General features: G+C 36.3%; 1 protein-coding gene across 1 annotated transcript; it reads right to left on the bottom strand.

The window, feature by feature from the left end:
- Positions 1-366: 366 nt before the first annotated feature.
- OTOG (otogelin) lies at positions 367-107,113 on the bottom strand. The gene is made up of 55 exons (XM_032188562.1): positions 106,526-107,113; positions 102,578-102,668; positions 94,189-94,281; positions 93,823-93,977; positions 93,319-93,437; positions 92,713-92,918; positions 90,956-91,086; positions 90,027-90,133; positions 89,031-89,140; positions 88,074-88,199; positions 86,979-87,087; positions 86,067-86,113; positions 85,343-85,488; positions 80,452-80,584; positions 79,313-79,490; positions 77,735-77,859; positions 76,079-76,291; positions 74,426-74,591; positions 73,902-73,976; positions 71,856-71,899; positions 71,121-71,274; positions 58,989-59,096; positions 53,652-53,790; positions 53,237-53,371; positions 52,039-52,185; positions 51,251-51,370; positions 50,310-50,426; positions 48,673-48,829; positions 47,595-47,621; positions 44,066-44,224; positions 41,663-41,941; positions 32,106-32,223; positions 31,133-31,212; positions 28,863-30,711; positions 26,867-28,595; positions 26,101-26,269; positions 24,954-25,090; positions 23,371-23,460; positions 22,787-22,970; positions 19,679-19,899; positions 18,608-18,746; positions 16,860-17,054; positions 15,780-15,992; positions 14,892-14,996; positions 14,425-14,535; positions 13,096-13,197; positions 12,554-12,652; positions 11,852-11,892; positions 10,726-10,801; positions 9,618-9,796; positions 8,445-8,549; positions 7,907-8,026; positions 6,300-6,345; positions 1,853-1,932; positions 367-567 (listed from the first exon to the last, which is right to left on the bottom strand). Exons 1-55 carry the CDS (start codon positions 107,111-107,113, stop codon positions 367-369), a joined length of 10,893 nt encoding a protein of 3,630 aa, XP_032044453.1.
- Positions 107,114-107,379: the final 266 nt, after the last annotated feature.

Here is a 107,379-nt window from a genome sequence, read left to right on the forward strand (position 1 = left end):
CAAAATAATAGATTGCTGCCAAATAGCAGGAATGGGTGCATGACAAAGACAGAGAACAATGGGATGGTGTGCTTTCTCTTGTGGTGTGTTAAACATAAATTACATTTTAAGCTGGCACACATCACAAAAAGTCTTAAAACAATCCCTGCGAAAGAAACAGGAAGACAAACCACAATAAAAACAATGCAAAGCCATTCTTTAGGAATTTAGAAGAGTCCAAAAATATTTTTGTTCCTTTATCTTTTAACATTAAGCTATTAAAATTCAGTGGGTTGGATGTTTTATTTTTTATAGATAAAGTATTCAAATTATCTTATGCTGGGAACAGCTGGGCTTGCTGTTTTCTTTCCTTGTGTTTATTTATTCTTAAGACCACTGGCAAGAACAGTCTGTAGGCTCTTGGATTGTATAGCTGACCCAGGTTGAATTACTGGTGCAATACAATTGCACAGTTCGTCTCTGTAGTCCAAGCTCCCTGCAGCATTTGCAGAATCTTGCGTATGTGTTGATGTTGTAGTTATAAATGCTTGCAGATGGGCACTTTCCATCACAAGAAACAATGTTCACCTGGTAACAAATATGAAGAATAACTGGCAAATTTAAGCAATTATGAAAGAAAGTTAGGAGAGTCTAAAGAAATTAAGCATCCAAATCCAACTGCAAAGCAATTAAAAATGTGGGGATATTTATTCTAGCCCCCTACAAAACTCCACTACATTTGAATAATAAACACTAAAATATGTTGCCTGGATAGGCTTCAATTGTTATGTTATTGAGCTTAATGATGACTTTCCATTTACTCTTCAATAACGCAGCAGATTTTCACTATTAATAGACACACAGAAACAATTTGGGGTTTGAATTTTCAAGTATTCATATTGACCTTGACTTGAACGTAAAACTGAATGTTCCAACAATAATTCTCTGGAATTAATTTCAGTGGTATACCAATGCAGTGCTACTATACTGGCAACGATAATATATTATTGGAAGAAAATAAAGAAACAATCCTTTGGAAAGCCAAGGATTGCTATTATTAATTATACACAAAAACTAATACAGACTGTAACAGAATCATGCACAGAAACTGATATTTTTTTCAAGTTCAATAGTCAGGTTTTGCAATGTTTGATGCATTTCTTATTGCTGAAACTAAATTTTCTGGCTGCACAACAGTTCACCCGAGAAAATGTACTCAGTGTCATTTTGCAGGTTACAGCTGTTTCCCTATACTCTTCCATTACAGCTTTTTCAGGTGCTCTTAGACATCTCACACCAGACATCTGCACTATTCTTGCTGCTCACACTGTCTTACTGCCCAGCAGGACGTTGTTGGTGTCTTCCTACCATAAATCATTCAGCAGACATACAGATAGTGTCTCATTCTTCTTACACATTTCAACATTATTCTGCTGCTGTCTAAAGACAAATTTCTGGAGCCACAATTATTTTCTTGTTGGCATTTAAATACTTTCCCTACACAGACAGAAAATTAAACACATCTACTGTAGTTTTAGCTCTATACCGTTGGCAAGTGTCTGTCATATCAAAGTTAATTTGGATATAATAATTGCACTGTAGGGTGAACTAAGAGCTTGGATTTGCACTAAATTAACATGAGCCTAATGCATTCAAAAGCAGGACTTACATCCTCATCTATCTTATTATTTGAAAATATGATTGCTGAGAATATAGGGAAACATTTAAACAGTTCTATGAAGCACAGAGACTTCCATCTCTGGAAGAAAAAGAGATGCAGACAATACCACTGTGGAATTTTTGTCCTCCTTCTTCCTTTTTCTTATTTTTTTTTTCTGTCTATTAAAAGAAATTGTGATAATTGTTTACTTACTGGCGTGTTACTCCTGCAGTCATTCTTGCGAATAGTCATCCGAACAGTCACCTTTTTACAGAATTTTCCATCTTCCTTGCCTGCAAAACAGGCATTGATTGAAAAATATCAGTTCAAAACTCTAAACATTTCAGAGGCAAGAACATTCCTGAATGTTTTATGGGGTCAAGAGGCAAAGAAGAATACACCCAATACCATCAATAAATACACAAATCTTCTTTGACAAAGTGACATTTGCTATACGATCCATTTAAGTGAAAGCATTCTTTTAAGATACTCTATTTCATGCACTAAGGTATCTGTCTTGTTGTATCTCCAATAACAGTTCTAAAAGGTTCATTCCTCATTCAGAAGCTTTTTAAGAGTAAGCCCCCCCCATACCTTTCATAAAATTTTGTAAAACTGATCAACCACTTTGGTGAGATAGCTTGTTAAAAATGAATAAAATGTATTTTCTATTAAATAACTGTAACAAACATTAATAGTAATTACTGAATTCCAGTTGTATAAATACTTTTTCAAATGGACACAACACTAGGATCCATAGAAAACTAGACCCCGGGGGGAACGACGACTTTGTATTTCTGTACACCTTTATTCAACAAGAAAAAGAACACAAGTAAACAATATAAAATGTTTTATTTACATTTTCATTACCATTATGCCCACATCTTTTTCTCACAAAAGTATGTACAAAGTATGTGGATGAAATAAAAACAATAAAAAATAATTCATGAAATAAAGTAAAACAGTTAAACTTGATTTAAGGAGAAAATCCAGGGCATTTTGATGAAAACCAACAAAGGTCAGTCCAAAGTTCAGTTGTTAGAGGTCAGAAAGCACAGTATCTTCTTTAGATGATCCTCTGAATGCTGAAGAAAACACATCACATTGAAGATCTGTAAGAAAACCAAACCATTCATTCCATTATAACTGCTTCCACAGTTTCATGGATTTTACACACTATGATGTAGTCTCACATGACTCTCCACTTACTGAACTGCATTTTCTTTCAGCCAAGAAATCCAAAGATGTCTACAAGAGGTGAATAATGTTAGCTCCCAAAAAGGACAATGAAAGACTTACTGGTTTGACCAATATCTAACACTGAACTGTGACAGAGGTTTATTACATCTTAATGCTCAATATCCAGTTCCCTATTTTAATTGCTTTTGAACTTCCCTAAAATAAACTTTTTTTTTTTTTTTTTTTTTTTTTTAAACAACATAAGAGTCTGCTACTGACTCTGGCGTAGCAGAAGTTTCTAGAATATGAAAGAAAGGACAGCAATGAATCTGCTTGGAAGCAAATAAAAATCTACAGTCAGAAATAGCTGGCGATTGCTTAACTATTACTGAATGATGTTTGCTTAAGGAAAAATAAATTGAGAAAAGAAGAAAAAATTGCTTTTGAAAATAAGAATACTCACCATTGTTTCGTGTTTCTCACAGTCTTATACATGTTCTTTCTTCTTTTATACAATGTGTAGGATGGGGAATTAAGTGCAACTGTGGCTATGATGTCATCTGGGCTACAGTGAAAGTACATCACATCTCATAAAGAAATAAATATATGAAGTATTTCCATGTATGTACTTTAATGTCCAGTGGCTTTTAATGAGCTCTACAACATGGTGTGCTTTGCCCTGAACAGTCTTACAAAGCATGCGAGCATCATATATTGGCCACGTTATAATGAGATTCTTTTTCACGTTCTGCGTGGTCAAAAATCCTTGTGTTTTTTTTGTGTCAACTCACAACACCCCTGTCACTTGAACTGATGTCAGTATGAAGGAGCAGTCTAGACTTCAGAGTAGTATTCCTAGAGTCAGGAGTGAAATTTAATGAAGGATGCATCACTCACTGTACAAAAAAATGTACAACATCACAGTCAACGTTATTTCTCTTCTAGAAACATGGAGAGGTGTTTTCACAAAATAAATGCCAAAACAACTGCATTCATACCATGTTACAACTGCAAAAGTTATTATGCTTGATTAAAAAGAACAAAGAAAATCTCAGATTTTCATGGAGTAAACACAGGCTTGCTATTTTCAGTATACTGTCCTAACTATGACAGGGAAGGGAAAGAGCTACTTCTACTGAATATGCCACTGGAAGCAAAACTATATGCTACAGCATTTGCAAAAACACTATGTATTAAATAAGCTGCAACAAGCAGAGCTATTAGTCTCTATGTTCTACAGCATTGTAAACATCATGGAATTAGCTTACATTTTTTAAATACAGCAATTTTACACATGCAGCAAGCTAAAGACTACTCAGGTGCTTACTACCAACAGTATATTGTTGGCTAACAACAATGCACTGCCCACGCAGTGCAAAATGAAAAACAAAACCAAACCACAAAGTGAGTCATTCCAAACCATGAGCAAGTTGTACTACACTGCAGCTTTTGGCAGAACTGGACAACATAAAGCCTGATGCTCCTATCAGGGAGTACATTGTTGAAAATCAACAATGATGCTGTTTGGGTTGATCCTACTTATTTACAGAAAATGTACCTGTGTTACAGCTAGCATAGGCTGTAGGAGTGACTGGGCTAACAAGGAATGGGAGGAACATTGACACTGAAGAACCTGGTAAGAATATTACATATTGAACAGTGTGTTACAGAGTATTCCCTATCGCTGTGAAACATTTTGGATTTCAACATACTTGAGAAATGAATTCATCCTATAAAAGTCTATATTACTTGCATTGCATAGTGTCAAAACCAGGAACAAACATACTGCTTAGGATTAGATTGAGGGCCAATTATTTTTAGTTCTTTAACTGGTGCAATCACAGATGTCTTCCAAAAAGTTATTTCTAACATTAGTATAACTAAGACAAGCTGGTACCCTAAATTCAAGTTGTTCTTTTGATTTGAAAGAAAGAAATAGTGTTTTATTTTATTTTATTTTATTTTATTTTATTTTATTTTATTTTTTAACAGTGAGCAGTGCAGGTAAAAACTCTCTGGATTTTCAAGGAACTCCTGGGGCTTACCCAGAGAACTTCATTTTAAAAATTGAAGCAAAAAATCACAACTGTTTCTAATGATAAAATGAAAAAGAAAAGTTCAAAAGAAAATGACATGCTGATGTGTTCTCATAAAATGTCTCACACAAATTACAATTGACTGATAGCTCTCATGCCAGATTTGTTCTGAGTCAGACTCAACTACATGATTCATTGACCATGCTATCTATAAAGAGCTGTGAAATCAATGACGTAAATGTACTTGTAAATGCAAATTGCAGAAGTCACTGGGTATTTTTAAGTGTTTAATTGTATTCTGTGGTGCATGTCCTCCATTAATAATTTTATTTTGTCTTAAATAATTAAGTGTGATTATGATCTTTCTCTAAATACAGAAGCAGTATCTTCTGCCTTGCTGAAGAGGAGCTTAATAGATTTTAAACCATCTTAATAAAAATTTATCCAGAAACTGGTTTATATGGCCGCTAAGGCATTGAACAATAATGTCAGATAATCTCAAAAACTAATCTCAAAGAGCCAATGCAGAATTGGCTACAGAACTAGCAACAAGTGCTTATAACACAGGTCCATTAGAGTGAAAAAATCATGAAGATATTACCATTCGCTCATAGTGACAGGGAACAGGAAAAAAAAAAAAAAAGAAGAAGAAGAAAAAAAAAGAGCAGATCTTCCACAGTTTCAAGAACCTTTGTACTAAAATGTGTAATAAATTCTTCACTGAATCAGCCAAAATGTTTCAGCTAAGTACCAGGATCTTTAGAAAAAAATGTACTTAGCTCACGGTGTATATTAAGAATTAGCATATTTATAACATATTCTGTAGAGAATTATCTTATTTTTTTCCAGAGCACCTTTACTAGCTCTCATAGATGTCAAAACACATCTTTGTAATCAAGTAAAAGTGGATTTTTTTCTTTATAAGTTATTTTAAAAGTTTCCTGAAAGCTTTTAAATTATGTTTATAAACAGAAACCAAGATAATACTACAATTAGTTAAGTATTTATGGCATTAACTTACAAACTGCATAGATCAATCTCCATTTTTCTCAAATACAAATAAATTCATGTAGCTGAAGCATGTTTTAAGGCACCTTCCAAAACACAGTAGCTTTTACTATATTAAATGCAGTAATTAGTATTTTGAGGAGACTTACATGAGAACTACACTATTCTTAAGGTAGTAATGTTAGTGACTTTGACAGCCACAATCTGTATCAGTGTAGTAAAACCAACAATGTTAAATCATTTTTTTTCCGGTTTAACTCCATTAGCTTCACTAGTATTCACATAAGTGAGACTGAAAAGAACACGTCCTTTGAGATTAGCGAGATCAGAATCAAGCTTCCATTCAGTAAAGCATCAAACTTATTTCTAAGGTAAAAACCAATCAGACAGACCTGTTTTGATGAGTGGAAAATTGTGAATTTCATTTTATCACTTACATGTTTTGCAGCATCCTTCCAGGAATGGTACAACATAGCCTCCAACCTGACCAAGATACAAATAAAAAAGAGAGGAAAAAACACTTCTTTTTTTTTTTTTTTTTTTTTTTTTTTTTTTCAAATATTCATTCCTACATATCTACACTATTAGAAAAATCTTCCAGATAAACTCCACAATTTATGGTTACATCTTTATAACTTTATTCAGGCAAATGCAGGACACCAGTGCACTGATGAAGGCTTACCTGTAAATGAACTAACTTGCCAGTTTTAAATACAAATCAGTTATTAAGTAGCTGTCAGTGAATACCACTACACATCATTATCTAACAAAATGCCAGATTTGGAAAGGGAATTACTTAGTTAAGTTTGACACCATGGTACTTAGAACAAAACCTTGATTTCTTGCAGAGGCTATATCAGCAATCACAAAAAACTGATTCTGAATTCTAAACAGGTCTCATCTAAATGAGAGGCCATTTTCTTCTCATTATGGAGTGTCATGGCTGTCTTCTGTGCTGTAGCATTAAGCACTTGACAGGGTACTGCAAGAAGAATATCCGTAGCCTTAAAACTCTCATGGGATTACATTGAAGAGTCTATTTTTTGATGTCCATCTCAGTATCTCAAGCCATGATGATCACTTTGCTTTAACTCTTCACCATGTCTTTCCTATCCAGATTAAAGAATAATGGTCTATTGTGCCTCAAATGACAGCTATTCAACTTTTTTTTTTTTTTTTTTTTTTTTTTTTTTTTGATATGTATCTACCACATTGCAACAAAGAAGCAACAAACTTTGTACTTAGCTACTAGGTCCCAGCAGCACATGTTACTGGATTCTGGGACAGGAACAAATGTGAGAAACTTTTATTTTATTTTTTATTTGCCTAGAACAGAAAAAAAAAAAAAAAAAAAAACATGTAAGCCAGCTGTGTGACTGACACTCTGAAGAACCAACGCATTTTTATCAGTGAGGAAGAACTACAGCTACCTAGTTATTTTAGAATTGTTCCCTGCTTGTGTACCATCATTCATGAAGGAAACTATCCTCCCACCTGCATGAAAACGTAGAACTAGACAGAAGAATATGAGATATTCTTCCTGCATACATTTGCTGCCACTTAGTCTAACCTCATTTCACAAATTCAAAGCAAAAGAACCTTTGCTTTTCCTGCAAAACTAGTTCACTAGTCTCACTGTTGAAAAGATTTTTCTGATATTTGGACAATCTATCATTTTCTTCAATGTCTTTGACCATCATGATAAATCAAATTGCCATACACCAAAGTCAGCTATAAAGATGTTATTCAACCCAGAAAATCTTCCAAGTTCAGACAGCTGCTTAAGGAACTATCTTGATATTACACGCCTCCAGGAAAATAGAAAATATTTTCTGAGAATAAAAATTGGCCTCTTCATCTGTGTAACTGGGCAGTCTGGTGGTACATTATACAAGTATAGGTAGAGCTTTTCATCTTCAAAGATCAGGCACTGCACAAATGTGTGATTTCTCCTTCTTGAGGTAAGAAAGTATTTGGTCAATGTTAATCTTTTCATGCAATCATAAATCATAGGTGGAATGTAAACGATGTATTAAGCACTGACCTTCACACATTCTGTTTCGTTAAAGGGTGGGCAGCCAATTGAAGATGCAACTAGAACTGGTTCTATTGCTGTGTTAATGCATTCATATCTGATGCAGTTTGAAATCCAGATAGTACCAGGCTGTTAAAATTGAAAAACAGAATCTTTACACAGCAACTCAGGAAAAACAATACTACAAATATTCATTATACAATTCCACTGAATGCAATTTTGTCTGTAAGACTTGCAAAACATGATTTAGATGCACCTTGAAATTCTGTTTAAGTACAAAGCTTAAAGTCCACAAATCATGTAAACAGCTTATAAAATAGTCAGGTTTACTATTATTCTCTGGTATATCAAAATCCTTTAGTCCTCATAGACAGCTATATGATTGACTCTCCAAAAAACAATGTTGTATAAATTCAGAGCTATTCCTGGTATTTGGCCAAATACAGCTCTTACTTGAACAATTTATACAGCAATGTATGTAGATTGTTACATGATTTTTTTCTCTACTTCTGAATATTTTGACAGAATAAGATATTTACAAATTTACCTTAAAATTGGCAACTGTTCCATTGTTGAAAGTGTAAAGACATGACATGTTCTTACAGCTACCACAGCAAGTTGTTAAATCTTTTGGAGGTTGATAGACTTGGTTCTGCCAAAATCAAATATATTAATCCTTGTATGACACCATTGTGCAATTTGACATTTTATTAGTGTAATGGGAAGATTTATTATTATTATTATTATTTTTTGGGGGGAGGGGGTATCTGATTTTAGGGACAGTTCTTAAGTAACTTTCAAAAACATGTAACTTGCATTTATGTGCTCTGTACATTCAGGAACCTTTTAAAAAGTACCTTTGATCTTGCTTGAAGTAAATGGGAAGGAATCTCCAACTTGGAGAATGAACTGGTCTTTCTATCATTTTCAAATGTTAGCCTGACAGGTTACATCAACAACCACTGAAATTATGACTTTTTACACATTAGACAGCACATACATAATTTAGAAAGTAAACCATATGATTTCTATGATTATGGATCATATTTTCTATAAAGACACCATTTTCTTATTTAATTAATCTGTTTTCTCTTCCCAGTTCTTACTGACTTCTTATTAAGTCTACTATGTCTGGCACTTGTGCCAGTTTACAGCACAGTGCAGCTAAAGCTACAGATGCAAAGTGGCGGTATGCTATTAGTCCTTTAAGGATTAGCATTGTACTCTGTATGGGATCCTACCGAGCACTGGGCCCCTTCAGTAGATGGTTCAAATGCATGAGATGGTACTGCAACTTGCAATCTTATGCACTGTAGGGGAGAACAAATCTGTCCAGCCCTTCAAACCACCTCTCCATCAAGCTAGTGCAAAACCCTCCCTAAACATGATCTCAGCTTCAAAAAATGTAGGTAAAATAAGGTCCACTTGTCTTTCTAAAGGGAAGCAATAGTAGGGTTATTACTGACTCTACTGTGTCTGTTCTGTGTTCCAGTCACCCAAATTAACCTTGTATTTTCACAGCAAAATGAGTAATTTTGAGGGAGAATAGATCACACAGTGAATTTAGGACTTTAAAAAGAGAGGTAACACATCATTAGAGGGGGGTCTCATAGTTCCTTTTTCTATCTTGTTCCCATGACTATAATCTACTAAAGAAAAAAAAAAATGTAATGAAGACCAACAATCACAACATAAATGTCTAAAATCCTGAATTTCTTACAGCTTTGCACTTGACAGCACAGGCTACTGATGATGTGTTTATTTGGTAGTATTTAGTAGAAGGATCAATCACATTTGTACAAGAAGAAATATGGCAAATGCCATCTGGACTGTGCTCCACAATTTTCTGTCCAGGTAGCAGCACACCTCTCTCATTACTCAGGCAAACTTTGTCTCTCACTACAAGAAAAATAAATAAATAAATAAATAAACAAACAAACAAACAGCTCACTCAGGACAATTAGCTTGGTATCGGAATATTTAAAAAATGTTTCAAACAGTAAAATGGGAATGGAAAAAGCTGCTCTAACTCTTCAAGAAATATAGGTCAGATTTTCAAATGTAAACTGTTAATAATGAACTAATGCTTCATTACAACTGTCAAATTACTTCAAAGATCATGGATGATGAAATCTAAGTGAATAAAATTCTATCAGCAGTACCACAAAAATGACGTGCAGACTTCAGCTGATTTGAATTGTGCTTTAGGATAGGAAGTGTGCCTGAGGATGGCTATTGCTCCTCATCGATTTCTGAGGGAGCAGAGGATAAATAGCTCAGAAGTACACCTTTGTTGTAGAAATCTATGCAAAGACAATCCCAACTTCACTGGCCGACTGAGTGTCACCCAGGAATTATTTTTTCCTGAATTTTCTCAGATACTACTGTGCCAAGATGAATTCTGCATGGTGCTCAATGCTACCTCCTTGATCATATAAAACATGTAAGCATATCCACCAACTCCTGAGTTGTCTCATAATGTGTTAGTGGGACTATTCGTGGACATCACCTGCTGGATTCTTCCTTCCAACTCATTAACGCTTAGGCTGGTTAGTCAACACTTACCAACTTCTCCTAAACTCTGTCTTCTATTTCCCTGCACAGACCTCCTGTTGTAGGAAATATAAGAATCCAAGGACAAGCTATAATCGACTAAATATTTAGAAAGCAGTCCTATTCTCCTGTCTTTTCATATGCTGTCAATTATGTCAGTCAAGTATTTCCTCTGATGTACCACGTTCAAAGCTCAGATGTACAATTTATAGTTAATTATAATTACCTTGCACTTAAAAGGGTGTTTCTTTCAATCAAATTGTTTTCAGACTTACCACATTTGTATTTAACACAGTTACAGATATTTTCTGTACTGTTCTGAAACTGTTCGTCTATCTGAAGTTTCTGCCCCTACGGGTATAAAACCAGAAAAAAGAAAAAAAAAAAAAGAAAAAAAAAAGAAAAAAAAAAGAAAGGAAAAAAAAAAAAAAAGATAAGTAAAATGACAGTGCTTGCTCATTTACATTGATCTTTTTCTTGTAAACACCTTTTCTCCAGGATTCGAATAACAGTATCTCTTGCCCCTAGAAATCTACTTTGGTTTCTACTTTGATCACGCACAGTGACATTAAATTTAGTAATGGGATTATTTTTTTTACACCTGAAAAATAGCAGCAGTCATTGGTGTCAGTACAGGAGATACGTAGGACAAAGAAGACTATGGCAGGCCAACAACATGATGCATTGGCTTGCCTTTATACACAACTCTCCATACAGGGTGGAGCGTATTTTTTCAGGGAGTAACTTAATGGATGTAAATAGTATCGCAACAGCATACATGTACTTTTTAATTCTTCCTTTTATAGTTGACATGCATGCGATTGAAGACTTTCCTCCCATTCCTGATTCATTGTGCCTAAGTTTCTTCATCTATAAAATGAACTAACAACTGCGTACTATTTTCAGTTCCTGCCTATAGTTTCAAATTAGAATTTTTATTGATTATTCCCACTGCAGTATTATTTTTTGAATAAAATATCCAGTCCTGACCGAGAGCCTAAGCCAGCAATGCTAATAAGGATTTTTGCAATGCAGAACAAATTACAGTAGAATACAATTTTAAAAGTTTTGCTGAGTCAATGGTCTGGGTGCATGATACAGATTAACATATGCACTATGACAAATAATATTAACTAAACAGTAAGCTTTAAAGCATTTAGTTCCGACAATTGAACAAAATTCTGTCCTTGGATTCATGAAAGCAGTTCTGCTCTATGAATACTCAGAGCAGCATATGGTCATAAAAACTTAAAAACTGAAATAATTTCTTGTAAAACAATTAAAAAAAAAAAATGACATGCCATTCCATATTTTACTGATAAAACTATTAGTAAGATACTAACAAATATTTGTATTAACAAAACAATAAAAGCATAATGGTAAATACAATGGATTCCATACCAGTTTACACTGAGGCTTAGGGATCGTTTCACATGCACATTCTAAAACAAAATACAATTACAGAAACAATGAATTAGAAAGTTATATGCAATTTCTTTAAAACAGAGCATCACAGAGAACAGAAGTTCCACATTTTCAAGTCACCACTGAAGAAGCCTTGCAGGTACATATTTGAAATACACCAACCTGGGGAGTCCAGAATTATATCTGTTTTTTAATACATACTGAAAACTAATACCAGCTTCTGTGACCACCTTTACATATGAGAACAATTTACAGCATTTTATCATCTGCAGTCCATCTGAACATGTTGAAAAAAAATACTATTATTCTAGCCTCTAGCTATTTTGAATCAATGATAATCATTATAATCAACATAAAGAAATGGAGAATTGTGTTTAAGGCATCACAGAGAGATGTATGATATACTACCACCTTTGTAAACTGTCAAATTCCTGCCTTGTGAACACCTCACAATTTATTTTTCTTTAAAGCTGTAAATAATTTACTAACTGTGACTTTACACTGGTTGTTCATAAGATGGTCACCCTGGTACAACTGGTTTGTAAACATGGCAGATAACCATTTGCACAACTTAAAGTCTATGTCTTTATTAATTTTTAAGACTTAACCCCAGGAAGCCATAGCTCTTGTCAGTGTCTTATTTTCTAAATCAACTAAAATCAAAAAAAGTCATTTTACCACATGTCCGAAATGGGCAGCACTTCTCTGGGCTCCATACCTCCACCAAAGACATGCCTAGCATACACTTGAATTCAGGACAACGATGTATTTCACAAACTAAAATTAAGGGAAATAAAATCCAATAAACAGAAGGTCATCATATTTTGTTGAGCAGTAATATGAATCAAGAGATACTAAATGGCTTATTTGTAATGAATACTTTTAGAAAACATCCTACTTGAAAAGACAGATGATCAAAATTTAACTGTTAGCCATGAGGTAATAGTAGTGTTGAGTACAACTGTCCTAGGCAAATATTTAAAACAGTTTTAAATCTCCAGAATTTGGGGTCTGAAATTTGTCTCCATTATATATATATATATTCAGATAATGCTTTAGGCATGTCAAGATTTAAAAGGAAAGAGTAAACAGATTATAGCTTGCTTATATACACAATGGAGCTTTCTCTCTAACCCACCATTTTTTGGCACTGAACATCCACACTACAAAATTTGCCATGTTCTCTGTTACTTAAAATATCAAAATCAAGTCAAACTTACTACACTGGTATGTAGGGCAACATCTCTCTGTGGTGTTGTCATCCACAATAAGAACTTCTCCTTCTTGACATTTGGGTATTTGATCAGAGCAAGCCCCGCATGCTGGAGAAAACAATTATTTAAATCTAAAACACAGGAAGAAATTTTACTACTGCCTAGGAAACACATACCGGTAAGTTTCTCGCAGACACATATGAAAGAGAGCAGAGGTACTTTGAAGTCATTCCTTCCTTACACAAGTGGCTAATATTCAGTGCAGCTTGCCTTTTATTTGTCCCTTCTATTAAATGGAATGAATGCAATAACTCTTTGTGAGTCAGATCATACCAAACAGGATTTTCTCGCAATTTCTTTTGTTATGATTTTTTTTTCCTAGTTTTTCTCTCCTGCCAACTCACCCTGTTGTTTTCACGAGTGCTTCTTCTGCTAGGACTATAGAATACCTTTGATCCACAATTAAAGGCATTTCCTGTGAGCCCAGCATTGTCCTCCCACTTAAACACATAGCAAAACCACAGTAGGTATATTCTGATATTTACTCAAAGACATCATATCAAAAAAGAGACAGAAGGACGTTGTGTGGACAGAGAAAAACCAAGTGCAGCATGCTGCTATCACATGCTCAAAGCGACTCCCTGAATACTGTAAATAACAGAAGTGTATTTAAAGTTTCCTTTGAAGGTTCAAATTTTTGCACTTGGAAATGCTACTCAAGACGACAGCCTATGATTCATAGAAATCTACATGCAAAAATGGAGTCCATTCAAAAGAAGCCTACAGGACATATCATTATCACATTATTTTCCTACAGAAAACAACTCTATGGTAACAAACAGAGCTCCTAAACTGATACCAAAAGTGCAATTTCATTACTGAATTAAGTTGTTAAGGGTCAACCCCAAGGAAACTGAATAAATTTGCATAATTCTCTCATGTTATATTTCCCATCAAATAAGATTGGCCACACCTGATACAACACCAGGATATAGGGAGCAAAAGCACATACAATTTCAGTCTTCTTTCAGATAAAACAATCTTACAGCCAGTCCACACACTGTGCACGGACAGGCACTCAAAAGCCCTCAGTTGCTTCACCCATGGACTCCACCATCACATTACCCAAGAACACTACTCAGTTGCACAAAGCCACTCTATGATTTTTGGTGGTTGTTGCCATTTCTTATGTTCTGTAAACCTAAATGCCACTTTCAAGCCTTACTGTGTTTGGAGAGCTGTGGAGAGTACAAAGAACCTTAGCTGAGAAGTTATTAGCAGGCATCACTGCATACACAAAAACACTTAAAGACTCAGAAAGCCAGGATTCCGTACCACATATATAGGATATGCAGCAGGTACTCTCTACCCGAGCAGCAATTAGTGTTTGATCCTCTTGACAGCTTGGCATCTGCTCCATTGGTTCACATTTTGCTGGATCACATTCTGAAAAAAGCACAACAGATTATTTCTTTACGTAAAATACACCATTCCTCTTTAGTTATGCTATATGTGTAAGAAATGACAATGTAGAGCAGAGAAATACTACAAAATCCTTTTATTTTGTATCACAAAGTGATACACACATCCTTGCCTGAACATTAAACAAAAGACTCATTTATGTCTGCACCAACCAAGGCATAGTCCAACCCTGAGCTTTTAGATGAAAGACATTTTTTTTTAAATTGGCATATTAACAATGATGTCTAAGTTAACTTTCTTTTGCTAAAAAGTTGATCTATTGGTTTACTGCCACACCTGATAACACAGTAAACTGTGTTATCTTTTCAAAAGAAACCTACCGCAAACATAGTTGGGACAACAGGATTCTTCACTGTAGTAAGTGACCAGCTTTTCCAAGCCATTACATTCTGGGATTAGGGATTCACAAAGGCTCTGATTACAAACTATTTCATAAAGAGAAAGAAAAAAAAAAGACAACTTCTAAACTACTTTATGCATTAATAAGTTGAGTAGTGTAAAGCAGTATTTGCAGTTTGATACCCCAAATCTCCAAAGAAACACTACAAACTAGCAAAAACAAAACAAAACAAAAAACAAACAAACAAACAAACAAAAAAAGACCAAGATTGGAAGTGTCCAGTATTTGCCACACTCTCTGTGGAGGCAAAATTAAAGGAGAGCTGAATTCTTGTGAAATCTCCACTTTAAAAAAAATATATATATATATTGCGGAAAATTCATTGCAACAATATCAACCCAGCTGGCCAAAACAGGAAAATTTGCAACTCGTTTTGAATATGGACTTTCTAAGCTAAATATGAAATAAGAAAATATAAAATAAAAGCTTTTAACCTTTTTTTTTTTTTTAGTGTCGACTTTGTAAAGTCATCTGGTATCTTTTTCTAATAATTAGTTATATCATTGATTTGTATTTGGATGTTAAAATAGATCATTAGACTGTACAGCTGAGAGGAACACAATACATACCAAATAATCACAGCTTTTTCAGTTCTCAGAACACTTCTTACCTCCTTTTCCCTTTCCCCCAAATCCCTCTAGACATTTAGCCAATGGTACAAAGATTTTACAGTTTTCTGCACAATCTATAAATTCAAATAATTACCATACACTTCAAAAATAGGATGTGTAATAGAAAAATAAAACACAGCGAAAGGTTATTTGCAAATTTCAGTGAGTAATATTCATAATCATTAAAGAATACTTACTACAGATCTTCTGAGGACAACATGTATGATCACCAGGAACAAGCAAGGCCACTTCTGCAAATCGCTGACAGTCTAAATTGTGGATATCTGAACAGTTGTACTCCATTGGAATAATAGTCTCACTGTCAACACATTTTTCCATACAGCAGCCACTCAAAGAAGTTTTCCAGATCTCACCCACAGCATGAGGTGCTCCTGAGCTATCTGTACACGCTAGATCAGAGCAAGAGAAGATAGAAGCCATGCCTTTTTATTTCCAGTTTTCACCACCATTTTCTTCCACAGAGTGCACAGAACTATAAAAGTTCCAGAGTTTTTAAGGCATCACCTATCCATATTACCCCAACAAAAAAAGTCAAAGAGGAAACAGTCTGAGACTGAGTTTGTATGGGAATGCAAGACACTCAATACCCTCCTGAGGATCAGGGTCTCCACTTTGTTTTGAGTCTCCACTGCAAAGCTAGGCACTTAAGATCCCAATATGATTCTTTGTTTTTAAACCTGTGATCTGAAAAGAACTTGCTTTTGTATTTCACACACATCAAAACTATTATTAATTTACAGTGCTTTATGCAATCTGTTTTTAAAATTGCATCTTTCAGATTTGTGTTGTTAGTTTTAAGTATTAGTCCACAATTTGGTGTCCTCAGGCAGAAATGTAATGAAAAGAATTATCAATGCTGGCAGATAGAAGATAGGATGTATATAATCCAAAATGTGTAATTAACTGTTGCTGCATGACTTCTGAATTCCATTTAGTATCATTAGATGTGACTCCTTGGCAAAGGGCAAGGTGAAAAGGAGGCCAAGACTAACATACTTCAAATAATGGAACACATAAGCATAAGTAAAACCTACCATTTTTAAGAGCATCCTCCAGCTGAGAGAAGTTGAGCAAAGTCATATGCCACAAGGACATTTCCTGCTTGCCCACCTGTAAAGTTAATGTTTACTGAATCCCCAGAGGCCTCAACTGAACAACATATGCAAAGCCTATGCAACATCAGACCAGGCCTGGATAATGAAGCACCTGACCACCAGCTTGCAGACAATAAAGAAGAAAATCACATCAAAACATACCACATTTTTCTTCAGGAATACAGAGAGCAGTGTGAGCTCGGTGCAGGATGGTCCCTCCAGCACAGACACAGCCTTCTGTCAACACCGAACAGGTGTCTGAGTCCAGAGAAGCAACCTCATTATTTTGACAACTATCTGGAACCTCACAGGCAGCTATACAAGCCCGGTAGGAGAAGTTTTCAGAGCAGGGGAAGGCTAGAAATGAAATAAATCAGTTATCCAAAGACCTAATTACATGAGGCTGTACTACCTAAGAGATCTACCAATCTAAAACACTGATACACATCTTCTACATGACAAATTCAAACAAAAATAAATTTCACAGACACTTCGCTTCTTTGTGGTAACATTTGTATCAGGCCTTGTTTTGCATTTTGGTAGTAGAGATAAAAAAAAAAAAAAAAAAAAAAACAAGCAAAAGTGTTGACACAAAATAATTCATACTTGAAAAACATTTACAAATACCAGATTTATAATGGTACACAGATTAATAATGCAGTGTTTTGAAACACATCAAGTACTTTGCAGTGGATAAAGAAAACACTGATTACTAAAGAGCAAAATATAGTCTTTTACAAAAAAGATACATGTAAAGGCAAATTCAGCCTTGTTTTATTTGGAACAAAAAAGAATGGCATGAATTCATTACTATATTTAATAGATATTCACATGAATCACTCTCTTGGATGAGGTGTGATATTTTAAAGTCCATGGACACAGTTAAACAACATTCTTTATACTATTAATGCAAATTCATTGGTATGTAATGAGTGCATGCTGGAATGAATCGATTTAACCTTTGCTGTTGAAAACAACATGATGAATCAAAACTGCTTAAATGCGGGTCACATACAAGCTGCATATATATGGCAAAGAGAGAATGACTACGAATGCCAACACTGTGGTTCTGTGAACAGCCAGCAGGATCCTTATCATGTCTAAGTCACACAGCAATACAATCTGGAATGATGGTAAAGAGATGACACCCAGTTCACAAAGGGACTGTCTGCTCAATAATAAAGAAGGTTCCAGTTTAGACAATTAACTTAAAAGCTAATTGGGAAAGAAGGTTGATTCTGCTCAGCTCCATGCTACTAAAAATGGCTATAATGCCCCACAGGAAATACCTAGTGGAGCCCTGTAAATAGAGGAACTCAGGCTTTTAAAAAACAGTCCACAGCATGTTAACGCGTAGTGACCACAAAATCCAGCTATGACTTCATTGTTCTTCCCTCCTAGGTGTGTACCACCAGATACACTGTGATATAAAACCAAGAGAGCATGCATCCCATCATGATGGATGGAGTAGTTAACTATATTTACAGATATATTTTGTAAGGTCTCATTTTAAACATCTATTTGCAATTGAAATTCACACAAACTTGAATATATTTTTTTATATCTGACTATTTTTAAGCTTTAGACTCCATGATTATTGGTTTTACTTGCAGCACATTATGGCATGCCCATGCCCTGCTGATGACAAGTATACATGTAGGTCACATTTGGCCATACATTTTAATATGCTTAACTTTTCCATCTGCGAACTGGCTACAATGAGCCTGATTCCTTTTGCACAGTGCTTTCTATTTTATGATAAAAGCTGATGAATTTATTATCCTAATAATAATTTCCAAGGTACCTGAAGACTCCAGGAGCAGTGATATTTTCAACTTACAATAAGTTATTACTAAGCAGATTTTGTCTCAGCAAGCACTAGAGATGGAGAATACATGGAGAATACTTACGGCAGTAATCAGAGCTCCTCCATTCTATACAAATATTAAATTTGTTGCACATTGCCACATAAGCAGCTAGTGAGACGCATGGATTTTGAATATACTTGGTGTCTTGAACCCATATATCACAGAATAGCTCAGGTGGAACCTAGGAAGGAAAAGATGAAAAATATTGTACCTTCATAGAGACCCTGCTATGTAGCAAAAAGATTGACCTTTTTAAATATCAGCTACAAACAACTAAGGCAAAAGTTCTTGGTTCATAGGAAAAAGGGACCATCTGACTTTATTGGTCTACAGAGTGTCTACTGGTATTTAAGGGAAGGTTTCCTGAACATGTTTAAAAAAAAAAAAAAAGAGAGAGAGAGAGAGAAAGAGAGATGTCCTTATACTCTTCAGTTTCATTTATTTTAAATGCCAAGGCAAAAGCTAACATAATTTTTCTAACAGAAGACATAATTACTAACTGTACTTCATTCTTTCTTCCTATGTGCTTTTGTTTGATTTTGACTCCTCTTCATCAAACCCAATAACATGCAAAAGTTGAAATGGTAAATGAACTAACAGGAGCACAAATAAATGTTTTGTTTCCGCAGTTTTCTACTTATGCTTACTTTAAAGGGTCTGCTCAACCCTCTCCTCACGGTAAGCTGGAATTCCTCCTCTCTACAGCCCTTGAGAATGCAGGCCTTTACATTCTGCACTGTGGTCTGAAATTTGTTAAATTACTGAACACTTAAATATGAAATAAGTCCTAAAATTACTTTATTTTACTTTGCTGTACATCCTATTGATCCAATTGAATTATCTGGGACTGATTTACAAATTAAATGCTATTACCAAAACTAACAGAGATATATTAGGAATTCTGAAATTGTCAGTTGCTTATTGCAACTCTCCTATCAATTTGCTGCACTCTTCAATTATTTTTATCTTGCAACTGAAGACACAAAAAAGTATATATCTCATTCCATAAATGTGGTTACATGTAGTCCCACATTAATGAAACTATCAAGTATACAAAATTCTATCACAACAGCATCTCTCCCAAAATGTAAGCTTCCAAAATATTTAACATACATAAGGGTGACAGCTGCTGAAGGTCTGGTTCAAAATCAGTCTTAAGCACTCTGAGCAGTCCATGACTGAGCAATTAGTTTCCTGGTGCCTGTCTTCTCCAACATACTTTAATGTGTCTGGCACTTGCCAGCTGTCTATAAAAGTCGATGGAGCATCACTTTTGCTTAACACTGTCCTGTTGGGTAGCATCAGGTCATTTTCCAAGCTTCTATCACAAAGACCTATGTATTACCAAAAGAAAAAAGCAGGTTAACACTGGACAGTTCATTGTCAAGTATGTTTGAAGTGGCATATTCAAACAAGTAAATTGCTTTTAAAAAACTTACAGTAAGCAAATAAAAAAATGTACACATTTTTCTAAAAAATGTACACAACATGGCAGTATCACAACCCACAACAGATATGCAAAGTTTTGTAGGATAAAGATATAGGAACTTCACACAAAGTGAATTAAAGACTTTTCTGTGAATTGCACATGCATGAAACAAGAACTATCACATATCAATGTGTTGTTCAGAGCCCAGCAATGATGTGCAAGCTTCACTGCTGAGTTGCACAAGCACTAAAGAAAAAAAAAAAAAAAAAAAAAAAAACACTTTAAAAAAAAAAAAAAAGAAAAAGAAAAAGAGGTTACAAAGCACCTCCATGTATAGCAACAAATGAAAACTGCAAATATTATCTGAAAAGGCAACTCCCATTAAATGTCCAGATGCCTTGATACTGTACTTCAAAAGTGTAACACCTTCTTTTACTTATGCTTCTGGGCAGTGTTGAACACCTTTTGGCTTAAGAGCTAACATAAAAATGCAGCTTTTGGCATTTCCAGGTACATTTATATTACCACTCAGCAGGAAGGAAGCAATCTTTTATTTATTTTCTTCACAGAAGGCAGCATCGCATCTTGTTTCTGTTTAAAGTAAGGTAGCTGGCATTTTCAAAACACTGGGGAACAAAGGAAGCAACATAGAGCACATGGAGAGCAATTTGGTTAACACAGAACATCTGAGTATTACAACAGTCTCTGCTGGAAAGTCCTTTAAGAGCCAGCCAGTACAAAAGCAGAATGACAAAATCAGTCTCCCATTCTTTCTTCCTAATCACAATTTCTGATGTTTTTGTATCAGATTTCTAGAAAGCATTCTTCTGATGTTTCAAGAAACTTTAATAACAATTCTAAAGATATCTGTTCATCAATTACTGGTGAATTTAACCCTTTTCTAGAAAATTGGTGTTTTAGCATTTTTCACTATGAGCTAGCTGCTGACAATCAGTGATATAGCAATAAGCATTCAAGAGTAAAACAGCTTTTGAAGCTGTAAATATTAATTGACTAAAAATGTTTCTGGTTGAATATTCAGAGGTTGTGAGTCTATGCAACACAAACAGGAAGTACTGACTTGAGTTTTGAGAGGTCTGAAGGGACAGCTACCATGTCTGACTTAACTTTTTCCAGTTTTCTTGTACATTGATAAGAAAACACAGCAAAATTAAGGTTTCACGTTCAACTTGGCTGGACCTGGCTGCACCTACAACGACGCGCTTACACTGTTTCACCAGTGTTGTTACAGAGATATCCATAACCCCTTGTGACCTCCCTCATCTCCCATACCAGCTCTTCACCACTTGCCATGTTTGCCTGATCCAGTCACTGTTAAAGGCACTGCTATCTGATGCAGATACTTCCAAGGGATACTCGCTGCTACAAAACTGTAATGGTTCCTTCAGTTCCATGTTTTACCTGAAGCTGAGAAACTAGGATCTACTGGTACTGCAGATCAGCCTAAAGACATTCTGAGAAAGCTCGAAGACAAACAAATGTTTGCATTTGCAAAAAAGTGCAGAAAGCATGAGAGCTCATTGTAGACTAATTTACCCTGAAAAGGTGCATGGTAACCTTAAAGCAGGTTCTGGTGAGTCACAACAGACAGCACCATGCAGGCAGGTTTATACAGAGAATCCCAATCGGAGATGAATGCCAGAAACACATGACACATTCTCCAGAGAAGCTGTACATAGAACACCAGCTATGGGGACATGTCATCTTGCTAATGGACCATGTAAGCCAGGAATGTAACATTCCTAATTCTCCCCATCACAATAACCAAACGGGTAAAGGCAAAAGAGAATTTCAAGTATGACTTGAATCAGGCCTACTAAAAAATATAATCTTTACATTCTTATTTCTGTTTGATCTAATTACAATTAGCTATACAGAGAAAGAATGATATTAAAAAACAAAGGTCAGAGCAAATTACAGATAAAAACCCAATTTCAAAATGACAGTAAATTCAAACTCTCTTCCTTTGCAAGAAGCATTACTGTCCACAGGACTTGGAACTTGACTGTGCTATCACTGGTATTTGATACTGAGCTACAGGCATTTGCACTTTCTGAAACTGGCAAGATTTCCACTGTAATTATGAACTCTGTAACCCTGGTTTCCAGCTCCAAATTACAGCAGATAAATTTACAGATTCAGGTGTCACAGTAAGGATATAGAACAAAACAAAAACATGCTTGCAAAAACTATAGCACTAGCAGCTTATTCAAGGTCATGGTTTTTACAGAAAAGTAACTACATGAAAAGATTGAGCAGACGTAACAGAGTGCAGTATTGTGGTTATTTAACCCATTAGTATTAAAAAATTTCCCCTGAACTATTTCCTCTAACAGATAAACTAAGATAGATTCTCTCGAGTTAACAGTTCCTGTGAATTCTGACCTTTAGAAACTGAAAATAGCACAGATCACGTCCTATCAGATGGACAGCAAATACTAAATCTGTAAATGACCTTATTTGACATTACAAATTTATGTCTGACTTACTTATTTAGGTTTGGTTACAGCAATTGTGCTTGTGATTCCAACAGGCTACATTCAGAAGCAAAACTGTCAGTAAAAAGTGAATACATTGATAGGTATCAAATTGTATTTCAACAACCAACCAAATTATTAATCATTTCATGTTAATAGGTGTGTGTTTGTTTAATTTGCAGTGGTCTGCAATAACTCTTTTAAGCAAGATTCTACAAAAGATGTAATTAGGAAAATGTGGTTCCTTATCAAAGCATCTGAATATCTTTATTTCTAGCAGTACTCTATACTTACCACATAGTCCCAAAGCTTTTGGTTCTCTGGTAGTATTGAACTCTATGATCATCACACCTGTGTTGTGAAACCACTGAATTCTGATTTTTGTTGGGGTCTCAACTGCATACTTGAAGCCTGAATCCTCTACCTTGTATCCGTATTTTCTAACAGTAGGCCAAGCAAATCTTGAATTTACTGTTATCTAAAATGAACACAGAGAAGAGTTGAAATGTCAGGTACCAAATGCTGTAGGTGGAAGAACTAAAGTCATATTTTCAACAGTTTATGAATCTATCTCCTAATTTAAAAAGAAGCTAGGCTCATCTTCACAAAGATATCTAGGCACTAAAGATAACAACAATCACTTTAACTGCCTTACTCTGTGACTTATCTCACTAACTGTCCTTTCACCACAGTTTGACTCTTTGAATTTACAAGTTTACTAAATTCCCAAGTCCTAACAATAAAATACACTACCTGCTGTGTCTTATGCTAAACTTCCATATCCACATGATAAGATAGCTGATGAATAGATAGCAGATGTTAGCAGAAATAAGATGCTATTTGGAAGGCAGAGAAAATTAAAACCTCAAAGTACTTACTTTTCTACTTAAACGATTGATAATAATTTGGTTTGATACATAGGTTAAGTTCAACATTGCAAGGCACAGGGAAGTTGAATTTGAATTGTTCTGTGGAGAAAGCAAAAATATATAAACCAGAGTGATAATGTAGAAAAGCTTTATACATTAGCTGTTTATTATTTTTAGATACCAGGACATTAAGGATTGTTTGTGTATATTTTTAAGACAGGAAAGCTGCAACTGTTTGTACTTTCAAGTTTGTACTACAAGGTTCATCTGGATAAGTTCATTTTGTAAAATACACACACAAAATATTATTGTACTAAGTAACTGTGTTGTATCACCCATTCTCTAAATTATAACAGATATAAAGGTTTTCAGAAAAAAAAAAGAAAAAAAAAAAAGAAAAAAAAAAGTACAGCGGAATAGCTCTTTGGACATTGAAAAATAGGAGCTACATATCTGAAGGTAAGCAAAAAGAGGACTGGGAATGATGAATTTATATGATCAATGAATGGTACAGAAGAAATGGATCAGAAATACATGCACACAAAAAAGAAATAGCATTTAATATAACAAAGCAAAAATATGAAAAGTCAGAAACAGATCTGCTTTGTTATACCAATCATATTGAACTTCTAGAACTAACTTCGATAAGGTACTACACTATTCATGACCAAACCTTGTGTGAATATTTATATGGATGTCAACATTACCTAGCTTTCACAGAAGAGGCTGGAGTTAAAAGAATTTTGTAAAGGCAATTATTCCACACTCATGAGCACTTAACTCTTCATGACATAAAGCCAATCTCTACACCACCCACTAGACACGATATTCTGTAATTGCTCCTTGTTGGGTTTTTCTCTTCTCTCTCTGAAATGGCAAATACTTACCCCCGTCCAAGACCTAGAAATGTACTAGGTGGTCTATTTTTTTCTGACAATACTACATTCTTTAAGGGATCTCAAGATCGGTGTTTCTGGTGCAAATTTCTCCACATGAAAATATTTGAAAAATGATACAATGAAATACATTGCTAGGTTGTGCTAGCCAGCATTCCTTGAAAAAAAATTAGGGTTGAATGAAACTTAATAAGGAATTCAAGTGTGTTAATCCTCACTCCGCAAGGCAGTGCCTGATGAACTGCCAAGTGAGCTAATGCAGCTTCAGAAAGTTCTTTCAAATTCTACATATCTTCTCTTTCGCACAGTAAAGTCAAGTGAAGCTAGATACACAAAAAATAGCCCTCTACAATGGTACTTTTTACATGCTGGCAGGAGCGACTAATAAATGCATATCCATTTAATCTCACAACATTGCCTGTTTTACACATAAAATAAGATAATACGGATCTACCTCTCACCTTCCAGCTGTTTCAGAATAAAATATGCCCATACAATTCTTGCAAAGTATTGTAAAGTGCAAGTACAATTCATAGATATTGCATAGGATTGAATAATTAAACACTATTACATACAAATATTATAACCTTTTATTCAGAGAGATGTGCATTAGAGGAATTTATGTGTAACTCATTCCCAAGATACATCTTATTACCAGTACTGAACATCCTTCGTTAGCTGATAAACATTAGTTACCATTCTACAGTCAAGGACATGGATGCTTATAGTTTCATCTTGAGTTTGACTAACAATGTAGGATGCTTCTTTGAATAAAGCCAGATGATTTCCATCATAGGTTACAATGCTCAGATCAGAGAAAATTGTGCAACGACCTAAGAAAAATAAAAATAAAATGAATGTATTTTCTAACTTAATAATATATTTTCTAACGTATGCTACTTTCTGTAAATACTACAAAATAGAAAGATAAAATATTGAGTTATATAAGATTAAATTCTTTGCTGTACAGTTTAACATATACAGCACATTTTCAGGTATATGTCATCACCTTTGCTTGCATCTCTGTAAAGGGACAACAGAGTCAAATCCTTCATATTCTAGTGGGACAATTTGCAGTCCTCTGCAATCAGTTACTTTCTTACAGTTCTTGCCAGCACAGTTTTATAATTTTTACAAGCCCTAAACTAGAAAAAACATGGATGGCAGTGGATCATGCCAGATCCTTAATTCCCCTTTAGTCTTGTTTCTAAGGAGGGAGTTCTTGTTGCATGTTCCTTTCTTTCCAGGCTTACTGCTAAAGCTTTTATGTTTCAAATGGTTTGGAGTTCTTCTCTTAGATATTTCGTATTCTAGATTGTAAGTGGAAATTTGCATTGCTTATCTCTGCATCCTTTCTTTGCCACTATGGATTAAATTTAATTTTCTTTAAGGTTTGGATGCATCCTGCCTAATTCTATGTAATTGAAGGGAGTGACTACAGTACAGCTATGCTTCTAGAGTCCCCGGGCTGTTAACAGTGATTGGTAATGTACTCTAGGAGTGTTCTCATCCTGAAGTATATATACTATCAACCATAAAATCCACTGGCTATACTGACTATGTCTCCTCTGATTAGACAGAACACAGGTCTAAGTCAGGCAAGTCCATTGCAGATATCTAAAGCTGGATAAGATATTCATCTTACATTAAAGGATTATTTTGATTTCATTTAATCAGGTGTAGAACTACATTTACAAATCACATTAGACAACAAATAAACTGCACAATATGGAACATCTTTTTCTACACCATGGTTATAGAAGTGTTAGTTCTTAGCCTTCTTGCAAATGCATTAAATTGTTAACTAAGATCACTTTAAAAGTACTGCAAAATTAAAACTTACATGCACATTCCCACTTTGGACAGCATTTGTCCCCATTCATTTGAGTAGCAAATCCTAAAACTCCACAGCTGGGTTGAGTTGCATTGTATGGGCAGTTCTGCGACTTATTGACTTGGATCAGTTGTCCATCCAAGCAAATGTATTTTATGCACTCATTCTCTGTGATTGGCTAAGGCACATTTAAAAGACATTGGTTACCATTCTTATCAAGCTAACATTACAATGTTGCAGAGTATTTGCTCAAAAGGGGGCTCACATTCTTCATGTACAGAATACTTATGGTGGAAGATTTAAGTGAAACGCATCTTTGAAAATCTGACCATTCTGAGGACAGTTTAAAATTCAGTCCTGTTGTAAATTGCAGAACAGATATATATATATTTTTAACTTTAAAATAAAATGAGTTGAGAATAAAAAGTATGGAAGAACAGAAGTAGGAAGATCTGTGGGAAGGAAGGCTAAATGACAGAAAAATATTATTGAAGAACATAAAGAACCATATTTTGCCAAAAATATTCTTGTAATAATCATACTCAGAAAACTGTTGCCCAAAAAGCAGTGCATTATAGCACTTACGAAAATCATGCACAATTGAAGTCACCCAGACTTAAAGATATAACTGTAAAAATAATAGCTTGCCCTGTTTAATGCTGATATTTCATATCCTAAAGATCAATACATCTCACAAATAATGATTTTATCAGTGTGTAAAAGTAAGCCAGATATATTCAAAACCAAACAGATAAACATGTATAATATTACTCACTGTACAAGTCCGGAGAGTTGTTGTTTCTCTAGGCAGAATAGAAGTTGATGTTGTGACTCCTAACATGGCTTCAGCTGTTGACAATCCATCAGAAAATGTTGTAGTCAAACCATAAAGTGGTTTGGTAGATAAATAGGCAAATGAGGAAACTGATGGAGCTGTTGTGACATTTGAATGGTCAGGTATCATTAATAGTGAACTCACAGAAGGTGTTTGTATCTCAGATGTTATTCCAAGTTTTGAAGTTTGTGTAGTACTGGCCAATGATGCAGGTACAGAAGAAGGTTTTGGTTCAGAGGACGAATGTATGGTGAACAGTCTTGACACACTTACATTAGAAGGAGCTGCAGTTATGTTTGTGAAATATGGAGAATAAAATGTGTGAGGTACTTCTGAGGTAATGGTAACACCTTGAGTATGGACAGGTTGCATTTCTGTCATTAATTCCAGCTCTTCAGATTTTTCTGTAGCAGGGGACATAGGCTCTTTTGCTTTTGAAGTAACAGAAAAATAGGATGGCTTCACAGAGGTTGTGATGGATTCTGTTACAGCTTTTGCTTTGTCTGAGGTTGCTGATATAATAGTGATGTTTTGCTCTGTACTGCTCATCACTGAAGAGGCTGAAGCTGCAGCTGATGTATGGACTGCAGCTGAAAACTCTGTACTTGCTAGAGAAGTGGAACTGTAGGCAGTGGTTGAACGTGTGACTTGCTTTGGCAACACTGCAGTTTTCTCTGTAGCACTTTTACCCATTGATGTGGATGCTGTTGAAATCACAGGGGTGAAAAAGGCACCTACGGATGACTCACTGCCCATCACGATGGGAATTTCTGTTGTTTCTGGTAACAAAAGTGAAGAGGTCAGCTTAAATTCTGGTGAAATTGTTGTTTCAGGAGTTTGACTTGAAAGAAGTGATTCAGTAACTGAGGACTGCCACGTGAATTTTACACCAGTATCTGCCTTCTGTGTAGAAAATGAAGGAAATACATCTTTTTTAATGGTTGAAGAGGAAGTTGCAAGCACTTCTGGTGAAGAAGGGAGAATTCTGGTACCAAAAGTCAAGTCAGCTGTTTTTCTATCAGGGCCTGTAGACTGTAAAACAGAAGTTTTTGGCATATACAGCTGTGTAACTGAATCAGTTAAATGTAACTCTTTTTCAGTTTGTAAAATAACTTGTGTAGGACCTAATGAGGTAGATAACACACTTGAATGAATGCCTTTAGGTAGGAAGGTAGTTAAGGGGGGTGAGGAAATCGATTCTACCATAGCTTCAGTTGTGCTTAATAGAATTTGTGGCTGATCAGTGGATTTTGCTAGAGTTTCTGCAGGATGATGGTAAATTGGAGTACTGCTTAGGCCTGTCAAGGAAGGCTTAGAAGTCTGATGAGCAAGTTTTGTATCTGTTTCAGTCAAAAAATGCAGTATAGTCACAGCCTTAGTAGTCTGTGCTGGAAGTTTATCTCCTGAAGAGGTTTGTTGAGGGAAGGAGCCCACTGAAGATGGAGTAAAGGATTTCTGAGCTGTAGAAGCGGTAGATTTTACTGTATCTGTTATACTTTTGACTGTAGACTTCAATGCTGTAGAAACTACTTTAGTTTCTACAGGGTATTTTGGTGGGGTTGTTACTTCCAGCATTACTTGTGTTAAAGAAGGTGAAGAAACTGATTTATCTGCTAGATACTGAGAGGTGGAGAAAGTGTGAGACTTTGTTGATGGAAGTACGGCAGAAGTGGATAGAGTTGATTTTTCTTTGTCTGTCATTGCTTTGGTTGTTATATGCTGAATGCTGAATTCAGAGGACGGAGAGAATATAGCATAAGTAGTATTTAAAATGGCTCTGCCTGGCAATTTGTCATATGGTACTGTTGTTATTGGACTTGAATGCTCTGCTATAGTGGATAAAGTAGAGAAAGTCAGGAGTGAGGAGATCTTTTCTGTTCCTAACTTAGATTTTGTTATAGTCGTTCTTGGATATGAAGAGATGGGTTCATGGGATGTTGTACGTATTGGACTGAGAGCTGTCAGTGATGCTTCTTTTCCGTATGTGGGTAGTGAAGGAAGAGAAAGATTTAAAGAGATTAGAGAGCTTGGTGGTGAAGAAGGGAAAGTGGATGGTTTTCTAGGGGAGATGCTAGAAATTCTTTCCACTTCTGATTCTTCAGGCTGTGTGGTTAACAATGTGGTTTCAGTTGCTCTAAGGGGAGTACGTGGAGATCCAGTGAAGGACGTTGTTTCATCTGACTCTCTTTTTGTAGCTATGAAAGGAACTGTAGTGGTTTCTTTTGATGAGATAAAGGTTTTCTTTGCTGATGTGGTAACATTACCTGAATATGCTGAAGTGCTTGTCTTCACTGTACTTAAAGCCAAAGGTGATGTGTATTCAGTAAATGTTTTTCCAGAAAACAAAGTTGATTTTGCTACTAATTCAAAAGGCGATGTTATTTTGGATGTTACCTCAATAGACAATGGTGTCACTCTGGTAGTCTCAGGTAAAGCAGGATATTTAGTGTACAGTGTAGTCAAGAGCTCTGTTATGTTTAGAACTACGTGTGAGGGATACCCTGTTGTTGACACAGTTTTAAATGTTTTTTTTAATTCACCTAAAGCTGGAGAAGCAGGAGTAGGAACAGACACTGAAGGTCTTTTTGGAGAAAGAGTGGTGGATTTTTCAGTTTTAGAACTAGGACGCAGTGAATATGGAGGCAAATAGGAACTAGATATATGCTCCACACGAGATGCTGTTTTGAGAGTTTCCTTTCCATGAGTTGTAAATGGTAAAACAGTTGTTTCTAATGATTTCTCTGGAGTTCGCAGAGTTGTTTTCTTTGGACCTAAGGTTGTAGTGAAAGGTACCCCCGCAGTATCTGTCAGGTGATGAACCATTTCAATAGGAGGTTTTGTAATTGTCTCTCCTAATGAAACAGGCAGTGTGGATGTTGGCAAAAATACAGTCTTTCCACTTTGTTCTGTTGAAGCATTTGCTGTTTTGGTTGTTTCTGAAGATGCTGGTTTTAGCAAAGACAGAGTAGTGATCACAGGAGAAAATGATGTTACTGTAACTTTACCTACTGTGGTAGAAGACTGTCCTATGCTTACTTCTGTCCTTTCTGAAGTTCCTGTTAGGTTCACTGATGATATATAGGAAGGCAAAACCAGAAGAGGTAATGTGGAATATCGGGGCTGATGTGCAGTAGTTTTTTCTGTTCTTGATTCAAATGAAGGGGATGTAAATGTTGTCAGCCCTTCTGTTTTTACTTGTGCTTCTTTTGTGGGAAGTGTCTTCATGGCTATTTCTGATATTTCCATTATTTTAGTTTTGACTGGCAATTCTGTTGTTCTAAGTGTGGTTGGTGTCCCAGTAAAAGTAGAAATTGGTTTGCCTTCTGATCCTGTGCTTTTAGTCACTGCACGTGTAGCAGTTACTGTGTAAGGTTCTGTAGCCCTCAGTAGCTTAGTGGAACCACTGCTGATCAGTTGTGTCTTTGTGGAGGTTTCTGAAGTGGCAACAAGAGAAGACAAGCTTACATTAGATTTTGCTGTCACAGACATTCCTGTAGTTCTCCCAAATGATGTCATTTCTGCTGACTGTGAAGAAATATATGATGATAAAGTTATGTCTGGAAGCGTTGTATTAGTTGTTACAGCTGAAAATTTAGTTTTCCCTGTAGTTGCAGTGAATTTCAATTTTGAAGCAAGTGTTGTTTCTGTGTCCTTTGCTTCAGGTACAGGAAATGAAGTTACTATTTCACTGATCACTGCCGAAGTTGTACTTGATGTTACGTGTGAAACTGCTGGTGTTTGAAAGATGGTTGGTAAAGGTGGACTATCATCTGCAGGTTCAATGCCTGAAATAAGACACAAATAAATGACAGTCTGGTATTTATAAATAAATTACAGACAAAGCTAGCGGAGCTAGAAGGAGTTTACATTAATTCATTTAGCTCTGATTTTTTCACATGCTTTTATACTTCTAAACTTCATAAAATTCAAAAATAAGTTAATTCAATCATTTTCTCCACATCTAATATTACTGAAATATTTTATGAAGAAAGAACATTTTTCTTATTTTAGAAGTACTCCAGTTTTTGAGGAGTGAAACTCTTTCTAAACTAAACTAGATGTTCAGTGAAAACTCAAATATTGTATAACTAAGATCATAATTACACAAATTTAAACACCCTTATTTGAAAAATTGACAAAAACATAACCTCGGACATTAATAAGCTAAATATCATACATAATATATATATTTTTTTTCAAACATACAGTCTTCAAAATACACGCATCTTTGAGTGATTTCATCCAGCAACATATTGAGAGGACACACAGGGATGCATCCTTCCACTCTAGAAAAAAAACAATCATTATTAACTAGTTGAAGAGTATCGTCAACTATCAAGCATTTAATTTTATGCAAACACTATTAATTTATAAAGTAGTTTTGAGTAGAGAGCCTTGTTCTATCTAAATCTCATCATCTCAGCGTACTCCTTCAAAACATCATTGCTTACATTCCATGGCTTACATTCTCACATAGACCTAAGCTAAAGCATGAACTCAGTGATATTCAGCCTGAATGTTCACAGGTTCAATGGTAACTGTTGTCACCTAAGAAATGCCACAGCTTTTTTGCACACCAAAATCTACATGACACTTTTGCAAAACTTAGTACAAATTAGTAAAACAGAAAAGAAAAATGCCAGGACAGACACAGTTGTTGAAATGCCATAATTGAGTGTGCTGAGGCACTGGAACAGGTTGCCCAGAGAAGCTGTGAAACACAACCGGCCCAGGAGGTTTTCAAGGCTAGGTTGGGTGGGGCTTTGGGCAACCTGATCTAGTGCAAGGCATCCCTGCCCATAGCAAGGGGGTTGGAACTAGATGATCTTTAAGGCTCCTTCCAACCAAACCATTCTATGACTCTATGATAATGAAAACACAACTATCTGAAACAACATTAACAGCATTTCTTTTTACTAATACACTGTAATACCTTCCAGCATGAAAGCTACAAATGTACTTGTAATTCCAAACTCTGGCAGTACTCATCTAACTGCTGTCTAGAGACATCATTTTCATGCAGCTGCCACAGCAATTTTTATTTCACTTCTTTTCTTCTTCATTCATCTCCTTCCACATGAATACAGATCTGCTGTACTAAGCCTACATCTGGTCACTCATATGCTTATTATGCTGTGTATTACACAAATTACATAATTTTCCATTTGCAAAAACTTACTTTGGTACTGCCTGACAGTTTTGTCCCAAAGGATCCCTGCATGTTTTGAAACAAGGACTTGCACAGGCATCATAATGCCATTCACATGCAGAACGTGATATAAGTTTGTATTTGGCATCTGAAAAACAACTAAGATCTGTTAATTTCATATATATTTCTACAAACACACACATATATATATCACTAAGAAGCACAGCTAGTTCACTGCAGCTCTAAAACTTCTACTGTTTCTACCTGTATTCCCTACAAATAAAATTGTTAATATTTTTTGACTGTTTAGGTCTTTGTGAAACATAGAGAAACAGTATATTGCAGAGTACTGGCTCTGCAACCTGTATTGCTCTTTGCAGTATAAAACATGCCATGTTTACTGCATTTACAATCACTTGAAAATAAAGCCACGTAAGTCAGAACTGTTGTTTTAAAAAGCTTTTGAAATGCATAACAACAATGAATCTTGTGGTTATTCAACTAAAATGCAAAAACAGGATAAAGATTCAGTACAATTCTTGCTGTTACGATCAGAAGAAAAAACACCAGTTGGAAACACTGATATAATTTATTACACAGTGTATCATAACTGTGGTTTGCCTGGTGTTAAAATTAGCCGAGATAGGTGTACTAACTTTTATGATACAATTGCATTTTAAAAGCTAAAATGAACACAAATAACCAAAGCAAATAATCTGGTATTAGGCTAATTTAGTCTCTATACAACAATGCATCTTAACAGTTGATCTTCTCAGAAACACTTTAAGATAGGCATTCCAAGAGAATAACTGAAACCTAAACCATTTTGAACCTGAAATTCTAACTGGTGGTCAAAGCAACTGAGAAATGATCATATTTTGTCTTGGAAATTTTAACTGAAAATATATATTTCAGCAAACAAAATGCTATCAAAAAATAAAACACACAATGGCAAACTGAAACCCAGCAAAACCAACCAACAAACCCACCCACCCACCCGCCCAGCCAACTTGCCTTCAGAAAATCTATGTAGATAATGTTTATTGAAATGCTTCAAATCTGGATAATTGAAACCCAAAGTACAAATACAGGTAAAGGAAGAGTTAAAATTCAGAGTGAAAATAAACATAAGTAAGGATCAGTTATACAGTACTTATTAAATTATGCAATGACTTTACAGAATGAATGTAAAGATGACAAATCAATGGACTCAGTCATAGACTGAATATAAAGCCTCAGAGAAACAAAGTTTCGGCAATCATACGGGTGGTATACATGGGGGCATACACTTGCATGTTCAAATGCATTACATGCTTTCCTTTTCACTATATCTCTGTCCCATCTGCATGCAGAATGGTTTCCCATATCAATGCTGGATGTACTCCAGTGGCTCTTCCAAGTCCGTGTGACTTATGCAATCCATCTGGATTTTGGTACCTGAACTACAACAGCCCACCTCAGCTCCTTCCTGTAGCAGCCAGGGTAGGGCATTGGCACTTTCCTTACATCTATACCTAAAGAAAAACACCACCATGACATATTTGTCCCCTCTAGACTGCTAAAAGTGGTCTGAAACCTATGTGGTTCAGAGCCTGTGAACAATAGCTGCACTTGAACAATACTTATATTAATGACCAGAAAGAGAATGCTTACTGCTTAGAAGGACTTTCCATTTTGGGTCTTTGTAAATCTTTTTGCTTTTAAGTTTTGCTGATCTTTACTGATACACAGAGACTAGTTCTTTTACACCTTCCTCGCGACACTCATCTTTCCTGGAAAATCCTAAGAAAACATTTTTCCTGCAATTTAGCAGCATCTGCACTTATGGTTAGTTACTCCTCTGCAATTATCAACCATAAATGTCTTCCTTTTTAGTACAAATAATTATCTTAAATCAAAGGTATAAATCAAACTCAGACACCCACACCCTTATTAGAGTAAGAGTGTGTATGTTGCCATCTAGTGTTTTAACACTTTTAACATTTTGTCCTACACAGGGACATGGGTGCTGCTTTCAAAAACATGACTCTTAATGACAATAACAAATGTATTTACAAAGTTACTATCCTATACAGAAATAAGAACACTTCCTGAATTAATCTGTGAACCTTCTTGTGAAACTGACTCAAATTATGTAAATCTAATGGAGGAAAGGAATTATTTCCATACATTTTGGAATGTCTGAATGACTGATGCATCAGGTTTTGCATTCACTGACAGGTCAGAGTAAAAAGATTTAAGGACAAATGTATATATGACAAAAAGAACACATCTGAGACCTACTGGAACAAGCATTCACTACCCATAGTAACAACCAGCTACCACACTATATTCTAGCACAGTCTAGGAAATCTCATTCATCAGACTACCTTAGACTAGGTATGGAGACAGATCCATAACTTTTAACTCAACAGTAATCATAACAGAAGTTTCAAACACAATAAAGGTACAAGCTTGGTAGAACACATCTGACAACCTGATGATGAATGCCAGTTTCTCAATTTAGCAGAACAATGATCTTGAATTAACACTTGCAACTGCTGAGCTTAACATCTTTTCTCTCATTCTTTATATGAACTTCATCTTTTATGAAGCGATTGCCCCATTTCCCTCAAGCATTCCTAGAGATTACATTCAAAGAGTTTGCAGGCATTGCATGCCTTGATAGGAAATAGTGTGGAGCTTGTACATAAAGGCATACAGCATTTGCTGAGTGCAACATGAACATCGATTTCCATAAGGAACTAACAAAATCATGCTTTTCTGCAAAATTTCTCCCTGATTCTGCAGAACAAAGAACAGACAATAGATGAATCCATGAACCTTGTCATAAAAATGATTTTCAAAGGAGAGCTGTAGAACCAATGGGTGCTTAATTTTCTAGTCAATGGATGTGAAGGTACTCAACATGCCATACAAAGCTCTATTCATTTTTTGTAGTGTGTAAATTGTATAAAAGAACAGACCGTATCACCACAGCAAGAGCTGAATATATTCCATGAATTGGTTTCCAGAATCTCCAAAGTTTTCAGTATATCTCAAGTAAACCCATCAGATAAAGTGAAATACATGCTTTATGAATTATGGGAAAATGCCTCTACATCATTGGACAATTTTCAGCTTATATTGATTTATTTTTATTCTTCGTATTTTAACTTTTCATTATTGACAACATCACTTCTGGAATGCCTATGCAGCTCAAGGACCTACCTGACTGTGATAGCCACCATGAAAAACACACAGCAAGATGCAGTTCCTGCTTACAAAGTTTATGCTAAATAGAGATAAGGCAGAAAATGAATGTGAGATGAAACAGGCAGTCTTGTTCTAAACTACAATGAATTCAAGACTAAGCCAAGAGAATAATAAAGTATCCTTAAATCAAGGTAACGTAATAGATATTTTTGCCTCTTTTCACTACCTTTATATATAAACTATGAACCTAATACTCAGAGTCACTGGGGTAAAAGGAAAAGTAGCAACAATGGGCTCTAAAGCCATTTAAAGTACCTCTTCCAAAACTGAGGGTAATACTCCTTTCACTCTCTGTATTGATTTTAGATATTAAATTTTATGCCGGAACTCGAGCACTGCTCTTCCCATCACAGAAAATACCATTGCTCAGAAACTGGATTTCACCAGCACAGGGCATGAATGCTTTATACTATTCAGGAGGCTAATCAGCCACCTCCACTACATGCTTCCCATTTTTTTAATAGTTAAATTCCCCCAACCAGCAAGCAGTAACATGAGCTTACTGTACTCTGTGCAACAGTACTGTTCACTCACAACAAAAGAATGATACACAGTTTACAGACAATGAGTCAAGATTCTTGTATCAGACGTGTCTTCCTCAAAAGGATTTGCTATGGCATTTGAAGATAACCATGTATCTCCTGGTGAAGTCTCTCAGCATTTGTCTTCTATTTGGTGACAGAGCAAATCCTTAACAAAATGATGAAGTACGCCCTGGATGGCAGTCGTTCCTGTCAACATGCCAGCTGAGCCCACATTTATAGAATCACAGAAACACAGCATGATTTGGGTTGGAAGGGACATTAAAGCTCACACGGTTCCAACCCCCCTTACATGGGCAGGGTCACTTCCCACAAGACCAGGTTGCTCAAAGCCCCATCCAACCTGGCCTTGAACACCTCCAGGATGGGGCATCCGCAGCTTCTCTGAGCAACCTGTTCACCTCAACACCCTCAGAATAAAAAATTCCTTCCAAATACCTAAGCTAAACCTACCCTCTTTTAGTTTAAAACCATTCTTCTTGTCCTCTTATTCCCTGACAAAGAGTGCCTCCCCAGCTTCCCTGTAGGCCCCATATAATGTCTCACCAGAGCCTTTTCTTCTCCAGGCTGAACAATACCAACTCCCTCAGCCTGTCTTTATAGAAGAGATGCTCCAGCGATCTGATCATCATTGTGGCCTTCCTCTTGATGTGTTCTGTTATTTCCACATCCTTCTTGTGCTGGGGGCCCCAGAACTGAAGGCAGGGCTCCGAGTGGGGTCTCACAACAGCAGAGCCGAGGGGGAGAATCCCCTCTCTTGTTCTGCTGGCCATACTTTTGGCTCATGTCATCATCATTTTTTTTCATCATTAATTTATTCTCATCGTTTGTTACTCTCTCATTTATTATTCTAATAATTTATTTAATGGCTTTAAACTAAAAAAGGGTGGATTTAGACTGGATATTCAGAAGAAATTCTTTACTCTGAGGGTGCTGAGGCAGTGGAACAGGTTGCCAGAGAAACTGTGGATGCCCCATCCCTGGTAGTGTTCAAGGCCAGATTGGATGGGGCTTTGAGAGACCATTTTTGGTCTGGTGGGATATGTCCCTGCCTGCAGTAGGCTGGTTGGAATGAGATGATCTTTAAAGTCCCTTCGGAACCAAAACATTCTATGATCCTATTTTACCTAACAGGAGCTGAGCATATAAATGGTTATGGTACTGTAGAAAGCTTTTGTATGAATGTGCCTATACACTTTGCCAACCCCATATGTATTTCTCTCACATGCTTGGACTTCAGAGAAGCATTTATGATCTTCATTTTCTGTGGCTTTCAAATTTAATTCTGTCGTAATAAGAACAGCCAGTACTGTAGTAGAACTACTAGTGTAATCCGATGAAGAGTTTTAATTTTATTTTTTACCACTGACAGATTGTGGTGTTCTGTTGAGTCACAATTATCTTTCTTAGTACCTTGGCCACTCTGTGTGTGTGTGTGTATTGACAATACCTACTGGTCACAAGTCCATCCTGCCATTTTTTATATTGACTTCTACCCCACAAGAATAACATTTGCCATTGTCAGAATGATTTCTTGCTATGTTCAAAAAAATCTATTTACTTGAAAAAAAAAAAAAAAATGTTTAATTATACTGACTTCAACAGAAGGTTGTATTTAAAATACAGGTTAAGACTATGAAAAAAGGTATTTAAACTCTCCTTCTCATCTTGTACCTTTTTATTTTGTTACTTTCCCCAAAGATTTAAAATAATTTAGAAGGCAGAAAAAATTTTTTTAGAATTCATTCTATTTATAACAGCAGCAAAACTCTGCTTAGTAACTCAGATTGCCTATCTCCTCAGTTACAAGTTTAGTAACATGAAATACTATCTACCCACTTAACACGTACAAACTACCAACAAACTCTGCCCATGACTTTCAAGTTTCTGCAATGAGAAACGTAAGCAAGTATCACTGAAAAGAATGAACTTTGTGCCTAGCCAAAACATAACTGAAAGCAAAATATAATTATCTACCTTTCAAATACTTTAGCTTTATTTTATTATTATGCTGGTGGATGAATATAATCCTGTTAACGTAACTATCTAATCTCCTCCTATTTATTCACTCAAAAGCAGGAGGTCAAACATTTGTCTTTGTGGTATAAATGGGAAAGATGTTATAATTCTCCAGGAACCTCAGTTTAATTCCAAGAGCTACTCAGCAGATGTGTTTAGGGACATACTCGGAATTTGCAGGTAGAACAGCAGGTGCTCAGCATTATCCAGTCCCAAGCCCTAGGTCATGATCTCTGGGACTGGCAAAGCATACAAGCTCAATTTAAACTTAAGAGCAATTCAGCGTAAGTAAAACAGGGCATTAAAAAAATAAATAAATCTATTGATGGAAATAGGTATGAGTAAACAGAAGGTAACTAGTCAACTATATCATGTATAAATCTGACTAAAGACATAAGAGAATTTTGTAAAAAATAAATAAATATATAAATTTAATTTTCAGTTTTGTACCGTGTTTCTGTACCATATTATATCTGTATAAGATACAAACGCTGAGAACAAGCAAAACGCCCTGTATCAAACATTGATAAATACCTCTGTGTGCAGTGTGCATATATCTACTGCATCTTGAGATTTTATCTGAAAATTCTCTCTGAGACAGCCGTTACATTTAAAGCAAGTTAGTTTTTTAAGCACATAGCTAACCTTATTAAGAACTTCACCACAGGATTTACATAGTGCAAGTTACTTACATTTTTATAGTATATATAATATTAATCCACAGTGATATTAAAAGAGTAACGCATCTTATGATAATTCTGTGAATGGTAAAGTCAACCAACTTGAGAACATGATTTAAAAAAAAAAAAAAAAAAAAAAAAGATCAATTCCTGACTTCCTCTAATCTCTCAATAATTTCAAATTTGAAACTTGACATCTCTGTCTCTGCTGTTCTGGTCAGACTAAGTGTATTCTTTCAGCTGAATGCATAACAAAATAACTTACTGGCAAGTAAAATTTCCTGCAAAGAATGTAAAATCTATTTTCTTGTGACTACAAATATTTCCTTGTTACTATACATACTCTAGATACTCAAGTTCAGTTATCAACTCAAACGCCCAAATGTTTGTGGGAACAGGAGGGCAAACAAATCTAACTATAATGAAACAACTCCATTTAAAACCTGAGGTGACTATTCATGGAAATACTTCACAGTATTAGCCCATCCTATCTGTGTAATTTATAGTCAACGTATTTGAATGTGACAATATTTATTGCTACGAAACTGGAAAAAGTGACTCGTCAGCTGACTTTAAACAACCACGTATCTATTGCTGTGGTGATCAGGTCATTTAAAATTCTTCCTTTTGAACGTGCGTCACAGAGTATGAAGAAGTCTCATGAGGAACTTTCTGGCCAAGGGGATTTACTGGGCCTATTATTCTGCTCCCGATATTTATCCTCTGATTCCGCAGGAATAGCTGTTCCCGGTTCAAGAGTTTCTGATCTAATATGCAAAGCATTTACAACAGTCAGCAGGAAATCCAATATGCTTTTGCCTGTGCTCTCTGGAGCTGGTGTAACTTTTCCATTAACTTAAACAAATGCTGCTGTATTTTTAGACCGTGTAATTACCCTACATCAGCAGGCTGGGCCTTGTGAAAGTACACTGGAGAAAGATTCAAGCCCTGTGTTTCTCTGCTTATAAAACTCTGAAACCCAAGCCCTCGGATGTGGTGATTAATGAAATGCCTCTAGATCATTTGATCTGATCCCACTTGCTGAGGTAAATTGTTTTAGTTTTCCATTGGCATAGATAGGATTTTTTGGTATAATGACTGGAAGGTAAAGACTTCGCACTTGAAAAGACATACCACCCTGTGTTAATGGATGACCACTGAGAATTGGAACATGTTTTAGCCTTCTTCATTCCTTCCTCAAAGATGAAAGACTAAGGAGATATTTTTGTTATGTCCAAAAAAAGTTCTTTGCCTGAAATGCTGTATGAATGTCCTGGTAACAGCATTAGCTCTGTAATTCTGCTGTTCAAAAACCTCAACAGCTCTGCAATTTCAAGCATTTGTCAAGAGGCAACAGGCATTTGGCAATGACAAAATCTGTCATTTTTTCTGAAGTTGGAGTGTGCCAGTCAACAGCTGCATTAGGCTGTCATCATAATGCACCACAAAACATCAGCAGATTCACAATGCTACCATTAACGCTTTAATTCAATGTTTTGATAATAAGAAGCTCCACGAGGCATACAGTTGGCCTCTTCTGTCACAGAAGTCAACGCCTACTTCAGATTTGACTATGCCAAGAGATTCAAAATGGTCACAATAAAACATGGCCAGGCCATGCTTTGTTTGTTACAACAGCACATTTTCTTTTTTTTTTTTTTGCTTGTAAAACAAAGTCTTGGTTTCAGAGAATGAAGAACTGGTTTATGAAAATTGTGTTACCAAGAATACCTATTAAAATATTTTTGCTACACCAGTAAATGAGTTACCGATATATTTAAATTTACAGCACAGTACAAAGCATTAGAACATAAAAATAATAAACACTTATTGTGATTTGGGAATTTTATATAGTGCACAAAGGCCAGTAGGTTTCAGCAATTAGTAGTTGTCATTGAGGTTCATAAAAAAGTCACACAGATGCATTAGAAGCATCTGATATATAAGACAACCTGATGATGCAATAAAGCAATAAATAAATCATTAACTAATAAAGCAAATGATAGTTTCATGAAAAATCTGCTTTCTTTTATTTTACAGTCCCATATAACTTCTTGTATCTCATTCCTGATCTGTAAGGCCATCTTCATTTCAGCACATGGCTCTCGAGTACGTGAAAAGACTTATTTCCTGTTGTGAAAAGACTTATTTCCTGTTTTGCTTGTTTGTTTGTTTGTTTTTTTACCAATCTAAATGAGACAGAGTTTGATTAATTGTGGAGTTTTTAATGCATGGAGTTTGTCACCAGTTCTTATGGCAGCAGATTCTACATCCCACAAAGTGTTCTAAGAATGTTGCCAACATTTGTGTTCCTTACATCTCCATGGAACGTGACTACTGTTAGGGAACAGGAATCTCTGAAGAAGGTAGAAACAGCCTCACAGCAGTCTACTTTGCATATTCAGAAGCTGCAACTGTCCAAGAAACATTAGAGAAAAAGACATCTGGATCCCCAAAAACAGGCATATATCACCACTTACGTGGCACCTGAAACACTAGGGCACAGCCTCTGTGAGTTGGTACATGGATAAGGTCAAGGTGTTTCAGGTGAAATAAGGTTTGAGAGGTGTAATCTACAGGCATGTCCTTAGCACCGGATAGCACGACTTATGAGGCCACAAAGTTTACGATGAGAATGTACAGAAAACACAATCAGAAGGAAGGGAAGAGAAAACATCATCCACAGACCTTAACATAGAAACACACATTCTTTTTTTTTTTTTTTTTCTATTCCCTTTGTGAATCCATTATTCATCAGCATGAATTTTCTATTCCTTGAGAATTTCCTCACAACCCACAAAGCAAATATTGCACAGAAACTTTGCTATAGTCTATGCATTTCCAAAACCAGTTGGCAAATACAGTGAAGTTGTGTGGGTATTTAATGACTTGTGACAAGAAAACAGAATCTCTTCCTTACTACAAAGCTCAAAGAAGATTTTGAGCCTGTCACAAACAAATTATCTGCACCTTCCAGTGATGCTGGGGAGAAGTAAGAAATATAGTCACCTCTGAAAATATCATTAAGAGTCAGCTTATATTTCCATGGGGAACAAAATGATGTTCATAAAATACAACTTTAATTACCTACCTACTAGTTTAAAAAGGATTGACAGTCTGAATTTCTCTGAATGATGGTACTTCAGAAGCTCAACTGAAGATGCAGAAATGTGGATGAAGTATCCTGGTTTTGCAAATGATTCAAAGGAACTGTAACCAGAAAGCCATGTATTCTTGTGTATAACAAATGTCGATTTGTTGTGAAACTCTTCGCTTTTTTCCCATTTAGAAAGAACAAGGGTATTGTTGGAGGACAACTGAAGAAAATAATTAGGTCTCTCAGCTGTTTCAAATGAAACCAAGTTGGAATCTGAAAGAAAAAAAAAAAAAAACAAAAAAAAACACACATAAGTCATTTATGTGCCATAATAAACTAAAGTCACTCTGATGTAACACACTGCTATCAGTAGCATGGCCAATGAAAACTGGCAATGGCCTTATCAATGAAAATGCCCTGAATCTTTTAAAGAAAATATAATTATATATGGATTTTAGAGTCCTAGATTCTGACTAACACTTGTTTTTTTTTTATTAGGACATTTGCCTACACCAGGACAAAGGAATATAGCCCAGCAGTCAATTAGAACTTCAGTTTACAGCCTTTGCTAACCATTTATTTAATAAAAATGTAAACTTCACCTAATTAGCTTTGCAAGTTATGCTTGCTGTCAGGAATTGATAGCTCAAGAGCTCAGCTTTTCATTAAAAATAAATTACAAAAATGTATTTTGCATTCAGCTTGCAGATTTATGTATTCATTTCTAAGCAGTCAGCTCTCCAGCCCTTCCCCCAAGAAGGTTTACAGCAAAGCCTGTTTTCTGGCAAATGTATCCACATGATACCTTACCCTTAAAACAGTACTGCTGATTTCAAGCGAGCCCCTGTACGATCAATTGCAGAGTGGCAGATTTTGAGCCTGTTACAGGCATCTGTTTCTTACAAAATTACTTCATTCTGTTCTGCTGTAAACTCTTCTATTCTGTTGAAAAAAGCCATTAAACTACTGTAAAATCAACTAACCCTCCAGACCTGGATAGCATTTCTTGGGGAGAAAAAAAAAAAAAAAAAAAAAAAGCACAGAAAACAAATGATCTCTATTAAACAGATCCAGTGGTTTTTTTTGTTTGGTTGGCTTTTGTTTTTTATAACACGTATGGAAGATCAGCTTGGTTTTTGAGCATAAAAAATTTGACTTATTTGAAAAACTTATTTGCACTTGTATCTTTTTAATAATTGCCTGTAGCAAGTAGCTATTTGTTCAATAATGACAGACACTCGGTATGATTTAGAATACCTGCCATACAGTCAATCAATTTCAAGATCCAAAATTTTCAGTGTCTATGATTTATCTGAAACTGATGAAACATATCCATTTTTCTGAGGTAGTGAAGAACCAACAAAGACACATAAATGAAGACATGGATATGAAAAATACAGCACTGATTTTACAAACTCCTCCATGGCCAAATGATGAAATACTATTCTCTTAAATTGAACTATAAGGCACCAATTCCACTTGCCAGGTTCAATTTTATACAGGAACAGTAGGACTGACCCTCCCTTTCCAAACCCAAAATGAATGCAATGTACAAGTCTCAAAGCTATGATTAATAAAAGCAATCTGGCCCTGGATATTCTGTTACATGAGCTCTTGTGTCAGTTCTATAGACAACAGTTAAATGCTTCTCAGTTTTTCAACTGACCCTTACCCCTTGTTTTTGATTACACAAAGACAGCCACCTTCAGGCTGTCCAAAGACATGATCAGTAGACTATAAGCACTAAAATTATATTGAGGCTTCAGTGCTCTGTGAGCAGTAAAATTGGGTATGCAGACAACTATAGCATTTAATCAATGTCACAAAGTGCTGAATATATTCTTGTAAGTCTTCTCAACCTGTCTAAAGGTGTGCAAGACTTATTTCATCTGCTGAATTAACAACAGATTCCTTCACTGGGAAACTTAATTCAGGACAGGAAGACACATTCACAGCACACAACTTCATCTCAAGTTGGAGCCAATGGTCATCTCTGTACAAGACAATAAGTGATGGTGGCAGACTGAGTGAATTAGAGAATACTTTTCTTATATCATCTCTTTCCCATTCTTTTCCATGTCCCAGTTCTGCCTGAGGAAAGGTGGAAGGAGCAACACATATCTGAAGCACTGGGCTACAATACTGGTTTGGGGGCTTCTGAAGGTTGGGGTTAGAGAAGAATTGTTAGTTTTTCAACTAAAAGTATCTGTTTCTAAAGCTAACATCACGTAATTAAACCAGCTAAATCAAAACTTTGGCAGACAACATTAAGGTGCAGAATCAGCTGACATGAAGAGAAAAGATTTTTTTACCCAGGTCTGTAGTTAGACATAGGCTAGTATTCAAGGAGAGAATGTGCTCTGCCTTACTTAAGCCTCTACATTACAGGGACTTTACCATGTGATTTGGGTTTATAAAGTCCTGAAGTAAGCATAAAGCTCACTGCGTGTCCATCTTCTTGTCTCACAGGGAAAACAAAACCATCCACCAGTTTCACTGCCAGTACAAATTTCCCATCCAAGTAGCTGACCAGTTTGTATGGGCCCTTTCCCAGAGCTGCGGAGAAAAAAAAAAAAAAAGCCAGAATTACCTTTCATGCCCAATGTCACACATGCTTGAGTTCTACATAACAATACAGCACACGAAGAGAAATACATCTCTCTGCTCTGAAAACTCTAGGTGCTATATACTAAACTGTAATGACAACCAAAACAAAGTTACACTCTTTTAGAAAATACCTGTTCTCAAAACTATCCAAATTACCTAGACACAGTACTGAAGAGCTGAAGACTCAAGACCTGAAGACTCAAGACTTCGAGACTCAAAACTTGAGACCTGAAGATTCAAGACTTCTCAAGACTCACCATTAGCTTCTCCTTTTTCTCCTTCTCATCCACTTTTCTAAGTTAACTGAGTCATCAGTTAATTGATTTAGAAGTAAATAGTGTTCTACAGACCATCCTGTGATGTAAATTTTTTACTTGTACGTCTCTATCAATTCTTACTATTATTTAAAACCAATTTTATTAGTGTCCACAGTGTGAGGCATTTTGCAGGAAATAGTTTATTGCTGTCAAATATCAAAGAACTTCTTGAACAAAAAGCTTGACATGAGTCAGCAGTGCGCGCTTGCAGCCCAGAAGGCCAACTGCAGCCTGGGCTGCATCAAAAGAGGAGTGGCCAGCAGCTCAAGGGAAGCGTTTGTCCCCTCCACTCTGCTCTTGTGAGACTCCACTTGGAGTGGTGTGTCCAGGTCTGGAGGCCCCAGCACAGGAAGAATGTGGAGCTCTTGAAACGGGCCCAGAGGAGAGCCACTAAAATGGTGGCTGGAGCACCTCTCCTATGAAGAAAGGCTGAGAGAATTGGGGCTGTTCAGCCTAAAGACGAGAAGGCTCCGGGGTGACTTTATTGCAGTTTTTTAGTACTTAAAGGTGGCTTATAAAAAAGATGGTGAGCAACTTTTTACTCAATCAGATAATGACAGGACAAGGGAGAACGGTTTTAAACTAAAAGAGGGAAGATTTAGATTAGAGGTTAGGAGGAAACTCTTCACTCAAAGGGTGATAATACACTGGAAAATGGCTGCCCAGAGAAGCTGCAGATGCCCATTCCCTGAAGATGTTCAAGGTCAGATTGGATGAGGTTCTGGGCAACCTGCAGGGTGGCATCCCTGCCTTTGGTGGGGAGATGGAACTGGATGATCTTTAAGGTCCCTTCCAAGCCGAGCCATTCTGTGATTCTATGATAACACTGGGAAGCATGACAGGAAGAAATCAGCATTGCAAGTAAAGGAAAGGGCAAATTTTACCTATAGGTAAAAAAGATAGAAGCATGTGAGGTTGTCATTTCACAAATCTCACAATGCCACACTCCTTCAGTTAGTTCCAAGTTCACAGTATTTTGAAATTATTTTTTTAAACTCCTCTGTTAAAAACAGGCATTTTAGACCACACTTGAGCAATTTATTGCACTACTGTTTTACCCACAAACCAGGAGATGGCAAGCATCCATCTAAGTTAGAAGTCTCCCAGAACTTCTCAGCTGATAGTTGCAGTTAATACCATTGATCCTCAAAATCTGTTCAAACAGGTTAAAACTACGAACTGAATTTTGAAGCTTGTTCTTGTATTCTGTCTCTCACTAATCTTAAAGGATATTAAGAGTTTTAAAATGCTAGGGAAGCTGCATGTGGTATGAACATGTGGCCCATGCACAGATAAACGTGTACAGTGATATCTGGTTACCTTTAGTGCAGGGAGCTGAAAAAATATTTTTAAAAATATTTAAAACATATATTATTCTGAATATGTTAATATACATTTAAGTTTTAGATCTCTAATCCATTCAAACTTGAGAAAAATCTATCAAATGAGAATTTCCCCTTACCAAAGACAAAAGCTCCTGCTTCTAGATTCATGAAAAAATGTTACAAAAAGTTACATACAAAAAACCTCTGTCTAAAAGAGTTTTTTAACCTTCCTGTCTCCAAAACTAAGTAATTTTTGGCAATGCTACTGTATTTGAGGTAGAAAAGGAAATTTTTTAGCACAAGGATTTATTTTTTTTTTCCACTGGCAGCTCTGGAACATCCTATGTTGAGTACTTATGAGCTGGATTAGCAAGCAGTGGGAAGATGAGATTAAATAAATATATATTAAGCATGTTTATTGCAAACTTTTCCAATGTACAACCCTCCCGTATTCCAAGTAATTTGTCAGTGAGAAATCAGCAAAAAATAAAACTGATACCACACTTCAGAAGTTTATGTTACCATCCAACTTCACTACTAACACACGCTACTGCCACAGATGTTAGAGGCACTGCCATTTCCATCTGTTACAACTGCAAGATTACCTCATCTCAGGCTGTATTTCATTTATAAAACAAAACATAACAGAAATTTAAAACTGAAACCATCTCCTATTCAACTGAACTTTATTTAAATTAATTTAACAGCTTAAATAGTGATTTAGCTAAAATTCCACTGAATTATCAACTTGAACCTACTCAAAATCTTTTCAACCAGTATATGTATCAGAAATGGTAGCTTCTTGGCCAGATAGCTTGGGGCTGATATGTCGCACAAGTCCCTCCTAACTTAGACTCAGTTCTTCTCCAAGATCTTATTTGGGGTAAGCTGCTGCAATATGGAGTCTAATAGAAGACCAGAATATCCTGATAGACATGCTTCTATGTGAGCATGATAAAAAGAGTTATAGAATAAATAGCCTCAGTCCTGATCGTTCCTTATATCAGGCTGGCTTTCAGTGCTTACATCTATGCCATGTCTAACAATGCAGACACCCTCAATATAACTTTAAAATAGTCTTCAAAGAGATTCCAGTGCTACCACAGTAATACAGAAGCACAAACTGTATCCAGTACCAATTAACCACTCAAGAACTTTGTATCAGTTTTACACCTTTCTCTGAGATCCATCATAATACACCAGCAATACTTGTTGCTCAGGAATTTAAAGCTAAGTCAGGCATAGCAAAACAGATAGTTCAACATTTAGTCACAGAAAGTTGAATTATATTAATTACTAGCTCTCTCTGGTGGCTGCACATGGGATGACCATTGGTTTAACAGAAACAACAGGTATCAAGTTTTTGACTGCATTACTCCTTAAGCAAGGAGTGCCACTAGTACTATGGGGCTGAATATTCTATTAATTACTTCATTGTTACCCATAAACATATAGCAACTGAGATACACAGACATGGGCCTACATTAAGAGGATCATTAAAAGCCTTTGGAAAAGCAAAATAAATTAAAAAAACGGGTAAAACAGATTATTCGTTACTTTAATAATATATCATTTGCAACTGTTTTCATCAACACAGTATTTTTAAACAAAATACTACGAGTAATATAAACAAACCACAGATTCTATATTCTTATTATCAGCTCCTTTAGGACTTACCTTTGTTGAAATATTCACAATCATAAGCTAAAAAATAGAAAGAAAAGAAAGAACAATTGCACACATTCTGCAGATAAACAGGTTTTCCATTATCCTTTATTGATTGAGTTGTAAATCAACTATTTGGCTGAGCTATATCACACATAAGCATTTGTTCAAATATTTATTATTGCTTAATATTTATTTCACTACACTGATTTAAATAAAACATTACTTTCTAGCAGAAATCCTAAGCTTATGTATCTATAGTTGGCTTTTTGCGACCTCTAGTGGCTAAGGCTAAACTTTGCTGTCTTTCCATGCTCATTTTGAAACACGCATGCATCGTTTCTATCAAAAATTATGAACAATCCTCTTGCTCTACAACAAATTTCCTGTGACTCTGAGAAAGCTGCATGTTCTCCCTGTGCCACTGAAAAGCTGTAAAGATGTGGTTGTTTGTTTCCTTCAATCCTTTCTTTTTTTTGCCCTCTTCCACTACATCTTTGCGGAAATGACTGTCTTGTGTTAGACATTTGCACCAGGTGCCATAGAAAAATGTCTCAGATTTTTATTTTATTTTATTTTATTTTATTTTATTTACAACCTCTCAGCACTGCTGAATGGGAATAGCAAGATAATTACAAAATTCTGCTTAAAATCCTTTATTTTTCTTTCAGAAGACTTATCTTCTACATTTGTACTGGAGGGAGCACTAAGGCACAGCTATGTTTCCTGGACTCTGTTAATTTTTCTTTTTAACAGAAGTTCAGTTTGAGGGATGTCCTTCATGCCATATCCTAATATCCATTTACCATGACCTCTCCTTTCACATCATGGGACAAGGAAGAAAAACTAGAAGGGCATCACTCACCAATATGGAAAGGAATATGTGATCCAGCTACACAAAAATGAGCATGGAGATTAGTGAGAGGCACACACTCATCTTTCCACCCCACAGCCACTCATGCTGTAGCTCCGCTAATTTGTCTTAAGAGTTTCCTTCCTGGTTTCAGGGAACTCAGTGTGTTTGATTTTTCCATAAGGAGTCTCATGAATACAGTGGCAGCCACTGGCCATGCTTGTTAAGTAAACTTACGACACACTCTAGGGGATCTCCAGTCTACAGAAACTCCATGCTGGCAGCACTGATGGGCATATGCTGACACACTTGTACAGAAACACTCACAGTCACCTCCTTGGTTACAACCACATGTATCTGTCAAGCAGTTTGAGTAAAACCAGGTGACATCAATCTGGAAATACAAATATTACTAATTAAAACTATTCATACAGACACTGGCAACAATCAGCACAAAGCCACAATTCCTTCAAAATTTAACATATAAGACTTCTATTAAAGATTTGAACTTACACATCTTCTTGAAATACAAGAAAAACAGTGTATTAGAACATATCATAAAATCTTGTACAGTACTCAGTAATAATTAAATCAATGACCCACTACAAACATGCAGGCTGAGATGTTAATATGAGCTCATTTTGCATGCCTTTAAACCATAATAAACTATATAGAAGCTTATTAAATAAGAGAAACTCTTTCTAAACTGACCACAAATAAATATATCCCAGGAGTGTTAATAACGCTAGATACATGTAAAATGTAAGAACTAATAAAATAGATGGAAAACTTTTCCCATGAGAGTGGTTCATTCTCTTCGTGTAATTAAGCAATTTTATGGGACAGCTTGTGATTTTCCCCTCAGATTACTCTGAAGTCTTGTCTTAAGGGACAAAATTTCAAAGAAATCTGTCAATGTTAATTTGCTTATTGAACTGCTATACATTCTACATGGATTTACACTTAAATATTTACAGTCATAAGGAACACAACTGATACCTTTTACAGTGAACTAAAACCAATGTTTCATTAATACAACTTTAACATTGCCTTCCCTTTTCCTCCAAAATAATATTATACAAAACAACCCTGCAAAATTCCTTGTTGTCTTTCATGAAGAATCTCCTTTCTCCCTAGGAACCCTTCCAACACTTACAGTTTCTACACTATGCACACAGTTTCAACACCAGAACATCTTGGGATACGTCACTCTCCATATAACACCTAGCCCTGGAAATCAGCTCTCCCCATTCTTGAACTGAGCCTGAGCCTGATGACTGTCTGAACAAGTTGCACGGTTCATTTTACTTAGGTGGTTGCCTGAGTGAGGAGATGTATGCAGTTTTTTTCTAGGAATGAGTTTTTCACCTGTAAGACTGCCTAGAATAAGCTATGAATTTATTTAAACATGCCTGAAAAACGTGCATGTTATGTAATGCATCTGAGCAAACGAAAGCGAGTTGTTACAATTCTGTAGATTTTTGTGCTTAGAATGAAAAACAAAAGGTAATACAAATTGAGTATAATCTTGTCTCCACTCATTGTAAAGGTGACTAATAGTACTAACCACATTGTAAAAAAGGCTAAACAGTGCCAGTGGTATTATATGGCATATATAATGTCAACAAATGGCTCATATAATGTACAACAAATGGCTTACTGTCTAAGTTAGCTAAGTGCAGATAGTCTTTGTGACAGGCCCAGTTAAACACTCCCATTTTAGAATCAGAATAAGTATGGGTTAGGCTTTCTTCATATCCTCTTTTGCTACAGTAGTAAAAATTACTCTGTTATGGAAGACATGAGCTGAAGAGTAAAGTTATCTCTAGTGAGATGTTCACTTGCACATCTTTCTACATGTGACCCCAACTCACCACTGGATGGCAAGCTTCAAATGCTTCACTTAACAGTATTCCACATTCCTTCTTGGCAAAAGGCTCTCTAAGTGGATTCAAACTGCATGGATTTCGAATGTCAGAGCTGTCAACACACTTAACAAGAAAGCAAAATGAAGGGGAGAAACTTGTTTCATTAGAACGTTTGAACTTACAAAATATAGTTTTGTTTTGTGCGGTTTTTTTTTTGTTGTTTGTTTTTATTTATTTATTTTAAGAATAGTAAAGCACAAAAAATGCATCGTTTAAGAAACTTAAGAGAGAATAAGATATGGAATTTAAAGGGTATGCTAATCAGCAGAAATGAAAAACACATAGTTTCATTTGTCTGACAGCAGCAGGAAAACAGATACACGCATATAGCTCTAAAAAGGGTTGCCACAAAGTCTGAATCTGTAGTCTTTACTTACCTGAGCAGTCAGTTTAAATAAATAGCAAAGATCATTTAAATAGCTTTCATTAGAATGGTCAGAAATCAGGTCTTTTTATGCTAGCTACTATGAATTTATTTTGCAAGACATTTTAAGGAACAACTTCAGAATTTATGTGCATTTCACAACATACTGCTTCACTATTCAAACATCAATATTCATTATTTATATAAAACATACATTTATATAGATAATGGATTTCAAACTATATTTGCAGATCTGTTACTTAACTAATAGCTACACTGGATAACTGTGGAACTGTTTATTTTATGTTTTCTCTAAAACACTCTACTGTGTAGAAACAAAGGCAATTACTTTGTTATGCTTAATGGATTATGATATCTCTAAGAACCGTATATATACTGTCTTTTGCATTGCTGCCTAATTGAGACTTCAGTGAATGCACGTCTTAATTTATTCTAGATATATTGGATGATGTAAAAACAACATATATAAATCTACTATCAAATACATTATTTTTCCAAGTACCTCTACAGCTGTCCAACTGTTTCCAAATTCTTGTGAGTTTGTTAGTTCAAAATTATCTGGAGTCCTCAATTCATTTATTGTTTTCAAATCAAAATTTCCACATAATCCAGTCAATTCACCCTGAAACAACAAATAACAAACATAACATATTTCTTTCTACAAGATATAAAACACTACCAATCACAACTGCTTTCAAAAGTTGCTTCATACATGTCCGTCTTCTGTTGTTTCATTATAAATTTGTCAGGATTCAATCCTTTTCAGCTAATTTCCCCCCAAAAAAGTCCAGCTGTTTGTGATAATAAAGTTGTGAAAGATACTTTATTTTGCTTTATTTTGACAACATCAGTATTATTCCCTTTAAACTGTGTATCTCTAAGCCTTTGAGAAGAGAGCTGATCTTTTGTTCAGAGAAGTGACCTGCTTGCTAGCAATTATTTTTTTTATATATTTTATTTATTTATTTATTACATTTCAGCAAAATAGCACCTGCTCCAGTCAGGCAGGGAATGAGTAATGTAGGAGAGTGTTGCCCCGGGAGGTTTATTTCTGCTGTTAAAGAAGTTAGACAGTAAACAGTGAATGGGGGGGGAAAGAGATTGTAAATGAGAATGATTAATTTAATTGACAAGGTAGTTAAATACCTCTCTTCTTGACACTGCTATTGAGTTCCTACAGGCTTCATGACATATTGTCTGTTTTCTGAACAATGACGACATACATTTACTTAATAAGATTTACACGAAGATTTCAAAGAAATGGCATTAAGAGTATTGACTTTCACTTACCTGCCACTGATGACCCATCTGTACATGAACTGTTGTTCTCTGATCCCAAAGAACAGTGATGTGCTCATCAGGAAAATGAACAACAGTGAAAAACCCAGCTTTCCATAACTGTATTTTTTGTAATTTGTCCATGTAACTAGATGAGCTCTATTCAAAATAAAACAAGATAGCTTATAATGTAAATAATGTATCCACAAAATGTTCACTTGATAGGAACATGTAAGTAAAGCGAATGACACAAATGGTTCTTAGACAGAAGTCCCAAAACTGAAAAAAGACCACAGAGGAATCAATGTTTAACCGAAAGCAGTCTGGATTCTTCCTGTGAACAGTGTTGGATTTTTATGAATTTATTATTTTAAAAGTTGATTTTATATCAAATTTATAGTATGAGTAATGACAATTAAGATAAAACTGTTAATGGTTCATCATGGAGGTATAAAATTCACTTAGGTATACAGCATTGCATTCAGAAGGTCTTAGCCAGCTGCTTTTTTGATTATGTATAAGTGTGCACGGAGCATCCTCTTGAAATAAGTGATTGTCTAAATATGTACAAAGACTGCCATCTTCCTTACATAAAGCATTTTTACCTGCATACAATATCATTCAGATGCCAAATTATTTGTAGCACAGACTAAGATGTCTGTTTTAATTACAAAATACCTCACACAATGACAACACTTTCTCTGTGTAGCTGGTTTGTAAACTAACAATAGTATTACTTATACTGAAATTACTATAACTACTAAATATTACAGTGACAGAGTTTGCCGTTTGGCCATAACAAAAATGATATTTTTGTTTTGGAGCATATACCAGAAACTGCAATTTAATTTTTTGCAGAAGTATAAGAATATTCCTTCTATACAACTATACTCCAGAATTAATTAAAATCTTAGTTCTAATGGAATTAATAGCAAGACACCCACTGACATCAAAATATCTGTATTTTTCCATAGACACATCGAGGCTAAATTATAATTGTCTAACATTTTCATGAAATATAGCCAAGATTTTGTTTAAGATTTTCATTCAACAATACAGGTTTGATCAGCATTCACTGTGAAAACATTTACACCTCAGCTACATAACTGACACAGTTTTGTTTGTTTTTTTTTTTGCCAACAAGAAAGAAAAAAAATACTCAGAGAGAGACATACTCTGCCTTTTAGCAGTATTAAAGGCCGACACTTACTGGATTCCCAGTTTCATCATCAAATATTAGAGAAGATTTTCCAACATTAATGAAAATATGTTTTCTGCAAATGATTCCAGTATTAAAGCAGTTAATATTCTCTATGATAACTGAGAAACTGGTTGAAGAAGTACCCTGCAAAGAAAAAAGAAAAAAAAAAAAAAAAAAAAAAAAAAAAGGTACTTTTAAATATACTAATATAATGATATATATTGTTACATAGTTGAAATTAGTAGAAACCTCTGTACATTATTATGTGATGTATGACTTAAAGTCTAAGTAACACCAAAGCTTAAATACATGTAGTACTCAATATAATGTACAAACAGGACACAAGTACAAGGGTAGTTTTTAACAGGTAGTTTTTTAATCCAGTTTTACATAGGCTTAAAAAAAAAAAAAAAAAAAGTCTCACCTTTACTAGATAAGCCTTACAAGCTCCAACAAAGTCAAATGTAAGTCCATCAAATGTTCTGTAATGTCGATCACCATATGCAGTACACATGGAAGGGCAAGGATGGAAGGTGCATTGGAATGATCCATGCTGGCAAATGCTGCAAAATGTATGACCAACAGTGGTAATATCAGCCATAACCACTGACAAATGATTATACCTACTGCATTAAGCAGCAGAACTACTAAGGACATGTAAGTATGAGGACTATGGACTGAACCATTATGAAACTTTAACTAGAAGCAGCATAAATAAATCAGTTCCCTAATTTTTATTTATCACGTATTGAACACACATAGCCTGTGTTCCTTCCTGTTGGACTTCATAGGTTCCAGAACATACACACATTGAAAGGGCATTTCTTCTGTTGTAACAAGAAAAGAAAATGCCACCCAAGGTAACACAACTTATTCCTCAGTTACTCATATCAGCAACGGGCTACAAGGATAAAGCTATCTCTGTCAGGTTCTCACAGTACATTTGTTTCTATACTAGCTGATTCTTAAATCCAACAAGCAATGTATCCTACTACTACCATGCTTATTCACTCTATGATTGAATGGGAATTTTGCATAAGTAAAGAAGGAAGAAAAAAAAAAAAAACAACAATACTGCTATTCTGTTAGGTTCCTTGAAAGAACTGTTTTTTGTTGCTGTTGTTTTGTTTGTTTTGTTTTGTTTTCCTGATACATTGGTATTGTCACAACCAAACCTTAGCCTAAGAATAGTTCAGTCAGGTTCTGCTTATGGCTACTTTAAGCATTAATATGCTTTCACCACACATACAGAAAGTGACTTTTAGGACCTTTCTGAATTACGTTTGCTTTGTAACTACCTAACAGCAAGGCTTTGCAGCACTGAATACTGTGTATTCCTGTGCATCAACCCATTGGCATCCGAGTTAACATTTCCAGAAATGTCATATTTACAAATAATGGATAAAATTTCATTTCCAGTTTCCACAAGTAATTTTTTTAAATGTTATTTTTTAAAAATCACTTGTACACAAAAAAAAAGTCCCCTGATAAAGGCAGCAAAGTTGGGGCCCAGGTAACTTTATCACAGCTATAACAAGATGTATGTTATAAATATAGGTTTAACTAAATGGAGAATATGATATAATTTCAGCACATACCTAAGTTTATTTTCAAAGTATTAAACGATGAATTACCTGATTAAATGAATGTTTCATATTTTACAACTAACATATGAACCTGACTTATGGAAATATTTGATAAATCACTGATGTTTGACATCTCATACTAAAGCACCAATAAAATTTTAAGTTTCGTATCAGTATAACTTTTTATTTTCTACTCATATTGCTATGAGATCTGACAGGTTTAGAACACCATTGTTTGTATAAGGACTCCAGCAATCAAGCAAATAAATGCATCCAGTTCCCTGCAGCACCATGCTTCCTTCTGCTCCTTTACCACATAACTTGTACCAGCTTAAGTAATTTTCCATGTTTTCCAACACTCCACTTAGAAGCAAGCTTATGTTTCATGTATCTATATACCTACATGAAGTATTTGGTTAAAATCAGTTAAAAGTACTACATGTTAAAAGTGTTTGCCATAACAAAGCACAAGTAGAGTGCAGTGGGACTCACCCAGCCAACTCCAATCATCTTAAAGCACTGCCTAAGGCAGGCACCCAAGCTGATGGAGAGAGAAAGGCAAACGAAGGAAAGTACACATGGATGGAAAGAGTAACTGCGGCTTCTCATGCTCTCTGTGAAACATTCGGTTTCAGTCATACTCTGGAGAAGAAACGTTTCTTAACATGCGAAGAGTAGGAAACTCCTTTGCAAGTATTCTCTTTCAGGAAACCTAATATATTTACAGTCCTAAGGAAGGGCTTAAGAATATACTAGGTCTTCCATGTCCTCTGCTCCAGTCTTTTTGCATATTAAGTAAACTAACATTTCATTATCAGAACCTAGAGAGTCCCATTTGGAAAAGTAGAACTACTAGCTGCTTTCAGACTTTGACTATCCTTTTTTAATATGTATTTTTAAGAAGTATTTGTTTAAGAACATGGAATTGAGCAACCTATAGAGACTAAACAAGCACAGCTACCTGCAACATCTATCTCACCTGGCACAACACAGCACCAAAATGCTACTCTGGTATGTTCAGTTGGTACCACAACCATTTCTGTTTAATCTCAGAATCACAGAATGACAGGTTGGAAGTGACCTTCAAGGTCATTTATAATTCTAACCCCATCTTCCACTGAGCCAGGTTTCTGAAAGCCCCATCCAACCTGGTCTTAAACACCTCCAGGGATGGGGCATCCACAGCTCCTCTGCGCTGCCTGCAACAGTGCCTCACCACTCTCTGAATGAAAAAAATTCTTCCTTATATCTAATCTAAGCATACCCTCTTTTATAAGGTCTCCCCAGAGCCTTCTATTCTCCAGGCTGAACGCTGTCAGCCCATTTTCACAGGAGAGGTGCTCCAGCCCTCTGATCACCCTGTTGGCTTTCCTCTAGACTCACTCCAACAGCTCCATGTCTTTATCAATTTGAGAGCCCCAGAGCTGAACGCAGTACTCAACATGAGGTCTCACAAGAGACAAGCAGAGGGTGATGATCACCTTCCTTGGCCTGCTCGCCACAATTCTTTCAATGCAGCCCAGGGTATGTACGGTTGGCATCCTGGGCTGCAAGAACACATTGCCAGAACACATCAAGTCATTGCAACTCTTGGAGTGCAACCATCCAGCCTATTCTTTATCCACCGAGTGGTCCACCCATCCAATCCCAATGTCTCTCCAATTTAGAGACAAGGATGTCATATGGGAAAACAGCAAAAGCTTTGCACAAGTCCACATAGATGACATCAGTTGTTTTTCCCTTACACACCAGTGCTGTAGCCCCATATCATAGAAAGCCAACAAAAATGTCCAGCACAATTTGCCCTTAGTAAAGTCATGTTGTCTGTCACCAATCACTTCTTTGTTTTCCATGTCCCTTAGCATAGTTTCCAGGAGGATCTGTTCCATGATCTTGCCAGGCACAGAGGTCAAACTGACTGGCCTGTAGTTTCCTGGGTTTTCCTTTTTTGACTTCCTAAAAATGGGATTTTTATGTCCCCTTTTGTAGTCAGTGGGAACTTCACTGGACTGACAGAACTTCTCAAGTATGATGTTTAGTAGCTTAGCAAATTCATCCTCCAATTCCCTCAGGACCCTTGAATATACCTCATCAGGTCCCATGGACTTATGCACGTTCAGGTTCCTTAGATGTTCTCAAACTTGATAAACTGTTTAATCTAGCCAGTATATGTTCTGGCTGTTGCACTGAAAACCAAATTAATCCACCTCAAAAACTGGGAAACACAGAACTGCAGTTCAGCCATACTCCTGTGATAGATTCAAAAGTCCCTGGGATTCCATTAGTACTTTTTCAATATAAGAAATCACTTAATTTGTCATTTTACTGTTGGACAGGTCAGATTAATAGTTATGTTGCCCATACTAAATGAGATATGAATGATAATTAACACTATTTCCATGCATTAAATAGCATTATTGTCATTGTAATTGTTATGACTGTTTAAACGGTCTTGCTGAGTGTTCTCATGCTTTGCACAAGCAAAAATGCACTTTTCCTTTGACATATCAAATATACTCAAGCATGCATACACAGCAGTCTCAAAGACCTTTGCACTTTGCATCAAATGTGTCACTTCTGTAGAAAGCAGAGCTGGTTGCAGACTCCGTGTCAGTGGACAAATGACTGCCAAAAAGTCATTATCACTTCACTTGTCTTTGCTTCTTGGATGTGGAAGACTTGAAAAGCCATAAGGATTATACAGAATTAATGGGCCTGGCCTCAGAAAAAAATACAGAAGGCTTAATATCCAGTCTTTTCACCTGCACTGCTGCTGCCTTTGGTGAAGTCTCACACAGATTGAATGGAATATAATAGTTCTTTTTGATGCAAGCAATCACACACCAGGTCCAATTGGAGAGGCCTTTGGAAATAAGGGGGTGAATAACCCGGGTCGCTTTACCTGCCTGCCCAGTGGAGATGGCTTGTAAGTCGCTTCACCAGTCGACCAAAGGACTACAAATATCTTCTAGAGCAGATACTGAGGACCTGACGAGAGGCAGAGGTAGGCAGTCAGCACAAGGCTGGAGGGGGCAACGATATCCAGACAAGGCAGTGTCTAGCACTGACTGGACAAGCCTTCACTGTGCGAGGCTATAGTGAGCTGCACAGGCCAGGCACAATAGTTTACCAGGTGAGACCAGTTAAATGTTCCTGGTAAGCTAGAAGAAGGGAACAAAAGGAAGAAACTGCTCTGCTGATAAGCTGAAGGCTACAGCACTACTACATGATCTTGATACTTGACAGTATAGCTGATTTTTCTGAGGATCTAAACAAACACTTAGTGCCAAGTTGAAGCATTCAACAGTAGACAAAGAAAACAGGTGGCTCCATCAGGAAACAAGTTTGTATCAGGATTATGCAGATGTGGAATGTTTTCACATCTTAGCTTTAGTGAAGCTTATTGAAATGTTGTACCATGTTCTACTGAGAGCACTCAAGGATACTGCGGAGTAACATAGCTACAGAGAATGAGCTCTATTTATGACACTGGACAGTGAAAGGATCAGGTCTCTGCATATCACTGAGTGGTCCTATCAACCAAAGTCTAGTGGAACACTTCCTTTTAATGCCAATTCATTCATCAGTTATCTTACCCACACACAAAGCCAAACAATATATGTTACTATGCTCAGAAAATGGAATTGCTCAATACTGTCCTGAACTCATCATTGTAGCAGTCCACACGCTTATGTTTTGGGCTCTCAGACTGCTTAGATTGTATGATAAATATTAAAATGCAGAAGAAGGAAGTTTTGATTTAACAAATGTCACTTGGGTGTAATATTTGAAGGATTTTTCCTGTACTCTAGGAACATTGGCCAAGGAATATTCATTTTGACTATCTTGACAGAATGACAATCAAAACAGTGATTTTTCTAAATCACGCTTTTTCCAAATTGAAAATTGCCGTTTTTTTTTTTCCAACTTTCCATCCTCAAATAACATATTGTTTTGTTTTGTTTTTTTTTAATGTAAAAGTTTCCTCAAACAACAAACCCTAAAAAAAGTCATTTTAATAGTTCTTTGAATGAGCAGAAATACAAAATTAGGGTGGATCATTTATGAGAATCTAGTATGAAATGATTACAAAACATGAAGGTAAAAAATAGAGCAATAATCAAGTCAGAGCTAAAAAACTAAAATGAAATAAACACAACTAGATCTGCACTTACCATGTATGACACGAAGAAATCACTTTGTCACCTGGAAAATATTCCTTTCCTTTCCATGAACATGGACATTCATCTGCTTCCAAGCACACATCCCCATGCTTAACAAGACTAATAATAATAACAAAAAAAAGATATACATTCAATAGAAGTAAACCTGGTATCTACATGCAGAAGTATTTTCCTAAACTTTACAATAATAATTGAGAAATAAGCCATTTAAAATCTGATATTGAAAAGGCACAATTTTATTAATATTTGTATACGTGTAATTTGGTAATTTTCTTTCACAGGTATCTGCATATTGTATCTTTAGTAACTACTAGCACTTGGGACATCCAACCCTTCAACCAGCAATCTAACTAAGTTTTTCCAGATCTCCTCCAAGCTTTTCCAGATTTCTTTTAACTTAGTCTATTAAGGGTTCAAGGACAGGTTGGATAGGTGTCCCTGCCCATGGCAGGGGCCTTGGAACTAGATGAACTTTAAAGGTTCCTTCCAACTCAAATTATTCCATGCTGCTATGGTTCTAACTGAAGCAGAGTTTCCAAGAGATGGAAGAGTCATCACAGGCTTTGCTCTAGTGGTACAAGCCCAACAAAAATCACGAAGTTATTTATTCTAAGAATCTGTGTTAATTAAATGCATATTAATTAATTAAATGCATGTTTCTTATTCCTTACTAGAATTAGAGAGCTTCCATTTGCTGCATAGTTTTCCTATATCCATTGGCAACCTCTTGCTTCGTGAATAATCTAATAACTATCAAAAGAGTTATCCCAGATGCATGAAATGAATTAAGTACATATTACTGTATGAACAGCAGCTTACCTTCAAGCAAGAAATCATGAATATACTTAGTTTTATTAACACAAACATTCCCACAGACTTCAAAGGAAATTTTCATGATAACACAGAGAACCATATGCATAGCTATTTGCAATTCAAGACAAAAAAAGAAAATGCAGTTCAAGCTATACACCTGTGTTCGTAATTACATCTCCTCAGGTACCAGATAAAAGCTGAAATTAAAAGAAAAAAAAATGTGGAAAACCATTCCATTAGCAGAGAAAGAATAGAGGAATTTTTGTCCAGCAAGACAACATAAAGCGACTAGTCTAAATTTTAAAGTAAAATATTTTTTGCTTTTAATGATACCCAGTGAAATTGAAATATCAGAATTTGATAATTCACAGATCTCATACAGATTCTACAAATAAATCTTAGGAAATATGCAAGAAATACTGAATGTTTTTATTTAAAAAGCTTTTTTTTTTTTCTTTTTTTTTCCCACTGAGCCTAAAAACACAGTTGTATTTCTTCCAAAGCTTGATTCATTTCTCTAAAATATTTTAATGCTATTTGTTAGGCAAGCAGGTATCAGGATCAGGTGCAATAACTGACAGAACACCTTTGATGACAAATTTATCTGCCAAACGTAAACTGTGACTTTTGCGAATGTGAACTCTTAAAAGTTTACAGCAGTGACTTCAACTTCTGTAGCTCCAACTTATTTTGTGTTCTGTATCTGTTCCTGCAAAGAATCCTGTTTGATACAACATTAAAAGCTGCAGAAAGTTGCTATGTACCATGTTAATTACATAGTAAAAGGATTTCTTAAAGGTGACATACAATCTAAAATTATCCTTGTATTTAAATGGCATGTTTTGAAATGTATTTCTATTAGGAAAAAAAAAAAAAAAAAAAAATCTCATAAGCGTTGCTATTAGATTGATAATCTTTTTTTCTTTTTCAAGCCAAATTCATTTGGAATTACAGTACCTCTCAGGAATAATATAAACTCTATGCAAAGTCCCCTGCGTTCCTACAGTTTTCTGAAGAAAACAAATTAGACCTCTCTGACACTTAGCACTGCAGTTTGGGCAAGACACTCCACCACGGACAACAGATCAGAGGTGCAAGGCAGATCTTTGACAACCAGAGCGATGACACTGTTTCATTTCCATGGTATGCAAAAGGAAAGATCTAAATTTGCATTCAACACAGAACTTTTTATTTACTCATATTAATGAATTCCTGCTTTGTGAACTATGATTTAGATGCTTCTTCAGTGTTTTATTTATATCTGATGGAAACTTAAAACTCCATAGCTCTTCTTAATAGGAACAAACATCATCAAGAAAATAAAACTACATTAAACTTAAAAACTTATCCTCCTAGAAATGTAAGTGTTTCTTGTAATCCATGTTTATTTCAACTACTGTGCCACTTGAAGACAATCAACTGGGAGACTGAAATTCCCACTGGTTTGAAGGTCAGAACTGAAGAGAGCACATTCAGATACAAAGAGCATCACACTGACAAGGAAACATTAAATACAGTATCTTCTTCTGGGTGGTTAAAACAGGTGATAACAGCCTTCTCTCTTGTGAAGCCAAGCAAGTGGATAGATTTCAATGATCTAAGAATTCACCACAATTAAATGGCAGGCCTCACATTGTTCTACTTTGAAGTATCAGACATTTTTCTTAACACACTTTACTGTCCAACTTGCAGTGAACTGCAAAGATACAAGGACAACTATCCTATTGCACCGTCCTTAACCAATATTCAGTTTCATTACTATTTCAGTATTGTCTGTAGTTTTGCTCATCCACATACACACAAATATTTAAATACTCTCAGTAAAAGCATCATTAGAAGCAACATGTCTCATGGCGATGAACAAAAATCTCTTTGCTTCTGCAAAGCCCACAGATTTGGGCCAGAATTTTAAATAAATAAATAATAATAATAATAATAACAATAACAAAGTAACTCTTCAACAGCCCCTGCCAGAACAGTTTTTAACAGGTTGTGCATCACACAGTTCTTTACACCCTTGGGCAATAGCATACTGCCAACTGATTTATGCAGCCATGAGCACTTTTGCCCCATCAACAAATCTGCTCTCAGAGGGTTCCACAAATCATCCTACAAAGGTCAGTAATACTATAGAGGGTAAAAAGAATGAAATAAGCAGCAGGACATTTCTAATACCAGAAAGCCACCCCCACACGACTTCCCTAACAAGAAAACTGGATAAACAAACAACAACAAAAGCAGATGTTGAGTGTTTTCTTAATTGTTTGGGGGGGGGGGGGGGGGTACTTAAAGTGTACCAATTCTCATATTTTATTTTTAAATAAAGAAATATTGAGTAAATTCACCAAGCACCAGACATTTCACAGAATGCTTAAGCATTTTTATCATACCCTTGCTGTACCTTTCTGAGTTACCCAACTCATTTTGGTGCTTCAGCTAAGATGGTCAGATACCTGCACTTCTGCAGTTTCATCCTGTGCTGGTAGGACCCTTGCATGCAGCTTCACCAGCAGCAATACTGGTGCTAAGCAGAGGGGGGCATAAAAAGAAATTAAAAGAAACAGGAGTGACAGCTTAAAGACAGAAGGTAGGTGAGAACAAGAACATGAGAGAGAATGACCAAGATTCATCTAGACTTCTGTATTTTGCAACCTCTTTTGCAGAACCTCCCCCCCCTCCCCTTCAGCTCTTTCTAGAGGCTTCTGAATATTTGGCTCACCCAGTTGTCTGTGTCTACTCTGAAAAATCCCTCAAGCAAAACATAGGTCATGCAATAATTTCTACTAATACAAGTTTTCTTACTACCTAGTTCAGTTTGTATTTGAACCTTAATTGCATTCTTCCCTCATTGTTACATTGTTTTTTCTACAGATGTTTATAAGATGATGTAAAATTCACTGTTTTCTTTCTGCAAATAAGAAAATGAATTTTCTTTTAGAAGAAAACCTTTCAAGAATGTGTTTAAGCTCTTTACATGTTATTTGATACAGTATACGAGCTCAGAAATACAGTGACAATTCTGACATTTTTGGAGGAAAAACAATATGTCACAATATCCCTTCCTCAATTACAAATTTCATTACAGTTACAGGACATTAAAGCTTTCAGTTTACTATCTTCTCATAGCTTAGTTTCATGGGAGCAACAACTGACGGAAAAAGAAACAGACCTATTAATTCTCATTACATTAAAATAGCCCAAGTTTAAAACTTGGGTCTGTGATGTGTGAATGACTATAACTCAGTGTGCCAACACTGGTGTGATTGGAATTTGGTGTGGGGGGGTTGTAGGGGGAGAGAATACATATATATAAATATATATAATTATTATATATTATAACTATATTTATATATATATATATATATATAATTTGGCACCAAAACAATGTCTGTAGAAATCCATGATTGTAAACTTGGTGAAAGGAGAACTCAGGGTTTTGTTTCTTTTTTTTTTTCTTTTTTTTTAAGTATGGAAAAAAACACCTCTCCACACATATCCTGCTTAAAACACAGCTCACACATTTGTAGAATGCTTAAACCATATAAAGGAGGAGTAAAAATACTGATGTCTTATTTTGAGATTCAAAATAAATACATAGTTCATTAAAATAAATATACATACACCTAAACATAGAGCACATTATTTCAAAAATAGGATATAAGTGTGCCTTTCACGCATAAAATTATGAGCGCCAAATCAGGCTCCAGGTTCTTTTACAATGATGTTGCTTTCTTTTTATGCACGGTCTGATGAGACTCTTGATGAACATAGACTCCAGCACTAGAGGTTGCCAAGGTATGAGAAGTTAAGAAGTGACCATAGCTGTACCTACTAATAACCCTATTGCTACTGGCAGCCACTTAAGAATTAATTTCTAATTCTCTAACATTAATGACATTGGAAAAAAAATAAATGATTTTTAAAAAGGAAGAAATGGAATGAGATTATCACTAAAACAAGAAAGTAACAGCTAATTAACCATGAGCAGGAAGAGAATCATACAGAGGTTTGGGTTGGAAGCGACATTAAAGACCATCTAGTTCCAAAGCCCTGCCATGGGAAGGGATACCACCCACCAGACCAGGCTGTCCAAAGCCCCATCCAGCCTGGCCTTAAACACTGCCAGGCACGGGGCATCCACAGCTTCTATGTGCAACCTATGCCAGTGCCTCATCACCCTCTGAGTGAAGAATTTCTTCCTTATATCTAATGTAAACCTACCCTCTTTTTGTTTAAAGCCATTATCCCTTGTCCCATCACTGCACTCCCTGATAAACAGACAAGAATGTTTGGGATGTTATCAAATGCTTTTCACAAGTCCAGGTAGATGGTATCAGTTGCTCTTCCCTTATCCATTACTTCTGTAACCCCAGCATAGAAAGCCACCAAATACGTCCAGCACAATTTGCCCTTAGTAAAGCCATGTTGGCTGTCACCAGTCACTTCTTTGTTTTCCATGTCCCTTTGCATAGTTTCCAGGGGGACCTGCTCCATCTTGCCAGGCACAGAGGAGAGGCTGACTGGCCTATAGTTCCTTGGGTCTTCCCCTTTTCCCTTTCTAAAAACGGGGCTTGTGCCCCCTTTTGTAGTCAGTGGAAACTTCACTGGATTGACAAAACTTATCAAAGATGATGGACAGTGGCTTAGCAACTTCATCCTCCAGTTGCCTGAGGACCCTCAGGGGTCTCATCAGGTCCCATGGACCTTCCGATTGCACAGATGTTCTTAAACCTGATCTGCCCCCTGTGGGAGAAGTTCTCCATTCTCCCAGTACTTGCCTTCACCTTCTGTGACTTGATGGGTGAAGTACGGTTATAGATTAAAGTTAAAAGAAAGTGAAATTAATCCAGACCAAGATTTCATAGAAGTTTCAAAACACTGAAAAGTTAGCAGAGACTCCTCTGTTCAGATTAATTGTATTGTAAAACCATGGAGTAGTAACAGAAGTAGTAAAAATAATTACTCTGCATTTGGTGCTGTGTGCATTGCTAGCCATTGACAAAACCCTCAGAATATCACAGAATCACAGAATTTCTAGGTTGGAAGAGACCTCAAGATCATCGAGTCCAACCTCTGACCTAACACTAACAGTCCCCACTAAACCATATCCCTAAGCTCTACATCTAAACGTCTTTTGAAGACTTCCAGGGATGGTGACTCCACCACTTCCCTGGGCAGCCTGTTCCAATGCCTCACAACCCTTTCAGTAAAGAAGTTCTTCCTAACATCCAACCTAAAACTCCCCTGGCGCAACTTAAACCCATTCCCCCTCGTCCTGTCACCAGGCACGTGGGAGAACAGACCAACCCCCACCTCACTACAGCCTCCTTTAAGGTATCTGTAAAGAGTGATAAGGTCACCCCTGAGCCTCCTTTTCTCCAGGCTGAACAAGCCCAGCTCCCTCAGCCGCTCCTCGTAGGACTTGTTCTCCAGGCCCCTCACCAGCTTCGTCGCCCTTCTCTGCACCCGCTCAAGCACCTCGATGTCCTTCTTGTAGCGAGGGGCCCAAAACTGAACACAGTACTCGAGGTGTGGCCTCACCAGAGCCGAGTACAGGGGGACGATCACCTCCCTAGTCCTGCTGGTCACACAGCTTCTTATGCAAGCCAGGATGCTGTTGGCCTTCTTGGCCACCTGAGCACACTGCTGGCTCATATTTAGCTGACTATCCACCATCACTCCCAGGTCCTTCTCTGCCTGGCAGCTCTCCAACCAAAATGTGTAGCGGAGGGTCTCCCCATCTCCACAGCAAAAGTGATTCAGTGAATAATATTAATGGAAAAAAAATGTTAAGTATTTCAGTTCATGGAAATATAGATAGATAACCCTCAGAAATAAACAGTAATGTATATTATTAAACAACTTAGTTGAATCAGTCCAAATAAAAATATCTGTCTTCAAAAAGATGACTTTTGCTTCTCGTGGCTTTTATATAATGAGATGCCTGACAATGAATGGATAACAAAAACATTCAGCAGGTGTAGCTCTAATGTCCAGTTTTCTCCTTCTGGTAGGGAGATTTAAAAGGATGCATTTAAGATGCCCATTTATATGCTAAAAAAAAAAAAAAAAAAAAAAAAAAAAAAAAACTCTCACAGGGAAGGAAGAAAATTCCCTTTACAAAAAAAAAAAAAAAAAAAAAAAATTAAAAATCTGTGAATACCAGCTCTTGCTATTTTTTTCTTCGTTTTTTAAAGACGTGTAATCAGTTTTAACCCTATAGTGCTATTAGAACATGGTGTACTTAAAATAAATCCCTCGGGAAAAAATAAAAATAAAAATAAAAATAGAATACCATAGCTATCAGACATCACTGGTTAAATTCAAGGTGTGCAGCCTAACTAGACTGAACCAATATTGTTTAATGTTTAAAATATCTTGACAAATCCACTGCTCTGTGATGAGGCAAAGCCATTCATATTACTCCATGTTACAAGTTCTGTAATTTCTAATATTTTTATATACAAATAATAATAATAATAAAACAGACTCCTATAGTTAATCAGAAGTGCCCTCTAAGATGTGGGTAAAATGGCTTTCTAAAAGATATAGAATCTCTTCTTCCATGACTTGTCTTTCTTTCATTATATCTAGTATAGCCTGCAGGTTTGTTATCATGAACCATGAGACAGATAAACCTGTAATATTGTCATATTCAATCTCTGACCAATTTAAAAAAAATCAGAAGTGTTACAAGGCAATCCTTAACATGCAACAAAACCTGTCTTAGGTTTTCAGTCCTTTTTTTATTTCTTTGTGGCTCCTGGGCCAATTCACAGGGAACATCAGCAAATCTATACCAGGGATTCTCAGCATTACAGTATTGAGATTGGTTGATTCCTGCAGACCCAAGAATTACATGTATCCTTTACCACTACTGCTGGGCCACACAAGTAGCTTAGAAACTGATGTAGGGTTTCATCACCTTTCTTAAATTTCTATTCCCATCCATCTTCTAGGAACAGCTGCTTGGTAGGGAGAATGAAGACAGGCTAGAAGAAAAATTATTTTTTGTTGTACTCAGGTCTTGCTTTCTACACCCCAGCTTTTTGCCAGAGTTTCACAGACCACTATTGAAACAAGCAGTGAAACAGACACAGATAATCATGTATTAAAATGGAAGAACACCAAATTTATAATCTACTCAGAGCAAACATACAGAAAGACTGCATGTACACAAACATTATCACAGAATCACAGAATCATCTAGGTTGGAAGAGGCCTCAAGATCACCTAGTCCAACCTCTGACCTAACACTAACCAGTCCTCCAATAAACCATATCAATAAGCACTACATCTAAACTTCTTTTAAAGACTTCCAGGGATGGTGACTCCACCACTTCCCTGGGCAGCCTGTTCCAATGCCTAACAACCCTTTTGGTAAATAAGTTCTTCCAAATATCCAACCTAAACCTCCCCTGGCACAACTTTAGCCCATTCCCCCTCGTCCTGTTGCCAGGCACGTGGGAGAATAGACCAATCCCCACCTCACTACAGCCTCCTTTAATGTACCTATAGAGAGCAAATGTATCTATAGAGAGTAGATATATCCACCAGATAGGGTGGATTCCTCCCTTCTACATGCAACTGATCAGTCATCTGTTACTGATTTTTAATAGTAAGTTTTATTTACATTAACAAAAGGTGGAAAAAGGTCTACAAAACATAAGCAGTGAAGATGGCAAGAGAGAACTGTACACTTCAGAATCCTGATAGATATTTACAATTTGCTTTATTTTAAGCACAAGATGAGACCATGAAACAAAAGTACATGTCCAAAAAGAATTCAAAATAGTATTGTAAAAAATAAATATAGCTTCCCCAAAGTTGTGTTCACCACATGCTATGTGGGAGGTGTACCTGAAAGATAATACCCCTGCTTTGTATGGAAAACTGAGTAGGGAGAGAGGAAAAAGAAAAAAAAGCAGATCAAATTTCCTTGTAGAGTTTTAGATGTGAGGCAAGTGTGTTTCAGAAGGAAAATAATTACATATGCAACATGACATTACATATGTATTTTTACAATTACGAAATAGGCAATTACATATGCAGCCTCTTTGATGCTATGATATTGTTAATAAATCCCAAGACATGTAACCACATAAAACATTTACCTCTTTATGGTCTTTAGAACAGTACCACCAAAAATTCCAGTTAGCCTTTAACTATCAGTTTGAAAAGCTATATACAGTGCATATACAGTACAGTATTTGAAACTGTAGACTTTATAAGGTATAAAACAGCCAAATCTAGCTCTTGCTGCTGTCTGAGGTAAAATAATGTCAAGGAGGGAAAGGAGAAAATACAGTTAAGTTTCTTTTTTCATTCACATTGAAAATGACTGTTTTCAGCAACACTAAGAACAGCTTATAAACAGATTATAAGAAATAATGAATGAAAAGCTGGTGGTTTCAGAGTTCATTGTTGGCCTGACTCAAGTACATGGAAAACTAATAGAAAAGGACAGGCACAAAACAGCATACATTTAAGCTATGCTTTTTGATACACATGCCAGTATGCAATGATAATACTGTTTTTTCCTCTTTGCAGACCAATTAAAGACTCTTGTCTTCATATCAGAAGAATCACAGAATCACAGAATTTCTAGGTTGGGAGAGACCTCAAGATCATCGAGTCCAACCTCTGACCTAACACTAACAGTCCCCACTAAACCATATCCCTAAGCTCTACATCTAAACGTCTCTTAAAGACCTCCAGGGATGGTGACTCCACCACTTCCCTGGGCAGCCTGTTCCAATGCCTCACAACCCTTTCAGTAAAGAAGTTCTTCCTAATATCCAGCCTAAAACACCCCTGGTGCAATTTAAGCCCAATCCCCCTCGTCCTGTCACCAGGCACGCAGGAGAACAGACCAACCCCCACCTCGCTACAGCCTCCTTTGAGGTACCTATAGAGAGCGATAAGGTCACCCCTGAGCCTCCTTTTTTCCAGGCTGAACAAGCCCATCTCCCTCAGCCTCTCCTCGTAGGACTTGTTCTCCAGGCCCCTCACCAGCTTTGTTGCCCTTCTCTGGACATAGGATAAGTCATTTGAATCATAGCAACCCAAAAACAGAAAACCAGAGAATGCAACTCCAAGGCTGAATTTACACAAGCTGTGTTGTGAACAGATTACATAGATTTCTGGAATGCAGGAAAAAAAAAAATAAAATATATATATATATATACACACACACACACATACATACATACATATATATTATTTAAACAGAGAAATGAGAAATAATGAGAAAAACACAAATGAAATGCTTATTTAAAAAAGAAGTGTAGGTCTACAAATGTTAGCAAAGCAGAGTAGAGTAATTCAGGAGATTTCAGGAGATTTAGAGTAATTTTAGGAGATTTAATGTTCTATCTCAATTGCTTCTAAAGCAGAAGAAAACTACATGATCATAATTTTTACACCATGAGCACAGTAACTCAGAGTAGGAATTACCTCCCATAAATTGAAGTACTTACAGTATAATTACTTGTGTCTGATCTATCCGCTATAGATTAAAATGGGGTCATGTGAATGACACCCACAAAGGTAACAGCTACTTTACACTATGATATGCTTATTTTGTATTTAATTTCCATTTCATTCAAGTTCCACTAGAATGTACCCTAAGCACAACAAATGAGTACTGCTGGAAGTATTTTGAAATATTTGAAAGAATATTTCAGACTCCAGACACTAGATAGGCTAAAAATAAAAACACTAGCTTCTTGAAATCTTAACACCAAATTCAGTAAAAACAGGACTTTTCTCCTTCTGTGGATGTATGTGTTAAGTATTTTTCAGGGTACCATGATACAATAATCACCTCACTACACTTCTGAAAAAAAAAAAAAAAAGTGTAGTTTCCTTTAAATGTTTCTTAACTGTGATATATACACTTCTCTGCACAATGTTTTTCATTAGTTTACCTAAATTAAATAAAGAACAAAACATGCTAACCTGACCCAACTACTACTGTAGTCAGGTTAGCTTACAGATAAATGAATTGGTTTAAACTGGTACAAGATCTCAGAAAAGGAACAAAAGCATGAACAAAGAAATGAAACAAATGATTTCAGCTCACGAACTAATGTTAAGATCAAATAAATTCCATGGCTATTTTTCTCTTGTAAAGTTGACAGTGTCAACTCAGTTTTATATTTCACCAGGAAGAACTGGTTGCCTAGAAAAATGAGTAGAAACAAATACTTGGTCATTTCTACTTCATCAGTACCAATTGGTATTTCTGGTCCAGATCCTAAGCTTGTGGTACCATTTCCTAGTTCTGTCCTAAGTGCAGAGGATAAGGTCCTACACCTACACAGATTTATATTGGCAGAAGTCACAGTAAGCTGTAAATACTGTAAATGTCTGCCTCAACTTAATTTCAAAATCTTAGCACTGCACATTTTCACTATGGTACCGTACTTTCAGTTGGACTGAATTACAGGTTCCACTTCATGTGAACAGTTTGAAATTTCATGGTTTTGAATGTTAAAATGAAATACAACAGTCTGGATAGCAATCTTTTAGCATAGCATAGAAAAACTTACATGTAAATGAGTGTAGGCCCACAGATGTCACCCGAGCTATTTCATTTCATTTTGACTGAGAATCTGGCTTCCATTCTTGGTTTTCGGGATGCTCTCAAGTTACCAATGTTAACTTTAGAGTAACAATAGTCAAAAACTTGAAACTATGTTCTTATAGGACTAAATACCATCCAAAACAGAACAAATATGTAATTATTACTTTTATCTCTAAAAATCTCTCAACAGTAGTGTTTGATTCAAAAAAAAAACAAAAAAAACCATTGCACATTTTCAGCATAAATTCCTGAGACTGATTAAATACCCCTCCAAGGGAAACTACACTGCAAACAATGTCTAGGAATGAAGAAAAATGTCTCCCTTAGTGAAATATTCAAAATCCAAGTTAGAGAAACTTCTACAAAATATTATGTAAATTCATATGAATCCACTGTAGGCTTGAATCATACAAGAAACAAGGCTTGAATCAAGTAGTTTCAAAACCCTTTCTATATTCCTGCTATGTTGTTTCCTGGTACGTTGTTTTTATTATTGTGAGGTATTAGATCTTTGACTCCCCCTGTCTTTTAGATTACCATTTCTTACACATTCAGTAGCCTGTACCTTTTGTGGTAAGCCTTCACGAGCATAATGCTCACTCCTTTACACCTCAAATTCTCCGAGTAGTAAAGTGGCATGTTTTCAGCAGCATTAACTACTCAACCAGTACTGAAGTTAGTCATCTATGTTTGTACACTAACATACAACACAAAATACTCACCCTGGTGGGCATACACAACCTGAAACACATGGAAGGTGTGCTGAGAAAGTGAGGTTTAGCAGCTGATTCTCACAAGTTCTCTCTCTGCTGAGTTCAGCATCAACTTGTGGATTACTACAGTTAATATAAATCTGTCCAACTGGGCAGCTGTGTGCTGCAGAAAAAAAAAAAAAAAAAAAAAAAAAAAAAAAAAAAAAAAGACAAATACATTAGTCTTCATACCTGAAATTCTGAAATTTCATATCCAATACAGGTATAAGATAAATTATTTACACAGATAACTTTATTGCATGATTGCTTTTGCGTTGTGCTTAGTATTATATGCAACAGGAATATACAAAGCGGTTGTTACATTCTTTTTATGTATGACTTTCTTTTTTTTTTTTTGGTATTTTTTCAGGTTTTGTAGAGGTAAAGAAAATTTTCTGTGAACAGTTACTGACAGTAGTCAGTTCCTAAAACCATATTTAAGTTCATATACATTACAAGAAAAAAAAAAAAAAAAAAAAAAAAAAAAGCTCAGATTTAACAGGATTTCAGACACTTATGCTGCTGCTTGATACCAGACTTGCTTTCAAGGTAAACATATAACTTCTAAATCAGGGGTCTCATGCTGCCAATTACTCATTTGTATATATTGCACAATCTTCTACTGCACATAAAGAGTTTCACAGATGTTAACAGATACATGTTAAGCAGACCTGAAGTAATTTCTCCCTGTACCTCTTCACTCACCAATTATGTTGTTATCACAATTCATTACTCCATCCCTGCAATGGCTGCAATAAAAATACATGAAGATGCAATGAGAGACAGAAAGATGTGAAGTATTATTGTCTTCTGTATAATAATGAAGCACCCAGTACAAATCAATAAAAAAGGACTATGTGTTTTCACTGAAACTTAGAACCAAGAAGAAAGTATATATTGCATAAGGATAATTGATTATGTTTCAATCTTTTGCTTTCTGTGCAACATAAGATGCAGGACAAGGCCTAAAAATAGCAACAGTCGCATAGTATAACTGTTATTATGAGCAGTTAAAATACTAGGATTGACACAAAAATACCTACAGAAATAAATCACTATACTGCTCCCAAACAGATTGGTGCAATAATAGCAAACCAAGCCCTTTTCATAATGGGATCATCATAATCTAAAAAGAAAATGCAGCAACTAATGGAGAAAAAAAAAATACATATATATATATATATAGGTTAAAGCAAGGTACCCTGTTCTGGGCATATACTCTTAAATGAACATTCATTATACTGTTGTAACCATTCAATATTTTTTCTTTACCAGCAGCTTAGAACTCTGCTGGAAAGCAAGCTATTAGCTTATGTGAAAATGTTGACAATAACAACAGTTGTACATACCCACAGGTAAAACCCCAGTGCTGACTATAATACAATCACAAGCTATTGAGACTACAACGATTTTTTGTACTGAACTGGGCTGACTTTTCTCAAAGAGGAAACTCAATTGCACTTGTTAATTTTTATACACACGTTGTCCCAAACTAATCTTGATTCTGTAATGTGATAGGAATCTAGAGTAGCAAGCTACTGTGATTTTCTTACCAGAACTAACTAGAACCATCTGTTCATAATCAGAAACTAAAACAACCCCAACAATCCTATGGTAATGAAAATTACAAATAGAAAAAGGAAGTGCATTATGAAGCTTATAATAACATAACATCTTTTACATTGCAATGTATTGCACAGATGAGAACAGACAAGTTTTCCCTACGTGACATGCTACAGCAAAGAGAACAAGTGAACTACAGAAAACTCAAGCCTTCTGACAAGATATTGTATGCAAGGAAGTACTAAATAACATAATATGGCCTACTCCTGTCTGATTACAGCCAAACTAGTTTTCAGTTATACAAAATGGTAGCAAGACTGATAGCAACTACCAAGGAAAAACACAGTAGTAGTGCCCTCAGTTCAGGACTTATGCTTCACTAGAAGAGGACCTGAGCCAACCAACTTCAACACCATTCTTCCTTTCTTTTTTTCCACCCCCAATAGTGAAGATGCCTCCAGTACACCTGCTGCTAGTCAGCTAACAAATCCTAAATTAGATTCTGCATGTGCTACAGACACTCTGTTGTTACATCCAGGACTGTGTGCACACTACAAAGAATTGCAGGTAAAGTGTTCTAGCTCAAGGACTTGGATGTAACTCAGCCAAAAGATAAAGCAGTACCAAAGGGACCAACAGGGAGGCAACACAACTGTTGGCATGTCAGCATCTCAGTCAAAATGTTTTTAAAACAACTGGTTGAAAACAGATGAACAGAAAGGCTACACCATAGACAAACAGAAGAGGAAATCACATTTTTAAAGTGGAAGTTCCAGAGCAGAGGCACTTAGAAGAAAAATAAAGATCATAATTGTTTCTAACAAAATCACTGTGTTTGAAAACTTTCTTCTCAATGAGCCTATAAACACAAGCTGCCAAATACCAATGTAACTCCACTGAAATCAATGTAAAGATATTTTTTTTTTGGCAGTCATGTCTTAAAAAAATCCATTTATGGACAATCATATGATCAGTGTGCACTCAGACAAATATTCACCACAGCATAATTAATTAGCATAATTAAATCTCAGAAAGTGCTGGAGTTTTCTATGTCTCTTCATGTTAGCATGGATGTACATAATAGCAGTAGGTTTTCTTTCTACTCTGCACTTCAGTGTATTGGACTGTAAGCACAGCAACCTGAAAACAAAAGTCCTCAAGAAGTTCTGTCCAAAACAGTTATCTTACCATTTGCCCAAAGATGTGATAACATTATCTCCAGGGGGATAGTCAATTCCTTGAAAATAACAAGAACATTCATTTCTGGAGTAGAAGAAAAAAAATAAAAAAAAACAACTGTAGTGTTGTTTCAATTCATAAATTGAAAGTAGAAATTTCCCCTTGACTTAAAAATTGCTATTCAAATTGATTTATATTTTTTTTAGCTGCAATAAATTGACCTAGATAACTACCAATGTATACTGCCATATATCTCATAGCATATCAATTAATAACAAAGCAGAACCTCCCCTTATCAATGGGCATCTTTGTATTTCTAACATACAGAAAGAGGTAGTATGTAACAATTAGGTTTGGTGGCATTGGATGAGTTTCAGTACTACAACAGAACTATTTTTGATCAATGTAAAGGTTCTATGTAATTCTAAGATCCTGCCAATTTTGCAAATGCACAGCATCTACAGGTTACACATTTATTAAACACAGCGGTGTGAAATAGCGACTGTGACTATCAGAATTGCAACTTCACCTACCTCTCTACACATCTTTCAGTCTTGGAATTCAAGTACATTCCAGAGGGACAAGCACAGCCTTCAACACAATCACTGCTGCATGTCTCTGGCACAGACAGTGCTTGGCAGGTTCTGCCACAGGTAGATACACAAGTACTGTACTCCTTTGTATCTTCACATGAAAGAGCTGTCCAAATGAAACAACGCTCTCAAATTACTGTGCAAGAGACTCAAGTACCTCCCAACAGTTTTCTGATAAACATCTCTGCTCTTTCATTCCCAATTACATTAAATTCCACTAAAATTGCTATCTTGGCACCATGCTGTGTAAACTAAACAGATGTAAATCCACAGTAATAACAAGTCCAATGAAGTCTATGCAGTTAATCCACATTTATACTGGGGAAACTGGACAATTCGAGGTTTTTGTCTCTGACTCTGCAAATGCATAGTTCTCATGCATGGGCTTTGGAAAACTCACATCTTAAAGGGAACATTACAAGCAATGAATAAAGCATGTGCACTTTGCAGCTGTTGCACAGTACCATCATAAGTTTTCTTATCTATCCTATAAAGCCCTGCTTAAAATAAATTCAAGAGCTTGAAATATTAGTAAGAAAACATTTTAAACCCTATAAGCTTGACTTTTTACATATGTTCTTATAAATATTTACTTTTTTAAAAAAAGCAAAAGAAAACTAAAAGTTTTGAAACAGATTCATTTAGTAACAATGGACACAGCCATTCATGCCACAATGAACTCAAGCAAGCCTTTTTTTTTTTTTTTGTAGTTGTCGTTTTGTTTTGTTTTACTTCCCCAGATATATAAACAGATAAACCAGCTTGGATGAACTTCTCAACATCCTCTTTATCAAGCATTATAACATGGATAATTACACAATGTGATGATAATTACCAGATGTCAAATTGCTAAATGTTCTTTAGAAGATTTTCAGCCTTGCTTTTGGATCCAAGCCTACCAACACATCAGGGGGTTCAGTTAAGGGCTGCTTTATAGGGTCCTTAATTTTATAATTTTTAAAAATGCGTAACAGCAGTACATCTCCTATCAACATCTTTTGCATCACTAAAAAAGTTCATATAAACTGAAAAATAATATTATCTACTCCTCTACTGGTTATTCATTACAAAGCAGATAACAGAAGTCGGCTTTGACTATCTCCATGCAAGCTGTAGTCCTCCATTCGTCTTCATTTAAAAATCAGCAATTCTCTACGTGTATTTTCAGCACTTTATACTCATTTTAGTTTCACAGACAATGAGAAAATAACCTCTTGGAGAATGTCAGAAAGAGTGGAAATTGAAAACAATACAGAGAGAATTGCTATATACGCCAATATAGTTTTTCATCTCTGTCAAGGGTTCATTTGAAGAATTAGATAAAACCTAGCATCTACAAAAAATAGAACAAATGTATTTACACAGCTAGTGAATAATAGCAATGTGGGTAGGAAAAGACATTCAAAGACATATTTCTTCACAAGAAAAAGAGCCTTATCCTACTGTGATAGAAGTATCTTATCTTATCTTACTGTGATAGAATGACAAACAGAAGATAACATTGAATTAAAATCAGCTTTGAAATGAGAGAAGTGGATTAATTCTGAAGTCTCCAAAAATAATTATTAAGAGTGCAAATGAAAAGCAACTCACCACAGTCTGGGACACCTCTTCTGAAATCTATTATAACTCCAAATCTTTGGCAATGATGAGCATAATGGGCCAGAGCAGAGCAAAAACAATTCTGTCCACATTTGCACGTGTCTCTTCTGCACTGCTCAAAATAGGGAATGGGACTCAAATAGGGGTAGCATGGAGCAAAAAGTTCTTTCGTAAGGATGCTACAAGCCTCCGCTGCATAAGAAGCTACACAAATAACAAATTAAACACTTTCAGTGGGGGAGTTTAAAAAGACTTGGAAGAGAAAGTGTTTTCTATGCAATGCAATTGTTAGTAATTATGTTAATAGTTATCTAACTAGTCATGTTAATAGATATCTACTATTGCCATATATATATTGCTACCTTTCATATCAATACAACTATACAACAGGACAGAAAAAGTTAGCTGCTCATAGATTTGAGTTTGTTCTTGGAATGATTTTAAGCTATCTGGACAACTTACAATATGCAGACAGTGCCTAGGTACAGACTATCTTTAAACTGACTAAATGATGAGGGTTAGGCACAAGATGCCAGATACTAACTACTGTATTTCATAAACACACAAGAAAAGATATTTCTCGTTTCAGTAATTCCCAGTAACTACTCCAAGTATGTCAACATTTTAAAGAATAATCTATTGTTACCCATTGTTTCACATTGGCTAAGGCTGCAACCACTTTCACTTGTTACAACAACTCCAAACAACACTCATCTTAGTATTTTAATTCTGAATGCATTTCATGCTTGTGCAATAGTGGTCAGGATAATCAAAATGATACATTAACGTACCCAGAAAAATAAAAATAGACACCTTCAAAAACAAAAGGGAAATGAATAAACTGGGACCTCAACATTTCCTTTCCAGAACTTCTGACTTCCTATACTGACCACTGTTTTTTCTATGCTAGTGTCCATACCATTAAGAATGCAGTTTCTTAGCACTGCACATTGCATAAATACTCAGAAGACTGGGTGATTTCCTATCAGGAATTATGATGAGTTCCTACCACAGCTGAAGTTACAGTCAAAACTGTAATGATCATTTTACCCCTGTATCTTGTCTAGAAGCCTGTACAGTCCAAGATGACAAGTGCTAGTAATTCTGAGAGGAATATAACTGATGATCTACCAAGTTTGTCATTATTAGTGAATGTCTTTAATGGCTAGATATGGTTTTTATTGCATCAGCCACTATATCATGTTTCCCCAGTCAAACCCTTTCAGCCAAATGTAAAGGCTGGCAGAGCATAAATATTGTTCTATTACTTTTTCTCCTCCATAGCATACAATTGGAGTGTTCCGTTTTCTCAGTATTTTGAAAAATGAGTACTGTAATACTTTTGAGTCTCCATCCTAACTAGCAGCATCACCAGTACTAGATGTACTACCAACCTTTAATGCCTAGCTTTGCACACTGCAACTGCAAACTAGAAATAAACAGGGTATTTGAAGTGCTTATGCAAGTAGCAGAACATACTTAAACAATGCACTACATAATTTGTTAGGGGATTCAGATAAATAAATATTACTCCATTTTTCAGCAGGGAGGACTGGTGGTTACTTTTCCCGATCCAAAAAGGAAGCCCAGCACAGATGTAATAAGTAGAAATGCATTTGTCAACAATATTTGACCATCACTGCCCACCTGCCTGTAGATGAATATCACATGGATCCATTTGTGAGCTATCGTGCACAAGCGTGCATGCTGATGAAGTTTTCCATGCATTTCCAAACAGCTGCGGAGTGCTTTCAGTTACTCCAACTGGAGATCTTTTACAAAACAGAAGTCAGTCACAAAAGACACAGTGAATTTACAGAATAGTTTCATTTCTACTACCTTCCTCACCAGACCTGATTGAAGCTCCCCTTCCATTGCACTTTTCCCCAAAGCACCGTCAGCTAATGTTTCAGGGCTCCTCTCTCTCTTTGCAGGCAAAGGCCCAGAAAAGAAAGAGAAGATGCGCTTCAGAACCATTAGATATTCTGTATGAAAGGATGGATCAAAACAGACCTAGTTCCATTTTCACATGAGTGAAATGGAACACTGTTGTCCTCAAAGTCTGCACTTTCTTATTCATAATTCTGCCTCCTAAGTGATACCTGATCTATTCTGCTGTCTCCTCTACCTACAATTTCCTGTCTGTTCCTGGTAGCTGACTTCCCAGGTTCTCTACTCCCTGCAAGAAAGAGGAGGAGGTAGAAATCCAAAGGTCCAGAGATATAACTACAAAAGCAATTAGATACTATTAGGCCTGGGTAAGCAGAGGTGCAGCAGAAACTGAACACAGAGACTTTGATCAAAATAACTTAAGGACAGTAATATTGTGTACAGAGAATGATCAGAACTATGCACTTAAATATGGTGTATCACACACTAGATAAAAGATGCTATAAGACATAAAACCGGTAATACTATTGGTGGATGTGTTGCACAAGACAACACTGTCTATGGAAAGTTGTTTTAACTTTAATAAACTGTTTATATATATATATATTATTTTTTTATTTTTGGATCTATTATGGAAATTTTTGCCATTATCAGTTCTGACAACTTCCAACTTTGAGACACTCTCTCTCCTGCTTCTTCTGCTTTTATTTTTTCCCCTGTTGTTAACAAAGTATTCTGTCATGCTCTAAATTCACATTCTTCTTCTCCCCCTTCCATTAGTCTGCTTCATCCTCTGGAGGCCAATTTATTTAGTGTCTGCAGGACATGTGCTGCTAGGAAGCTGGGCATAAACTCTAAGATTGATTGCAATGCTCAGGCAGCTCTGACCACCTTTCACTGCATTACAAGTGAGGCTCAGGCAACAGCCAATTCCTGTTGCTGGCCTGCAGGCACAAACAATGGAGGCTCTGTTGGATAGAGCAGATTAGAGCTTGTAGCAGAGAATTGGAGCTGGACAGAGACAGAGGCTTTCAGGGAGGGGGGATAAATTTCCTAATATAAGCCAGTCCATCTTTTGGACAAAAACAATCAGATAAACTAGTCCTCAGTAACGGTATATATTTCGCTGTATTTTTATATTCAAATACTCTAAACAAAACATGTTTACACACTTTCTTTTAACGAACCATAACCTACTATCTAACCCACTAACACCAAACTTCAAAATAAGGTATTTTTGTTATCCCCCTATGCAGCTTCAGTATAGATTTGATCTACAACTCTAACCGCAAATATTCATGTATTGGCAAATAAAAATCTTGGAATTATTCATACAAAAAGTCATCCTCCGTATTTCCATTGAAGGTTCCGCAAAGGCCAACAGTATCATCCTTCCACCGTCCATCAGCTTGAAGATAAAGCCTTAGTCCTTCTCTGTCATACAGTATCTGTAATCCAATGTTTGTCTTTACTTGAAGAAATATAGAGGAGAGTTTCCGTATTTCAAATAAATCTAGTGAATAAGAACAGAGATTGTTGAAGGGCAAAGGAAACCTGTCTGTAGTTTCCATTTTCTTTCTTGTCACATCACTTTTTTTTTAAATGTCATTCTTATATACGGCACATTTTGTCCTACTCCGGCCCCATTCTCCCCAAATTGTTCATTTATCCCAAAAGGTTATATGGGATTCAGACTTTAAAATAGAAAACAAGAAACTAATGATAATAAAACTCTTTGACAAAGCCAAGATGCTCCAAAGAGTATGCAGACATTGAAGATAATATTCTCATTCACTTTTTAAACAACCTACTCCTAGCAGCAATTTTCTTCCTGGATTAAATCCCTTTTTGGGAATTCTCAAAAAGCCAAGTCTCAAAGGACATAAAATAAACTAGTGATTTGCGTATATCACACTCAGTAAAGCTAACATTGATCTTCACAGAACAGTCCCATACTCATATGTAGAATACTTGATATAATCTTCCAGAGGGAGAAATTTAAAAACTCAGTGAAGACAAAAAAAAATTTAAAAAGTTCTTGTCTGAACATCTGCAGATTACATGCAAAGGGTAAGAGAGGGCTCCTTCCACTTACATTTACTTGAGTTTTTTTTACAAAAAAGGGAAGAGAAATCAGTCAGGAATCAGAGAAAATTTCCCCTCAGAAAAGAACTAACCAATCTTATAAATGAGAAGGATGGCATTTGGCCCTGTTAGAAACACAAAATATTCAATCTTAACATAAGAGACACTAGCTCAGTATAGCTATGCACAACAATTAATATCAAAGCACCAAGTACATCAGCAGGTAATCTGTGAAACATTTGGTCAAAGATGAACAATGTTAATATTAACAATATATCACTTAGCTTTAGTATATTAGCAACACTGATGACATCACAACATATACATATGGCATTAAAATACCACTTCAGTGCTTGATAGGCATTATATGCTCATATATTATTCCTTACCATCTGCATAAGGCAGGTTAATTTTGTACTGGTCATAGACCAAAACATCTCCTGAATGAGTCAGAGTAACTTGCCTCTTGGGGTCCTGTTTAAGAATAATGCTGATTGATTGGATACATGATCCATCCTGGTTCTACAAAATAAGGTAATTAAAAACATATTTGATTTGATTAAGTAGGATGCATGTTAATAAGAGTGCATGTAAAGTTATTAGGGAGAAATTAGAAATTATACGCTTTATGTTGTTTCTTAGCAGAGTGCACTGGTAAAACATAGAGCTTTGCAGCTAAGATACAGAATTTTTGTTTGTTTGTTTAATTATTTCAAAAGTATATTTAAGTACAACTCTACTATGTTATGCTAACATTGCTCAAGTGGGATTAGGAGAGAGAAATTTAAACTCTTCCAAAGCTTAGTACAAATACACCTGCAATTCATGAGACCCACTGAAACAAGACCCACTGAGGGTGAGTTCCTACTCACAAACAAGGCTGCATTATCCACATGACAGTGCACAGAAGTGTGAATTTCTACTTCTCCTTAATTTAAAATATGTTCTGATATGCACAGATTCTTTAAGGTGTACTTTTTTGTTGTTGTTTTTTAAAGGCAAACAGTAATGGAAGACAGAAGCATCTTATAAATCATTATTTAAAAAGAGCATTTAAGTTAATTATTTCTAGGGAAGAATTGTGGAGTATGTTCATTAGTTCCCTGGATGAATACTGAACTAAAGAAAGGCAGCATCATATCACAGTATCCAACTGGCCTGACTTGCTTATTTTTATTACCATTGCTTATTCCTACCACCATATTAATTCTCTAAGTCAGTCAAAAACATCATTTAGGAAAACCATGAGAAGGAATATTGTACTTCAGTCAGCATGAATCATATTCAAAAAAAGAATCCTAGATCAACCTCATATACCTTACCTACGCTCATCTTCTTCATTCACACTCAAATGTCAGCATTACCAAAACTAGCTAGTCAACTGAAATACTAAAAGCAAAGTATTGGGACTTATGTCCTAAGGTCTCAAAACAGAAGGAAGCTAAATGTCCTACATAAGAAAGTTTCACAAGAGCTTAAAGATCAAGAATCAAATTCAAGTTAAGCGTTTTCATCAAAACTGAAGTCAACTACGATACTTGTTCTGTGTGAAAATAGATTTCTTTCCATTCACAATTTTAGTGCATTATTTTCAAATTTCTAAGGAATTTTAGTACCTATGATGGCATACAAACAGATTATTTATTTATAAACAAACCTTCAGCTATTTATTTTAACTTCAAGAATAAGTGTACTTTGACCTAAAACTACTGAAATTATTTTTGGAGGTGGATAATTGCCAGGACAAAAGCAAGACATGAAAGCCTAATACAGCCAACAATTTCTAAACTTTAGCAGAGAGAAACATCCACACAAACAGACAGAATTGCCTATGAGACAGCCTACGAACAATCCTAAAGCAAGTCCTGAAACTGGCTGGTACCTAAATGAAATCTCAAGCTACTTAGTATTCCTGCACGTTTCATGTTACAGGAGTGATCTTCAAGTAGACACCACACAGGTGGGAAGCAGCACAAGTCTGAGACCTATTGAGTACTGGATGTTTCCGATGTATCACAACAAGTACACCTGTACTAAATAACATGGCAACTAGCCAGAGAGATGATAGGCACCAGTCCATTCCTATCAGAGTTTCTAGGTCAGGACTTCCACCTTTCAGAATAATTATCTGTACTTGGGCTTTTAGTACCCCTGGGAAAAGAATGTTTATTAATCACAGAAGTCCATTGGAAGTTTTTTTTATTATTATTATCATTAGAATGAATTTAATCACTCGTCAATTTTATGAGAAAAATGTTCTGTCACAGAGAAGTCTGTCAGACTTCTCTGTCAGACAGAGAAGTAGACTGAGAGATGTCTTGATGTCACCTCAGCATGCTGTAATTTACCTTGCTACATCCTGAAAGACATCAGAATCATTGTCCACCCTTACTTTCTCTTTGCTCCAGGCACAAACTAAATTTCTGCTAGTCCTGTTATATTCTTACCTCTTTGTTCTGGATTCAAAGGCATCAGCTTATTTACATTGACTTAGTGGTTTGGGGGTAGACAAAATCTGCCTGATCCCGCAAAGCACAGGGGACAGCACTCAGCTGCTGTTTTGTCTGTTCCAGCTGGCATCACAAGGTCTTGTACCCATTCAAAAGGTATTCAAGAATAGCGACAAAACAAGGCCCCATCACTTTTGGCATGCTATTAGCTCATTTACTCTAATCTTTATAATCTATCCTTAACATCTGATAATGTCTTATTTATCAAAACACATACAGACACATGTGAAATCACTCAAAGAGTGACCTATGTCTTTCTGCTGGAAATTGTTCATTGGTTAGTTTCCAGTCCTGAACTGCATTCCAGAAACATCCAGCAGAGCTGCAGGAGGCTGTGCTTCTCAGTCTCACTGCCTGCCATGAAGATGCAACTGTTGATGAAATAGTAAGATACCAAGCATCTTCAGTACTAAAAAAGGAACCGAGCAAGTCTTCCTTAAGAACTCCTTGCCTTTGGACAGTCAAGATAGCAACAAAACTATATTGTGATTAGCACCATTGACAGCACAAACTGAGATGATAAAGGTTTTCATTTCAAAGATTTACACTCCCACTGACTTGCACTGAGACTTGCATGACATGGGGCAAATCTTGTCCCACTTGAAAACAATCACTACAGCTGCCAGCATCTCTGAACAATACTAGGTGGCTCAAAAATGCTGAATGAGAACAGAGTTCATCTGTCAGTCCTTCAAGTACCAGGGGCACACAATTACACACAATGGATAACAAAGAATAAAAATCATTCAAAAATTCCATGGCTCTAAATACTAATGCAATAATGGTCTTTCACCAACAGTTGTAATTATAGAATGAAACTTAAAAATATTGAATTCTAAGAATACAAAGCTATTTCATCAGCTCAGCCAGCTCTCCTAGACTAATGGCAAAGACAACATCTGCACTGTGAAGCCATGCTCTGGCAGCTTATCTTGTTGCAGCTCATTTAATTTCTGTGCGTATCATTCAGCTGCAGTGACTGTAAATTCATAATTTTGCCTACCTTTTAAGAAGCCAAAAATAAAACATACCAGCTCCTACCCACAAACCTGAGCCAAGAGAACAACTCTCCATAGGATATACCTTGCTGCACGCTATCGACAAAAGCTTTATTATTCCTTCACACTGAAACTGAAGGAGGAATTCCACCTGACAATTATTCTGTGTTCCAATGAACTTCTCCTTTCACAGCAGTGCCCCTGCCAACTTTCAGCAGGTGTTTCCACAGGAACGGACATTTCTCTCACTAGACACTTTAAAAAAAAAAAAAAAAAAAAAAAGGCACAACAACAAGAAAAAAAAAAAACACCTTCAAAACACTTTCTCATCATGCAGACTACAAAGCCAGTGAGGTTGTCACCTGAAACTCAGATAAAGTTAAGCTGTGCTGATCACTTGACCAATTCTCCTTCCAAAAAGTGCTTAAACAAAATTTCACATCGTTTTCAAATCACTTGTTGCCTGATGACTGTTTATGTCATCAGCTCTAAGGCACTAGATGACTGGGTTCTTTGTGATTCAAAGAGCTAAAAATCTCCTCAGCTATTTTCTTTCTGGGCTTTTAATCTTCTTGAATGAGATGGGACCGATAACTTAAAAGAATTTTAAAAGCATACAGATCTCAAACCATCAAGAAATACCAGGTTCTGCATTACAAGTCTTTTAGCTTCCCATTTCAATTCATTCATTTTTATAAATGGGAAAAACACATGGGATGGTGCCTAGGGAACTGTGAAGCAGCTCCTCTGCCAAGTGGTACCAGCTATCTGATAGTTAGACACTCAAACTGCTGCACTGAAGCCCCACACTCCTGCATTACAGTACACACAAAACTGCTCTTACTACCCTCTCAACACTTTCACATTTGATAACTGAGTTAGCAGTATTTAACCCTGGAACAAACCACATAAGCCTCTGATCACCCACCTGGCTGTAACATTCAGAATGCTTCACTCAAAGCTCTGTAAAACTCTTCCTACAGACTGACCAGGATAACTTTGTTAAAGGATAGGGGAAATACGAAGCCCAATATGTAGCAAAAGGCAAAAGAAGCTTATTTTTTTTTTCCTCCTGCAAGCCACCTCAACACTTTGACAAAGTCCCTCAGTCAGGACAAAGACCATGCAAGAGTTATTGCGAGATACTTTGTGTCAGGAGTACTGCATAAAGCCAACTAATTTGATTGTCACTTTCCTCAACAGAAGGATCACCACAACTAAACCAAAAGAAAAATTTGTCTATTTTGGATAGGTGGTAAGTAGTTTCTAACAGAAAAATGAGTGAGGTCTACAACAATTCTTGCACATTTTTATAGCAGATATTTGCTTCAGACCTCTGCTGTCCATTGACAGACTTAAACGTCAGGCTAAAGGTAGGGCTGTGGGCAGGGCATCTGCAAGAAGTCAGTTGCTTCATCTTTCATTTGAAAAAGAAATTGCTTAAAGTGTTGTTGCTTTGTTTTTATTTAAGGATCCTGTTTTGCTGATTTTCAACTGTGTAAGCAGAGGACACAACCTCAATATAAAACAAACATTCATAAGCTTCAAGGACATTGCAAAGTTTGGAGAATTTTAAGCTGACAGAACTTAAGCTGCCAATGTTTATTCTTTGTTTCACAGCTCTTCTATTTGTGTTTCCTCCAGGCTATGATATACAATGTGGTTGCCTCTGAGCCTTCTTTTCTCCAGGCTAGACAACTCAAGTATCTTCACTCTCTGCTTATCAGACATGTCTTCAGGATACAAACATAACAAGAGGTTCTAAGCCTTACCTGTCCACAAGGAGTATTTTGCAAGGATATGGTAAACTCTCCAGATGTACGGCTTTTTGCTAGAATATATTGGCAGGTAGCTTGGAAAGTGTATTTGCGCCCATCAAAGGTCATGAAATGAATGTCTCCTGAAACTGAACATTCAGCTGGAAAATAGAGCAAATAATGGATTTAAATATGTAGAAAAGATATTATGCATTCTCAAGAAAATATTGCTGTAGAGTTCATACACTCTGATACATACTATAATTTTTTTAAAATGTGCTTGCATTATAACTATGTACTAGGAAAGTGGTTAGGAACTGTACCCCATCTTTGCTTTTGTCAAGTTCTTATGTGACACCAAGCCAAGATATCAAAGCAATTGGTAAGTTGTCAAGTGAAGACTGCAGAGGACACTTCAGATGAATGCCAGGAACAATCAGATAGTGTCATCTATCAGAGACATTACAGCAACCCAGGGGGAGACAAATTACTGAGCTAAATCAAAAGGCAGATATGCTTGCTATTCAGTTCACTTTAATTCTTCTTTTACTTTAAATTCTTTTACTTTTAATTCACTTTTACTCTACTTTGTGGGTAAATGTGTTTATATAGAGATGCAAACAAAAATGTAAATTATATAGTGAAAATATAGTTTTAAAATGTTAATATTAACTGTAATATCTTACCCCAATAAAGATTCATAGATATTTAAAAAGTATCTGAGACTTTTTCTACATACCTGGACATGTAAGATTTGTACAAATCCATTTTCCTCCAATGCAAGTGCTGAAATAAAAACAAAAAGGTTTCTTATTTAGATTTTAATTTGAAACATATATGGCTGTTCCTGAGCTGTTTTTCCTGGACTCCTATTCCACGAAGCAAGCACTAGATGTCTAGAGTCTGACAAAATGGCACAGCAGAGCTATCACATTCACTAGAACATCTAGCAGCTGTGGCAAGAGCTTGTCATGAAGATATATCGAGTGAACTCTCACCCACACATCTGACACTTCTCTTTCTAGCTCCTTGATAACAATTGTAAAATCTTAAGGATTCTTAATACTCAGAAGAATAAAGGCATGCCATTTGAATCATTACTTAAAAAAAAAAAAAAAAAAAAAGAGACACAAAACTGTTGAAGAAGGGGTGGCAGGTCTGCAAATGCATCTGTTTTCTCTGTTTTCTCCAATTACATTGATTCAATAAGAGACATTATCTCTTCCTACAAACCTTTCTTTCTGAAGTATAAAATTAACTTAAAAATTCCCAGAACAGCAACTTCATGTCAAAGATATTAGGCTCTTGCGTCCAAGTGAAACAACAAAAGAGGACAAAAACAGAAGGCAAATAAATTCTCCTGTTAAGGTTTAGAATTCCATATTCCTTTTACTCTGGGGAAGAGTTCAAAATGAAGAGTACTAAACATTTCAGTATTCTCTGTAATATCCATGATTTTATCTTTTTCCCCATTAACAGCTATATAGCTTCCTTAAATTTGTCTTAGTAACAAGATGTCTATAGAACAATAGCTTTTGTATGTAGAAACTGTAATAGCTTGTCAACTTCATTCAGTTTTAAGTGCCTTAAATGACCTCTCTTGTGAATATGAAAGGATGAAGTCCACAGCATTAAAAGAAAAATTACTAACCAGTTATTACATTCCTCATAAACCACAGAGCCTATGGCAAAAAAACTTCCATGGTAGTCACAAGGACAGTCCATAGGCTTGACACACAATTCATTTTCATAAATTAAGCCTACAAGAAATAAAATATCAAGAAAAAAATAAAAATATTTACAAATGGCTGACAGAGAACTAACAAGCATACGAAAGAACACAACAAATGGTCACATACAATAATAAAAGTGTAGGGTATTTGGAAGTAATTTTAGTAGAAAAAATACATGTCGATTTTATTACATAAATATTACATGGACCAAGTTCCTAAATTGCTTGAGTGAATAATAGCATGAATTATTAGTGTTTAACACTGTTGAATAAAACCTGCTGTTTTATTTGGGTACCCTTTGTTTCTTTTTTGACACCTTTACAATTCTTCATATGTTTTAAGGCATTGTTTGTCTTTATTATACTGTAGTAGTGCTTTTTTTCTATTATTATATTTCGATGATTCCAGCTAAAAGAGATTACTATCCCATACACGATGGGATGTATGACAATGACGATCATACTTTTAAGTTGTGAGGGTACATATAAGAGACAGGACTTGAAGATCCATGATATCTCATTTTCTCTAGAATGAACGGATAGGATTACTTACCGAAGGGAAGCCAGTAACAAAAGGAAAAAGACAAAAAAGTTCATAAGCACCTGACCTTGCAGACATTCTTCAGGGAAAACAAAGGAGAAAAAAAAAAAAAAAAAAAAAAAAAAAAAAAAAAGAAAAGCAAAGCAAGCAGCAACTGTGGGAATCAAGAGGCTGGCTCCCTCTTCTGTAAAACTAACAACAGAGCATAACAAGTTTTTCACTACACTGCAGAGCTCTACAGCTAGAATACAGATCTCTGCTGAAACCTATTCCTACTTGTTAGATTGAGGAAAAGGCTCTTGTTACTGAGGAAAACACGGTCATTCATCCACACCCTGCTTGCACTGTATTTATAAAGAGTTCCTGTTAATGCCTTCATCTAGCCAGGCCATGTAGATATGTAAACCTGAGTGAAAGTGATCAGAAAGTTAAATGGAATCAAATAATACATATTTGAGAAGCAAAACTGTTACCATCCGGACAATAGCATCCATCAATGCAGGGAAGCTCACTGCCAACACATTGTGATTGTTGATGACATGAAACAGGGCAACAGCTGATGCATTCATTATAAGTCAAGGGTTCAAGACAGGTAATCACTACAAAACAGAAAAAGACAGAGAAAAAGATAGAGCTCTTGGGCTGCTGCCTATGGTCATAAATAGATTGCATATGTTGATTTTAGATATTTACTCTTTGGTAACTCAATTGAGTATCCTTTGTCTCTAATGATGAAACAATGGGTTTCATAACACGCACAGAATAGAAGTATATTCATAGTCTGTCCAGTGTAAGTGCATCAAGAAGTAATAATCTTAAACTACATAATGGGAGATGTGGGGAAACTTTCTCACAGCAAAACCATTTAAATTCTGAGACCAGCATAAGAAATCATAGAATTTCCATTAACCAACATTTTTGGAAACATACAGAAAATATTCCTGTCACAAATGACAAATCAATTTTGTTTCTGTCTCCAGACTGGTGGACAAAATAGGTTCTCTCCTTCAAAATTACCTTCTCTGACTTATAAAATTAAGACTTTTTCAACTGTAATTCAAATAGATATTTGAACACTCACAATACATTTTATATGTCAGAAATCTATGAAGTCTTGGCTAATATTTGAGAGAGTAGCTCCTTGAAAAAATGTGATGGTTAATCATAATCATTCTTAAAGTATTTCTGATGTTTCAGTAAGAAGGTTCTTCAAATCTCCAAGCTTATTCAAATGTGTTCGATATACTCAGCACAGATCACACTTAAAAAAAAATCCTAACCCTTACGTAGCATTGGAGTCCACAGTTATGCTTTTACTAATAATTGTATTAGTTCTTAATAGGAGGAGGGACAAAGTAAAATTATGAAGAGCAGTCTTTTCAAAATACAACCACTAAGCAGTATTTCCAAATACGAAAGTGTCTGCATACCACACTGCTGAAAGTGCTTTCGCCATCCCTGCAGTGGCTTTCCTGCTTGGGCACATGCTCTGGCATATTCAGTTAATGCTCGACACCAAGTTGCATTATCAACTGCTGACCTTACACAAATAAAAAATTACATATTATTTTCTCCCTACATTCAAAAATGCAGTCATAACCTCACGAATGCTTCTGCACTACATACATCACATTGTTTGTATTTATGTTAATAATATTTTAATGTACTGTGTTGCTTGAATAGCTTAAAAGCTTGAAATGGATATGACATTCTGCGACAGTTGAAGACAGCTGATCTATATGTGAAATCTGATGCTAATTTCCTGAATAAAAACATGAAAACCAGTGATGCATCAATGTAAAGAGATTTTCATAGAGATCTTGATTTTTACAAGAGGAGTAGCATCCAACAGAAGACTTGCAAGAAGAAAGCATAAGATTTCCACATCATGGTACAGGAAATAGAATTATTTTTTTTCAGACCTGCCTGTTAGACAGTCAAAACTACTTTGACAAGCATTACTCCAGATTGTGAAATGATAGCATATATTCAAATAGTTTCTGTGCATGCAGATAATCCATTTCTTATTTTTGTTATGTTACTGTATACTGCTTATGGATGCCCAATTCATCTATTCACTACTACTTTCCATTAAGATTAGAAACACTAATGATGTCACACATTCAGCATGAAAACTGGTGTCATATTCAAAGGAATGTAAACTGACAACGTTATTATGAAAACAGCTGAGCCTGGTTTTGGCCATCCTTACACCAAGGAAAACAAGCAACTCCACAGAAGTCTCTGCCAGTAAAACTAAAACAAGTGAAAATCAAAGCATTCTACATTATTACAGGAATTTTAGATATCAGTTAGCATGCAGAAAAAGAATCACCTCACTTTCCTTTATCATGAGAATGAATTATACATGTTAAGGAGAATGTTTATTCTAACAGCTTTGGAATTACTCAAAAACATTCACTTACATGCAAAGATCACTGGTGCAGCTTGCCATAAAAGGAAGAGGACTCACATATTCATGACATTGTTCAAATGGAGGATGTAACAGAATATTACACAGAGTGTATGCCCTCTGTAATTAAAGAGATTGTTGATTTGCTTTCAAAAAGCAGAACAATATATCATGCAAAAACAGAACAGACACCTCTCAGGATATGGCTAGGAATTCATCAACTAGAAGCAGTGGCTAGCAACATATTACTATCCATGACAGAGTAATCTTAACACCGAATCCTTTATTCAAGGTTGTGCCAATGCTACTAAAACATCCCTTCCTAAAAAAGGGCAGACAGTGTTGCAGCTAAGCCTAGATGACCTGAAATAGTCTTTATTTTAGTTAAATCATGTAGTAAAAGGCAACAGAGATCTTGCATCAGCTTTAGCTTCAAAGCATTTCATTTCAGGGTTGTAACTTCAAAATATTACTTACAAGTAAAACTACTTTGATATGGCAGACTAATGTAACAAAAATATTTTTTTGAACACTAGTAAATAAAACATGCTCTCATTCTGGTTTTGGATGCCTACTTCTTCCTATCCTTCCTAAGAGGAAGCAGTGGGAACCAGCTCTATAATGAATTCCTAACTTGATAACTTTTCACTCATTTAACCCCAGATTCAAACACTTCTTTTGGCTGCTATCCAGAAAGCATCTCCAAAAACATCAAAAAAAAATCTCCAAAACATCAAAAAATTAAATTATGAACTCATACAGAAAACTACTTGGGGAGGAAAGACATAAATACTGTTACAGCAGCCACCTCAATTCAACTCTCCAAAGGAGAAATGAGAATATTTCCAGTCTCCTTCTTCAAAGTACTAAGTCAAATTCTGGTTCTAATAAGAATCTAATCTAACAAGAATGCTGTAATAATCCTTTTGTGCAGATCCAAACCTGTAAAGATTCATGGCTTTGTGTCAGGCAGGGTGGTTCACTGAGAAAAGAGTTATCCCAATTGGGTGTTCCTTGTGGAGGATTTTCCTGCCAACTCTCTACAAACTCTGTTACATCATCTGTCAGTTTTCCTAAACAAGACACACATACAGTCAACACAGTGATTTGGCAAAACAATATTTCTATAGGCTTTACCAGGAAAATATATCAATAATCATAACACATCTCTTAAGCAGAGAAAGCCAAACCCGATCTAAAACTAAACGAATCAGGTGCAATTCTGAAGAAGATCTGGTCTTTTAAGACAGAAAATCCTTTTGAAGTAAATATAGGAGAAGGTTTTAGAACAGCAGAAAGAAGCAAACTCAAGTCACATGATCTGGCAAAAAAAAAAAAAAAAAGGCTTTAGGAAGTTGGACTATGTGTGTTGTAGTCCTTGAACGAAAGAAAGGAAAGAAAATAATAGCCTGTATATGCACAGTTCTATGCTGCTCCTTTATATGGAACTTTTGATAGATAGCCTATAAAGACCCAAGAATAATGAGGTATCCCTAGGTCACTGCAAGGGTACAATATAATGAACTATATTAACCAAACAAAAGGTGTGACCTTTTTATATGAGTAGAAATGACTATGCTAGCTTTAAACAAGTTAAAAAAAAGTATTATCCATCATAGAGATGTGGTGACATTGATTAGTATTCAGATTACCCATGAATGCTATCATGCCTTTTCTGTGTTACTACTGCTCCCCAAGACAGTTGGATAAAGGCAGTATGCAGTGCATCTACTTGTGCTCTGGTTACAGGTTTATGCAACTGAGATACCCTCAGAAGGGTGAGAGGGTTGGGAAAAGTCTGATGGCAATGAGCATAACAAGCTATTGATCTTGGTATTAATTTCAGCATTTGTTACAGTGAGTAAGCTATTCAGTAGAGCTAAGGCTGATCCTAGTGCAGGGCTGATGCTTTATAAAATTGAGCGGCACGCTTAAAGGAAACCTACCATATATTACTTTATATGTACTTTAAGCTTTAAAATAGTACTCTATAGAAACACTCTAATTTTAAAGAGCAAGAACAAAGAGTTAAGCATTCCAAAGCAATCATTTCCAGAAGTTTTTATTGCCTCATTTGAGACACATTTTAATGGGCCTGATTTCATCCTCTGGTTCTTTTTAATTTTATAGAGGTCATCACTCAGAATTTTTTGAAAGCCAAGACTCTTGTAAGTATCTGAGGTTGGCATCCAAGGCACTGGGACTCCAAGAATCACTGGTCACTTCTGAAAGCATTAACATAAATGAAATGCCAGATCAAAAAGGGATTTGGCAGTCTTCACTGATTTACTAATTAAAATTATTCATTTTTTTTCCACTAGTAACATCATAGGCTTCCATAGGCTACTACATAAAATTGCTTAGAGGGCAATGAACATTTAAAAGTAGAATTTTATCTTTTAGGTCCCAGCAATTTGAAGTACAAATACCACTGTAAGTAACAGAGTACCCAGCTATTAGCATGCTTTAAAGATGACCCCCTCAAGAGCCCCATCCATATTGATACCAGCCCTCTTCATCAACATTATCATCTAACAGAAGTATTTCCATATCATATTTTTCACTTCAAAAATTCCAAGTATTAAATTCAATTAGCATTGCAAGTAAAACCCAAGTAAAATAACATATAGTACACCTGAGGAAAAACAAACAAACAAAACACATGGTATTACACAACAGAGATTAGTTTAAATACTCACCATAACTAGTTTCAAGATCATCATGCAGGACAGCATTATTGTTTCCACACAGTCCATGCGTTTTGCCCAGGTACTCTGGTGCCATTTTGATATACACTGCAGATGTACCATCCCAAGCCAGAGTAAAGGCATATTGATGCCTGACTAGAAAATACCCAGCTAGTTTCTGGATGTGTAAATTTCCAATAATGTAAGGTAACCGTAGTCTGTGAAACAGGACAGAATCAAAAAGCAAACAGACAAACAGACAACTTATAATGAAGCAATAACACTGTTAAAAATGTTACTTGGCAATTTAATGATTTCTTCATACATCTTAAAACCACTAATGTAAATACTGAGTAACTGAACTAAAAGCGATGAAGTTGCAAGTAAGAGCCAAAAAAAATCAAAAGGTGAATGTCAATAGTTGTATTTCTTGATAATGCATGCTGCTTACTTAGATATTGACTTCCATCTACTCTGTAGATGAGGAGTGCTTATTACAGCTGTAGTCTGGAAAGTTTTTAAGCTACCAACAAATAAGTCACCTTGTTTACATCTCTGTTATCAAAACTGTATATATTAATTCTATCATTACAGCCTCAGAAACGCAAGTATGATTACCCAAATCCTTTATAGGTCACTTCACTGCTCATCTTTATTTGTTCATCTCCAGAAAAGAATAAACTAATGGACCGCTTGCAAGAATAAGGAGAAGAATGACATTCAGGATCATTATTCACCTGTCAAATAAAATTATTAGTGTCAAAGTTAATATTTAATTAAATTATTCATAAGCCACCTGCTACACAACTAATACTCGCAATCCCACCCTCAGCATGTGGACAAATAACTCTACTCTTCCCAAAAACGTGAGTAAAATTTTCCATCCTTTTGGAGCGGTCTTTTCACAGCAGCAGCAGGTTTAGAAAGTACACGACAGTTTTCTACCAGCTATTTATATTTTGTGAAAAATTAATTAGTAGCATATATTACTTTAGAATTGGATACAGGTTACATTCCAGACTGCCAGACTATCATCTCAAATTATTCTTAATCTCCTAAAATTATTGCATTATTTGCATGTTCAATAACAGTAAAAGGGGATGTAGAAGTGTACTCCCTTACCTGTATAGAAAAACTCTGTTCATCTAATTCAGTATGTCTCACAAGTGCATATGTAGATTTCCCAGAAAAATAGTAATACAGTCCATCAAAAGTTTCAAAATGATATTGACCCCACGTTCTGCATATATGATCTCTTTCAGCACCTGTGTTATAAACTAACAAAAGGAGAGTCACTTGACAAGTACTGCTGGTTTTTAGATTTAATCTGTAGTTGCGATGTAGCTATACCATGATGTATCATCACAGAGAAGAGAAGGTAGGAAAAGTAGTGGAGGAAGAAGTAACATTTAGGAAAAGGGTAGTCATTCTTGCAACTGTTGGAACCTGCATGCAATCCCAGAGGCCCGCTCTTTTCTTTCTACACACCTGTCTGACATCTTGGTCCACTTGCATTAAATCGACTGCAGTTGCAGAGTTCTTTGTAGACACACTCACCTCCATTAAAACATGTAAATGAACCTGAGTGGAAAGCCAAGGCACATTAAAAATAAATGATAATCTTCATTCTTAAGATACAGTTCAGCTACTGATTTTAACTCCCAGAATGCCAGCTGTTAGCTTAGAATTTAAATGCTGTGCTAGCCTTGCTATGATACCTTTTAGTTAGTTTGACTTACTTTTAGTCCATTTATTTAGTTAATAAATAAAGTCAATAGATATTACAAAACAAAACAGCATGGTGCTTATAGCCCTACATAAAATAATGCTGCAAACGTTGCATGGGTAAACTCTACTGGAATAAGAGCATGCTACCCTAGAAACACAGATGTCCACATCTCATCTTTCAACTGTCTGCCCTCCCTCCAGGTTGCAGCTTTTATGTACACTAACCACAAACACTCTCCATAAATGCACATGCCTGTACTTGTTTCTAATTTTATTAGACACAAACTTTTAAGAAAATAGAAGAAAAAACTTATATTACAGAGAAACTGCTGTACAGAGAGTAAGCTTTGAGTTGCAACGGCAGGTGTGAGTGGAGAGAGAGACAGATATCTGTTTTATTGCAGGGAAGGTGGTACAAGGGGGCAAGGTATACATTTTTTTTCTTTACCCAGGAAGATCGCCACAAGTCAGCCAAGTCAAGCTTTCACAGTGCAAGCAAAGGTGCACACAAGCAGAAACAAGCTTCTTGCTACCAAGTTCAGATGTGGTGATGAAATGATTGAATTGAATTGAACTGAAATGATGAATACTATAGTCCTTCTTAATTTGTAAAATAAATATGCTAATATTTAAGGACAGGAACTAAGCACACAAGTTAAAAAATATTTCAGGAAAAAAACCTGAAGTTTCATCCTTTTTATTTTATTTGGCTTTAGAAATACAGTATTCTTAAAAATAATCTCAGATGTGAATTGTGTAAATGATGTCCTGAAAAACAGAATTTACAGAAAAGCACCTTCCACTTCAGTAAAACACTGACTTAAGGAATGTTTAATCAACAAAGGTTTAGAAAGAAGGCCTAACATTACCTTCAGGGTTTTGAGAAAGCTATACTAAATAGAGTTTAAAGCTTTGTTGATGCAGGCAAACTCATCCAAGCTCCACTTCTGACAAACACTAAAAAATTTAAACAGAATTAGGAGAAAAGCCTGCTAAAATAAAGACCACTGTTTTATGATTGCATGGGTCACCACACCTTTAAGTTTTATTCTCAGTTTTGTCTTTCACTAAATATACAAACATCAAAAGTAGATTCTAAGCTGCTATATAGAACAGTTGACATGTTTTTCCATAAACTGATTGTAAGGTAACAAATACTTTCAATCAAGGCAAGAGCTGAACACTGACATCCTACTGCTATTGAATGGATGCTGAATTCCCCACCTCAGCAAGAACAATATAAATCAAAGTGGCTTTTCCTCCCTACTTCTTCTGTCCTTTTGTAGAAATCTCATTTTCTTGATGGATTAACAATATCATTTTCCTATCAACATATTTTATAGCAAATATTTAGTTTGTCTTGCCAGCATTAGAGAATTTGAGTAGAGACACCATTACGGTAGCCAGTGAGTAGGTGTAAATAAATCTGAAAGCAAGATGCATATGAATAATACCCTGTGAGAGCAACCAAACCTCTAACAACAATCAGAACTGTAATTTATTTTTAATGAAAACAGGATAAAAATGTTATGAACGATCTTGCTTTTCATTTTAAGCCCCTAATTTAGCTTGCACAAGACTTTCAAATGCATCTTTAAAAACTCCCATGATTTGTGTATGGATCTACCACACACAAATCACTTTGAGATGTACACACCATGTAATTGCACACCCAACATCTAATTCACACCTTAACTTGTCAGTATTTATGAACTCAAAGCTACTAAAACATTTTGCAAGGCTACCTCAAATTTCATTATCAGCTATTTTACAGAAGTATTACAAGTGCAGAAATTTCTTGGGGAAAAAGTTCATGTTTAAAGTTTCTTCTGCTTTGTGAGATCCTGGAAACTTAGAAGAAAGACTGTGTGCTCACAGATGATTGTAATGCTAAAACGAGGAAGACTGCAAGAAACTTACTTCATTAAGTAAAAAGAAAAAATGTATCTTTCATGCTCATCTACTTCAGGCTAAATGTTTCTACATATTATTATCTTCAGTTTCAACCTTACAGAATTCTTTCTTACTAAGTCTGCCACAATTTGCCAGTACAGGATTTTATTTTTGGTATTTCCTACAACCATTTTTATTTGCAAAAACATAAATCCAATAACTTTCATATGAAGACTTTTTAGATATCTAAATGATTAATTTTGATTCCTTTGTTTTTGACAATCCTGCTGCAACCTCCTCCCCACCTGGCCAGTGCGAGCTCAGTTAAAAAAAAAAATAATGCAAGCACCGTGTATAAAAGTCCCTGCTTATTCTGACAGAGCCATCTCATTTACATACTCACAGTGACCAATCTTGTCACTAATGCAAGAGCCTTACTCCTCTTGTCAAGAAAGGCAGACATTGATCTCTTTCATCTAGAGTGTTGTGAGACCTGTGTAATCAGAGCTCAGGTCTCTGTTCTTTGCTTCTCTAAGATTATGCCCTAGTGCCTGTTCAGCTACAATAATCTGCCATTAGACTGCAAGTCATGTTCCTCTTAGCTGTAGACGAAGTTAGCCCCCTTTTGATGTTTCAGGTTGAATGATTCCCCTTTAAGCACGGCTCAGGTAACCTGCTTCAAGCTACGCTTATTTCAATTGTGCATACAGTCAGCTGATGTGGAGATGTTTGCTGTAACCAAGAAGGATGGCTCATGATCTCTTTCAAAGAGAAAAAGAGAGTTATTCAAATCCAAATTAGAAATCAAATAACTCAGTAGGAGCATTTTTTTTTCCTTATGAAGTCATCTTCTATCTGTGCATGTACAATTCTAAAAACATGATAAATATAGCTGTTGTATCTACTTATATCCCTTTTTACATCACTGCAGAGTATCTTTCTTTCCACATCATGGAAGGGTTCTGTCTACAAAGATGAGTAATTCTTTAGCAGGTAATAACAGAAACAGTGTTGATTCCAATCATATCCACTGATCTTGCTGCTACAAACAGCGTGGCCTCCTTTAATCAGGAACTGGGTGCATCCATTTCTGCTCAATTAACATACCTGAGGAAGTATTTCTATCAGCAATAAACATCCCATAACCAAGGGCTCACTTAGGTCTTTGTCATTAAAGGAAAATAAGCTCCCTAAATAAGATCACCCATATGATCTTTCTATCACAAGTAGACATCTCTCTTATAAGGAGAGGAAAAGCATTGTACCACTTGCAGAAAGGTAGTAAACATCAAGCTTAGGCCAATGTTAAAAATAGGGGAGGTTACAGAAGATTTTTGTATCCTTGGTTTACTGGAAAATGACAGCTATCAAGTCTTTAGCTCCTCTTTTCTCCTTTGATATTATGCCAGTTGGATTCATTGGGTTGGAATCTGAAAATCAGTGAGACTGGTCTAGCATAAAGTGGTAAGCCCCAATAATAGGATTCTATTCCAAGCAACAGGGCAATTTCTAACCGATGAGGCCACTACAACCTCCAGGTCACCCTGATAGAATGGCCATCATCAGCATAAGGATGGTGTCGTAAAGTCCTTTATTGATCAGGGTGAAGATGAAGAATCATCTTTTAAAGGTCTGAGCTCTTATCTGCTCTTCTCATTCCTTAAATACTCCAACGGTCTCATAACTACTGAACAGGCTGCATCCCCATTCAGTATGTGAAATAAGGTCACTTTAGTACCTTGATTACCTGGGTCTCTCCTTTTAGTTCATCCCACTTCTTACTGTTTCAATGTCAAGCATTTAGTCTCAAAGAGAAGTGAGACTTAATTCAGCCTGTTTGCACTGTGTTTCCTGGAGGTCAGTGCCCAAGCTTCAGAAGTGACTGCTCATGCTCTCTCAAAGGAGATGCTTGAATGGCATCACAGACCTGACAACAGTAAATTCTAAAATCCATTTTGAAATATTGCATAATCCCACTCAACTCTGGCTGGCTTCTGAAGGGTTCTTCACCTAGGCTCTGATCACAAGTTCTGCTGATTTTATATGGTAACTGATCAAAGACAACTTGCATCTTTGTCAAAATAAGCATTTACTTTGCATTATTATTATAGAGACTATTTCTTTTGTGGCTGTATATATATGATATTATGCCCAGTTAATTTATTATAGCTTCTTACGGTACTGTTGCTCTGACGAGTATACTTTGGTTGCCAACCAATTATAAGTCTGGATTTTCTCACTCAAGGTTAGTTCTGATTTACTAACACAGTTATGGAGAGGAAAAGGACAGCTGAACGTAATTTATACTATGTAAAGCCCTTTAGCATGAAGTGGGATTCATCCAATAAAGAATAGCTCTCTTCTCAGAGCACAAAGATATCTGCAAAGAAAGGTATCTGTATCTCATACAAAAGATAAGATACTAACTCAAGGAGACATGCAACTTAAAGCTTGTACAAATGTAAAAGCAAGCCAAAACATTCAAGAAGATGTCTGACATGCACATTAGCAAGAAAATCTATTTTAAAATGCTTTATTTTTAACTATGACAGAGCAACTGGATTCCTACCATTCAAATTTTGACCTCACCACAATACACCATTATCATCACTATATTCTTGAATCTGTGGACCTTCATTTGTCTGCACCCCCCCAAAAAAAAAAAAAAAAAAAAAAAAAAAAAAAAAAAACATTAGAAAACAGAATTCCAACATGAGCAAGTGCTTGTTACTGTTATTTTTAAGACATGGCATGAAAACTGTTTAATGCAAATCAGCTTCACTTCAATCAAAGTATGGAACATTTATTTGGAGGAGATCTCAAAATGAACAAGTTTTACTTAAGCTAGGTATGGTAAAAAGGTCCAGGCTGTTCCTTCACGTTCCTTCACATTCTTCTAAGTCTGCCTGTTAACAAGCATCGGTCCAAAGATGGCTTAATACCTCTTCAGAGTCACTTGCAGAAATTGTCTAGACAAAGACTGTACAGTTTTGGGGACCCTTAGAAATATAACTTTTAAAAATTCTTATGCAATTGTAGAGAACTAGAATGGACCAAAAAAAAAAAAAAAAAAAAAAAAAAAAAAAAAAGAAACACACCAACAGCAGGCTGAGATCAAAAGAAGCATCAACTAAGACCTAATCTCATATCACAAAAAATAGAAGGCATGCTTAGAATCAAGTACTTTAGCAGTCAATATTCTTGAAATTTCGTATTTCATAACTGCATAATTTCCACTGCACACTTTCTCTAGAATATTTTCAGGTGCTTATGGCTATGGGGAACTCTTTCACGCAGTATCTTTTATCCTTCAACAAAACAGTCTTTGAAAGCATCTACCAGTAATGGCACAAGTTTCCTGAGGCATATGGGCTTCAGTAGGATGCAACGCAGCCTTGGAATGAGGACAAAGATCTCATTACACTAGGAAGTACAGTTTTCTTCAAGATTCTGAGGTGATTGAGTAGGATGTAATTTTCATCTTTTACTCAGAGCCTTCCAGTTAGCTGCAGATTTTCTGTTACATTACAACTCTTGACATCGGTTTTGGAGCACACATAAGGAACAAGCATCTTCTACAGAAATGGTGACCTTCAACGTTAAAGACTCATGCCTCCTGCAGCATTTCAACACAAGAACATTTGCAGCATTTAACTCATTGGGAATTTTCAGCAGTAGTTTCAAAGTTACTCCAGAAATAATTTGTGTTGTTCTTCCCAATGCCTTCATAGGGTTTTCTTGTTTTTGTGGTGCTTGTTTGTTGTGGTTTGGTTTGTTTCATTTAGAATGAAAAACAGATTCATATGGAAGGTAGTTCCAGCTTTAGCCGCTATGCAAGCTGCATGTTAAGCACTGTCAATTACTGTGATTAACATTTGAGAACACTAATCCCATATTTTTTGGGTACAAGAAACTAACAATTTATCTCTTGATATTAACTCATACTATACAATTTTTTTTTGTTCCATTGACAAAAAAAAACATTAGACTACTTCCTAAATTGCCCATATTTGGCTAATAGAACACAATAGTAAAGAGACAGTGTATAATCAATCGTGTACCCAGCATACAAGAAGTTCATACGAAACATAGCTTTATCTACACAGACAGCTGAAGGAAGCAAGAACAAAGGTAATGTAACAAAGAGTGACTCCAGCAGGACTAAATAAGAGTCTGGCAATGAGTTTTCCAAGTATGCTGCAGACTGATTTTCAGAGACATCACAAAACTAGAGAAAGATGGTAACTTACCTTGCTGGTTTAAAAATGGAAAAAAAAATAAAATAAAAAAGCTTGGCTATTTCATATATCTCCAAAATGGTGCAAATACCAGTCCATGGACAAAGCCATAGCAGCTTGCATCTCTCTTCAAACTGGGAGAACCAAGATTAAACTACTGTTCTAAGCATTTAGAACACTTTATCAAAATTATTTCAAGAAAGCAGAATGGATTGGTCTTGGGTTCAGTTTTTCATACATGCTTTTCACAAACATGCAACAGAGAATTTACTTGGATTTTAAAAGTTAACAATGAAATACCTACACTCAGAAGATTATCAAGCATAATAATCCTGATTTTCTTTGCCTGCAATTATGGACAATCATCAGTTTTTAAAGCTGCTTAACATTTTATTGCCAAAGCAAGGACATCAGAAACAAAGTCTTTATGAAATATTTGGACCCATAGAAATATGTTGGAGAGAAGACAAAGTTCATTCTATTGCATTTACAGAGGGCAACAAAACGTTTTTTTTTTTTTTTGGTCATAACAACATCTTCCTTTAAAAGCTCAGACGTGATGATTTAGCATGAAATACTTGCTACTCTTTTCATTATCATTTTTTAGATTTGTTCTTTACTTGCTTAAATATTAGGTCTACTTAAGAAGTGATTTAAGCTCACACATGGATTTCCTGCAAGAGTTCTGTTAAAGTAGCATAGTGTATCTTGAAAAATCTTTTCTCCAGCTGGCTTGTCTGAAGCAGAACATCAAATCCACTCGTGCCATTAAAAGAATTTTTCACACAGCAAGAAATACAACAAACCAAGTAATTCTACACTTATTCAATTATAGTAACAGATCTCGACATTATTCGCACATCTCTTTGGAAGCTGCTTTATTTGCTTTGAAAACAAAAACAAAGAAGTAAACAAGAACTTAACAGAGAAAAGGAAAAAGCTACTTTGTGGTCAACAAGGTGGTGCAAATCAAAGGCAGATGGAGTTTTACTAGTGTAGAAGGCTGCATTTTTAGAGCAATTTTATCATAGAAGATGCATGTACATGCACTATTTGCTCATTGACTATAGAGGTTCCACAGTTCCATTCAAAGGTTCCATCCTTATTCAAATGAGATTATCCTTCTTTAAGCCATTCTATTATTCTCCTACATTCTAATACATGCTTCACAGAAACTTCTGAGAACAGTATTTAATAAGGACAGATATTGAAGCTTTTAGAGATGACAACCCTAATCACAACTGGTAAGAATCCAGTCCATCCAGTCTTCAGAGCATTTTGCACTATAAAACCTGCAGATGCAAATCCAGATGATACACTACTAGGTAGGTTCTACATCCAGTACAACCTACCAGGATTGCTGAAGAGAAACCTGAGGTTACTCAACTAAAGAAAACTACTAAGCTACTCTGAATTGCTGTGAATCATCTTTCTCCTTTGTGCAGGACAAGCATGAAAAAAAGTCTACTGAAGAGCTAACACAGCAGATATTTACCCCTGAGCAGAGATATTTAAGCCTGTCCACTTTACTGCTGAAAATAAAATGAACCAAACAAGCAAAGATGCAAATTAAAGTGCCCACCACCTGATGGCTTAGAGGAACTCATCCTGCTAACCTATGGACTGCACACACAAAAAACACCCATAGATTACATCAGCTAAAATATAACAAAAAACATCAGAGCAGGCAACAGACACAAGTGATTTTACAGCACCTAGGCAGCAAACCACTCTTTTAGGTATATCAGTACAAGAGCAGATTGCCCTGCTAGAAGCTTTGTCAGAAAACACAGCAACTACAGACAGCCTTTTAAATGATCAAACCAGAATCACATATTAACTTAAAGCTGGTCAAGCCTCGTGATAAATGGCCATACTTCTGTAGTCTTTTGAAACCAATCAAGGTGGAGCCCAGTTATGCAGAGGCCTGTATTAGATTTGTTAGTTTTTCTTCATAGGAGTAACTAAATCATGCAGAAGATGCATTGAATTTGTTTCATGTAGAAACTTTAACTTACCAGACGGTCCACATTTCATACTGTGAAATCTTCTCTTCTGAGACAAGGATAATGTAGTAGATGAAGCATTATGAACTGCCATTCCAGGCTCCTTTCAGAAAGAACAGAGTTATTTAAGCAGCTATAACCAAGAGTTTAAAAGTCTCTTCGTAGTCTACCAATCAATTTACCATTTTCAGTAAGCTCACTATTTGATATCAACTTAACAAAAATTCATCAAAAAAACATATGGTATACTTAAAAGTACAGTCACTCGGTAATGACTCCAGTCAAATAGTATCAAAGCACATTATGCCTGAAGACAGCATGCAGATTCTAAGCCAGCTAAACCAAAATACCCCAAATTGCCTATACACTTTCTTCTGTACCCCCTCCATATTCCTTTCCACCCCCAACAGATAAATGCTCTATACCAGCACATATACCTACCATTATTCTCAATGTAAACTTTCTGCCATTTTGAAAATTCTTCCACTCTGTTACTGTTAATTAAAATCATTTACAATATAGGCATGCACAAATCACTAAACATTCTCATTCTACGTTTTTTTTTAACACCCAAATAAGTTTTCAAAAATGTTTCATGTCATATTAATCTTCCCAAGTTGTTCTAACACTCCAAAAAATATGACAAAAAAAATTGTTTTCTTTCTCCAATGCCTTCAAACTTCAGCAGCAGGACATCTCAAATTTTCTCGTATGAATTATCAATATTGTGGTGAATAAGTTTTCTTTCTCCAATAAATCACCCCTTCAGAATCCTAATGATTATAGCCCACTTCACTTTGTAATCACTTCCATAAGTTGTCACGTGACAATACTTGGATTCTGTTCCCACCAACCTCTCCAATACCTCCACTCTTGTCATATTCATCTATTAATCCAACTTCTACTTCATCCTTTCATCTCCCACCTATCAGTGGTGTCAATCACAGCCCCATCACTCTTTCAAAACTCAAATTATTTACAGTAGCACTTGTATCACTTCTGAACCAGGAACAGACTTAATCTCAACCAAGTCCCATGGCAGAAACTTGCATCAATACCTTGGGGCAAGAGGGATGAGAGAGAACCCACAGGACAGCTGTCAACAGCTTAACAGTCAGTCATGGTCACTATGCGTCTGACAGGTAAATTGGAGGAACAACATTTTTGTTAGACAGCTTTACCCAAGGAAAGCTCACCACTAATGGTATGGCATGGGAAGGTAACAGTATCTTCTTATAGGGGAAAAGTTTTAGCACTGTACTTCAAGTTTATGACCTCGGCTAACTCCACTTACAGAGAAGCAGCACTACTTCAAAAACTAAATATTTATACACAGAGGTGATGTTGATATGATTTTGGAAGGTCCTTTGAACATCCATGGTCAAGGAAACTTGTAAACAAAAACAACCCATCGTAAAGGAAACAAAAATGGCAAGAAGAAGGACAAAACACAACTATGTAGACATTGTTTTTACTATTTTCAACAACTTTTTTTTTTGGGGGGGGAGGGGGAGTAGGAAACAATATCCAAGAATTGGCATATTACTCTAAACATATTTCCATATCAGCTCTTGTAGAAAATGTGTTCTAAGGAAATAATGTGTGTTTATTATGCACATAATCACTCCTGCAAAATTTACTAGCCATCATGCAGAATGTAAAGTAATAACAACATGGGTCTTGCTTCCAAATTTCTTTAAAGAGTTTTTCATAACTTAAATATCTACATCTCCTTTTTAGAGAAAAAAAAAAAAAAAAGGAATACATTAAATTATAGAAGACAATTCAGCCTATAATCCATTCAGTAAAATGGATGAGCAGATCTATTTAGACAGTTTACACATAATCCTATAATATTCTTGTCATTATTATACTGCCATGCTCATTACAGGTAGAAGTATGCCTTCGAATTAGCATACCTTAATTAAAATGTATTGCTTATCTTCACAACAACCTCCTATCTCTGTTCTAGAATTGCCTACATCTAGGGTAAGCAACAGGTTTCTCAAGTCAACGTGACCATTTCTATTCCTGGAAGATAAAGATAAGACTTAACTTATTAGAGATGTATTTAATTACATTTGTGTAACTTATTTACTGTAGTAACAAGTGTTACTGACATGTCATTTCATTTCTTTGTCTATTTCACCTGGGAATTTTAAAGAGCAACAGCTACATCCACACAGTGGTTATATTTCAGTGATGTACTCTATATATGTACTCTATAAACTACCACATGATTATAGTGATAAACATGTTAATATCTGTACTTTAAGTTTTCTTTACCTATTAGTATAGAGCATTAACTGATGTAAAGAGTGATACAAGTAACCAAGGAAATATTTCCAACAAAATCATAAACACCAGCTGTGCCTATGTAACTTCATCTGAGGATGTTAGATTATTTGCAATTTTCACATCCTGAAGTTTCATCATACCAGTTTCTCAGTCCTGTGCATGACTCTGCAAAGCACTTGTAACACATTAAGCATTTTCCATGTTTTAAGTATTCATTTACGTGTTTGACTGAGAACTGATCTTAGAAACTATATCATCACATGTCTTCATGAACATGAACTCTACAGAGGCTGTAACCAGCACTTAATGCTGCTGTGCCTCTTCCTCTCAAGAAAGCTTACGGAATGCAAAAACATGAAAAATAGGTGAAAATGTCTTACTCTTCATTTAAGACAGTTCAAATGGCTAGAAAACTACTCTTCACCATCACTATTATTTTTCCTCTCTCCTAAACATATTTCTTACAGAAGATTCATTGAAAGATTTATCCTCAGCAGCCCAGCACAGAATGAAAACAGTGTACTAGTATATGTTGAATTCTTGGGGGGTTCTCAATCTGCAAGCACTCGGTCTTATCAGTGGTTGATTCTGTTACCCATTTGCAACTATGAGGCATGTTTCTCTCTCCATTGAGGTTTTTCCCTAAAACAGAGGGGAGAAAGCAGAAACAAAAGAGATTCCTCTGCGGAGCCACGAACAAGGGCTACAAAGCCAACTTTCCTTTTCCCACCCTCAAACAAGGGAGTGGGAACCACACACCCTAATTACATTTCAGCAACATGCCATGAATGATACAGTTGGGTTGCCAAGATAAACCACATCCAAAAACCAGTACCCGGCTCTAGCGACTCGATACCATCAGCTCATTTACTTTTACAGAGAACTGAGAAGGCTCACACAAAGTAACTGCTGCTGGATGAGCCAAATCAGACCTCAGCTTTCCTCAGAGCAAGAATACTTGCTGTGACACACAACTATTTCTGGATGGACTGAAGCTCTAGCTACCATCTTCCCTCTCCACTTAGCACTTGAAAGCTTAAGCTTTGTTCTGTTCATGACTGACATTCCTTACAGCAGAGATAAAAGATGTTCAATGCTGCTTGAACAAGTCCTGAAGAAACACAAATGGTGAAACAGTCACCAGAAACACTGGAAGCATCTTGGTGATGTATGCATCTGTTCAGGTAAGATATGAGGAACTTCATCCAGACGAAAACATCTCTCAGACTGGAACTAGTAACCACTCCTCACAGGAGCCTCACTTCACACCAGCGCTAGGTGGGAAACGCAAGGCACCATCATCACATCACCTCTTGGGCCATGGTCCCCCTTTGGTTCTAGGTCACCAACCACAGGAGAAGGATGCTGTATTCCCAGGTGACTTCACAGAGAAAGGCCAGACACCCTGGCAGCCTCAGCTCCCCCGAGGGGCACCACAGCCCGCTCCCCACCACCTGCCACCCCCTCACAACACCCATCCTGCACTCCCTACCTGCGTGGCCGCGATGAAGCCATCGCCTCCCCGAGGTCCTGCAGCGCTGCCTGTGCTGAGGGCAGGAGAAGAGGACACAGTTTGCTCAGCTCGGGCTGCCCACCCCACCCCAAGCTGCACACAGCAGTGGAGGCGAGGAGAGAGCCCCGCTCCACCAGGCTGGCTCTTACCTGAGGAGCAGCCGGTGCCCGTCGGGAGGGAGCTGCGCCCTGGCTCCCCACGGGGACAGAGCTGGAAGGCAAAGGCACCGGGTTAGACGCTAGCCCTGCCCGGGGTCGCCCCGTCCTCCCTCCTGCCCCCGGCTCGACGCTCACCCGACGGCAGCCAGGCGCACAGCAGCGCCCCGACGAGGAGCTGAGCCTCCATACGGACACCAGCAACCACCTCCCCAGAGCCGCAGCAACCCTCAGCACCGATACCCAGGGCTGAGCCCCACCGGGCGGGGCGGCCGGGGGTTTATCAGCCGCCCCCGGCCCGCCCTCCGGCCCCGGCCCTTCCCCGGGCACCCGGCCCGGTCGCCGCCCCTCGCCCCGTACCGGGGCCTGGCTGAGCGGCTCCGGCCCCTCACGTCTCTTTTCTCTTTCTCTTTTTTCTCTTTCTTGGCTTTCTGGGTTTAAGAGGCGCTCAGTGCCTTGGCAGGAGCTGTGAGCCGGGGGTCTCTGCACCACCGCTAACGCGGACAAAAAGGGGACTCGACGCTGCTGCTGGAGGGAATGTCTCTTGGTTAAAGCCCTCGGCTTCCACACAGCTGTCTGCATGGGCAGGGAAGCCAGCAAACCGTGTTAGTGCCTAACACACTGAGCATTGGCCCCGTTTCACTGAGGGAAGTGCTAGAAGTTGAGTAACCACACGAGTGAGACATAGGAGGGAGCATGCCACTAAGGCATCGTGATAACTTCTTTGGCTTCTGATAACTCTTTGCTACTACAAATTCAGTCTTGAATGTGGAGCTCTCTGTAGACTCTTTTCCAGGTTTATTCTTTCTCCTTTTTCTGGTGACTTAATTTTCTGTCATTGCTAACCT

The sequence above is a fragment of the Aythya fuligula genome, chromosome 5, assembly GCF_009819795.1.
Source record: "Aythya fuligula isolate bAytFul2 chromosome 5, bAytFul2.pri, whole genome shotgun sequence".
Classification (NCBI taxonomy): Eukaryota; Metazoa; Chordata; class Aves; order Anseriformes; family Anatidae; genus Aythya; species Aythya fuligula.

Coding starts and splice junctions, on each gene's coding strand:
- OTOG (XM_032188562.1), bottom strand. CDS start 107,113: ATGCAGACAGCTGTGTGGAAGCCGAGGGCTTTAACCAAGAGACATTCC. Junction 50,427..51,250: donor ACAGTTGGACAGCTGTAGAG/GTACTTGGAAAA, acceptor TTTCTTGTTAAG/TGTGTTGACAGCTCTGACAT. Junction 22,971..23,370: donor TCAATCGTTTAAGTAGAAAA/GTAAGTACTTTG, acceptor TGTTCATTTTAG/ATAACAGTAAATTCAAGATT.